At 38.0% G+C, this 127,132-nt stretch overlaps 1 protein-coding gene across 1 annotated transcript; it reads left to right on the plus strand.

The window, feature by feature from the left end:
• Positions 1-9,679: 9,679 nt before the first annotated feature.
• OLA1 (Obg like ATPase 1) lies at positions 9,680-104,057 on the plus strand. The gene is made up of 11 exons (XM_083865113.1): positions 9,680-9,746; positions 9,995-10,095; positions 11,806-11,949; positions 20,290-20,417; positions 53,548-53,723; positions 65,814-65,894; positions 66,169-66,266; positions 96,514-96,654; positions 97,356-97,452; positions 99,507-99,629; positions 103,538-104,057. Exons 2-11 carry the CDS (start codon positions 9,995-9,997, stop codon positions 103,637-103,639), a joined length of 1,191 nt encoding a protein of 396 aa, XP_083721239.1. The 5' UTR covers positions 9,680-9,746; the 3' UTR covers positions 103,640-104,057.
• The last annotated feature ends 23,075 nt before the right edge of the window (positions 104,058-127,132 follow it).

A 127,132-nucleotide genomic window follows, 5' to 3' on the forward strand; every position in this document is an offset into this window, starting at 1 on the left:
AAGGCACCAAGGTAAGGATGTCAATTATTGAAAGCTGCTTGAGTCAGGACCTGAGTGAAGCATAAGGGGTCACTTATTTCATGACCACCTTTTTCCACCTGTGGAGGAGCTTGGCTGCCTGTGCTGGGGTAGGACTGTCACCTGGGATCAGGTGCTGTGAATAGACCTGTGGGCGACAGTCTGGCTGGGGACTTGTCTGTTGAGAGGTATGTTTACACTCAGGTGTGAGGTTGTAGGTGTGCCAGTTCTGTGACCTTCTGTGAAGACGAAGTGATCTGAATCTCCAGTCTATTGTCACTTGGTTACCTGGCTTGACCACACACCTGTCACTACTGATTTTTCTGGCAGTGAATGATTTCTGGCTAATCTTGGTTGCCATTGTCAAACCTGCTTTGCTCTTTTTGCTCGGGTATTATGGGGAAGCTGTTCCCACTGGTCTTGCTATCTACCCAGCCACCCAACTGGTCACTCTTTGTGCCTGTTTGGAGTTCTGTGGTTGGCTCACCTGCTCCAGGCCACCAGCTGGCCTGCTGAGAAAGGGACAGTGTTTCCAGTCCGTAGGTGGTTAGCTGGAGCCACCAACAGGGGCATTTCACACCTGGCTTCCTTAGAAAACTTCAAGGAATTTTGGTAATTGTATTTCAGATGGAAGGAAACGAGACACATAGAAACCAGGTTTTCTCTAATTAATACCACAAGACCCATTTATTTTGGTGAGAGAGACTGTAGCCAATTGTAAATACCATTAGAAATATTTTTGGAAATGATGGTCTATGTTGCAAGCCTCTCCAGATCTTTAAGGCCTTCAAGCTTTCCATCTGTTATCCAAAGAGAAATACTAATGGATATAATTTTACAGGGTATGTTAAAAAAATGTAAGGCTGAAATCACTGACATACTTGGTCAGTGTTTTGTAATTAATATTTTTTCCCCCTTTTAAACTAAAGCACTTTGTGGACTAAGTTAATGTGTCACTACTATCAAATAAGGTAGGAAATAGTTTATAATATTTTGGTTCCTATTTTTACCCCAATTTACATTATGGCATATTAAAGATTTCCATTGTTTAGATTGGTGAACTGATATTTAACTTTAAATGTCTTTACACTTTTGGTTTTCATCATGGATTTGACATAACTCTAATGTAACTAATTAGTACTGAAGTACAACTTTTATCACATTTTTGCAGATGTATTTTTAAAACATTTATTCTGATTATTTGTTTATTATGATACGCTGGTTCAAATTAAAATGTTGATTTGTTTTAATAAGAACTCTGACATCTGTTCGTGCATCCTTCATGCAAAATGCCTAACAAGAATTCTGTTAGTCCCATACCATAGTGGTATTGCTGTAAATGTCTTAAAGAGTTTACATTTTTACCATTTTAAACAAAGATGTTCAATGCTAATATTTATTCCTCAACTGTCTTTTTGAAACTACTATCCTGAGAAGTAAATAAGGTTTGAAAGAAGGCAAATTTTTAATGCAGAGCAGCATAGTCATCAACAGCCTACAAAATGCACTTTAAAAATCATGCTTTTACAAACATGGCACAGAATCTGCTGGAGCACTGTATGCTCTAAAAGCTGCAGATATATTTTAGAAAACACTGATGAAGCCATTACTGCTTCATGCATTTGTTCATAGTATATATCATTATTCAAGAAATTTAAGAACCATAATGATGGAAAATCACACAGAAAGAAAAGGAACATGGACTTTGTCAGAAACAAGGGCTACATTTTTATTCAAGAGGCCCATAATGATGGAAAATCACAGTGAAAGGCAGAGACGAAACAGGGATCCCATAAAGAGACTGACACACCACAGTGGCACAAGTAGTAGAACCGTCATAGCAAGTGGATAAAAATAAAGAAAACAAAATTAACTAGAGAAGAGCTGGATTCAGGGATGAAGCAGAAAACAGAAACAAATCACAGTAAATGCTGAAGATTAATTTCAAAGAATCTGTTGAGAATGAGTGCAGAGACAAGTTCCATCAATATTAATGAAACTGAAATAGAACTCCAAATGACCATGAGTACAAAATGGCACACAAAGCATTTTCTTTTAAATAGGTTGGAGATTAGATCATAAGACCTTCCCAAAAATGAACAGAATACACAAAAGATGTTATTATGGGAAAAACGATAAACAATCACAACATAATTAATATTTCTATAGTTCTTTTTAAAGATTTATCAGCATGTGCATTTATTATAAAAGGATGGTTCATAGAAGAGATATTTAGGAAAATAAGCAGAGAAGAGTCCAATGTTCCACAAATATCTTAAAGGGATCTTATATAACTTCAAGTAACAGTCTTTGGCTCTTTTTTTTAAAGCAGTCTAAAAGAGCTAGATACCTCAAATTCTTAATAATATGTTCCACTTTAGGTTTATATAATGCACAAGAAAATATTATTGCCCACCTTGAAGTGAAAAAAGTATAACTGTTATATGTAACTTGACAGTCAAAGCTCTGTGCAGTAAGAAAATGAACTTTTATCCTAAATTATTTAAGCTGCCCACTTGTATCAGACAGCCATGAGTACAGGCTGTGGATATTTCAGAGATTCTCATATTCTTTACATTAAAAAGTTTGCCCCACTAGCTGACAGCTGTACTCACTTCTCATCAGATAGCCTATGGTTAGAAACAAAGGGTCACACTTTAAAAATCTGATTTTTAGAAGAGACCAACATAAATGTGTAATTTCTTGGGTGATGTTGTCAGGAGTCCTGTAAGTTGTGACTGGCATGTCAAATATTGTAGAATCTTTAGCACAAGAGCAGAGTAAGTGAGTACCTTTTCTGATAAAGATGGCTCTTCCCTATAAACATTCATTGTGACAGGCAAAATTTCAGTGTCACAAAGAGAGAGATACTATCAGTCTGTTTCACTTATGTAAAAAATTAAACTATTAAGGGTTTTTTCATCTGTCACAAGAGTGGCCATGTCTTTCTTCTCATAGCAGGTCACTGATGTTATTTCTGTGCCTTCCCACAGCTGATCAGCAGTAGTTCTTCTCCACTTTAGGGTTCTCAATGTGCTTGCTGCCAATGCACAAACCTTTCTTTTACGTTGTAGTAAAGATGTGATGATCTAAATAAAGCTATTGAGAGGAATAAAAATACTTTGTAAGGCAAAGTTTTGGTTTAAAAGGGAGACTGGGATATTAAATACTGCAATAAGTGTAAAAATGATGTAGATTAGGTTTGGCAGAAAAACAGTTATTTGTGGTAGGCCATACTCTTGTGTTTCTTCATTGGGGCAGAAATTATATAGTGGCAGCCAGTAGTTAAACTCTGGCTGAAAATCCCTCTCCAGAATTTATTTGGGTTCTGAAATCCCTGGTGAAATCTGTGTCCAAGCAGTCAGTTGAGTTAAGCTTTGCTGTTGAGTTAAACTTTGGTTGCACCAACAAAAATATTACAATTGTGAGGCAACAGAATTTCTATGATCACATGTTATTTCTTAAAATGGTGATAGTAATCTTTGCCACTTGATAAATAATTTCTTAGTGTTTGGTAATAGGGTTTCATTGTCTTTCCAGAACTCCTCTGCAGAGGTATTCTCAAGCTTTGGCTGCTCAGCAAACACTTCTGGTATGCCCAGTCCTGTCCTGCTGTGTGCATCTTCCAGACCAGCAACTAGCAGGGCAGGACAGTGATCTCTCCCTGATACGGATGTGAATGTAACTCTCCTTTAGGACAACAGGGCATGGAACACACTGGGAAGCTGACTGCTGAACAGGTGCACTGACACCTGAACAGTTGTTGCCAAATGATGGTGGGTGCAAAGCAACTGTGACAAGGCACCTTTAGAGATGAGGACTGGCAGGCTCTCTGCAACTGCCGTGGACTCTTGGTTTATGCTGGCACCACCAATAATATGCATATACAGGTTGTTTCCCAAGTTAAAATATGGCAAATCCCACATTTACAGATGAGAATACTGCACAGTTGAGAATAGAAAGTTAGGAACAATTTTGTAAGTAAATTACAGGGAAAACATTGGTGTTGAGTGAAGCTTTGCTGAGCTTCTAAGCTCTTATGAATAGAGAATTACAAAATTACAAAGTAGCTAAGAGATCCTCTCCTGAACGCACAAGTGAGGCATAATTGCATTGTGACTTTTTCTTATAAATAAGAACACTACCATGAAATTAAAGAAAAATTATATATATGTGATCCGAGTTTTAAATTGATTTTTATTGGAGTTTTGTAATATAGTAGCTGAGTTATGAGGAAGAAATGATTGGATTCTTATTCTAACCACAAGAATGAAGTATCAGCAGTATGCTATTAGTGTTTACATGTAAACTGAAGCATTGTATAGAATAAATCTTCATTGTATTTGCAGAGGTCACTGTAATGCTAATGTAGAACAGAAACTATCACCCTACTTTCTCTAGGGGTGCAGTGCTACCTATGACAGTGTTTCTGAATCTAACTGAAATATACACTCATCTGTTTATGCTAAACAACATAGCTTCATGAGGCAAAACTAGCTGACTGCAGTTGTAAACTCTTGAAATTTTCCTCCGCAATCCCATGTTGAAGGTGTAGTGTGTATCCCTGTTACCATCTCTCTAGGGCTGATGCGCTTTGGGGCTTTAACGAATAAGCCCAGAGGAACGTGTCCCACCCCCTTTTTGTGCACCAGGCTCCACATCCAGTTGTACATGCAATTTTTATGAGCACTCTGGTTGACCTATAAATGTTGCAGATTTTCCAGAGCGTAAAGAATTCTTTGCTATTTTGCAAATATTTCCCACAAATATTTCCCTTTTTCTAGGCCTCTAGAAATGTAGATGACTATTATTAACCCCTTTTATCTGAACTTTGCAGGTTATAAAATACTTCACCATGTGAAGTTAAGAGGTAAAATAAATATAATATGGAAAAAACTTAAAAACTTCCAGAATTACTGCATGATGCCCTTCAATATTTTGTTTGGTTTTCATTTTACAGTCATTTTGCAAATATGTTGTGTATAAAATGTATCATTATCACCTAACTAACATACTTTATTAGGTATCTCATTTTGTTCTTCCATCAAAATAGAATGTGTCTTATCAGGCTAGAATATAACTGCTGAATCTGCATTAGATCCAGAATAAGGTTTGTGGCTTTTTTCCTGAGATCTTGTTTTTAAGTTCAACTATCCAGATCTCTATACATTTTTCTGCTGTGTTCAATAAATGAAGTCCTTCTATCTATCCTAAGAAGTTACATCACAAACATTTTTGTGCCCTAGAAGAGAAAGATGAAATGTCTTTGAAAGCTAGCAAGAGTCTACTGTTCTTGCAAAGACATTTAATTGCACACAGGTAAAAATCTATATTAAATGCCAAAACTTATTTTAGCTTTTGATGTTGTAACTTCAAACTTGTACCTCACACAGGTAGAGTTTAGAGACATTTATAGGAAAGTAATTTTGTTTTCTCTAAGGTTTCTTACTTGCCGGTGTCTCCCAGGCTGATGAACATTGCTCAAATACTGCAAAAACTGCTCGAGAATAAGTCCTTCTGTGGGTTTATTGCTAGTCAGCATTCTTGCAGGGTGGGCTAGTTTTGAATTTTTGTTGGTGTTCTTTTTTTACAGTACACAGGTATAATCCAAATTCAGAGACAGAAGTCTCCCTATTTATAAATTAGAGGATCTTCTTTTGTGCTCCATAATACCCTTCAAGGCATGAGAAGTATTTAATACTTACATTTCTTTTCACAGTTTGTTGTTCAGCTATCAAGCAAGTTGATTAATACATGATTCGGTGCTACCAGCTAAAACACTAAATAAAGTGAAATCTACATCTTTTTCTTAGAGCACTACCATTCATTTTCTTTTAACAGTTCTTTCATGTCATATGGTTTATTCTTTGGAAAAAAGAGGTCGTGCTAGAATGGTCCTAGCCTCTTGGAGGCCTAAAAAAGCCTTAGTATTGCTCACCTCATGATCAGTCCTAATTTAACTTTTTCTCTGTTTTTATTAGTATTAATCATAAAAATATTTTTATTTTATACTGGTACTCTCATTTTGCTAAGGTACTGAAATGTTTAAAGTAGACCTGTCATTCTTGAACTGAAATTTTATTAATTCACTGCTAATTTGTCCTACCATAGAACCTCTCTCTTCTTGGCTTTCTCTCTTCTTGTGAGTGAATCTCTTTCAGTATTCCCACTATGAACATCTCAGTATGCATTATGCCTGTTAGTGACATTGCCCATGTTAAAGTTATGAAATTCAACTGATATTTCCCAAGTTATGATATATAAATATTAATAATATGTGGCAGAACAGTGCAGCTCCAAAGATGGTCAGAACTGCTATGGTGGCATAAAGCATCTCTCACCTCCTTTCTGTAGCATCCCAGACTTTGTCAGCCTAGAATATGTGGCAGAACAGACTGTTCTGCACTAGCACTAGATGCTTCTAGATACTACCCTTAAAACAAGGACAGTTATCACAATACAAAAGAATGAAAATGTATAAATATAAAATGCAAAGGGTAGTATGAACATAAGTGTATAAAGAATGGAGTAAGTTTAGATTCTCTATTAAGTCAGTCAAATCCACAGCTAGAAGAACAAACACTAGTGAGCCCTACCAAATATAATGTTTAAAAATATTGTATTCAAGCACAGTTCAGCTGTGTGATGACTACCATTAAACTTCACAGAACTCAATGAACACCATTTAGTTTAGACCATGCCCTTGAGTAGTGTTTCTTTTTAGTACTGAGTGTATTTATTACTGAGAGTCATCTGGCTCCCTTCATGTGGCAGGAACCTGGGTAATTCCAAGCTGGGGTGTACAAAAGCAGCTGTGTTCTTCTCACCCCCTGGGCTGCATTGAATATTACCTGGTCACAGCAAGGATCAGGGGCTCTGTCTTTATTTTTTCAGTCCTACAAAACCGCTTATTTTTGCAGTTAATGGTGACTTTGCTGTAAATATATGTTCTGGGCAGCAGAAACCAAAGACTGTTGGTGGCCAAAACAACAAACTGTTTTATTACTGTCCCTTAAACATTGCTTTTAATCAGGCAAAGTTGCTCCAGGGCTGTTTGGCTTCTGCACATGATCCAGCTGTAAAATAAGCTGTATTTGTGCAGTACTTCAGTGTTGGAGAGTTGACATTGAGATGATTGCGTTCTAGATGTTTGTGGGGTTTTTTCTGTTAAACTTATAAAACACATTTTGTATGTGATATGGTCATTATGGTTTAAACTATGTATGCCAGTTTAAAATGAGGTTTTCAGCATTATGACAGATTTGGATAGAAAATTCAGCCAAATAAGGCAAACCTTGACTTTAAAAGCAACTTGAAATCAAAAGCATGTAAGATGAAGTGTTACATGGCCATGAGTCAATTTCTAGCCGAAGGAATCAAATGCTTTGAAGTCCTCTACCTGCATTTAGTGAAGTGGCTGTGCTAACAGTAAGTTAGATATAGGAACTATATATTCCTCTATATATTCCCTATATAGGGAGAGGGGGGAGGGAAGGGGAGAAGGGAGCCGTTATTACAGTACACCAAGGGAAGAGCATAAATTAAAACCTTATATTCAAACTTGCACGTTTTTGTACACATATCATGACTTTGGTACCATATGTAGTCACATTGAAGTACAGCAACAAAAGTAGGCAGGATTTTAATTTCTTTTTCTCTTTCAGCTCAGCTGTTCTCCTCACCAGCTGAAATCAAAATTATACTCATAGTAGACTTTATTATTTGTGTATGTGTATATACACAAACACACACACATACACTCCTTTACTTCATGTATCAAACTATTTATGCCTTATGCCTGTATTGTGTTTGCAAACTGGTAAGTTAAATATTTTTATTTTAAGAAGACAAAAAGTTCATCTACTGAGAGTGTTTGTGCCTAGATTGGATAACAAATTTGTCTGACAAAATGTTTGGATTGTGGGAAAATTTAGTAAGCAGACAAGCTCTCCAAAAGTAGTCTTTCTGAAAGTTTGTGGCCTTATTAATAGAGCTAGGCAAATCCATCCCGTACTATTGCTGTGAAATAGTCTTGCAAAGCGCTTCTTTCAGGACAAGTAAAGTGTCTTCAAATTGAGAAGGATGGCAAACTATGATGTTTTTATTTTGTTCCTGAAAAGGAAACTAAATTTGGTTACTAAAGATTGTAAATTTACAGATGTGAAAGATGCAGGGGCTGCGCTGAATTTATTTATAAATAATTTTCGTTAATTTCAATTTTATGGAATGTTTGGTGTAGTAATACATTAGCTTTATTCAACAACTAAGTAAATCTATCTGAATCTGAACTAGATATGCTTTTTTTCCCCTTTTAATTGTATAGTGATAGATTTTAAGACAGCAGAAAGACCACATATATATATTACCAACAAGAACTGTTATTATCACTATATAAATACAAAAACTCTGCACAGATACAGCATTCTCTTCCTCAATATTATTGTTGCAAAAATCTCATGTCACTGAAATATAAGCATTGTAACAGACCTTTTAAAATGTGTAATTTCAAATTAGGCTTAGTAAAAGTGTCCTTTCTTAAAAAAAAATTAAAAATACTCCTTTTCCTGTGATTGAGATGACATATATCTGATGATATTCTCACCTTGACTCCTTCACTCTGGTGTTTTTCAAGTTTTGAGAATTTTATCTTATGGACTTAAAATAGGGCATGCTATAAGAATGGTTTTTACTGCCTTCTCTCCTTCAATTTTCTTAGCAGGCAACACTTGATGGTGCCTGCCTTTAATGGTTCAAAGAAGCAGAGCCTAAGTTAAAGAAAATGTCTAATTTTTTGAAGAGTCCTGATCTGACTTCTGTAACATTTTCTGCAATTAATTTTTCATAGATTCTAAATGTTTCATCTGTTCTTCATAACCTTTCTATTTTATTCCTAGATTATTTTATTAATTTGCCATGTAAATTGTTATAAATCAATCACAATGCATTTACAAGAGTGTCCTCCTGGCCATACACCTTTTTACCTAGACAAGCATGCACAAAAGTGTAGCGGTGTGCCTAAGCACCAGCGCTCCTTTGAACCCAAAAAGCCTATGGCACTTCCCTGCGCATTGGGTATTTCACATTTCCAGTGCTTCCCGCTCTGGTGCCGGATTGATGGGTTGGCAAACAGCACACCGGGACCTTGGGCTGGAGAAGAGGAGGCTCGGGGGTGACCTCACCACTCCTCACACCTCGCTGGAAGGAGGGTGTAGCCAGGCGGGGCTCAGCCTCGTCTCCCAGATACCCAGGGACAGGATTAGAGGACGTGGTCTTCTTCAGCTGTGCCAGGGGAGGTTTAGGCTGGATATTGGGAGGAATTTCTTCACAGAAAGGTTGATTAAGCATTGGAATGGGCTGCCCAGGGAGGTGGTGGAGTCACTGTCCCTGGAGGTGTTTAAGGAAAGACTTGGATGTGGCACTCAATACCATGGTCTAGTTGACAGGGTGGTGTTCAGTCATAGGTTGGACTGGATGATCTCAGAGGTCTTTTCCCACCTCACTGATTCTGTGATTTGCGCCGGCATTTGCGAGCAGCGTTCTTGCGGGTGCTGGGGGGTTCCGTGCTCGGCCGGGCCGGGCCGGGCGGGCCGCGCTGTCACTGCCGGGGGGCGGGCTCTCCGCCCCTCCCGCCCCGCGCGACCTTTCCCCCGGGGGCCCCGCCCCTTCCGCCGGCGCCTCCGCGTGCGAGGCCCGCTGGCGCTGCTGCTCCGAGGCGGCTCCGCGCCGAGGTGAGCCGGGACCTCCGTCCGCCCGGCCTGGCCCTGTCCGGCCTGGCCCTGTCCGGCCCCGGCCGGCCCCGCGGAGCCCCGCACGGCCCCGGCCGCGTCCCCGGCTGCCGCCGCGCGGGTGTCTGTTCTCGGCTTCCTGGAGGCGGAGGCCCCGGCTGGGCCGCTGCGCCGTGCCGGGAGGGGACGGGGAGTGGGGGGTGCGCGGGGGTGTCGCGGGGAGCTCAGTGTGCCCTCCTCTGTGCTTTCAGATGCCCCCGAAAAAGGGAGGCGACGGGGTTAAGTCGCACCCGATTATCGGAAGGTTCGGGACGTCCCTGAAGATCGGGATCGTCGGGCTGCCGAACGTGGGGTAGGTGTTGGGGGCGGGCGGGGGGGGCTCCTCGCTCTCCCCGCGGTTGCCCCTGCGCCGGGCAGGACCCGAGGCGCTCTCGGGGTGCAGACAGGTGCGGGTACCAGCTGAGGACACAAGTCTTACTCCTCAGTGATGGACTTCCATCTTTAGCTGGAAATACTTGTAGGTGGAGCGACTCAAAACTGGCAGCGATAGACAGCTGTGTACGAGTCTGGACAAGATGATAATGAAGAGTTCAAAGAAAGGAAAAGTCTTAGTAATTGCTGAGTTTTATAAAACAGTGTGTCCTTTGCATTTCCTTACTTCGACTGTTGCGTATGTGTCATGCATGTTTTCATGCAAATACTTAGGCACACGTGTGCAACAAGTTCCTTCTATATTTTGGCATGATGTGCACAGAATTAATTACTCTGTGTCGTTAGCAGTGAAGAGGACTTTCTTTCTTGAAAGTTCTTCAGAGTTTGTAGTGAGACAAGCCTAAGTGACAGTTTGGAAGAGATGATGGAATGTTAATAATTGACTTCTGTCATGCTTCTCATCTGTAGTTGTTATAGTTGTTATGGCTCCTCACGGAAGCTGTACTTGAAAAGGAGGATGAATTGACTAACTGGAGGATATATATATATATGTGAAACTTTTTGATATTAATTTGTGTATCCTATTTACTAAGAAAAGATCTCAGCATTCTCAATCTTTAAATCTTTAACAAATTAGAGTACAAACTTTTGTGCCTGTATTAAAGTTGGAAGCATTGCTTTCTTATGTTTTCATTATAATTTATTTTATTTTTCAAGGTGTAGCTAAGATGTAGTCAAAGGAAATAATTAGCTGTAGCATTGTACTGCATGTCAATGGGGATAAATAGCATTTTCAATTATGTTATGATGTAACTTTCAGAGAAAATTGTTGGTGACTTTTGAGCATGTTGACTGTATGCAGAGCAGCTCTGAAAAACACAACAACCTGAATATTTATTGTAGAAGATTTGGGAGTTCATAAATCAAGAATTGCTCTTCTGGCTTAATAAACGCCAGCTGTCAAAGTAATCTGGTACTTGGTTTAAGGGAAAGTGTTATTTTTTCCTCCCTGGTAAAGTACTTGTAGGCTTGTTTCTCCTGATGTTTAACAAGGATGAAAATAGTTTGGAAAGATGTAACTGTATCTTTATATGCACAAAAGATTATTATATATTTAATTAAGTAATTGATTAACTGATGTGGTTTGTTTTCTGTGCCACTTTTTTTTTTCCTCTTTTCATTGTTGACTTTTATTGCTTAGATACTGAAATTGCATTACAATGTAAATAAATCTGCAGGAACAATGTACTTGTGGAAAGGGTGAGTCATGGCAAAACTTGTTAAAAAAAGTTTCAAGCGTCCTTACAGGTGTCTCACTTGAAGAGAATGAGAAATAGCCAGTAGGGCTGCTTTTGACTTAACTTATTTATTTTTTTTTTTTTGCTAACATGTGTGCAATATACTTACTTAGTAGGGGAATTTTAAAGGGAAGAGAGGTAAATATCACTGGGTTTCAGTGGGGCATTCCAGATGCATGTATCTTCTGCTAGAATCAGGGGAATGGTCACTGCTGTTGAAGTAAATGGAAAGCTCAGTATCACTTCGGATTAGAATAAGATGTGGTTTAATCCAGTACTTTTAAATGGTGCTAAATTGAATGACTTTAAGCATGTTTGTTTGTCATTTATAGGAAATCAACATTTTTCAATGTGTTAACAAAGAGTCAAGCGGCAGCGGAGAATTTTCCCTTCTGTACTATTGATCCAAACGAGAGTCGAGTACCTGTGCCAGATGACAGATTTGACTTCCTTTGCCAGTATCACAAACCTCCGAGGTAATTCTTAATATTTTTCTTCAGTTAGGCAGCTGAAGTAGTGTTACTGAACCAAAACTTTTCATAAGAGTTTAATGCAACTGTAATGTCTAGAAATTTGTTACTTACATTTGTTTTAGAGTGGGAAATTATATGTCTACCTGGATTATACCTTTCCCATGCCCCTGATATGACCTTTATTGTATAAGAATGATAAATGTAGGAGCTCTCAGTCATTGCTCAGCACCATTTGGTGCTTGGTGTTCCTGTCTTCGAAGATGGTTGCTCCCAGGTCACTTGGAAGATCTTCTGAAGAGATTTGGGAAATGAACAGTGGACATATCTAACTTGTCATAAGGTTGCTCATTTGAAAGATTTCCACCCTGTACTTTGAAGCATTCAGAATATTGTATGTGCGATAGGTGGCTAAACAAATATCTGTCATTATCCCTGCATCCTCAGTTATTTGGCAATAAGTTTTATGGGCAGTCTTTTTTTGTCCCAAATTTTCTCTCCGTCTAATAGACTCTGCTCCTTGTTCTGTGGTATATCCAAGGATGTTCCTACACTATATCTCTTCTGATTCTTTCATTATTGTGAGAGTGTATTAATTTGGTCACATAATGGTTTTTTGCCATTGACTGTAATCTGCTGTGTATGTTCAGTGTGGCAACATTTTTTTTTTTTTGCTCGAACAGCGAAATTTAAGGTGCTTTCAGAAAACAGAAACTTAAATAGGGACTTGTTACTTACTAATTTTAGTTTGCAGTTACTTGCAGAGGTATCTTGAATCAAGTGAGTGTACATAAATCATAGGGCAAACTAGCATGCACGTGTGTGCTTTTTTTTCAACCCTTGGGCCTCAGTTTTAAAGCCAGATCTTACCCACAGTTAAAAAAGATTGATTAGTTGCTAATCAAAAATCCCTTTTCTGACATAATTTTCAAGTCTAAGCAAGCTGTTTCAATCTGTAACTATTGTGCAGTTTTTAAATAACTGCATTAATATGAAGCTGTTTGTTTAGGTGGGTTGTTATAACATGTTAGGTTGTTTTTCCTGCTCAAGTCAACATTTAGCATGATGGTTACTGCATGATTTTAAAAACAAAACTACTGAATTAGACAGAGCTTTCAGGTTGTTGACAGTGCAGAGATACTGATGTGGCTTTTAAGTTTTGTTGGCAGTTTTTTTTTCTGACTCGTATTATTAGTATTGCTTTGGCTGTGTCACTAATCCCTTTTTCTTCTCACTTAGCTATGAATGGCTACTCCCAAATTAATAGTTGAAGTGACAAAGAGATTATTACCTCTCCCCTCACCCTGCCTTTGGCCATCTATCTTTACAGATAGTGCTAAGATTGTAAATACTTGTATGTGTGTTCTCTGACTAGCAAATTCTCCTTCCCTCCATCCCCTCTCATCACTCTAAAATATTAATGAAATTAGTATATTTTCTGAATCTGTATTCAGTAAATATACTGAGTTTGATAATAAGATGGATAATCAGCTTTTATTTGAATGGTCTTTTGACTTCCTACAGACGTTGTTACTTAAAGTTAATGGATGTGGGCATTAGTGGATAGTTGCAGCTCCCGAGTTCACTTATGCTGCTTATATGATTTTTGTATTTCACTGTAACAGTAATAAAGCAGAGATAATTAGTGATAGTCCAGTAAGACACTTTACTGAGGTAACTTACTGGGCTGTTTATGCTTGTCTGCCTGAGACTAACTGAGGAAAAGAAGGCTGTAGTCACAAAGACAGGCTACTGAATTGTAATTTGAATGTCTTAATTTCTCTGTATAGTCTTGATTTTGTTCTTCATCTTTATGTAATATGTTCTGTGGTAATTTTCTCCTTGTTTGGATTAGTAGATGTAATCCATCTGTGCACACAGAATGTTTATAAACATGAATTCTCTTTAAATTGGACTCTTGTCTAGCCTCAAGATTTTGTCTTTCAAAATCTAAAGCATTCGGGGTTTTATTTCCCATATGTTACACTTAGTCTTCACAGAACTGCAGTCATTGTTGGGGGATGGGGAAAAGAAAAAGGGGTGATTTGATCTTAACTGAAATAGTGTGTGGCAGAACAAAGTGATCTTGCCTTAGTGCCTGCTGTGGGCCAGGAGAGGGGACAGGGGCAGGGCTGTTTGTCCCACTCAGCTGGGATTGCTCTGCTGTAGCAAGACTGACTCCATTGACAGGGGCATTGCTGGTATGAGTGGCTGTTTTGCCATTGGAGGAAGAGTTGGTATCTTCAGGTACTGTTTGTTGCTTGAAGATCCATTCCTCTGTCCAAAAAGGAGAGCCTCAGCTTGGTTGGGACTGGTGAGCTGTTACTTGTTAGCACATGCCAAAAGCTGACTGGTATTAATTGAAAATGTAAATATTTGTAAATGAAATCGCAGAGGCAAAAATTTAGAGACTATTATCTTTGGGTAAATCTGTACTTAATAGATTGACCTACACTGTCAGAACTTGTAACCTGTGCTTTTTTTCTTTCTGCAGCAGTGAGATGTATGTGACTGTTGACAATAAATAAGTTGAATGATATAGACTGTACACAGAAGGTGGGCTCTAAGAACTTAAAAACTGCTGTGTTGCTGCCAAATGATATAGATGATTTCTTTGAGCTTTAGTGTCACTACTGCTTGCTTGGTGTGAATGAAACTGTGGACACTAAAAAGCAAATCTTAATACATTAAACACAATTCTTTACACAAATGTTTCTTTAAGGTATTTGTTTATATTATGTTACTAACTTTATTATGGATTTAAATTACTTGTTTGTTTTAAATTTCATGCACTATTCAGTGAAAACTCATTTGTTACATTGTGTGCATGTGTAGCTTTAATGAAGCTAATTTCTTGCATGTTTTTTGTTCCAAATTTAATTAAAATGCTGCTTAATCACCTTAAAATTAGAACTATTTTTTTCGTGTAAGTATGTCAAACTCATCTAATTTGAACAGTGATTTGTGTCCTTACTCACAAATAGCTTAAAAGCCTCTGGGTGTGTGTGCCCACCACTCTTAGCCCATAGGTCCCCCAGCCTGTTGCCACAGTGTGCTGTGCCTCAGGTGACGCTGGAGTCCAGCCTCAAAATGATTTCCACTAAAGTGGTAGAGGAAACTGCAATTTCCTCTTTATTTCATTTATTTTGTGCCCCAATTGTCTCCTCACTGCAATTACTTGCATTTTTTTCTGCTTTAAGCTACATGACTAACTAAAAGAAATACTCAGGAAGAAGCACTTTAAACCTAAGGTAATTAACCTACAGCCTAACTGTAAGTAATTACACCAATGACTGCATTGGCTGATAGGAAGCAGCCTGTCTGAAAATATTAATAAAAAGGTGATTTTAAAAAATCAAATGAGATTATAAGCAGGAGTGTGTCAAGAGAAGGGATGAATCAAACTACTTAAAAAGTTGTATTTGTTTCATTCCTTGTTTGCACCTGTGAGTTGCCTTGCACATGTGTTCAGAAACACAAAGCTTATTGCAACCACAAATGTTTCTATTCCACCTAGACAATTTTTAATCTGTCTTGGATATCCTTTTTAAACTTAAAGTAATTTTGGTTATCTCAAAGGAGGATAATATCTAAATTACAACTACCCCTCTTCAACTCTAGCACTGTCCATTATACTTCAGGATCTCTGTCTTTTTTGTCAGCAGATTGCTTTATTTTGTTGCACTGCGGATTGCTAAAATTCATTCATTTAGATCTTTAGTGCTCAAGTGATGGTTACTGAACTAAATCTGAGAAAATCCCATTGCTGTACAGATCATGAAAGTCCTCTGCAATATTTAATGGAAGTTCTCTTGAACTCATGGTAGAATAGCATGATAAAGTTTTAAAGTCAAAATTATGTAGTCTGTTGCTGGAAAGCATTTTGTAGAAACAAGATCAGCAGTTGGTCTTTCTGAGGGACATCATGTAGGACTAAGTCTGTGTTTAAGAAGAGCATTTATGTAAATGGAAACCATCTGTAGTTTCAAAGTGAGAGATCAATAACTTAGCAGGCTGGAACTCTAACATATCAGCATCTGTAAAAGAATCCAGTTTTTTAACAGAAAATTACTGGAAATTGGTAACTATAGCCTGTTGTTAATGTTCTTTTTCCTTAGGTGTTACTGAGTTTGCCTGCTCTTCAGTTTGTTCTGAGCCTGTGTAAATCACCTGGGCTGTGGTGTGTGTTCTAGCATTGCTTATTTGCCAGCGGTGAATGAAAAATCTTAAGTAATGGTGACTTGAGCCATCTTTTCTGCCTGATAGAAGAAGGCAAAATTTAATAAGTTGTATTTTGTTGTTGTAATAACTTACTGAATAGTTTGAGAATGCAGGTGTTTGGTATGTACAGGACACGGAGTATGTGTTGTAATCCACATTGAATCTCTTACCTTGTTATAATTCATATAAGTGTAATTTAATTAACAGATTTTTCACTTCTGGTTCATATGCCATTAGGTTCAAGTCTTGTTTGTCAGTACCATGGATAAAATGCTATTAATGAAATCATTCTTGCATAGAAATGACCATAGTTCATCTGAAGGATCTAGTTCTTTGGAAGCAGATTCCTTTAACTGCCCAGTGAGGGATTTTGCTTACATTGGTCAAAACTGCTTGTAAGAATGATTGTGGGAGCTGAAATAGGGAGTACAGCCTCCTGTAAGAGGGAGTTCCAAATGTTCTGTTTGGAAATGAGCCAGAAATAGCAGTGAGGACAGACTGAGAGTTGAATGGCTCTCAAAGAGATTGTCACAGTATACATGTTCTCTTTCTGTGTTGCCGCTTTTACTTCAGGTCATTTGTGAATGGCAACAGATGACTCCTGAGTTGTATGACTTTTCAGAAAGGAAGAATTTCTTTTCTGTGAGATATGTAACCCTGTGGATGCATAAGCCTTTTATTCCTGAAGATGCCCTAACCACCAGACTGCGACACTGTACTTTGTCTGGGCCAGTGAGTCTTGTGCTCTTTACTGCGTGGTTGCTCATGCAGTGAAGGTGTACCACTAACCCAAACTCAATGCTACTGCTTTTCAAAGTGAGGTAGAAAATCCCTGCTCAAGCATTATACCTGTGGTTAAAATATAGATACACTTCTGCATTTGGTGTTCTGTTTCATGTTATAAATCCTTGTGACATGCTTTATGGTAGATTGGTGTTGCAGTGATTTGTACAAATGATCAGTTGATGCCACCTGTTCCTGATGATCATTTGAGGCTCAGTGACATTATGCTAATGCTGACTAACGAATCTTAAGAAATGGAAATTAATTTGTTTAGAGGAGGAGAAAAAAAAAGGAAAATGCAGTTAAGTCTTCAATAAACCATATTCAAGATATACGGTACTTCCCCTCATTCTGTGCAGTGTTCTCTGTTTATTTAGTTTCATAATGTTTACTCTTTGTCCTTCAAAATAGAGGGAAGTGTGACTAGCTTGTGCCTTTTTCTGCTTTTCTGTGTATTCATCTTTCTGCCATGAAACAGAGATTTAGACCCGGGAAGGTATCTGCCAGTGGGGATAGTTTTCATTTGCCTGGAATGTGAGCTTTGTGGTACCCGAAGTGAAGGTGAGAAAGCGCTCTGGAAACCCACACACTTCAAAGGTCTCTTGCTTGTATTACTCAACTGTGAAAGAAATGCGCTGGGGTTTTCTTTCCATTGTGTAGCAAATGAGGTTGATTCTGGTGATAGAGTGGCCATCCGCATATGAAGGTATCTGTCTTGCTTTAATGTGGTGTCTTTGTAGTGAAAGTGTGAATTGTTCTGATGGCTGGCCAGAGGAGGCTAATCCTACCAGAAAGGTGAGAGGGGAGCATAGAACATTTCTTACACCACCTTTGTTTTCCTTAAAACACAGTTTAAAATGACAATGGAGAAGTGCTTTAAAGAGTGGCATTTTTCTGTCTTGCTTCTTCGTGAGTGGTTAGGCATCAAACAGCAAGGACTGGATGTTGCCCTCTGTTTCCTCTGAAGTATGTTCTGTTTGTATCAGGCAAAAGGAGCTACTGGGTTAATGCATTAATATTTACCGGCTTCTGTTTTCAGAATATGAGTTACTCTTGGTAATGTCTTAAATAAGGATTTGTTCTGAGTTTGTGCACTGGTAGTTAAAAAACTATAGTGGGACAAAAATGTGAAATTTACAAAATTCGTTTACTTCAGAGTGCACTTATATTCATGTTCTTTTGACTGCATTCTACAGCATTAACTTGCAGCACACAATATCTGTCTTCCCAGGGATGGGCCTTTCTTTTCATGGGCTTAGTGAAGTTTAAAGTCACTATTGTATTACCTGAATTTAAGTAACATACTGTGTATTCTGGTATATAATTGCTTCTAAGTACGTCACAAAGCTATTAATTACATAAAACATGTTACTATGTTCCTAATCTATTATACCTGACAGGTTTAGTGACACTTTGAACTTCACCTTGGTAAAGAAAGACTTTGTCCAGATCTTGTATTGTGAAATTATTTTACTTGAAAGAAATAATTTTTATTTGAAAGTGTTAGAGCAAGATTGAAAACAAAACCTTCAGGTCACCACCCTTCCAGAAATAATTGATGTTCCTTACTTAAACAGATTCTAGTGAATCATCTCACCCCAAATTAGAGAGTTAATTTGAAGTGGGGAAGCACATCTGCTGATTTATTTGCAGTCAAATGGAAGTGGGATAGCACCAAAGAAAAAAAAGTTGAATTGTGTTTTGTTCTACCTAAGTCAGTTACTCAGAGCAGAGACAATGATCCATAGATTTCTGTAACTGCTTTTTTTTTTCTGTCTGGGCTATAGCTGCCATACCAGGCACTGTGATGAGAAGGGTGATTTTCCTGCTGGTGGAGTTTCCTGCTGCTACAGATTTGACAGCAGTCATGTTGTCAAATATTTCAGTACTTGAAAAAATGTATTTATCATCGAATTGTTACACTAATAAAAATAAAGCTCAGTTTGAGCTGTGGACAGTAAAGGTTTCAGAAGTGTAATACTGCCTAGAAGATTACTGGCTAGGTCATCCCTAGCCCTCATTCCCGCCTTAGAGGTTGTTTTTGTCTGTGGGCAGCCCTGCAAAGGTAGGTCTTTGGAAAAAGCATCTTAAGGTGGACCACAGAATTTTTATCTCTGCATTTGAATCTGTGTTGAAGAACACTCACCATAGAACGGAACACTCTTGCTTTCCAAATCAGCTTTTTGCTCATGCTGGCTTCAGGGTGGTCACGCCCCTCTCCAGGGGGGTGTGAAAGCTGTGGGTTTGAGTGTTTGTTGCTATACTTATTGCCACTAAAATAGTGAGATGCTTTATTAATCTTAGCATAGTGCTAATGAAATATGTGATGAAGTGTTTGGGAATGAACTACTCTTCCAGCTATTTATTTTGGAGCCATCAAGCTGGAGATCTTGAGGCTGTGGTGTGCAGTTTCTGGTCTTTTGCAGGTGAAAGATTTGCAGCATTTCAGTGTGGTTCTGCCACTGTTCATGATGATGATGTTCTTTGCATAGAGCATACGAAGGTGCTTTTAGTCAACACCTTATCACAAAGTTTTAGTGGTTTCTTGGGATTTTTCCTGGCTCAGCTGGATTTTGAGAAGTAATTGGTTTAGAGTGTACATGAAAAGTTTAATGTCCATTAAGTTATTTGTTTGTTTTTTAACAAGTTGAGAGTTTGTGGAGGATAGAAGGTTTGCAGTTTATAAACTTCCCATAACTTTAAAAGCTTTTTTCTGTCAGCTAATTTGTGCTTAATGACTGTTCTGTTGTTGCTGTATAAAATGTCGTGTGAACATGTCTGCTTAACCCTTTGCTGTTCATTATGGTTGTAAACATCACAGCTGTTTATATTATAATGCCATCTTAACTTACCTCCTTTTTTTTCCAAATTGTTTGCATAACCCTGAGCACTGCTATTTTAATTTTAATCAGCACTGTATTAAAAAAAAGTGCTCTTTTGAGAAAGTTGCATAACCTACTGAACTAGGTGGTAACCTTAGAGGTGTGCAGTAGCAGAATGCAGTGGCCTTTTGTGTTTTATCCCTTTGATTTTGTGAGAACTGCATTACACTTGACATATTTATGCCTCAGTCTTCCAGGCCTGCTTGATTATTGTATAGTTGGTTGTATGATTCTACACTTCAAAACTAGTTTACTTAATTTTACATAAATATTTACAGAGAAATTAGAGAATGGATATTTTATGTGGGATTGGGGCAAGTTTGTCTTATGCATTCCATACTGTGATGTTTAACTTGTTCCAGAAAAGAAGTGTTGAATTTTCATGTTCTGAATTTATTTCTGTGCCAAAAATTTTGGCTAATATGCTTTAGTAATGAAACTTCTAACTTTTATATTTCAGCAAAATTCCAGCATTTCTGAATGTGGTGGATATTGCTGGCCTGGTGAAAGGAGCCCACACTGGACAAGGCTTGGGAAATTCCTTCTTGTCTCACATTAACGCCTGTGATGGGATCTTTCATCTGATGCGTATGTAAACTTACTTACCTGTTTTCTCTAGCTTAAGGACAGCATTGTTGTACTGTGATTAATAACTGTGGAGCAAATGTCCATTACAATTTAACTTGCACCATTCAGTTCAAAACCTTCAGGTCTTGGGTTTTTCCAGCCAAGACAATTCTCATCTTCTGCTATCGAACAGGTACACCTTTCTTCGTTAGCCTTGTACTGAAGACTTAAAAACAAACTGGGTTTTTGGAAATTTGCAGTAATGATGTGTCATTTTCTTTTGCCAGCAGTGCATGGCAGTTTATTTGTTTAATTTCATGAAGGAGGAATGGAATGTGTTAATAAAAGAAATGAAAGTAGAAATCTGCTGGCTTTGTAAATCCTTAAACTTTGCAGATCCTGAGAGGATGAAGTTTTTGTTGCCTTTTACAAGCATTTAGTCCAAGTTCCTGATGGACTGTATATCTTTGGGAACCAGGGCCCTGAAACCAGCTGTCAGTTTTCAGCCTGGTGGGTGGACACTCAATCTCTGCAGTCTCAGTAGAAAGTGGTTTAAGAAGAACTCGGGCAGGCTGCTCCTGTTTGAGGGCAATAGGCAGGGAACTGGAGGGTGAGACTTGTATGCCAGCAAGCTGGAAAGGAGGTTTTGTTGGAAATTAAGAAAAGATAAGAATGATAAAATGTTGGTAAGAAGAGCTGTAACAGGAAGTGATCTGGGGATTCTGTGTTTTCAAAGCATGAAAACTTTAGTCGTTGTTTTCATTTTGATTTGATCTGGAACACATTTTCACCTTTGAGCACTTAAAGTGCTGCTCCCTCTCTTTATGCTGTTGTGATATGCACTACTACTGCCTGTGGTAACGGCCAGGAAGCAGAGTCCTTCAGAGAATTGGTCTTTTTCATGGATGCCAGGCAGGAAGTCAGAAGCAGGTCATTGTGGAATTGTGCTGTAGACTTCAAGCTCTGCATGCCTGAGTATATTGAAGAAAGGCTTGTTAGCTTTGACTTAGCTTGGTTCAGTTGGTAATTTTGCTGAAAGCAGTTGGAGAATTAACCAAGTTGTATTAATTAAAGTAACAATAGGTAAGAAAGTGGGTTAATAGGAATGGAGTTGAGTATGATGAGACAAACTTTGGGTAGCTCACCAAAGGTATTTTATAGTTCTAGGCTAAAGGGTTTGATCCTATTTTCTTTATTGAGGATGTGTTAAACTGTATTTTCTTTAGGACAGAAGGTTTATTTGGTTTTTTTTAGTTGCTATAACAGATTACACTGTTGTGTTCTGAGATATTTTTTGGAGAAGGCTGTTGCCTATCAGTGGATGCACTACAAGGTACACAGGAGAGCTCTTAGATGGCATAAAGCTGAGGAGAAATACTGTCTGTTTCCACCTGGCTAATTCTCTACTTTACTTCATTTAAAAAGAGACAATACCCCCAACTTGAAATGGCTGTGGATTTTCAGCCTTCAGATTTCCATATCCTTGTTAGACTGTTACTTTTCCTGAGATACATGGTTTTCATTAAATCAATAAAAACATTGTTTATGTGTTAAAGTTATATTTTAATATATGCAAAGAAACAGGCAACACATGGCAACCACACATGGTAGGGTAACAGGACAAGTGAAAGGAGAGGTAAGTTTGTGTTTGTGTCTGTATTTTTAGACATGATTAGTGGCAGTATGAAGTAGATTCTCTCAGCTGAGCAAACAAGGGAATTAAGTTTTCCCCTGAACAATAGAGCAATATTGGGTTTTGATGCTTTCTGTAGATTTTTTTTCTATAAAAATGCACAAACTGAAAATAATTTACTGATACTTACACTAAACCAGTTGGTCTCCATACACTTAAAAAGAAAACTTACAGATGTTATCCCAGTTTCTTAGAGGTAGGGTTATAATTTACTTTTGGTCACACTCAGTTATGAAAACCTCAGACAGATATACTTGCTTACTTACTGGCCAAGTGAAGGGGGGATTTAATTTTGAAATGGTTGTTTGTCCTGGATAATGGTTACTATGCCTGTCCCATAGTAACCTGACATATGCTTTAAGGTACTTGACGGCTTTGTTGATCTTCCAAGTTTCACAGTTTAATTTGAAACATTTCTGGCAGTTCTGTTCTCCATGCTTCAGGTGTGCTGCAGTTTTAACTGAGGTGGCAGTGTTTTTTGTGGTGACAGAAGGCAGGCTGTTTGAAGGTTATCATAGTGTTTCTTCCCCAGTTTAATGGCTTTAACCACCTTTCAACTTTTATGGCAGATTGGTCACAAGTACTTGTAGAAAATTACTTTCTTTGTATGGTGAACTATAAATGGCAACTTTGTTACAAATGTAAATTTACAAATTGTACTTAAACAATGCTTCACTGAGGAAAATGGTAGATATCGGTATTTAGTCTTTGCTATGCCTCTGTTAAGTTTTTGAAGGTACTTGATGTTAAACAGCCAGAGCTCTTCATGTTTTTGAATTTCTCTTCCCACTGATATTCTGCAGTCCTAGTTTTGTAGCAAATATGTTCCACATTTTTCTCTTATTTTTAGTTTCTTTAATGAAATCCAGTCTCTTCAAAGGTACAGAAATTGGGAGGAAGCTTGTCTGTAAAAGCACTTTGCTATCAAGTACTTCGCTATCAAATACTTCTTTTCAATTAATAAAAACCCATTAGGGTTGGATGTCCAGTGTTCAAAGTAGAGCAGGCAGTATTGGGTTTTGGCCTGTGCCATCCCCTGGTGTGCCAGTCCTGCAGAGGATGGTGTGAACAGCTTGCGGTGACTCGGTGCTGGGGGAGTACAGGCAGGTACGGCTGGGAGACTCCTGCTTTGCTCCTCTGGAAGTGCTCTGATTTCACAGCAGAGGAGCTCCAGCTGCCTTTTAGCAGCAGGATGGGGAGTTTGGTAACGGATAATCCGTGAAATCTTGTTCTTTGTGATAAGAGTGAAAGAAGTACGAAGCTAGGTAAACATCCCCTTCGGTCTTACGGAAGTGACTGGTGTGACCAATGCAAATGGGTTCTTAGAAAGCTTTAATTGCTTTTACTCCAGTCTTATGTTTGTTAAAACTGGAAATGTTTAGTCCACCCCCTGGTTCTGCCTCCTTCAGGGTTTTAGCTAACTTCTAAAGCTATTTGTCATTAAAGCTTTGATAGCGATGAATCATGTCAGTTGAGCATAGTTTATTCTTACTTGAAAAAAACACTAATCAAAACTGAGTTTGACAATATTTTTGCTGATTTTTGCTCAGCATTTAAAATCAAGTTGACTTTATTTTTTTTACCATCATGAAGGTTAATGGTAACTCTTCGTAATACTTCCAGTGTTTTGATTTGCCCACAAAAATCAAAGTGATGATAAAGTTATTTAACTGAATAAGATACATCCTCTTTTTTCACTTATTTTTTTGACTTCCTGTAAAAATATATGTATTTTCTATATAAGTATCCTAATAATCTGTGGCTTTTATATACTTAAGGCATGATGTGTTTTCCCTCCATGTTCTCTAACAAGAAACCATACCTGCTGATTGCTGCTCCTGGAATCCAAGGAGGCATGTGAGGATATCGCTTATCCACACTCCACTGCTCTAGCATTTCAGTGAACAAAGTATGACTTACATCTCATCCTTTCAGCATGCATGTTCTGTGCTTTGGGAATCACAGTGGCTCAGTTTATGCAGCTGTAGCTTGGCTCTGTCACTTCTAATATCTGAGTCTGTTTCTTCTTTATAATGTGTCAAAATTCACCTTGAAATGATGTCTGACGTTTTAAAACGTATGTGTATTAAAAAAAATTGTATTGTCTTTGACATATTTTGGTTAAATTTTTTGAAGATGTTATGGTTTTGTTTTATGTTACTAAATGTAATTGACACCTCAAAAAAGGGTTGCCTGTTTACAAATACAAGCCTTCCACTGCTTAGCTACCAAACTTTAAAAATTTCTGCACATACCAAGCTTGTTAGTGTTACACAGTCAAGATGTATTGATGTATGCTATTGAGTACATGATAGTTCCTACTGAAATTTTCTCTTCTTATTTACTGTTGGAGCAACTGAATGAAAGCTTAATAAAATATTTGCAATGGCTCATAGTCCAGATAAACTTTCAGTTGGTTTTCAATAACTTCTCCATATTAAGTCCAGAAATTGTGAAAGCTTTCAAAATTAACTGGAAGTTGTGTTTGTGTATTAATCTAATGCTTGTGGGATTTTTGTTTGTAGATTTGTTTGTTTGAAATTTTTTTTTTTGTTAAATATTGTACAGTGTTTTGATTTTGAGAAAAGACTCTGCACAGGAGATTTTTCTGATCAGAGTTACAAAAATGGCATTCCTCTACTCCTTTTAGTAAAATCATCACCAAAAGTGAAATTATTTGTATTTGCAAGACTGTTTTTGCATTGTGTGTTGCAATTTCAAAATGTCAGCTCACAGAAAAAAACAAATTAGGGGTAATTGTCTTAAGCCATGTGTTACCTGTCTTTGAATTTTACATCTCCACATTCCAATACTATGCCCAGTGCCTTGGAAAGGAAGGGAGGCTAGTAATATTTATGGAGATACATACAAAATTACTTATCATTAGTTTTTCCTCATTAAAAAAATGCTTTTGTTGCAGGAGAGGTGGATTTTTCAGAGGTTGCTTGGCTGTGTGTTACTTCGGAGCTCTTATTCATGTAGATCTCCTCCCTACAGCAGCAGTTTTGTACCTGCAGGCAGAAACAAAGTGCACATGTAGTGAATGATCCCTGGCTGCATCTCATCAGGCCTTTGCAACCCTCTTGGTGCTGTACCACATTCTGTGGTAATGAGCAAGACTGGGGACTGTCCCTTCTCAAAGCAGGTGAAGTTAAGCTCTGAGGCAAACAATGTTCTAGAAAGGAATTCCATGTGCATACCTTTCATTCACCTTTTGGTAATGTGAAGTAAAAGGAAGCATGTTTGAATAAGCTTTTTTTTTTTTTTTTCTTTCCCCATTTGGATGCAGTATTCAGTTTGAGGCAAAAAGGCCCCACAAAATGCCTGATAAAAAAGGGATTTGAAGAGATGATGAGCCATGGAAGAAGTACTGCATTGACACAAGATTTCTTGCAGGGAAACACATGGAGTTGTCATTAGTCATGTACTAACTTTAAGCCATCTTGGAGACCTAGTGCTGTCTAATGCTGTTGGATTTTTCTCGCTGGATCTGAGGATGGAAGCACAGCAGACTTTTTGCTCAGAAATAACGTTGGTGGAGAGAAGAAACGTTTGTACAGATGTCTGCTCAAAGAAGCTTCTTGAGAAATAACCATGTAGGATTGGAGTGTGTGCAGCACCCAGCAGCAGAGGCAGTGGATGTAAATGAAATTGAAGTAGATTATGAGCCAGAGCAAGCATCACAGTGGCTGTTGTCTTTTGTCTGTGCCCACTCTTCAATACAAGAACATGGAAAGAGACTTAGGATGAAGGCTGATGCTTAAAAGCAGATGTTTGTAGAAGGATCTGAAGAGCAGAAAAGATCCTTGTGTGTGCTTTGGATACTAGTACATTATTATCCAAAATGTTAATAGTGGAATTAAAGGACCAGGATGGGATTCTTGAGAATCTTCTCTCATGCAGTTTCAATTACTATTACTCTGAAACCTACACCTGCCAGAGGGAGGGAGACATTTTGTACACCAGCATCCTGCCAGTGCAGGATCAACTAGCTTAATTTGGTTAGCTGTGGAAAACTTGTAACTAATCAGATTTTTCACTTAGGTGAGAAGATAAATTACAGGAAGGCAATAACCTCTTATGCTGAAAAATTGTGGAAAAACATTGCAAGATTAGTCATCATCCTTGAATATAATGTTAATGTGTTTGAGGTGCAGGAAATCACATTATAAAGTCACCCTAATCTCCTGTTTTATTGCTAGTGTTTCTTTTCTTTTGGTGTGTGTACATTAACAAAGTTTGTGAGTTTGTACCTCAGAGCTGTTTGCACTATTCTGTTTGCAGCTTTTTCTCCAGCAGAGGAGTGAATTTGTCTTCCTGGACATGTGGGTGCAGATTGTGGAACAGGTGCTGGAATATTGTCATCACTGTAGTGAGTTAGCCTTTATCTTTATTGAACAGTAAATTACATTGCTAGACTAAGTAAAACTGATACCTGAGCTTTAATCTGTGTTCCTTTTAGGCCAGGTAGTTACAGTTTAAAGCACAAATAAACTCAGGTAAGTGTTAAAATAGGTTTTATTCTCAAATTTCTCACAAGTAGGTTGTTCTGAGAGCTGAAAAAACCTCTCCAAATATATGGATATTAGGAGCAAAAATTTATATGTAATGTATTAATCCATGAAAATTAAATAAATGTCTCTCAAGGATATACTTCTTCAGATAGAGAGTGCTGTGACTGTTCAAACATTATGTTATTAATCAAATAGTCCAGAATTTGTTTTATGTTGAGGTTGCCTCTTGATGTCTCAAATTGAATTTTGATTGTATAGTACCTAGGAAGTTTCAGTCTCCAATATTGTAAAGTCTGTAATTTTATTTAATTACTTATTCTCATTGAGAAGGAAAATTACTGTTCTTGCATTCCTGTCTAGCCTGTCTAGTTTATCAAATGCTAGATTTGTTAGTGTAACACTAATTGAAGTGACTGTGCATTTTGGAACCCACTTTGTCATTCATCTTTAGCATAATATCCTATGCCTCTTTATGTCCAGTTCCTTTTTTGTATCAGAACAGATGAAAACATAAAATTTCCTGTCTAAAGGCCACCACCCTTGCTAGAGTAACAGCATCTAATGCCATTCTATTTATAGATGGAACTTGTTAAGTTTCCTCAGCAGGGACTTAAAGCTATGACCTTGTAGGCCAGAAACAGGAGAGCTACCTACTGAGCTACAAGGGCAATCTCTCAATTCTAAAGAATACATAGAAAATTTCTAATATACTGTACTGTGAGTCATAAAGTACTTGACCAGTAAACCCTCCCTCCCCTGAGAATAAAGACCAGGCAGGCTATCTTTACTGAGTCATTGCTATTATTTGACCTACAGCTACTTTTATTATAGTTCTATGTGTGTGATTTGGCAGTGTGTAATTGCTATTTAGGCAATGCAGATGAGTTTTTCCTCTGTAATACTTCAGAGAAATTGTCAATATGTGATAGAGTTGGGGTGTTTGGGTGACTGTTTCTGAAATACATGTTTACCTGTTTGAGTGGGTGTCTTTGTTGATATTGTAGAGTATCCTGACTTTTAAACAGTGATAGTTTAATAATTTATTAATATTTTTTTATTTGTTGTTTCATGGCCTTTCTTGAAAGCTTGAAGGGAAATGTCCTGCAGATGGATTTGTTTTGTTTTTCTAATATGAAACGTGAAACCCTGTTTTCCTTTGGTCAGAGGAAGGCTACCTCACAAAAGGCAAAGTAACAATTCTTTGCAAAAAGATAAGTGACTGGGTGTTTTCACTTTAATTAGTTGCATGATTATATCAGAAAGGTGAGTAGCCTGTAAACTGAGAATATTATAGCATCCCTTTCAGAAAGTTGAGAAAGTGTTTTGTTTTGGTTTTTTTAATGCCGAGTTTTAAGGAAGACTTTAAACTAGAGAGGTTCCTTGAAGCACTTCTCTTTCTCAGTTGGGTTGTAGATGGCTATGCTCTAACACAGCTGAGGGCATGGGCTGCCCTGGGTTTGTAAATGGCAGTAGGAGTTCACTGTTGCTGTTCAGGGGCTCTTTGTCACTGTCCCTCATTGCTTTGGAGTTGAATATGCAGGTGAGTCAATACCAAATGAGCTGAGGTGATAATTTCCAAGGCTTATGTAACTTCAGTATTAAAAACGACAAGGTGCAGTTACAGATCTGATCGCTGTATCCTGAGCAGTGGAGTAACTACTGCAAATGAAGACTAGGAGAAACCTGGCTTTGGGTTTCTTATTCTGGCTGTAAGTTATTTATCCTAGACAAACTAAACAAGGCTTCTGGGTTAGTTAAGATATGCTGTTGTAAGACTTTATTAATGTGGACCTACTTTTTGTTCTGTGTCAGGCAAATTTATCTGAGATCCTTGGGTTGTCAATTTCGAGTTCCTTTGTCTTTGCCTATGAGAGTTTGAGACTTTAATAAACTGACAGAAAAACCTCTGGTTCACTTTCCTTTCAGAATTGCTATTTATCAGAGCAGCCTGGTTTCTACAACAGCCAAAATGCCACTTTTAGAAAAATAGGTGTCTGTCCCTTTCCAAGTCATACATTGTGCCAGACTTGCACACTGGATGGGAAGGTCTCCTGTGAGCTGAAGTGGCTCCATACTCAGACACCTGTACTCATGGATATGCTGCCACTTTCTTCTGTGCTGTTTGAACCGATTGTGAAACCATGTATTGGGTCTTAAAAATAACCATATTCTTCTTGCTGGGTTATCTTAAAAATAGGTCATTTCTCTAATAAGATTTAATATGTACTACAGCAAACAGTCATGCTGTTCTAGCTGAGGGAGCATTAAGCTGAGATTGTTTGTAAAAAGGCAGTCATAGGAAATATGCCAGTTGCATCTTTTTCTTTTTTTCCCTTTTTTTTCTTCTAAGTTTAAAAGACTTAGGGATGTTTTCTTTTAAACCTTGCATGTTGTCCACTGGAGTCTGAAGAAATCTGACTTTCTTATGACTGTTATTTATGCTGAGATGTTATTGAGATGCAGGGTTTGGTTGCAGATGTGCCTTTGTGCTGTTGTAATGCTGAAGTATTGATGTGGAAATCTGCTGACTTCTTTTGGTGAGCCTTCAGCAAAGATAGTTGGTATGTTTTCAATGTGCTTTCCAGACTTTCTCTTCTGTCCTGATGAAGTCCAGCTTCACTTTGGCTGAAGATGAAGTTTTGCTTTTCTACTTGGGTTTACAAGGAGTTATGTATGTATTAGTCAATTATCAACAGCATCTCAGCAGAAATTCTTCTGGCATGTTTTTTTTTTTCCTGTTTGGAACTTGTCACTCTTGTATTTGCTCCACTTGGTCTCTCCCAGCTATTTTTTAGTCTATTTCAAGATGAATTTTTATCCTGATATCTTCTGCAGAAAACAGAATTAGCGATGGGCTAGATTTAAATGTTGGATGTTTATCAGCAGTAGTTGCAAGAGCTGCTTTAGAAACTGTTGCTTTAGAAACTGTTGCTTTAGTTTTGATGCCCGGGGTCTCTAGCCTCAAACAACACCATGCAGCCTCTGTGCCTGGAGGCGATTAACAAAACATCAAGCCAAACTTTCCTCCCCCCCAAATACTTCAGAAATGCTACTTTTGGTTCTTATTTTAGGTTTTGCAGTTAAAGTGAAGTTTCATCTGTTGTTAATAAAATAGCAAGAAGATTCTATAAAATCTCAGTGTTTAGATATGTAAATAAATTTCTGCATATTCAAGTAATACATTATTAATTTGTTTTCGTTTAAAGTTAGTTTAAAAGACTTTCTTTACAAAATCAAACAACATCCTTTCTTCTTTCTCTCTACCTTCATCTCCCCACTCCATCGTACAGGTTTTTCTCCTGATAGGGATGATAGCAGAAGCTACTGTATCTCAAACTCACTTTACTAGTTAAACTTTTAAAATATGTTTGAGCATCGGGTTTTATTTCAGTACTAGCCTAGATAGCTGTTACTGAGATAACAGTTCCTTGACACTTACTGCATATTTTTATGCACCCAGCTTTGGTAATTTGATGTGAAAATTAATGTGTCAAAGCTAAATAGCAGTACGAATGGGAAGTTGAGTGTGTGAAAGTTTAAGACTCTGGGTTGGGTTCTCTGAAGTGTCAAAAAGCAGAAAAAATAATCCAGTGAATGTCACTGTAGAAATTGTGTGTGTAGTGTACAAGATAAGAAATATTGATGTCATATTTTTAAAGTGTTACGAGTGGCATGGTGAAACTGCCATGCAGAGGAGAAAGTCTGATAGGTTGTATGTGAGTTTAATCTATCCAAACCAGCAAACACTAGAATGTTTTAATCATAAGCAGATGATTATTTCATAGTTTAATTACAAGGCAGAATATAAAGATTGTTTTGGTATTCTTACTGCATTTTTGTCTTCTCAACTTACCTTACATTTTTTTAAAAATGTAACAAAATCGGTGAACATTGCTCTAGGTTATTTTAGTTTTAGTTTTTTAATCTGAATTATCTCTGTGTTTATGGTGTCTTTTATTTTGCTTTGAAGTCCTTTGCACTTAAATGTAAATGTAAATGAAGTATGTTCCTCCCTTCTGTGCAGTGTAGCTGCTTTAATTGTTTTTTAAAATAACTTTCTGTGTGTGTAAAGAAAACAAAACTGTTCATTGGACTGTGCAGTATTTAGGAAAAAAACCCTACATTGTTTTTTAATGCCACTCTTGGCCCAAAACTACATTAAGCAACAACTGAAACGCATCACTTTCAGTTGGTTTTAAGACTTGAAAATACACTTAAAGAAATTTCCTTCAAAGGGTACCACAATATTCAGGTATTGTTTGAGATGCATATAGAAAAGACAGTCAGCAAGAAAATATATTTTTTTGTCTTAAACTGATTTTAATTTATATAACACAAGATTTAAATATTGAGTGCTTTGTGCAATTGCGAAATGTTGTGAGTGTAGGCAGAGCTCAAGTCAGTGGGATCCAGAACCTTACTTCAGTTTCTGCTGTTAACGAAATAGTGGATAATTTTCCTTGAGCCATAGTTCATCATAGTTAATATGTTGAGCTTTTATTTGTAGAGATTGTTTAGTCATTATGATAAAACATATTATAAAAATTTTGATAATGAAGAGTTAAAAAGCTCTTAGTGTTTTCTTTTTATAAGCCACCTGTTGCCTTAGATGCATAAGTATATGAATTCGAACAAAGTGCTCATCACTTGTCAGCCATCAGTGGCAGCATAAAAATTACTTGTGGTGCTTGCTTTGCAAGAAGTTCTTTTGTGTTTGTGACATCAGCTTTGTTTTATACAATTAAAGTATTACACGCTAGAATAATCTAAATTGCCACCACTAAATGGTGATGTAGTTCTTTTTTCATAGAGCTGAATTTGTTTACTGGTTGTATACAGCTATTGACTACTGTTTAACATGACATGTCCCTTTTGCCTAGAACAATCTTCGGAAAAGGTGGTTTTTTGTGTCCTGTTCTTGTCTCCCACCCCCTCCATTCCTCCTCCCTTCTCCATTATGGAGAGCTTTTCCCGTACTTTTTTTAACAAGTAGATAAAAATACGTTAGGCTTCAGTTGTTTTTTTTTTTTTTAACTGGCAAATTAGTGGCACATGATGATATTGCAACAGAGAAAAAAGCCTTGCAGTGAAGTGATCCGGACTGCAGGAGATGTTTTGTTCCATATGAACACATTTTGACGTGAACAGAAGAGTTTTTGTTTGCACGGTTTAAAATAAGACCCAGAAACAAACCACGTTTTTCTGATTCTGACCCTACTGCACTAATGACTGTACAGGTAGCTACTGAATGGCCTTCTCTGTGGGAAATACCTAATCTGTGATGTTCTGTTCCTCTGTTATTGCTACATTTTTCTTTTACTTACATGTCTTCCCATTTCAAAGTGAATGGGAAGAATTTGCATGTGACTTGGCTACAATTTCTTAAAAGTTGTTCTCCTTGTACTGAAACAGATATTCAATGCTATAGAATTTCCAATTCGTGGAAAATCTGCTGTCCCCTTCTCAAATTACATTGTATTGAATAAAATGTGATTTTTGTGGAAAATTCAACCAAGTGGGTGAAATTAGTATAGTTTTTTGTATGTTGGCTGAGTATGCAGTAGGCCTGTCTTCTCCCTGTAACCTTACGAAAGGCCTAACAGCTCTTGAAAATTTCCATATGGTTGAAGTCAGGTGAGGCACAGGTCCCATTTGAAGAAATGAGGCTATAACTAAGCTACCTTATTGCTGATTTTTGTATTCAGTTGCTCTGGTTTTGGAAGGAACACATGACTACTGTGTAATTCCGTATTAATTTGTGTGCAGGACTTACTGGGTCTACTGAATCTGTGATAAGATCTCTGTGGCCACATACTAGTCCTGGAGCATGAAAGGCTCCCTCCTCCTTGGGCCTAAAGCCTTGAGACAGGGGCATATAAATCCAGCTTTCCTGTTCTTTTCACACTGGTCTAGTAACTTGCCCTTCTGAGGAATAATCTAAATTAGAGATTTAAGTAGAAATTAAGTTACATGTAACTTACAGTCAGATAATGACTACAGCACTGTTCCAACAATAATCATGTGGGGATGGGATATGAAAAGAACATAAATAGTCAAGACCATGCAAAACAGTATTAAAAAATACAGTTCTCATATAGTCTCTTCTCATACAGTGGCTTTGATAAGAATATAATTATTTTTAAACTGATAAGCCATTAACAACATTCACTTTATTAAGATACTTCAATTTTATTATTCCAACATAATTCTAAACTGCTAACAGGCTAATTATTAATTCATGCTCTCATCCTTTCACATTTTTTGTGTTGTCATTTTTCCTAAAATGTGTATGTAAGCAAGTAGGGAGAGAAAACAAAACTGACCTTTTAAAGTACTTCTATATTTTTTGCAAGGGTGCAGTTCTTCTATTTAGTCATACTGTGTGATTCAAATTCCATGAATTGCAGTCAAGTTCTGCTCAGTGTGAATAAAGATGGCTTGATCTGAACCTTGACTAATCGGTGTATATTTATAGAAAACAAACATCTTCCTCTCTTCTGTATTGATTACTTTTGCAGACTCACATTAAGGTGACTGTGCCATTTAGAGTGAATAATTTAGCATATGAGTTAATTGATCATTTACAAATTCACATTCTTCTTGTGAGGAGATAGATTGTTTCCTTCTAGTTGATTTGTCAGACACTGAGATAAAATAACAACACTCATATGCTTGTTTAAATTTCATTCCCTTCCCCTCCCCCCGTATGGGTTCACTGTGAGTAGTTTTGAGTATTAATGGATGCAGTTGCACTTATAAATAAATAATTGGGGGGGGGGGGGGGGGGGAATGTGTAACTGTGTGTAAATATTTTCCTTATGGAGAAGTATTCCAGTGTCATTATTGACTTGCTTTAGCCATTGTTGGAGGTGGAATGTGCACTGTGAATAGGCCTAGTAGAGCAAAGGTACTGCCAGTTCAGTTGGCTGCTCAGCTTTTCAGTTGTCTTATCCACTTAACCTCAGCAGGGCTGCAGTTACTAAGAGAAGATAAAACCATTCAGAATTATTTAACAATTTGGTTTTAATGAAGCCCTTTATTTTTAAAAAAGTGTTAGATATTATTAAGTTTTCACTTTCCTCCCATACGGTTAGTGTAATGTTGCCATGCTAAGGTATTTTGACTACCTAGTCTTTTCCTAGTCTTGCTGTAGATGGAAAGGGGAGGTTGCTGGTTAGTGAATTAAGGGAACCAGCTGAGTCCAGGGGAGCAGTGTATCCAAGTGGGGTGTGGATGTGTCCAGTGTGCTTCCCACCCTGGTGCCCAGTGATGTGTCTGGATTCCCTGAGCAGGGGAATGAGCTGTTGGCTACAGGCTTTTCTTCCTGTGTGCCCTATGCTTGCTCCTCGCTCTGCAGGCTGGAGCACTTCCTTGTTTTCAGCTGTCCTTGTGTTGTGAACACATGGGGCCATATTTGGGAGGGGGAAGATGGGATTCTCAGGTAGGGTGATGCTGGGGAGGCACTGCCTGCCTGGAAGGTGCCCTCAGCTGCCCCTGTATGGACAGCTTGGTCCATAGCGTCCACCAGCGTTTCCAGCTTGTGTGTTGCAGTCATACAAAGAGTCCCTTCATCTGGTTCCCATAAGCAACATCCAAATTGCTGGAGAGAAATGCTGCTTTGTCAGCTAAAAACATCAAATTAAGCTTTTCTCCCATCTCTTTCTGTATGTGAATTTTTTTTCCAGAATGCCTCTGCACGTTGTTTGCTGATTTGAGGGTTTTTTTTTTTTCCTTCCCACTTTTGTTTTCTTGCTGTGTAACAGCAGGGTGGTGTTGGTTAACAGGATTTTGTACATCAGTGGTGCTATTTACTAGAATGTTGTTAATTTACTGTATCAGAGCAGTGAAAATATGAGAAATGATAATTTGTTTGCAGTCTCAGAGAACTAAAAGCTTTTTGACTGGAAAGATATCTCTGGGACCACTGCAGCTATAGGAAAATTGTTTTAAGTTAAAACGTTAAATTTACCGAAATTTGATAAGTTAGTACAAAGCAATTTCAAATCTCACCCATAAAATCACTGCGAAGCTACTTTTTTTTTAAAAAAAACTTCACCTTGGAGAACAAATAGCATTTTTTGTTTCAGAACATGTGTAATTATGTGAAAGTGCATTAATTTTGTTTTACACAAGCACTGCCTAGAAATACTTCCACATAACTAGGCTGAAATATTCAGCATTCTTGAGAAGAAAGAAGCTTTTGGAAATCTTTGGTACACTACTTGCATTTAAATGCAGTTTGAATTTTTGATGCAGTTTGAATTCATAAATCAGTTTCATATGCCACCAGTTTTCACATCTTGATGGAGTGAGTAGATGGGTAAGCTGGGCTTTGGGCTGGCACTGTGGGGGAGAAGGGCAGATGGAGCTGCATCTGAGAGCAAGGCTGTGTTCCTATGGAATGCAGACAGGGTCTAACTGGCTCTCTTAGGAGGAAGGGATATTGTAATACTATCAGCAATGTTGTATTGAAAATTGAAAACAAGTAACTGAAAGCACATTGTAAAGAAACAGATGATTTAAATGATTCAGAGAACATTTATAATGTTAGTAATCAGCAAACCACAGAGAAACTCGCTTGTGATCAGTGTTCTGATTTTTCACCGAAATAGAAAGTCTAGTCAAGGGTAATCCATCTTCCGTTCACCTAACATGTTTTTCTTAGCTGTATGCCTACCAATTTATTTAAAGAAAAAGACTTTATATGAGTATGTACTATTAATAAATGTCAGAATGGAAACTTAACAGCTTTATAGCTTTTTGGAAGTTTCCTTCTTCTACAGTAGCATCTCAAAAATTTAGAAAATTTTTATAGACACAAATTGTTTGAAAAATAAGCATTCAGTTAATGTTGGCTAGCTGAAAAACAAAATGCATCCTGTTTTCACAGCGTTGCAACAGCTATGCTTTCTTCAAACTTTTCCTCTTTTTCTTTGGTACCAGAAAAGTCTCTCGTTGATTTGTTGTTTCTTCTAAATTTTTAAGTTTAAGCATGATATTTTCAAAAGATCTGAAATAGGGTTTTCCTGCCATATCAAAAGGAAATAGTAACTCTTTCATTCTGTGTTATGTGATATAGTTGGGTTTTTATTTTAATCCCTGATCTAATTTAGGTTAGAACATTACATTACATAAAAAGTACATACAGTGTTCTGTATCAGGTTGTTGCAAAACAAGAAAAATTAAACCGTGAACTGCCTTTTTATAACAAACTCATTTGGAATCATAAGTTCACATTAAAATAGGTCATAGTTCTTAAGGAATCTTCTTTTCTGTCAGATTCTCCTCCTTGAACTAGCCAGGGGTGTGAAGCCTGCTAGAACAGACCTCACTAGACAGTTGTGGCTTTTGGCTTGCTCCTGTCAGCTCTGTCCTGTGGGCAAAGGGTGAGCAGGCTGTGTAAGCTGAGTGAAACTGCATGAGGGGATGGTGGTGCTTGACTTCTGGGCTGGAGGACATCTGTAGCAGTAGTGTTAGAGGCATCAGTGTAAATGTTTGAATATTGCATATGCCTTTCACATATCCTTTGAAATTTGGGGAGTTTTGTCATCTTTCATGTATTGTGAAGAAGTTTAAGTATTGTGGCTCAGCATCTTCTGAGAGTCTACTAGTTTTAGGAACCCTAAAATAATTTTATCTTTTTTTTTATAATAATGATAGCCTCTTCAGGATAGATGTGGTCCAAGACAAATGCTACATGATAGCTTTTGGGGAAAAATTGCAAGGAACTTTCCTACAGTAATTGGATGGAACTGGGTTTTTTTTATAGATTTAAGGGCATCTGATGGACAAGGACTTGCTTCAGAGACTTCAGAAATTGGCAGAAGCATGATGGCCAGTATGATCTTTTTCTTTTGAAGAGTTTTGAGATGGAGAGAATCTTCATTCTGTCTAAGAATGATTTTTAGGTTTATTTTATCAGGAAAATAAGACTAGGGTCAAACCAAACCTTGAACAAATGATGTTCTGTTCTGGAATTAGAAGTCAGCATTGTCTGTTTCAGTGTTTTCTGAAAGTGTCTCACTGCCCATGAGTTTAACAGTATGTATCACAGCCTATTGAAGAAGTAGCAGTGATGTTTAAAAAGGCAGGGGTCAGGATAACATTAGTATTTATTTTTCTTTCTGGAATGTTTAAATGTAAAATACTTCTTTTATCAGAAGGGAAATGTTTTAAGATACATATTTCCATGCTAAAAGGCAGTTTGAAGTGGCCTGCTTGATACATTTCTTTGCTGTGTGATACAGATGTTCATACTGACAGTCATGTGTGGAGAATTTGAGGATTTGAGTGTAGCTTTATATAAGCACATCTGTTGGATTTCAAAATTTGAAGAAACTCTGGAAGGGTGTGCATAGAATTGCCAGCTTATAGTGACTAGGAAACTAAGGCAATACTGCTGAGAAAGGCAGTCTGCCATAACTTTGGTGTTGGCCACATTTTTGCCTGTGCACTGCCTTGTGGCTGTATGTGAGCAAAGTTAGCTGTGGTTGTGTGCCAGACTTTATGGAAGGTTTGATCTTGTTTACTACTAACCAACTGCTGCTTTGTAGCTGTAATCCTGGTGTTCGCCCATCTAGTCATCATGAAACTGTGCAGAAAGATAATACACCTGTGTTTGAAAAGCTTAGAAAACATGGCAGGTGACACAAAATAATTCCTGGCATTGAGAAATTCTGTTAAGGATAAACATATATCAGGACAGATAGGAATATATGGAAGCTGGTAAATATTGGTGTGATTCAAGCAATGGGGAAAAATGTCAGAGTGTATTTTTATATCAGACTGTTGGTCTCCACAGAGGTTGCTTGCCTGAGCTGAGTGTGCACTCAGTTTTACCTCATAAGCATTTTTAGATGTTACTCTTAATACAGACAGATGTAAAATATAAAATGTGATGTAAGAAGTAGAAGGTGGGTTTAAACACAGAATGTAGAGATAAAATATTGTCAACTGTTTTAAAGTGGTAATTTAATAGCAGAGCAGAAAATAACTATCTAACAAAGTCTGCTGCTGTACTGGCATTGCAAACCAGTATGTTCAGCAGAACGGAGGCTGTCTGGCAGCCATCCCCTACCTCCAGCCCAGGGTACCTGTCACTGTCACAGCCTGAGTTAGTCTTTGCTGCTTGTCCCTAGCTGCAGTTCAGGTGCTGTGGTGATGCCAAAATACTTCCTTTGGCCATGAAAATAGTGAGACTATTATTTCTTCCACTCTGCATGAGTAAGGATAATGTAGAGGTTGGGCATGTGGATGGCAAGCTGTCTTGAGGGATGCAAGGGTTTGTTTGAATGGTTCTTGCTCTACATGAACCATGTGGTGCAAGGGTAGTCCCTAAATGGCTTACCTAATCCTGCATAACCTGCACTGACATTTTTAATTCATGAAGTAAATGTAGTTTAACTTCAAATTCCTAAGTTTTCAGTGCTTTAAACAAAAAGGTTCATATCAAACTCTTCCTCATGCTACAGTATTTTGTATAATCTTTGTCTTTTTCTAGCATTAAGGAAAGTGTTTCTGTAATGTTAATTAGCTAGTAACTGCTGTTTTCAGTGTGCTTTAATTACTGTATGTTGCTTGATTATATGTTATGAAATAAACTTAAGGTTATTCTAGATTGTTAAACGGTGAGCTAATATATAACTACTGTGCTTAAGATGAGGTTTTTCAGATATGGTGGTGGGAATATTGGGAAGAGGAAAAGCTGAAAGTGCAGCTCTCATTCTTAGAGACATATGAAGACAACTTTAAGAATTGCTTCCTAGATTTTAAGATTATTATTTATGAGAAATACCTGGTAAAATACCATGCAAATACTTAAAAACATGTTCATAATCATAGAATAGATCGTAAAGATGTAACTCTAAGATGATTTGCATATGTGTTACTAATAAGCATCCTTTGCTGACAGTCTAATTGTACAATGCAAGATACTTCTAATTTACTATTACTAAAGAATTTTTAAAAAATGCTCCTGTTCAAATTACATTTAGCAATAGCTACATTGCAAAATTACATGTACATAGTTCTGTCTACACATGTAAGTTTTGTTGCAGTGACAGTTGTACCTTTTAATTAGTGAGATGTTTAATTAACTTAGTGGTCATTGGCAGTTTTATTTTCAATTTCAGTTGGACCAAGTGCTAAGTGAAAGGTTGTACATGGTGATTATGTTATGTTTGGTAAACAGACAAAAAGAAGTAAGCTAAGCATTATAAATGACTTAAAACATCTGAAAATAAAGATATTTGATTGCCTTCCATGTAAGTTGAAAACTTTCTTGAGCAAAAATTATGAATATTTTAAAACAAATCCCATAACTGCTTTATCTCTTTAAAAAGGTATTTGCAGTGGTAACTGACCTAGCTTTGGAAACCACTAAGGATTTTTTAATATTGTTCATAGATAATTGCTGTAATCTCTGGTCTTTGCAGGAGATGATACTTAAGGTACTCAAGATTTTTTCCCATGGTGTTTCTTTCTCAGATTGCTAGAATAAAGTCTGTGTTCATCTCAGTTGATTGTACATAGAAATAAACAGTTTACATTTTTAGTTGATGCATAACATTTTTATATGCTTTACTTTATCTTAAATTCCAGCTTCATCCTTAGTTAAATTTTGTGGTTGTGTTCACATACAAACAGAACCCTCCCCTGAGAGTCTTCACCTCAGATCTTCAAGTAGTGCAGTGTAAGCAGCTGTGTAGCTCTTGTCATGGGCTACTTTGCAAACAGTGAAAAATATATGAAGATAAATCCTTAAATAAATTGTGCCAATTTATTCCCCCCGAAGATTTTCATCATCATTTCTTTTACAGTAATTTTTCAAAATAACTTCACCAATATATTAACTCTCAGTAAGCTACTACTCAATAAATCATATATTCAAGATCTTCTAGTTTTATGGGTTATTTTAATAAGTTTCTAATTTTTAAAGAGTTTTTCTTTGAAGTAGTGTCAGAGTATGGTTCAGCTGTGCCGATACCTAGGAGAATAAGGTCAGCAAAGGGGGAGGAGGTTGTTCTTTAGTCTGTAGGATAATAAAATGTGGCATTTTATTAGTGCTGTAGAGAGGGTCTCAATTGTGGCCACTCTTTCAGTTAAGTAACTGCTTTGGGACGCTGAATATGCATCTTTTTCATTCAAATAAAGTAAAACAATTAAGTGTTCCTTCCTCTACAAATGTTATAAAATATAATGTATATGTTAATTTCCCTTATTTCACTGTTCTTAGTGGATAACTGGGGCTTGGGTGCAGGTGGGGGCCTTCTCTTCTCCCTTTTAAGTTTGATGCATTTTACAGCAGTTGTTAAGCACCAACATCTTGCTGCCAAGTCACTAAATGGTGATTTTTTTTTTTTTTTTTTAAAGTAAACTTACTGCTCATTCTGTAAAAATCTATTAGTGGCATTCTGACATATGGGAAGTTTGAAGTCCTCTGAATTCTTTAGTTACCTGATAATAATAACATAGCAGTGTATAGTAGTGTATAGGTGAGATTTTAAAACATTTGAATTTAGCTTGTATTTAAGGTTGATAAATATGAATAAAACAGCCTAGGGTTTTAGGTGAAAATATTTTCAAATTTAAAGCTCTTGTGCCCCAATGGGATTATTTCAGTGGTTGACTGAAACATTCAGGAGAAATGTTTCTTTAACTCTAAACAGAGGGAATTGAGCTGGGAATTTGGAACAGAAAAAGGAAAAAATCCCCAACTTTAAACATCCCTCTCGTTATGATTATCATAAAACTAAGCTTTGCTTCAAGATTTTAGCCAATGCTGTGTTTTCAGAATTTAATGGGTATTTATTTTCTGAGTAGTAAGTGATTTGTATTTCTTAGAAGATGCCTATAATGAACTGGATCTATCAATAAGTAACTCATTTGCAGCATTATTGTACTCAATCATGAGAAGTTTAATTGCAGTTTGCTTCTATCATTTTTCTTGACAGCTGCTGAAAAAAAATAATGTGCTAGATTTGGATTTATACTGACTTTCAAGGAGGAGATATTTGTTCAAAAGCAGTCAGGGAGTGCAAAGATCCATGCCAATATTCAGAATTCGTATTTCCCTTGAATGGAAGGTTGTGATAAAATGGTACATGGTGTGTTTTCATTGCCTGTTGAAAGACTTTCATGCAGTTAAAATAAGCATTTTGATGGTGGTTGAATTAAGAGTTTTTGTCAGTCTCTTCTCATCATGGATGATTAGACTAAAACGTCTGCTTGTCTTGACTTGAGATCACCACAGCTTCAGATAACATGCTTTGTGATTGAAGGTCGAAATATTTTGAATTCTAATAGGCTGCCAGATGAATTGCTTGAAATAGACTGTAAAATTTCAAGGCTTCCTTTTCCATCTGCTGTGAAAAGAACCATTGGGAATGGTTGAGCTTGATGATCATAGAATTACGGGATGGTGATTCTAAAACCCTCAAAGGGAAGTTGCTATGGAGATCTAGTTCCAAACTGTGAAATGATTCACCTCTGAAAGGCTTCAGGGTCTGAGAAGCTGAACACATCATTGTTCAGGTGGTCATTGGTTAGGAAATTGCTGGTGCCTGTGTAATCAGCACTCCTGTGGTAGTTAACGATCTAAAAAGGTTTGTTCTGAATGATGTGGGACAACAGCAATGTGCATAAGATGGCTTCTCTCAATCATAGTTTGCTCAGCCTGGTGCTTGTAAAAATATAGTGAGCTAAATGGCAGGGAGACAAACTGCTTCATTGAGGAGGTCTTTTAAAAACAAAATTCTTTTCTGTGATGGATTTGACATCTAAAGTAAAAGAAGAACAACTGTTTCAGCTTAAAAAGCTGTGGTTAGATGTTGCAAAAGTATCATATTTATATATTTATTTTGCAAGGAGCAGAACAGCGGGGCTGCATATTTGTATTTGCTTGCAGGCTAAAGGAGTAATACTGTTGGAAATAAAGATTTCTACCCAGTCACACCTCGGGAACGTAATGAAGTAGCCTTGATATATTCATATTACTCTTCTTCCATTCCCTCCCCCCGCACCCCAGTATTAGGGCTTACAAGACACTCTGCTCTGGCAGTCGTGGAAAAAACACCCCGTATATCCAGGATTCAGGTTAATCAAAGTGTATGTTTTCTTTCTTAGTTTCTAATTTGTGTGTTTTGAGGGTAGGAAAAGGGAATAACTGGCCAGTGTTTGCATACATGCATAAAACAATGCATTTTGTCAACTGTTGATAAAATTTGCCAGCAGATTCTTAGATTGTTTGAAAACTCCAACATACACACAAGTATTTAATGTACTTTTTCAAGGAGATCAGAAGTCATTTGCACAGTACACAAGTAGTTAGTGACTGTACCTGTCTACCTAATTCAACATTTTCTTCCCCATATGATGCTCAAGAAGACTGAGTTACTATTCTTTTCATACTCAGTATCACCCTTTCACAATCTCTTAACACAATCTCTTAATGGTTTCTAGCAAAGAAGACGCCAGTGGCTACTAGATGGTGCCAGATAGTTACAGAACACGATTGATATGTTCCACAATACAGTTGCCATTTAGGTAAAATGTTGCTAGGAAAAAAAGTGAATATTCAAGGGCTAGGGATTACTTTACTGAAATAATGTACAAAATGAGTTCTGTACTTCCCATGTGGTGGGCCAGCCAATTTAAAGCAAGCAATTTATTAATTTTTTGTTGGGTTTTTTTTTTAATAATTTTAAAGGAAGGGACTTAACATCCAAAAAAAAAAATTAGTATCGAGTTTTACATGGTCAGCTGTTACATGAAGATTTGAACATTGAACAGAAAATGTTGCAAACCCTCTTTATCAAGTTTAGCATCTGAGATAAGATGCAAATTATATATTACCTTGTGTTTTCAGTATTTCAAATTCAGTTCTAAAAAGATCATTTGATATTTCTTGTAATTGCAAGCCTGTACTGTTATGTGAGGTACTAAGAACTGTGACATCTCTTAATTTGTAGAAAAATAAACATGTGAAAAATAACGAGCTCTTAACCTAATGATGCAGCTAAAGCTAATGATATATTTAAAAAATGATTGTTACTAACTTTTATTACTAGAAACCCATAGGCAGCACTCTTCTAAAATTGGAATTGATTTGCAAAGGATACACCTGGATTAATAGTATTGCTTCTTTTGCATTAAATTTGTTTTACCTTATGAATGTGGGTCAGAATGGGCTGATGGAAGGCTTTATGATGAAGCACATTTTTATAAGGTAAATTTACTGAGAGGCATTTTGCTTTTGTTTTTAAAGCTATTTTATTCACTTAGCAACACTGCACTTCATTACAAACTTATATAGGGCATATGCATACCTAGTGGCACTGCTAAAACAATATTTGCTGATCTAAGTCTCACCAACTCTCTTTTATTATGCATCAGCTGGTCTTCCCTTAAGTAGGTTTATTCCTCCAGTCCTCTGTTGTGAAACAAAATAGATTTTTAAAGGAGAAACATTGAGATAATGGAGAATAAGGTTCTTTGTTAACGTGTGATGGACTGAGTTTACAACTCCATATAAGTACTCTTCTTCTAAATACTCTCTTTTTCTTCCAGTAAACAATGACTGCTGTGTAAACATAGCTTTCTTTTCCCTCCCCAGTCAAATTCTATAGTCCATTTTTATAGCATTTTTGTAAGGCACTGCAAGGAATATTGACAGTTTTATAGGAGTGTTGTTTTATCATAACAAAAATGTCATTTTAACTTTCAGAATATTTGAAATCTTCTTGAGTAACTAATTTCTTGTTGCTGAAAACTTCTTACTGAGTTTTTTTTTCTTGGTATTTATATATCTTAAGTTATTGCTGTAATGCTTTTGAAGAGAAGTTGCTGTATTGAAACAATTTTACTCTTTGTTGTGGGTTTCAGGAGGATTGTAGCTTTGCATTGTGTGCTGAATTGAACTGCTCATTCTCTGTTCATTATTTTGCAAAGGCCAAAAATCTCCCAGGTTGTTGAAGAATGTGGAATGGGGAGCTGAGCTATCTCTGTGCAGGAGTCTGAGTGGGCTCAGCAGAGTTTAGTGGCTTGGACTTAGTTGTAGCATTAGGAATTCAGAGGGTTTCAGTATGAGTACAGTCATGGGAACTGCTAAGTAGTGCTATTTCAGACCCAATAAAAAGTTCAGAGCTCAAGTGGGTTTTTTATGTTACTGCATCTTTGACATAATCAATCTGTGACCCAGATAAATAGTCCCTGAATAATTAAGATGTTTCCTATATATCTGGTCATTCAAGGCCAGGTAGAACTGCCCTGTGGGTTTCTGCTAATGGCTGCTAGTTGCTGTTCATGATCTCTGTAGATATATTGTCTTAAAAACATAGTTATTACTAGCAATTATATTTTGTTATGGTGACCCTCAGAGATTCCAGATAAGAGCTTGACACTGAGTATTCCTAAAGACAAGACCAGGATGACTGACCTTCAGAAAAAAGGGATAAAAAGCAGCATGGGAGATAGGGTGTTTCTGGAAGTAGTATGAATGCACAGTTATACATATAGGCATATTTCTATTTTCAAAATGGTTTCTGCTTAGGAACCATGTTTTTGTACAGTGTAGATTCTGTCAGATTGCAAATATATTCATTTCAGTCTACTTTTGAGTAGGAAAATTGTCTGGGTATATGGTACACAGAGACATGTTTGAAGTTATCCACTGATGTTTGTGGCCAGACCTTCCTGTGTGCTGCTGCAGAACACTCACCAGGGAGGGGAATTCTGTGGAGAATTCCCCTTGTTCCTGTTTGCTTCTCTTTTCATGACTTAAACTCACAAAGGAAGTGTTTTGGTCATTAGAACAGAAAGTAATGTAAAACAGAATGGGACTGAGCTCAGGGTGACAAGAGCACTTGTCTCTGAGCAAGCACATGCATTCTCCAGGTATTTAGGATTTTGACAAGGCTAAGTTCCTAATTTCCCCCTTCTTCCAGTTAACACACTTGTGATTTGTAAAAATTTGAACAAAGAGACTAGTTTTTCTTAGGGAATTTTAAACAATTTATGTGGCATGCCAGCCATCTCAAAAAGTTTTACATTGAGTGCTACCCTTCCCAAGGTGTCTTCTGATAGTGAATCTGTGTGAATTACCCAGGTAACATGTGTTGCAAGAAAGGAAATTAAGGACTGTGTCCCACTTGTATCCCAGCTGTTTGGTGAACAGTGCAGTGATATTATTTAAAATACGTAATCAAGGGCAGTCAGAGCAAGCCCTTGGCAAATGGAGAGACAAAGGGCTCAATGATTCATTACTTCAGCTGTCAGATAATGTCCTTTACCCAGTATGACCAACTTGATAGCAAATCTCAGCAGGTTTTGCTTGTGGAGTGATGACTACAGCCCAGTGGAGCCAGGAGGAAAGAGCAGCGGCAAGTAAACACATTTTACATCTGAAATAAATCACTAATGTTTGTCAGACACACTAAAGAGTAGGAGCTCTGAAGCAGGATTTTACAGATAAGCTTATTGGAGTGACTGTCTTGGTAACAACTTTACTCTGATAAAACTGCTTCCATCAGGAACTGGATTGTGGTTTCTTCTGCCGGCTCCCATGTCCTGAAGTGAATTGCTTTGCCTCAGTGTTTCCCGGGGAGATTATAATTTTTATCTCTGACCTTGTGCAGTATTCACTTGACGAGTACTTTTATGCAGATGTAAATTCTTTGTATGCTTAAGAAGTTGATACTACAGTCATTTAGAATCCTGTATTACTTCTCCATGCTCTCATTGTGTGTCTGCTGGTGCAGAAATAGACGTGCCCTTTTTTGTCAAATACTCCCAATAGATTTGATATTGAAAGGGCTGCCATTCAGCTGCAATTTCAGACTTTTGGGGAGCAGTTTGCTCTCTCCTGACTGGTGTGGTATTAGGGCTCAGCAGGGTAAATGTAGCTGCTTGTCTTTTATATAGGTAAGTAATGAATTAAGTCCTAATACTGAACCAGTCAAGAAAGCCCAAAGCAGCTGCTTTTACCATCCTGTGTCTGTATAGCCATATGGTACACATGAACTGCAATGTTGTGTTCAAAGTCATTCATGCTGCACCTAATATTCTGAACTGGTTTTTTGTTACTAAAAATCAGCTAAACTTGAGAATAAAAACAAGTGCTTTAAATGGAAATTAAAACCTTTTCTTATATTTTTACGATGCAGGTAAAACAAAATAATTATTGCTGGAGTGACTGCTTGCATTTAAAATAAATTTATACACATTATTTTAAAAAAATCTAGTTAACTTTAAAATATGTAAGTTTTCTTGTCATTTAGGGTTCTGTGAAGCTGATCATCAAGAGGGTTGCAAATCATTGGCGGTTTCTATTTTCAGAGTTCCACATCCCAGAGTAATTTGCTTTAATTTCATCCAATTTAACCTATACTTCACACCATCACCATTCAGCTTTAATAGCTATGTTCTATGCATAAGAAAAGCAGATAAATGTCCACAATTAGACTGCGAGTGATTACAACTAGTTAGGGCTTTATGAAGACAAAACTTAAGGGGCTGTAGCGCAAAACAAAGCCACAAAAGATGTCTGAAAAAATTCTTTCTTCAGAAGTCAAGGTTTACTACAGCATTTTATTTAATGTTTTTTGTACTTGATTTTGCTTATGTTGAAGATGTAGGCAGGTGCACCTTCTTCAACTGAAAATTATTCTGCTTAAAGAATATTAGCTTTGTGTTACAGGTGATTAATTTCACTTGAAATTAGCTTGTAAGGGAAAACATGCTAAGCCTACTTTATTTTTGGTTCTTTGTTAACATGTGCTTTAAGAAGCTGTAAAATCTTGATTCTGATGGTATTATTTTGTCCTTCTAATCATAGATATGCATAATAAAATGTACTATCATCGAAGTTTAGTACATTCTGTAACGGTAAATATACCTGTATCTCAGTCAGAAATAGCAGTATCTTTTACTGTTTAAATCTTTGGAATACTGATGGTAGCATGTCAAGCCAGTCCAAGTATAGATATTATTTATAGTTTAATTTTGTTTGACACTTCTAGTACTGTTTTTTCATAGCTCAAAGAAATACCCGACTTCTAGCTCCCCACTCAGGTTACTGTATTTTAGTTTGTTTTGTTCTCTCCCCATTCCCACCAGGCCAGATAGATATTATTGCTCATTTATTTCAGGGCTTATAACAGGGTCTGTGTGTGTATCGTGATGTGACATGCTCGTCTGTGCCGAGCAGCTTTTTGATAGCAGTCATTGAACGTATGTGGGAGAGGAAGTGCAAGTACCAATTATTCTCTAGGTCTGGTTTGTGGTGGTGTTATTAAACATTCCCTTATAGTTTATTGACAAAAAACGCTGGTCATTACCCTAAATACCAATGGGAGTTTCAGCTTGTGATGCAGTTCAGATTCTGATCAAATTTTAAATATCCCCCTTAATTACAACATAACATGTACAATACACTGCTTACCTTTTGTAAATGAATGCAAGATGCCAGAATGCCATTATGTGAAGCTTAGTGTTAGCCAAATATTTGGTTACATTTTACTTTAAGGGTAAAGATAATTAGAGAAATGAAGTGACTGGTATATAAAAGATAAATTAATCTTGAAGATAATAATTAATTTCCATAATTGCAATTAGGAGCAGAATAGGATAACTTTAGAAGTAGTATTTTAATTTGGATGTTAGCATCTCAGTGGCAGCTTGGAGCAGCTAGAAACAATAAGGTTTAGGCCATAGGCAGATTCTTCGTTTTTATGTCGAACTAGTTTTATATGCTATATCATAAAACTTTCAGTCCAATCAGCAACTACATTTAAATACTGCAAATTGTGGCAGCAAAACAATAATTCTGCTGATTAGCCCCTTTCCATTTCTTGTAAGTGAACTGTTTATGCTGTTGAGTACCTTTTGAAAAAAGAAAAAGCCAAAACAGCCTTGATTAGTCAAGGAGTAATTGGATGACTTGATTTTAGCAAGAGAATGAATTGGTTGATGATAGCCTGTAACTAAGTGTAGTGGTTCTGTTCAGATGAATACATAACATACAGTCATCAGATCTTGACAGGTATAACATAAGCAATGCAAAATTTTCTGGAGGCTGAGAGGTAAATTTTGTCAAAGGAATTTTGAAGCTGATTTTTGAAAGAAATGGGAAGAAATGTGCATGCCATTAGATGATACCATTTAAGTGACATTCGTTATGGCTGTCCTGTATACATATTTATGTGCTTTTATTTTTGCTTGTCAGGAACAAATCTAGACTGTGTGTCCTGGCTGCCATCAAGACCTTTCAAATTGACAGTTCCTGCACTTCCACAGGAAAAAAACACAGTCAAGTTTCACATCTTCTCCATCCATTTGTTCTGTTTTCTGCAATTTTTAAGCCAATAATTTGAAAGAAATGTGCAGAACCAGCTATTGCTGCATTATATCTTTAATGCCATTTTAAAAATTATTTTTGGCCTGGCACACTTGGACCCAAACAGCCCAGATAAAGTGCTCAGCTGAAGATAAACCCTTCCCCAAAACTGAAGAATATTTCAAGTTTGAACCTAAGGGCAACACAAGAGGGAGCTAGGTGTGGCAGTGATAATTTCCAAACTCCTTAGTAATTTCAGCTTATATCGTTATTTTGGGGCTGTTAGCTGGCAAAAATGAATCCCGCTCCTGTATTATGCTTTACCATTTTCCTGTCTAAATACTTGTTTTAAGAGCAGTATCTGGATACTGCTAAAATGTTATGGGAATTTACCACAGCAGATATTTACTTGCAGTGAGCTTGATGTTTCTAACTCTGTAATCTTTGTTCTTGTACACTAAGGGAAGTGACAGGGTTTTTTAAAGGTAGAGTGCAAATCCATCAGGATGTTATTGGAGATAATTTGAGAAAAGGTTTATATATATAGGATACTTAATATAAAAATCATGGTTTCTGTTCAACTTGCTGTTGAAAAACTTCTGAAAAAATTTTAGTTTACCTCTACTAGGATATGCGAGAGAGATGCCAGCAAAGTTATAATGATTTCTTTAAATAATGGAATTACTGATTAGAGTTTCCCAGTTGACCTTCCTGTTACTGCTGTGATTAGCTTAGCTGTTGGCAAATGCATGCTTCCTTGGGGACATTCTTGTGTAAGTCTATTTTATGTATGTATTTTTTTTGCCCATGTGGCAGATTGATTCCTTTTTCCTCTTACAGTAGTATGCCATGGTTTCCTGTAATAGAGGGCAGTTCTGGAGCACAGGCAGTATAACTCAAGGAAGCAGTCAAAAGTCCTCAATATTTGAGGACCGCTGAGGCCTTATGTTTTAAAAGCAAATGCATTGGTGAAGACATGGGAAGTACATTGGATTTTCACTATATTCATTGGGGAAGGTCGTTTTCCATAGGTCATAGTATCTTGAGAACATAGTGGTGTGGCTAGTTTTGGAGATGTTAATTGTAAATATACTTTTTAATTAGTGTTATTTTAAAATAAATAAAGTGGTTAGATCAGTTTGTTGTTAGCTGAAATTCCAAAATATCACAACAGCTTTTTTTAAAGATGAATTTTTTAGCACAACTTTGAAAAAATTGATTTCTTAATGAAAGCTTTGGAGGCTAGACCACAGAGCTCAGCTGCCAGTAGCCTGGCAGGTGTGAGTGCACCACAGAGGATATTGTATGAACAAGTTGCTAACCTTTTAAACATCCCTCCTGTTTACAGAAATTGAACCTCATTATGTCAGTAAGAAGACAGACATGGCTTGTTTGAGGTTCACCAAATTTAAACACGCCTCATCATCAATATGGGCTTTACTTCTGACACATGGCCATGTTTGCAGTATCTTGTTTTACAACTATCCCCTTCTAGTCCTTTGCTTCTTCACCCAGATGCCCTGTTAGTATAATTTCGGGGAGCCTTTGCTCCCTCATTTTTCTACCAAGCTCTCTCAAGCTATAATCAGCTTGAAATCAAAAGAACACTACCAAATGTCTGTTTTTCCTTCTCCCCATTATTTTTCTCACAGATTCTGTTGTAATGAGAGAGCAGTATCTGACAAGCCAATCTGAGGAGTTCTTTGTCAATGTTTGCTTTTCATTTTTCTTCTTCAGTGTCCATAAACTAACTGGTATTGGAGTTTTTTACCTGATACTTAAGACAGTCTTACCTGTTCCTTCAGAAAAACAAAATTCTCATTTGTTTACTGTCATCTTGTATCTCAAGACTCACCTGCCATTTTCCCTCCTTCTTCCAATTCAACAGTTTTTAGTTACATCAGGCTGCTTTTCTACATAGTGCATAATATCAGCCACTAGTCTAGTGCTACTCAGCGTTCATAGCCTTGTGTCCACCTTGTGCATGATGTTCATTGTACAGCTGTTGCATTATCTTTATCTTTTATTGGACAATAATGGGATTCTTAGTACCCCATTTGTTGTGCTTTAAAATAAAGCCTTTGGGTTTTCTGTTTTGCTGCTATGTATGCTGCAGGGAGGGTGGGGCTATCGTACCATCTTCCCTAACAAAAGAGGGGTAAAGGCCTTGCTTGACAGAGGGATTTCACACAAAGGCAGAAAGACAAAATAATAAGTGGCAGTATGCTGCTAACAATATTTCAGGTAAGATTTGTAGATTAAGATTATAGTACTTATTTTCATCATTGAAAGTTGTAAATAATATGTACATTTTCTTGTATATCTTTATATTTATAAACTCAGTTTTACAACTCCATTTTTTTCTACTACTTTGCATTTTTATATAGGCATTTTTAAAAATCAGATACTGGGTAAAACGTTTTTGCTAGTTTCTCCCAGCTGTACTTTTTCCAAGAGATCTCATCTCTTGCCCAAAGCCTGATTCCTAAGGTTCCCACCAGTTCTGCCTTGCTGTGACTGCATGCAGCTCTGCAGACCAGAATTGAATTCCCTACAGTGCTCAGTGTCATTTGTACCAGACCATCACTACAAAGCAGGCTGGCATAATAGATTGAGATACATCCCACATGGATATTGAGACAAAGTTAAAACTAAGGCTCTTTCATCATAGTGGTGTCACTCCACCTTTTCCTTCCCTTTTTCTTGAGTATCCCTCCTGTCGTGTCTCTAGCTAAGGCTGTTGGTCAGAGCGTGATCTGGTTTAGGTTGATGACTGAAGTGGACATTGAGAAACTCTGAACAATAGATTCACAGAAAACTCAGTGCCTGTTGGCCTTGAAGAATCTCTCATTTGTATGAAGATGTGGACATTACTGCCAGTTTGTTCTTTTGTTTATAAAACATCTTCAAGCTACTACTTTCTTGTGCACTGTGTCTGTCTGAATGAAAATTCCTCTAAGTGTAGAATTGGAAATTTAAACTCAAAATCCATGGCTTTAATGGAATATACAGCTAGTGTTCATTCATTCCATGAGAAGAGTCAAGCAACCCAGTGAGGAAGAAAGAAGGCTAAACTGTTGCCTGTAGTAGGAAATCATCAGCTCAGTAAGAGGGGCTTTTTACCCAAGCAAGCAACTGCCTGTGCCAGACACAGATCTCTTGTCATTGTGTTGAATGAACTGCAGGGTGGCTGCTGACACAGGCATGACAGAAGGAGGAGACTTGAAGTAAACAGGCAGAACTTTGTAGAGTCCATGGGTTAAGGTCTTTAGTGGACTGGGAAGTGAGCAAAGGTGAAGTTGCAGGGTCAATTTTTATAGGGTGGAAATACACTGAATTAATTTGGTTTGGAAGAATAAAGAACAATTTTTGTAAAAAGGAATGGGAAGATGTGAAGAAATGAAGCTGTTGTTGAAGAAAACAGAAAAGTATAACTAATAAATAAGCTGGTTTTGTTGTTACTAGTTTACCTTACACTTGCTTTTTCAGGAAGGATTAAGTCTTCCTTAAGACCAAAACAAGCTGTTTACTTTACTTTTTATTTTTGTATTTTAAATGCAAGACCTTCATGGTCATGCATCTTTTCTCCTGACTTAACAGTATGGGGATTTTTTGTTGCTTTTAAACCCATGGACACTAGATGCAGAAGGATGTGAGAATGTATTATTTACATGGTAATGGACGCTTTTTTTCCTGATACAAGAAAGAAAGTTAAACCTTTAGCTGAATGAATGTTGTGTATCTGTTGAGAAGGCTGAGGAAAGTAGACTTTTTGTTTATCTGTGTGGTGACCTCTTCCTACTTCTACCCTTTTTATTCAATGTTTTCCTTGTAAATTAAAACAGAGCTGTTAAACTGTTTTCTAGTGTTAGCTCATCTGAGCAGCCTATATCTCATTTGGTCAGGTGTGCAAGTAAGGATTTATAGAAGACAAGGTATGATATGTTCTTCAGCATCAAGATTCTTCCTTGATTGTCTAGCATTGGTATAGATTAGTGTGGAGTGTTTCCATTTAACAGAGCAGCCTGTTCTCCCATCATGGCCAGCATCAGATTTGGATCTATTGCTGAGGTAATTTTGGTTGTACCTAGGCAGTTCATGGATCTACTTTGGAGAGAAACAGTTAATGAAAGAGGAGGAAACTTCTGATGACCACTATTTGAAAGACTATTCTTAAGTTTATGTAAAAATCATTTTGATATTTGATTATGAACAACATTTTAAACCTGTGTTCCATGTGCTCTATTGATATAAGAGCTTTGTTGCTAAAACCTTGGGTTTTGGTAAGTTAAAAGAAAAGATGAAGTTTAAGGTCTTCAAGGTGGACGATGACGAAGAACCCCTACAACTTTCTGTATATCCATTAAGGAATTGTGTGTTGTTTACCCTGTTTTGTATCTCTTTCCATACAAGAAATGTCTTGAATTTCTTTCCTGTATAAGAAATCTGTTGATTTTAATTTTTGTAATGTTCAAATAACATTTTTCCATGGCTAATTTCTCATGTATATCTTTAATGTTACAGTTTAGGCATGTAAATACCCTGAAAATTGATCCAGGAAGAAGTAATAAACTCTTTTTAATTGTTAATATTTTTATTTTTAAAACATGTATTGATTTTTTTGGGGGACTAGGATTTTTTTTTAAATGATGCTGCTTATCTGATAATTTCAATCCTAGCTGAATTACGTTGCCAGATTGTCATCAGAAGGGCATGAAGTCAGCACACATGCGTCAGTAATATCTGGTTGTTTTAACCTTATGTTTCCAGTTGGCAATTTGAAATTATGGCTTCAACTGCACTTTAAATATGTGATAATAGCATGTGTTTCTAATAAGGGCCAGCACCATTTTGTTCAGATACTGTGAATGGTTGTCACTCATATATGACAAATGCACCTTCATCTGCTTCTTTGATGGCCCCCTAAAAACCATACCCTCAAATCAGGCCGATGAAATTAGCTGCTGTGTAAATTGTGTGTCTGAGTGGTTCATTATCTAATCACCGTCAGAACCACAGTGATAAAGTAGATTGAAACAGGGACGAGGTCTGCCAGATGATTTCAGGCCTTTTTTTCTAAGCCCTGTTTCCCTTGGAAACACTAAGAGTCGTTCAGAACTTCAGAAATCTTTGTCTATAACTTCATTTCTTAATGCATAAAATTGGGCAGCCTGTGAGGTCTGCCAAGGTGATATTTAAGGTTTTCTTTCCATGATTCTTGTAATCATTACTGTGTGTATTAAAATGTTCTACAATGTTCAGTTTAGCTACTGTGTTTGCTACTTCTAGCTTAGATATTGTTAAACACACCAGCTACTTTCAGGAAACACCTCTGGCCGATTCCTTTTGTAGGAGAAACTCTTAAATGCTTTAAATCCTGTCCTGAAATGGCAAAGTGCTATGCTTTGCATATATGGAGAGGGAGCTTTGGATTCTGGAGTTGATGTGTAAATTAACATACTAAACCAGTATGATATAAAACATTGCACAGGACACTTGTACATGGGCGGGACGACCATGTGGCTTTTCAGTTTGACTCATTATAGTATGTTCTAAATATATATTTTGTGTCTTTTTAGCTTAATAGTTAATTTAAGTGTTTTTTTGTTTTAGGAGCATTTGAAGATGATGATATCACTCATGTTGAAGGAAGTGTAGATCCTGTTCGTGACATTGAAATAATACATGAAGAACTTAGACTTAAGGATGAGGAGCTGATCATGCAGAGCATAGATAAGCTTGAAAAAGTAGCTGTAAGAGGAGGAGACAAGAAATTAAAACCTGAATATGTAAGTACATGACCTATAAAAGTAAATCATTAATTCTTCTTGGTATTGAATTGAACTATTTATATTGTTGGGTTGTCTTATTGGTCCTACGTATGTAACACAAAACACTACTACTATTGTTATATGTATTTTAAAGTAATTATTATTACGAGTTGAAAAAATACTAGAATGACTGGCTGTGCTCTCAGTGTAGTATTTCATAGATGTAGCTAAATGTAACTTTAGAAATGTAACTGTTTTGCTGGCAGAGATTTGCATGAGAATGGCCAATCCTTTGTCAAACTTACATCAATGTCTAGTTCTAATTCAAAGTTACTTCTCACTTATTCCGGCTGTTAAGTTCTACTATGATGCTGATATTAGTATTCCTAGAGCCAGCAAGTGAATGTATTTTTTGATGTGAGTTTAGTGCATGCTAAATAAAGATTGCTAGTTGAAATTAATTTTAGAATGTTGTTGAGGAAAGCTGCTTAAATGAGCTCAGTTATCACAGGGTAATAGTGGTGTTTCTTTGTAAATTAGTAATGTAAAATAATTATCAACTTCAAAGTATATTTTTTGCAAACTGTTATTTTACTGCCACTTGACTTTTGAGTCCCCTACATTTTGCCAGTAGTCTAGTTATTAATTTTTCTTTGTCATTAATATTCTATAAATATTTCAGGTGGTATATAAAATGTATTCTCTAATTACTACAGCCGTTTATTACTGTGTAAATAGATTATTTATGTCTAGCAAGTATGTATTAAAAAACCCTTGGTTTTCTCAGATGGATTTTTTGATAGTAAGTAGTAAGAAAAACATCGTTATATTGGTGCTGCTAGGTTAATTTATCAGTATTGAAGTGCAGTGAAATTTGTTTGCCCTACCTAGTGTTTGGAAACAGGAGCTGAAAGTTAACATCCCTTTCCAAAATATTCAGCTCCATGATGCAGTGTTAAAAAGCACTTTTTTGGTAGCCTCTGTTGGTGAAGAACTAGTCTTCATGTGGCATGAAAGGTATTTTATTTCTTGATTCATCTAGGCCAGAAAAAATAGCTATTGTTGGATGATTTAAAGGCTTTCATGTAAGTCCAGAGAGAGAGAACCTTCATTTAAGAACCTTCATTTAAGGTCTTATCTGTCATGCAAACCCAGCCCTGGGTACATGTGGGCAGTGATTTTTATCTTTTACAAAAGGTTTCACACGCTTAGAGGAACAGTGCAGTTTATGCCTACAGTTTCAAATAGCATCCACACAGTATTTCACCTTTTAATTCATGTTAAAGAAAGGAGGAAGCAAAAATCCTGTCCGCAGCGAATTCAAAGTTCATCCTAAAGCTAAATTTTACATTGGTATGACATGATGAAAATGAGGAGTGCTGTGGTGCTGTTCTGCCCCAGCCTCGAGCTCTTCTCACTTACTTTGTTGTGTGGCTGTCTTTGGAAACAGCTTTGCTCAGCTCCTTGTGGTGGAACGTTCCTATCTGGTTTTTGAGTGTACCTCTCTGGATGCTTTGAGGATTTTATATCATAATCTATGTTCTTCCTGTGCGAAGGAAGAAGTTGGCACCTTTGTGATTACAAAGAATTATAACTGAAGTGTGTTTTAAATAGAATTTGTAATAGTGATCTTGTAACTTAATGGTTGGTAGGTACAGTTGTGATTGTATGACAAGAGTTGCTCTTAGTTCTTTTTTAATTACAGGAAGTTGGTATGTGTTTGAAAACAGAAAATGTCAGATTATTCTCAAATTAAGGGAGACACCAAATAAAAACCTCAAATCTAGAAGTTCAATTAAAATTATTTAAAGAAAAGTTTCAAATCTTTATTATTAATCTGTCTTTACCCAGCTTCAGTTTCTCATCCATTTCTTTGCCTCTTCCTTCAGTCTCCTTACTCTTACTTCACCTGTAGTTCACCGGTCAAAATGACTTTGTCGCCTGGTATTTGTAACATACACTTCCTGTCATTTGTTGTGCTTTTTAAATCCTGTTTTTATGAACACATGCACAGAAAACATCAGGTTCTCAAAGTCATGTTGCTCTGCCAGTTGTGTTCCCAATAATAGCTGTTACACATGACCAGTCTCAGCTGAGTTTGTCAACAACAATAGAGGTTTCAAAGGCTTGAAATTCCTTTGTTTCGAGGGAAGGGGTGGCTGAACAGAGTGAGGAGGCACCAATTAATGCTTCCGTTGAGACAAAGGCTGCACGTAGGAACTATAGTCACTAGGAAATCTCTTCAAGGAAGTGTTGTGGGGCATAATGCCTGTGAATCTTGCTGATCTTGGACCTTCTTGCTTGTCTTCCCTGTGACAAGTATGCTTGCATTGTAATGTATATACACTAGACTTTGTGAAACAGACTTTTCTAATGGTGAAGGCTTGTGAAAGCTCTTTTCTTCTCCTGGTAAAGCAATCCTTAGGCAGCTTCTAGAAACAGGTTTGTGTAGCTGTGAGAATATTACAGCAGCTCTTGGGCATTTCCAGCCACTACTGGACTTCAGATGTTCATCCACTGGGTTGTGAGGCGCTCCTGTACTGTTTGCCCTGCCTCTTTTCCTTTCATGTTTTGTGTGGCAGAGAATGCAACCACATTGCATTCTATATAATATATTAAAGTACAATATAGCAGGATTGACCATGCAGTAAATGACTTACAGGTCTAAGAGGGAAACCATGTGGGAATAGTGACAAAAGGAGTTAAAGATTATGCCTCCTTCCTTAGGTGGTAGCCAAAGGTTAGGAGTGCATTTTGGCTGTTTGATGGTCTGCACCTCTCAAATCCGTTGCATTCTGCATTTAGCTTGTCTGTCACAGAGAGACTTCCCTGTCGAGCACAATTAGTAATGTTTCCATGCAGCTTTCAGCTACTGTTCAAGTCTTGCTCTTTCCAGGGGGAAAGAAAAAATCACAAAGAGACAGTTTGGCCTTTTCTCCAAACAGGTTGTCTCCAAAAAAAAAAAAGAGCGTGGGACAGGACTGGGAGAGAACTTCTCAGGATTTGCCTTTTAAAATTATTTGCCAGTATAATACACAGCTGTTGCTAATATCCTGGTTTTATCAATATTCTACTGTAGCAGAAATGTGGAACAAACAGCTCTTATCTGTGCACCGAGTGTTCCTAGTCATTTTTCCTTTTGGGAAAACTAGGAAGTTATGAAAGCAAAAACGTGGTATTCATAGATTGTTTTGGTTTTGTTTGTTAAGCATGATGCTAAAATTTTAGTATCTCTCTTTTTTATTGTTTTCTTTCCCCCATTCCTTTTGGAACAATTCAAGGTAAAGATGCTTGCGATCTGGATTCTCAAAAATTTCAACTGGTTGAGAGTTACAGAAGTCATTTGTCTTGTTTTATAAATATGAATTGTCTGCTTTAGAAGATTCACTTTATCAGTAAGCCACCACAATTATAACTTGGTTGTCTGAAATCTCCAAAATGTTTAGGAGGAGAAAAATAAACAATTGTGTGTGTATCAGTTGACAGTAGTTAAATCTGAGATTTGTACTTGGTTGTCTGCCTTCTGGCATGGTGTTCTAACTTGTTAATTTTAATTTTTCCTCTGTCTAAGCCCACATTGCCTACAGGTGTTAAATCCACCTTTGTGCAGTGACCTGGCTTGGCAGTTGAATAGTGTTAACTGTTTGTCCTGCCTCTCAGAGAATTGATTTCTCAGTCCCCTGTCAGCAGAAATAAAATAGCTGACTGTCTTAGGGAGCCATCAATGAAATAATTTTCAAGTTCTACTTAAAAATCAATGGCACAATATGGTCCAAGATCACCAAAATGTAATGTTGACATATGCTTGGAATGGCTTCCTTTACACATGTATTTCCTGTTTTGCAAATATTCCCACTGCCTTCTCAGAAATTAATGTCTGCTATTACTAAGGAGTAATAAAAGGATTAGTCCTTCAGACTTGATATACCTTTAAATATTATTTTGGCTATAAGCTTCTAAAGAGATATTATAGAATAAAAATACTCCTGTTATTTGCATGTATTAAAACAGTGCAAATATAATTTCAGAAAGCAATCAGAGTACTTTTGGTTTTATATTTTAAATCTGTCTAGTGCTGGTATATGCAGAGACTTGAGATAGATATTGAGTTAAACTTTAGTGTTAGCTTATTACTCATCTGTCATTTTGGATAGCAGGGGATTTCAAAGTAAAATTCAAATATGTATTACTTTATTAATCAGAATGTACAATTGATAAAATATTTTTTTTTAATTGGCGTGATTTTTCCTGGCGACAAAAGTATTTAAGTTAATACCATCTAAAACAGTTAACTGAACATTATTGCAGGATTCTCTTCCAATGTCCCTCCAGCCAGATTCAGTTATAGTCCTTAGAAATTGATAGCTCTGCAACAGATAGCTATTCCTTCAGCCATTTGTTGGTGCCCAAAGTCTTGAATTCCAGCAAACAGGAATTCTTAAGGTAACAGTATTGAGGTCTACATATCTGACTACAAGGGTATTGTTTGTATTTGAGTTGATGCACATTATTGATGTTAGTGGTATGAAGACACAATCTTTAGGTCAGAATCTATGTGCACAGTGTTTGAAGTTCCAATTTTCAATTGAAATGTGGCTTCTGCAGTAGGTCAGGATCAGCGTTCACTGGATTTAAACTTCCAGTGTTCAGTTGAATGGAATGCTTTCACAAGTCTCCATTGTAAAGTCTGTCATTTTAAAAATAAGATTAGTTTATCAAATCAAGCACGTTTTGTAACAGAAAAAGCAATTGCAGTTATGAAAAGAGCAGTTAGAGACTCCTTTTTAGTGTAATGGTAGCAGAACCATCTAGTTCATATTCAACTTAAAAGAAAGGCATCAAACTTCATGCTGGGCAATGACTTAATAACGAATACTTACACTCTGATATGGTCATTGTGTTTGTCAGCATATATGTACTATGAAGAGTAAAGCAAAATCTTCCTAATGGTAGTTTAAGTAGCTTAAATCCCTTCCATTCTCCTCCCTTACATTTAACGTCTTCATTCTGTCCTGAGAATATAGTAACTGTTTGAAAGATGTTCTTTTGTTCATCATTTGTTGTTAAAATCACCAATATGGTGTGGGAGATACTTGGCATACATCAAAGAACTGGTAGATTCAGTTTCTTCTTATTACCAATATATACTGGATGAAAATCTTTCCTTCCTGCAATATTCTGATGAATGGGATGGTGCCAAGCAGAATTCGCTGACCTCTTGCTGCAACCACTTGCCAGAGTTCTCACGGATGGATGAACTCTTATTTCCTCTAACTGATGATGTCAGTTGGGAATGTTCACCTTTCTTTCATTCCAAGTTGAAGAGAAATACAGGGATAAATTGTATAAAATTTTTTGCCAGTTTCTTTGGTGTCCTTTTGTGAGGAGAGTTTGAGAGGCCAGTTTATTCCTCAGGAGATGGAAAGAAAGGAGCAGTCTATACTACACTGTTGACATACTCGCTGCTGATGGCTTTTACAATTGCTAACTTAAATCACAGGGAATCAAGAAAATATTTATATTCTTAATGCATATAATTATGCCTAAAATCTTGAGTGGACCATTTACTGTGCTTAATGTGGTATTTAGAGGAAATTAAAGTTCATTCTGGAGAACATTTTGATTGTAGTGTGGCAGATGTTTGTGAATTGATTGGTAGTAAAGCCTGACTTAAAAGTACATAATGTGTAAACACACGTTTGGATTTTTTTGGTATTATCAATAGACAAAGAGAAGTCAGGGCTTAAATACTTTCTGTCAAGGCTGATCTTTCCTGTGTAGATTTGACAAGTAGCTTAAAGTAATTAATTTTGTAAAGCATGCCTCTCTGAGTATGTCTAGATCCAGGCCATTTTAAATTGTATGTGCATATGCCAAAATAACACTATATAAAAACAGCAGTATTCTGAAAAAGACACCTATTTCATTTGGCTCAATTCACACAAATCTACAACAAATGCATTCACACATTAATTTATTTGGAAATTTTTGTGGATTGGTTAATCCAATAAAAAAAGTTCTGTGTGGCTCTGCGAAATATATCTCATTTTACTTTTCAGTGCAATTTCCCTGTTCTGAATTTCTGAACTGCTGGAAATAATCACTTGTAGATGGACTGCTTTCTGTATTCTTGCTTATTCCTTTGAGAAGCCACAAGTGACTGAGTTGTTTCATGTATAATGCTGTAGAGCCTACAAGGATGACCCACACAGGAGAATCTGGGGATTATTGACATGAATTACATTGCTTGGAATGCCTGTAGAATGTTTGGGTGAAAGTGCTTGTTGTGGTTCATAAACATTATTGGCATTTAGTTCTAAGTGAATCTTATATCATGTAGAGCTTGTACTGGCGCTGTGAGAAGGTATTAAATAGAAGAAAGGATAATACACTTGTCCTAAACTCATTACTTGTCCCATTGTATTTTTATTAAAGTCAGTGAGCAAGAGAATTGTTAGAGATTAGACACTGTTTTGTACCACAGAGGAGCTCATTGTCACTCCAGTTGATGCAGTACCTGGCTTGTTCTCTTTCCTGCACCCAGCTGCTACAGCTTATGTAAGCACATACCACAGTGAAAACACATGATCTGTCCTTTTCTTTAAGCTGCAAAATTTGTCTTAATTGTCCTTTAAAATACCATTGTTTTTAAACAGTGTTTTTAGAATAAATTCTTACTATATCACTTCAGCCTCAATCTTCTAAATCACCAGAAAACCTCTAGGAAGAGCAGAGAGCTGAGGCTATGCTCAATAGAAGTGAAAAGATTTGATTTCCGAGGAAAGCTGTGAATAGAAGGACTGTGGGCTCGGTGCACTCCAGACACCTCATGTTAATAAGGAAAATTGTGTGTACTCAATAAATTGCTCTTGGTGCAGCATAAACTAGCTATGAGTACCTCAAATAGCATTGTTCTCTGTCTGTATCTGAAAAGCCATTTTGAAATTTTGAAGGCCAGATGGAATAATAATTATCCAATTTGATCCCTCACATAACCCAACTTAATCCTTACAACTGTGGTTAAAATGGAATGTATCTCTTATGGGAAAAATTAACCTTTATTTAAATATTTTCTGTCTAGGGTTAAATTACTTTAACTTGTATAGGCTATGCCAGTAATTAATTACCTTTACTGTTTAGAAATAAGACACAGCTTTAGTCTGTATTTGTCAAGCTTTAGCAGTTGTTTGATTTCTCTATGCTAGAGCGAAAAACCCTGTATAAAACCCTGTGAGGCTTCTGTTATATATATATATAAATATATATATAAAATGCAATAAGAATAAAAGCATAGAATTTAAGAACACCAAGTCTTCATGTATAAGCACTTTCTCAAAACCTCTGTTTTTTCTCCAGTTTTTCATTATTTCAGCAGAGATAAGTGTAGAATTACTCCCATTGGACACTAGGCTATTTATGTACTCCAGTATAGTCTTCTAGTTACAGTACAGTTCATTTGCTTGTGACCCTCCAGGCTTCTCAGTCACTCTGGCAAAGGGAAGTCCTCTATTGGTAAATATTGTATCCACCCTCCCTTTGTCCCCTGCCCAGCAGTGTATGAACTTCAGTGTTTCTAGTGAAAGCATCGTTTGCTTTCACTAAAGCTGTAGGGCAGTTCTGCTCCCTACATAGGTTTCTGTTGTTAGTAATTTACTATTCTCAGAATGTGTGTGTCATTAACATGGCCTTTTTTGGCTGTTGAAAGATGGTAACCAGTGAAAGTCAGAGTTTGTTTGGAGTGCTATCAGAAATACACACACTGGGGTTTATATTTATTGTTGTATTCTGAGATCTACTCGATAGGCGGTGTTGACTCCATTTAGTATATGCAGTGATTTATTAAAGAAATACCTTTTGCCACTGAGCCAGATCCTTAAGGGAAGTCAGGATATGTTATTTATGTACTACCACCTTCATTACTGATACGCAATGATGTTGGACTTCGGAATGAAATTAGAGGAGCTAACTAAGAGCTGCAGATAATGTTTTAGGTACTCCTTGTACCTCGTACGATCCTTGTAGGTTATCCAAGCAGCAGAGCAGTGTAAATGGTAGAATTTTAGACAATTGAAACATTTTAATAAAAAGTATTTAAGTGCTTTTGAACCTTTTACATGGAGATGGTAAGCTTTTACATCTTGGAAGTTTTGAAGGCAACGATTAAGGTGCTGCAAAACACTCTATATTTCCCTTGGTGGGGGGAAAGACCCTACAGTACTCATAGTTACTCTGTAGTAGTGGAGACTTTTGCACTGCCTGCAGGATCACAGGGAATTCACTTGCACTTTGAAGTGTGAAGTGATAATCCTCACAACTGCTTATTTCTTTATTAAATTTGCGGAAGTTAATTACATGCCCTGGTAATTTACAACAAAAAAAAATCGCAATTCTCTGATGCCAAGTAGGCAAGTGAGTTTTCCAAGCTTCAGTTTAGTCCCTCATGCTGTAAGAAGAATTTGGCATTGGCACACATTATTACTATCATTCATCCAGAAAGTCTATTAATGTATGCACATTTTTCTATAAAGTAGTGTCTCATGAGCAGGTCTTGGTAAATCTGCTATATGCAATTTACATGTATTTCATTATTTTATACTGCTGGACTTACTGTGAATGTCCTGCTTAGCATCTGTGGGTTGACTACTTGTGGTCTTTGGAAGATGAGAGCAGGATGTAATTAAATTGCTGTGTTTCAATGGCTAAATATACTGAGTATTCGTATGTGCTAAATATATTGCCATGCATATAGTCAGAAATTAGCTGGTTTTTAAAACAAAGATATTTGATATTCATTAAGTTTGCTGTGTTTCATATGCCTTGACAACTGTAAACAAATTGGAATTTGGAGGGATTTTTGGTGGCTTTCAGAATGGCTCTTGTTACAGTGTTGCTAGCTGGAAAACAAGAGTACCCCTCTCATCAAAGAAGGCAAAGTGGATCATTCTACTGGTGACAGATTGACCTCAAAGTGTACAATTGGGGAGGCCAGATCTTATAAAACAAAGATGATTATTGCTCTGTGTTCTATTATTAAGCATCTCAAAGTTAACTTGAGTAGTGATTAAATGTGTTTAAATGACTGGTACAGTAAAAGAGAAGATAAAAAGATCAGGTTATATTATTTCGTCAGTCCTAAATAGAAGCAAATAATTTAAAATTATGCTCCATGAGAAATAACCCAAAAATGTGCTGTTTGAATGTTTGTTTAGAGTCTTGGGGCAGCTGAGTTAAAAAGAAATATGTGGGAACGTGACCCTTTCTTCATATTGTCATTTCTGTTTAACAATTTCTTGTTAAGGAGTTAAGTCCCATTTCAGTGGAACATCACCACTGATGCAGGGGAATCCAAGTTCAGCTGACACGTTTTTAAGTTTCTGGACTGTCTACCTTACATTCTGCATGGTGTGATGGTGTGACTGCTGCCCATAAAGTCCATCAGAGAACTTCTTCGTGTCTCACTGTTTCATCAGCTTCATACAAGAGTGCTACATTTGCTTACAGATTTCCATCCTTTTATCTAAAGAAATTTTTCCAATGCTTTGCCAACTTGCCTATAAAACCAGAATAAAATTTTGAGTGTACAGCTGTCAGTTCTCCCCAGCATATAAAGCTGAAGGTCAGCCTTACCTGTGGAAGTTGTCCCTGTAATCACTCCTTTAGAACATTAGTTGCAAACAGCACCAAGTCAGGTATGTAAAGGAGAAGTTATTAAAATTAGGTCAGTGCCAAAATGGATTTAGACTGTGTGTCACTATAAGAATGTGGAGGAGAGGTTTTGATTGGCAACTCTGTGCTTAGATAGGATTTAGAAAGGCCAAATTTTATTTGCTGTGTTGATGCTTGAAATTTTCTGGAGGTTCCATGTTATGTAGCTCCCCTTACAGTGTGATTACAAAACATTTCATTTCTGCTTAAGCAGAAACTTAAAAGTTTGGCTCTGCTGAGTTCTGCTATAGTGGTTTCTTTCTGTTGATTTTTATTTACTCCAATCTTTATGTAGCAATGCATTGCTATTGTGGGAGAAACTGTAATGCTGAAAGCCGTGTGGTAGGTGCCTACAGAACTAATCCAAAACCCAAAATAGTGTGTAACCAGAATTCCTTCACTGCTGAACAGGAATCTTGGTGATTGTGTTGATTTTTATATATATCTATGTAAAGAGAAGCTGAGGATAAAGATCTTAAGTGAAAAGTACTTACTGGTAGAATTGCTTCCCTTATCTTGTTTATACTGATTAATTAAAAAATAGAAAGCACATAGGGTTAAAGATAAGATGGTACCACTGTTTTCTTCTTTATGTGTAATCTTGTTGCATGTCTCTACATAAGCTGTTCTGGCCACTCATCATAGTAACCAGCTGGGCCATTTCACCTGCTGGAGCCATTAAAGAGGACTCTCTCCCCCTAGATTAATCCCCTCCGACATTAGTTTTTTGCTCTGACAACTGGAGCAGGCATTCAGAATTTGCAGGTGGCCAGTGTGACGCACATAATTGCCTACAATTTTAGGCAATGAATAAAAATGGTCTACATTACTTGTCAAAGGTTGTATATGCAGTGCCAAGTGAGATCTATGGGAAGCCTTTTAGGGTTTAAAGAACAGTTAATAGCAAAGCTGCACAGTGCTTTTTTAATCATAATGCATTTGTAATATAGCATTTTGATCTTCTCCTTGTAGGAAATGGTGTTATATTAGCCACTTTTAAACATTTATGAGTGAAATTCAGTTATAGGAGAGTAAAAGTGATTATTCTTAGGCAGAACATGTTAGATTTCATTAAAAGTTTTAGCTTGCCCCTTCCTTGTTAAAATCTGTGGGGAGTCCTGTTCCTGGAGTGTTTCAAATCAGGATCTGAAGATTTAGAAGAGCTTTTTCTTTTATTTTTTTTCCTCCACTAAAGCTACTGCAAGACTAGAAAAGACAGTAGTAAATACTGATGTTATTTGTGGTTGTTTATAAATGTACTTCAACTGCATAGCATTAAGTGCAAAAAATGTTGTGTGCTCAACAGTTCACAGAATGTTTCTTGTATTTTAAAGATCTTAATGCTCAGTTGCATCAATTACAACTTTAAAAAATGCATTATTTAAAGCATGATCATAAATTATCTACAACAAAAAATAGGCGACTCTAAAATGTACTACTCCTAGAAGAGCAGAGTTTGACCTTTCAGACCCAAGAGCCTTTTATTAACACCTGCCTGTAAGGAAAACCGTGCCACACGCAGCTTTCGGATTCACGACCACAAAACTGATGAGGAAAGGCTTGAAGGGTTCAGTTTGTGTCACTTGCTGTTTGCCGTTTCCATTTCACAGATGATTAATCTTTCTGTGAAGAAAGGCCAGAGAAACAAAGCACATTGGGCTCTTCCTGCAGTTACTCCTTCTGAATGCACACTAGCTTGCTAACTAAAAGGCCTTTAGATTTCCTGCCGAGAGAGATGTTCTGAAAGTGAATGCAGCTGGTTGGAGGTCACCAGTGCAAGGCTCTTGCCATTGTGTAATGGAGGCTTTGGCAGGTTTCATTTTGGGGGGGGAGGGAGAAGGTGTTGGCAAAAAATTAATGCAGAATAAAAAGGGCTTTGGCCGTTTGAATTAATTTCTTGAGGCTGGATCATCAATAATAGGCTCCATTTCTTTTGCTCACAATTTAAAAAAAAAAATAAATATATTTGCTGTGTTTTGTCCCACCCATTCCCTTTTCTTAATGGCATGTTTATATTGTACGTGGTCTCTCCCGCTGGATGCTGAAATGTTGTGTCTTACTGAGTTTGAAAAGCAATCTAAAATGTACTGATTTTTACATATATTTTACGAGCTCTGCTGATGTTCTTGGTGACAAGAGATGATACTTGAGTATTGTGTATGTAACTTAATGTGGGAGATTTGGATGAGTTTAATAATTCATATTGCTCTTTAGTGACTTAAAGCAGAAATTTCTGTTTTTCTGGGAGAGTAAAAATTTGTTTCTAAAAGGTATTATCTAATTTTTAGTTTGTGTGTATGTTTTGAATCTTAATTCATACATGCCTTGTTTATGGAAGAGAATAGTCTTGATATCCAGCTGAGTTTTTGACTTTGGTTTTTTTTTTTTTTTGATCTTGCATAGGACGTAATGTGCAAAATCAAGACATGGGTAATAGATGAAAAGAAAGCTGTCCGCTTCTATCATGATTGGAATGACAAAGAGGTAGGCTATAAATATTACTCCATGTATTGACTTCTAATTTTGTTACCTGTTACTAGTTCTTTTAAAAGTTGTTGTGTTTTTTTATTTTTTAGATTTCATGTTCATAGTGTATTGAATGTTAAATTTATTAGCTGAATCTATACGTATCTGTGATTCATTTATTACACTTAAATTCTGTAGCCTTCTCAGATGTGCCATGAGGAAAATGATCTAAAACTAATTGGAGTTGGTGTAAACTGTTTTTAAAATTCTACCCTCTGTTTCTCACTTCCAGATTGATGTTTTGAACAAACATTTGTTTTTTACTTCAAAACCAATGATCTACCTGGTTAATCTCTCTGAGAAAGACTACATTAGAAAGAAAAACAAGTGGTGAGTGTGTACAGGTTAAATGTCTAAATTTATATTTCTGTTTCACATTTTTCAATGGTCAGTAATTCCTTGCACATTTAGATCATCAAGGATATTAATTAAAATATCTATATGAACTATCTTGCACTTCTGTTGCTTGTTATGCTCCCATTGACATGCTACTTGAGTACAATGCATATGGTGAAACCTTGGCTGAAACTGCAAAAAAGAATATGCTTTCCATCCTTACGTTTTAACATGAATCCATTAACTTGGAAGAAAATAGATTACATTTAAAAGTACTTATTTAAATAAGCATATGGCTTTAGCATGTTCTATAATGCTGGTTGTCTGAACAACATCTTTTTCATTCCAAAAGAATGAATTGAATGCCAGAAGACTAAAGCTATGTGAGTTGCACTAAGTCTTTCCAACAAAATTGCACATTTTAACGTTACTCTTCTGTTTGCAGTTGGGTTCCTGGCTTTCTTGCCACTTCCTGTGTGTTGCTTGTGGTTTACAGGCCTGTTTTGATGGGCTTTAATGTCATGAATAGCTCAGGTTTTAGTCATGTGTTTCTGACATCAATATTGTGACTCAGGTGTGTGATGGTTACAAAATCCGTCTATCAGACATTCAGTGAACTGGATGAAGATCCAGTCCTAACATGGTAGACATATGGTGGGGATCCACTGTTGAGAAGCACAGCATTTAGCATGTCATTGGAAGCTCTAGATGGCATAAATACTGCTCTGTGGAGGAGGGAACAGTTAGTATATGATGAAGGAAAATCTATAGCAGTGTGTTTAGTTTAAAAAAAACCTGACCAAACAGCAGATCTTTTCTTACAATTCAGAATTTTAAACACTGTACTTGCAAGATGCTTTGAAGATGTATAAATGCATGTTTGTGAACAGATATATGCATGTAACTCATCCAAACAAATCAAAAGTATCTAAAGCAGAATATCTGAATTCTCCTAAAGTACACCCTCTGTTTCTCCCTGTACTTCATTAAGTACTTAGATGCACATGGTTTCAATTTTCCATTAAAAATTCTCATTTCCATATGATATCAAAGAGTGAGAAGGCTTTAAACTGAAAAATAAACATTCATAGACTAGAAGCCAAAACAATAATTAATGTCAGATGGTTAACTCCAATAAATCATTAGAATAAATTCTGTGAAATTACTGCAACTAAAACTGTCCTTTTGATACTCCAAGACATTTTGCATTGGTACTAAAGAACAAAATTTTACATGTTTTAATAACAAACCCTCTCAATCCCAAGCAAGGATTTCAGAATAGACTTGACAAGCAATATAATAATGTAAGCTATTCATATTTGGCCAAATTTTATAAATTTAAATTAATTTTTTCCTCTAAATATTTTTTGGGCATGACAATTTAAATTTTTAAGAAGTGATTCTACCCAAGGAATTATTTAAAATCAGGGTAGTCGTATTTGCTCTGTTATTGTAAGGTGATACTTTTTTGAAAGTAAAAATGCTGTGGTTTCTTAAGGTTTGCTGTAACAGTACAGATGTGGAAGTTTATGTGAAAATGGATGAGTCGGTTTCCCTGTCCAAAAAAGGATCCTCACACCTGTATTTGGATGATTACAGGTAGAGCTCACTGGCTCTAATTGTACAGTAAATACCATTTCCCAGACCCTAATGGTAGCCAGACTACTTAGGCGACGCCAGTCTGTGATTTAGCTGTCGCCAGTCACCCCATGTTTTTTGTGAGACTAGTTGTGATGATGACATAGTTAAACCCAATTGAAAGCAAATCTTTGGATAAATTGCAATTTTTAATTTGTAAAAAATCAGATCTTTGAGTTGAGGAGTCATATAATGAAGCCATTTAACTGTTTCTATTATAATTAATGATTTAGTTCTTAAAAAGTATACCCAGATCTTATGGATGTGAGTGTAATTGTAGCTGAAAGATCAAAGCCTGGGTATCTGAGTGATGTTCCAGAGGAGAATTTACCACATAGCCATTTTCAGTACAGTTTCTGCCTCCTGCTGTTCCTATTTTCCCTCAAGCTAGCCATTGACTACCCCCTGTGCATCCCTGCTCGTAAAAAATGATTGAGGAAGTATTTGTCATGTATTTATGAGTGGGAAACATTGTGTGATAGGGAAAGGCATCTACTAGGACCAGAAAGATTGCTATTTCCTTTCCTTCAGCTACGCTGCCAGTTTTAAATCCTCTGTTTATGCAACATAGCTTTTATATTTAAGAGCAGAATAAATGTTTTCTATGAAGGATGCTAACGGTAGGCTTCTGTCATTTATGTGGTGCAAGCAGATGTAAATGATTAGAATATATTTTACTGTTAGATGCCACTTCGTGATTTTTGTTATTATTTTAGGGGGTAGGTATTCATATTTGAAATACAAGCCACATTTAGTTGTAGTCATTCTTCTCAAAAAAGCTTATTTCTGAGCCTAATTCATAATATTACTGTAACAAAGGTAAGGTTAATGCAGGAAATGCTCAGCCATAAAATGTTTTCATCAGATTTTTGCAACTATAGAGGTGTTTAAAAACAGCAAAGGAGAGGAGAGGCTTTTTGATTTTGGGTGTAGAGGAAAACTAAAATTGTCTTTGTTTTATTGGGTCACTCAGAATTAACAAACATTATAATTGTTAGTTAAAACATACTTATATTTAAGTGCCAATGTGTTATTTTTCAATCCAAGAAAAGAAGAAAACACCGTGAAAGATAGGACTATTGTGTGTTTGAGTAGGTGTATTGACCTTTTGAAAGATGTAAAAACTGGAATGGCTCCAAGCAGTTACTTGCTGGTTTTAACAATGTTGAATTAGTCATTCAGTTGATTTATGATTAAGACCTAGCCCCTGAAGAGAAGCTGACATGGCAGCTGTGTTAGTCGCACTTGTGTTATGATCAGATGACAGTAATCTTGATGTTTATGGGGGGATCCACTGAAACCATTCTTAATACGTACTGCTGTGCTCTAAATGAGTATTTAAACTCTTCTTTTAATAATTCCTATTTTTTTTTTAATCTGGATCTAATACCTTAACCATGGTATACTAGATTTGAGTTTTACCATGAAAATACTCAAAAATAGTAGTAGTAATAATAATAATAATAATCAGTTAAAACTGCATTCTGAGTCCCAGGATGTGACATAAATCCTGGATATCAGATTTATCAGCCCTTGATCTAATTTAAGCTTTACATTTTAGTCTTGCTAAAGAGCGTGCTTCTAGTGGCTCATAGGACAGATTCCAAATATGAACTATATTGAGCTAATTAATGAGTGAATGTAGTGGACCGTGCTTAGCATTGTGTTTGGTTTGGTATTTTTGACTTACTTGCAGCAAGCACCAGAAATACTGTATATGTTAAAGCCACATAACTGATCTTTCGACTCAACTTCTCAGGTCCAATAAAGTGAATTTCATCCTGTGCTAGACTGTAATTCAGAAAGCCAGTTATGTTGCTGAAGACCTCCTAGTATCTCTAGCATTATAACTAAAATGTCCGAGACTTAATTTTGGATTTCTGAACATTTTTTTCTCTAATATAATTCAAACTTGTTGAATATCCAAATGTATATTAACATTATTTACGAGCTTTTTCTCAAAATGTTACAGTAGGCATTCTGTTAAAAATAGGTTGGGGCCTTAGTATTTTGCTCCCGTGTATTTAGAAAAGTGACATATGACAAAATATGTCATAGTAAACAAAATTTTGCCCGTTAATTTTTATAGCATTTTTAGTGTTCTTAAGCTAGAAGAGCTATAATTAGGTCAGATGAAAGGTCCATCTCTTCTGGTGTCATGTTTCTGACAGGCCACTAACAGATGTCCAGGGAAGATTATAGGAACAGATTAAGCAAACAGAGTATGTGCATCCAGCTTCTTGCAATCTGTTATTGTAGAACTGACTAAGCCAGATATGATATACTTGTGGTTAATACTTTTGACTGATTTTTATTTTATAAATTTACCCATTCACCTTTTGAACCCAAGTATACTTTTTGGTATCCCAATATCCTGGAGCAGGACTTCCACAGCTTAACTATGTGCTATATGTAGAAGTATTTCCGTATGCTTGTTTTGGATCTGCCACATCATAATTTCATTTGATGCTCCTTAGATCTTGTATTATGAGAGTGAATAATCTTTTTCTATTCGTCTTTTTCATACTGTTTCAGATGTTCCAAATATTTAAAAGAAAAAAAAAATGGAGGGGGTAGGGAAATCTGACATAAAGAAAGAAATATTGAGAGTCAAGTAAAAGGAACACTCCATACGTTTGAGTATGAATTAATCTGTTTCACTCAGTCTTTCACTTTTAAACTAGTTAGGAAACAAAGTTATAAATGGAGTTATTTATTACCATTTATGGTAATAAATGGAGATTGGAGTTCCTGCTTATATTTCTGCAGGTGTGGATGTTTAGGCAGTTACATTTTATTCCAATAAATGTATTTGACAAATTATTTGAAGGAATTTTTAAATCGTAAGTTGTAATGCCAAGGTGGTGTTGAGATTTTTTTTGACATAGCTGCTTAATGATTTTGAGGTTGTCTCCTATGCTAACAAATGCAGAAAATAATATTTAAAAAAATATATTACAGTTTTTGTTTCTCCCTTACAACTGAAATACTTTAAAAGATTATTAGGAGATGATATATGTTATGTGGGTATAAGTAAAGTTTTGCACACACAAGTTGAAAAGTCAGATATTCAAAGCTAACCGTATCCAGAAGTTAGACATCCTGCTACATCTTTGCTGCCTGAGAGAGAGAATATCTTACAGGTCAGGCTGTCAAAACTAGAGAATTGCATATGTTTTTCATAGAGTACTTACCTAATATAGTAGGGGATAGTGCATGTTGTTTGTTTCATAAAAAGTTATTCTTTATTGTGTCTTATACAAATGAATTAATGAATGCAAATTAATTAGTCATCCGTCAGCCAAATGGCAGTCTTTTTTCTTTCCAGCACCCTATCTTTGACATTGCCAATTGACTTCTCGTAGTCTTCTGTTTTACCGATTCCATTGACTTCATTTGGTTATACTATTTATCCCATATTTTTTGCCCCACCGTTTTCTTAACTGATATGTTCTCCATGGGTCTTTGCCAGATTCCCTCTCCTTTGATTTCATCCCATTCTTGCTGGCTTAGTTCCAGTCCAGTCCTTTGGTCTGGATGATTTCTTTCACCAGACTTCCTGCTTTGCTTCACTTTCGTTTGCCTGCTCCTCTGGAGTCCTCTGTCTGTTTGAATGTGAATGCATATTGTTTATGCAATCTCTTTAAGCATGGAAAGATGGGTCCTACTCTCAGCTTCAGTGTATAACCTCACTCTAGTTGCAAAAGCACCTTCCTGGAGTCTAACGTCACTCCAGTGTTCATCTTTTGCCCAGGTGTGATGGTTTGTCTCTGATAGCAAGTTTTCTCTGTGCCAAATGTCTTGGTTCCTGTATATTAGGGCAGTAAAATTTTTCAAATAAGTTGTTTCTGTATGTTTTAAAAATGGGCAAGTGGTGGTGCTTTTTTCAAAAATTCTTGTCCACCTGATTACAGCATGGTACTACTAAATAGCTAAAGTATTGGTTGCAAAGTCAGGAGATAAAACCTCAGTAATTTACTTAGAATATCGTTGACTCTTGAACTAGTAAAGAGAGGAGTGGTCATAGTAGAGGGAAACATTTTTGATTTTGGGAAGGCCTCTCCTGGGCAAATGAAGCTACCATCACACTATGCTTAGAACTCATCAAAAGCTGCATACTGTAGAGAGCGGGGTGAGCAGGGAAATGAGGGACAGTCTCTCTAGTGTTCTGAGTGAGATGTGTGACAGCCCAGCAGCCCACAGCATCAAAACCAGCACAGCAGCCATGACCCACCAGGCTTCTTGTACTCTGAGAGCATCCGTGTCAGTTACAAGCAACTTCTCCACTTCATTGCTGTGTGTATGATCTGTGTCTTTTAGCTGCATATCATCCAAACCTCCCTTTGAACCGTTCGGCATCACTTCCCATTTTCTCTTCCCTTTCTTCTGTCTCTGTGCAGATGCTCTTCTCAGTGTTCTTAATTTTTTGTTTTGGCCATCATCACTGTAGTTTCTGATCTGTTTATACCCAGTTCTGTGGGTTCAGTTGTAATGTTGAATGACTGCAGATATGGGTGTTTGGATGCCCTACCAGTTTTATACTTGGCTTGTGTAGTCTTATGAATTGCTATCTGCTAACGATGCTTCTTTAAATCTGCCATGGCAGTTGAGGAATCAAGTAATTTGTATGATATTTTATTTAAACTCTTGGACTTTCATAGACAAAATCTAAAGCAGCCCAAAATCTAGTATTAACTTGCAACAAGCAAAAACTTAACTGCTTAAAAAGTTTCCAAACCTGTGCAGGGTAAGAAAGGGCTTCTTTATTTGTGTAAACTGTCTTAACACTTAAGAAGTTTTGTTTTTCCCTGATCGTCATTGGAATTGGGACTTTGAATAAGTATTTTTGTCTCTTTAATAAACACATCCTGCTTAAGATACTAAATACTAAGGGAGAGATTAATGTTGCGCTAGATTACCAAAACAATTAATTACACAACTTAGATTAATTCAGTTTCTAAATAACTGAGGTGATGTTATGAAGTGTTATGGTACCAGCTTTCATATTGAGGACGAGATTCTGGAATTTACAGTATGTCTCAGTCCAGGGTTATTAGTCCTGAGCACCATCAACACAACCTCATCAACGGGTCCTCAGAAATGTTTGGAGGAGAATAGGGTACTAACCACAATATCAGAGCTGTCATTTCACTATTGTATCATTATCTCAGATGGAGATTTCAAATCCTGCTTTTAGTGGTTCATTAGTGAATGTTACTCTTACTTATTTTAGAGCAAAGCAGTTTGACTGTGCATATAAGCCTGTAGATACTCACATTAAAATCTCTTTCACATTTGAAGATCCTGATGAGAAACATCATTAGTAATGGAGAAGTAGAATAGACTTTGTTTCTTTTGGGCTGTTTTGAGTGTTAGAAGCTTCTTCAGTCACCTTCACTGCACTGATTTTTGGCTATAATACTGATGAAGGAATGAGAATAAAGTAAGGTGAAATAGTTTCCTCAATTAAATTTCCCAGGGATTAGGATTATTCTTTGATTGCAAATGAGTGTCTGAATTTTCTTGGAGACTGAGCTTTGTTCTGCTGCATTTTTCCCTTTATTATTGATTTAAAAAAAGACTTCATGATGCAGATTGCAAAGGTCCGGTTACGCTTCTCTCTTTGTAGTTAAAATGCTATCTCCTGATATGCTCTAGTTTATCAAGTTATCTTTTTCTACATGTGAGGGGAATTTTGGCAGAGAAAGAAGTGTAAAGACTCATCTGCATATGCCGTGGTTTCTCCAATGAGCTCATTAATGTCCCATTCATGAGCAGGTCTTATCCTAGAAAGTAGGATTTGGTTTTTCTTTAATAGAGATAGTTTTTGCCCTGTTTTTCTTTACAAATAAACCAGTAGAGATTTTTGCAAGAGATTGTTATTCTTGTTAACAGTTGTTTATCCTTAAGTTACTGAATACTAAGTTACTTATTTCTTCTTCATATTAATTTATTAAGCCCTGTGCCTTTCAGAATGAATGAGCATTGTTAGCCTGTTTGTCAACTAGACGACATAGAAGTTGTGTGTAACCCTTCAAGCAAATAAATTTCTCTTTCAAATCAAGGGGAAAAGAGATACTATGAGATTGTGTCCCAATCATTGGGTCATTGTATCTGACATGGCATTTAAAAACCAGCAGTTGGTTTTGCGAGGGTCTGTTGAGAATCAGAAGACGGAGAGGAAGCTGTTGAATGACTTTGGAGGTGTGGCTGTGGTCTCACCTGGTGTGATGGGAGTAGCTCCTCCTCTGTGTGATGATCTGATACCTCCTTGCTGTCTGTAACTGGTGGGTTTTGAGAGGAAAACCCTTGTGTTAGGCACATCAACAGTTGAAATAACTGGCAGATGAGCTTTGATTTTAGACTTTTTTTCAAGGAAAAAAGCACTTAGGTAATATTATCTTTTGTTAAGAAATAGCAAGAAAATATACTCATATTACTTTGGTATTTTGGATTGGGAACTGCAATCAATATTGCTCTAATACCACCTCTTGAACAATGTCCCAGTTGATAGGTATCTTTCTTTTCATGATGTGTTACTCAGTATTGCAGTGTTTGATTTGCAGACAAGTACCTGTATATCCATCTAAAATTCTGCTTATTGAATTCATTTCTTGAAACATTTCATGGTATCACTTCCTACAGAATTGTGTTAATTTCTTTAAGTTCTCTTGGTTGAAGCTGATTTTATTTCACCTACCATTATTTCTCTCATGCATGGTGTTTGAGATAGCTGTAGGGTCTGGGAAAAATACTCATCTTGAAATTGTTCTTTGTGAATGGTCTGCGGCATCTCCTTCTCTGGGGGAATACATGCTGTAACATTGTTCTGTTTTCTATAAATAGGGGCTACATGAAAACATCAGGCAGTCAAACATTTATTATGAAAGGAAAAATAATATTTGAGGAGGATGATTCTTTTATACAATTGGAAATGTAGGTTCCTGTGGCTTTGGCATCCTTCTTTTAAGTTTCCTTTTTCTAAGTGACTTCTTTGTTTTGCAATTGACAGAGACATTTTTCATTGATGATTATTTTGGAAATCTGATGCATTTTTTAAAAAAATAGTTTTAATTTTATGGTTGTTTACAGCTCATTATTTTGTATTAAGTATATGGAAACATGTTTTCATTTAACTGCTTGTTTTTCTGAAGAAACATATCTTACCTTCTAAAGTTTTGGCATACTATTTTATTTTCACATAGAGAGTTTCTTCTGACGACTAATATAGATGACTAATGTTCAGATGTTGGTAGTCACTAGTCTTACAGTGGATGGAACCATGTGTCCTTGTCTGGAAACCAGGAATAAATGTGTATTCATGTTTCAGTTGGAAAGTTTGTACATTATCTATGTTCAACTGAAGAACTGTCGGATGAGGCATTGGGTATGAATATCTTGTCCTTTATTACCAATTCTTGAGCTTAATTGTTGCTAATTTGGAAAGAAATTAAATAGACTATAAATCCAAATAATGTTTGGGACTTACTGTGCCCTGGTATTAGTTTCTAAAGCCTGAAGAGATGTTTAGAAGATAGTTATTTGGAGGAGACTTAAGTGTATATGCTGGTTTTGTACTTCATTGGGTTTAATCACATTCATTGTATATTGAGTCTTCTTGTTCTCATGTGTTGGCACAGTAGTACATTCCTGAAGCAAAAATGTTTTTAAATCCAAATGGCTTTTATTAAAGAAAAAAAAAAAGAAAATAAAATCTTACACCTAATACGTTGAAAACCTGCGCAACGTTGCCGATCTAAAACATGTGATGGTACTTCCAGCTTATGTTTTATTTCAGAGGCTCATTAAATGCATACCTGTTTTTTATTTAATAAAATCTTTATGTCCCAGGATATTCAGATTAATGAAGTGTGCATGCATGTGCATGTGTGTTCAGTTTCCCATAGGATTTTCAAAAATTATTATTAGTAGTATTATTTAAAAATAACTTTATGGAGGGTAAATGTTTGTATTTGGCTCCCTCTATCTGTCTGTCTCTACTTGTCTTTGTGCAGTAACATTTTTTCATTATTTGATCCATCATATAGATTCGAATCAGCAGATAAGATGTCTACAAGTATTTCATATAGGCATTTGGTAAAATAAATAAATAAATCAAAGTATGGTGAAGAGACATGGAGGTCTAGTAAAAAAATTTAGTTTTCAAGATAAAAAGCAAGGTTAATGTCTTTGTGCTCAGACAGTGACTTGTTGAAGTACATTTCTATTCCATTCAGAGTCTAATTTTCGTACTAGACTTTTCATAAAGACACAGCTATATGGTGAAAGCACAGTAAATAGAAACATGGGTTTAGCTGCCTGTCTTGCAGTAGTGTGTGACATCTAATAGCCATTTGTTTCTGGTCTCTAGTTATGTTAGTACCCTATTGACATAGAAGGAAACTAGAATGTTCTATTACTGATTTCTGACAAACAGAAATTGTTTGATATGCTAAAGCTATTTCTGACAGAAGATAGAAAGTTTTGACAAACATGCATGGCGCAGCAAGTGTCCAATTCTAAAGAGCAAAATAAATGCAAACCACCATTATGGGGAACACAAACAGCCTGAAAGCAAGTTATCAGTAAGCAAATAATTGTTGAACTGTTATGAATGGAATAGGATGTTGAAATAGGGCATGATTGGCTGATGTTACATATGTCCTTGATTACCTTCCTTGTGCTTTTATCCTAATAAGTGACATTCTTTGTATTCCCTTGGATGGCTAGACAGTCTGACACTGAAGAAGAATAAATATTGCATGTGGTACACATTAAGCTGTCATCTAGGACAGCATTTATAAAAAGTAACTAGAAAAATTCATAAGAAATTCTGCAGTGCTACAGTTTCCTGGCTCCAGTCATAATTGTCAAAGTTCTTGACACATTCAGGTCTTCTGAAATGATTTAGGTTTACAGCTACTTGGTGTATGAATAATTATTAAGGATTCATTTTTTCTGATAATGCAGACTGTTAATGTTCTCAAAATGATGCATTTTCATTGAAGACCATGGAGTGATTTAAAAAAAAAAGGAAAGTGTTGTGTATATAGCTAGTTCTCTTGCAGCAGTCAGAACTAGAAGATGTATATGTTTAAAATAAAATTAAGTGATAAAATTAAAGAGCTCATTTTCAAATGCTGTCTTTGAATCTTAGGAATTCCATTATGAGCTCATGTATTGTTACAATTATTGTAATTTGGAAATGGACCTTTTTATGTAAAGTATCAGCATTCTGTTTTTCTTCACTGACTTGAAATTAAGACTCAAAAGCAACATAGCAGGATATCATCATCTCTACAAGGGCAGTGGAGAAAATTCCTTTTGAACTATCTAAGCTGATGAGTTAGTGTTTGAATGGTAATTATTTTACTCTAATTTCAAGAAGAGGGAAGTGTAGGAATTATATTCTTCATAATCTTAAATCCCTGAACTCCTTGTGATGGCTTGTACAGTGACCAAGAAATATTTAATGGCTCATTTGTATTTCCATGTATTTAGCTGTTGCCTAACATAATACCATGATACTTACTGCAGTTTGACACAAAAATTCATGATACATATTTTAGAAGCTTCTGTCACTGACTGTGTCATTGGAACTGTACACTGTATTCATGGTATAATCTGGTTTTGCTTCATATGAAAATGCAGCCTTCTTTGATTATTGTTTAGTTCATGTGATTCAGGGTTTTTTATTATTACTATTTTTTTACTGAGTTAAGCATATCCCATAAAGAAGAAGGGAAAAAAGCCTGTTACCACCTCATCAAGTTACTTGAGGATTAACATAATTTTATAGGTGACATTGTGCTTATTCTCTTATTCCTCTTCCAAGCAGCTGATAACCTACAAGATCTCATTGTGAGTAGCTTGGGAAAATAGACAAAAAAATTGGCTCTTTCATTAAATTTACACTTAATGTTAAATGAAAATCTTTAAAAGAGTTCTTAGGAAAGGGTTGGGGAAAAAAAAAATCTGTATTCATGTGAAGGGATAAAGCTGAAACACCTGTTTAGGTTGAAAAAAGTTTTCTCCAAGTATAACACTACTCAAATGTTACAGGTAACTGTTAACTCTGGGGACCACTACAGAGCGTAAAATATTTGCCCAACTGGTAAATTGAACTGTAAGCCCCACTGTGGGAAATTGCTTTGCTGTGCTCCAAACAGCAGTTATCTTAGTAATTGTACCTGAATTCTTTTGTGGCTAATAGACAGTTGATGTCCTTCTTACCATGACAGAATTAGTTTATTGCAATATTTTAATTGTAAAAATTTCAGGTAAGATGTGTTCATGTAGTTTGAGATGGGCTGAGCATGATTTTTAATTGGTGCTCTGAGAGCAGTGGCGTTTGAGTTGAGAATGTGCATAACCCCGCATTTCACATTCTAAACCGGCGCTCGCAACAAGGAGCTTATCAGAGCAAATTGTCTAGTCCATCCCCTTCCTCACTCAAAACCTAATGACCCTTTATCATCATGGTTTAGATTGCTGGACACAGATGTGAGAAAATACAAGTAATCTACAGGTAACTACAGTAGCTGCACTGATGTTCTCAGAGAACTGACTGCTGGGAAGATAAAAAGCTTCCCACAGAGCCTGTGACTTTCCAGCAGCAAAGCACATCATGAGCTCATACATGAAGTTTTATTTGCTGAAGATTCACAATAAGATGCATTAGGACATTCAGCAGGGTCCCTTCTTAGATGAGCACAAGAATTCAGTGGGGTTGTTAGTTGATGCACTAGTGCATGGCTTCACACTAAAACCAGAAAGTGCAACAATACCAATAACGTTTCTTTTTTAGAACACCACAAGCTACAGCTGTAATGTATTGACGTTAATGTAGTTTGTTCTTGATAGTAAGTCATCTAATGTCATTGGACTTTTGTTATGGAAAGTACTCTGGTGTGAAGCAAATGTTTGTTAGGAAAAAACACTGCTGGCTGTTGAAATACAGTTAGCAGTACATGTGAGATATGAAGAAGTAAAGTAGAAGTAAAGTCTTATGGGAAAAGACTTAATTACCATTTTTTTACTCTGCATTTTTGTTGTAATCATAAAGTAGATCTAACAATCTCTGTTCAGATACTTTGCCAAGGAGTGGGAAGGAAATAAAATCTTCAGATAAATTTCACATACCTTTACACATACCTTTAGGTTAATAAGGTAATGATCTTGTTTACTTTTTTTTTTTTTTTTTTTTTTTTAGTAATTCAAGAAGCAGTTTTTAGTGATTCGGTAAGGTTGAAATATATCTATTGAACCATATGGGAATGATCAGTGTGAATCAGTCTGTCCACACTTTCTTTCTCTTCCAAAGTAACTTAAGTATAAGCAAGTTGCTTACCTAGAAAAAAATTATTATGAATGCTACAATGCTTCCCCCCCCCCCCCCCCCCCCCCCCCTTTTTTTAATCATCTGTACATTTAGAGGTTATGAGGAAAGAGATAACATGGCATGAGAGGTACAGGTCATCTGGAAATGATGATTCACAGAGGGTGGTATTAATTATTAAGCAGGCAGTAAGCGTTACTAGTGGTCATCTTTGCAGAAAATGGTAATCCCTCAAAAGGCCAAAAATGCAAGCCTAAGAAAACACAAATCCCAGAAACATCATATCCCTTCCTCTGGTAGTATGAGCAAGAGGAATTATGTCTGTTTTTTAAGTGAAGTCCTTCTGCCCTGTGCAATCATCCTCAAAGCTTCTGTGGTCTCAGCGAGTTGCTCTGTTGACAGTTGCTGCTGTCGGTGCCAAACCTTTGAGCAAGAGGGCTGCCTGTAAGTCTGTGCCCCTCGAGCTGAGCCCGTGACCAGAACAGCAGTCTCCTTAATTTTCTGTCCTGTTGTTGATCCTCCATGTGAGTGAACTACAAGACACTCTGAAAACTATATAATCTTTGCTCCTCATTCTGTTCTACTTCTTTATGCCTGTTTTCCAGCTTATGCCAAAGGGTAATAAGCAGAACTCCTTATGCCAAAGGGTAATAAGCAGAACTCCTTATTGCAGAGTCTAACAGACATGTTCTAAGAAATTATTTTCTGTGATTACACATATCTTTTGGTTCGCAGTAAAGACATGCAGAAATGTTTTCTCTTGTTCACTAGCAAATAGGACCTATAGGAAAAGAAATATGTATTCCCATGTTCTATTTTGTCTTTTGATTGAGGAAGACAAAAGAAGTAAAGGGCTATACATTCTGAAAGAATGATTCCCCCCTTTTTAAAATTTTTAATTATGATGAAATCCATGTACAAATTGCAGCAAACATTTGATATATCCTTTTATGATATATGCTGTGTTTCATATTCAGTAGTGGCTTTAATTCTCAACTACAGCAGACATACAGAAAAACAGAAAAAACGTTGGCTGCTACAAAGTTTTGTTTGAGCTTTTTAAACTGAGTGATTAGCAGAAATAATGACCCTGTCAGCCTTAATCACATTAAAATGTGGTTAACATCATTTAATTTTTTCCACTTAATATGCGAAAATTTCCAGTAGATTTGCAGTGAAGGCCATTGAAATTCCATTAGAACAAGAATAAAAATTTCAGGCATCATTTATTCAGAGAGGGAATAAAGGTCTCGTCTGAAAACTGCTGAATCTTCCTGTTAGAGAAACTATGAATCATTGCATTGAGCAGTACCTTTAGCTTCTATAGTACTGCATCTGGGTTGCTTCCGAATGAGTGGAATGCATTTTTAGCATGGTGCTTTTCTGAAAATTGCAACATCTAAGTTTTTTTTTCAAATTCAATAAGAGCTTTCTCTGTAAAGGATTATTATGTAATCTAACTGCTGTAGAGCTGGGGAAATGCTTCTGGTTTAGACATCTCATCACTGTGAAGTTCCATACTTTGCATTATTTATATTAAAACATAAAAAAAATATGTTCTCTTTCTGACTGATTCATAATGTGTAGTTGGGCTTTCTTTGTGGTGAAAAGCAAAATTGAGGACATGCACACCTTCAACTAGAATATTGTCATATGGAGTCTTCTGCACTCTTGGCATTTCTTGTTGCAGGCTCCACAGGTTTGTACCAGAAGAACAAATACAATAGTTATGAATGTGCTAGAGAAATTGTCAACTGCATCTTTTTCAGAGAGAAGTTTTTGTTTCAAGGAAAGGTACAGTATTGGTTACTGTTACTATGTTTCAGATTGCTATATTTAGATTCCAAATTTTTCGTCCTTCTTCTGTGTAAAGACAGGATTTCATCTGATAGTTGGAAGCACAAACAGTACAGCTATCTGCTCTGTGCCTTTCTAGACTTTACTTAAGAGCCTATAGTTAATATTTCTTTATAATAGATATTACTGCATCTATCTGGTATATCTTTATTGTCTCTGGTACTTAAACTCTACGGTGGATTGTTTGTTTGTTTTTGTTAGATTGGTATTTTATACCTGATCCTTGTTTATTTCAGTCTATTACATAACAACTTTGTCCACTTTTTAGTGGGAAAAATCATCAGTATGCATTGGATTTGTGCAGAACAAATTTCAAAATGTCAGGTTTTGTGCAATTTATTTTTAAACAAAATTATAAGAAAGTACAGTGGTGGATGATTAATGTAATGCTAAATACTGTGAAATACACAGTGATTAAGGGACTTTTCTTTGAAACAGCTGTTGCTAAATTTAAGAATTGAGCAGACCTAGCAGAAATTTGGAAGTATCTCAAATGTACCTCTCTGTGTTGAAGCATAAAGGAAGCTGAGCAGGAAGTGGATCTGTGACCAGGGCCAGAACTGGTAACCCTGCAAATGAGATAAAATGAAGTAGGAGCATGGGAGTGACCAAAGCAAGGCTAGGAGGGTGGTGTGAAGTCAGTGGAGTGTCAGTTCTATGGGTTACATTTGGGAGCATCTTGCTAAAGAGCAGTTGGGCCAGGATGGAAAGCTTTGAAGACTGGAGAATAACACTGCGAAAAGAAAGCAGAGTGAGCAACAGAATATGAAGAACTGTTGGATGGGAAAGTGGCAGTATTTTAGGGAAAAGGATCAAAAGAGACTGTACTTGGTAGATTTTTCTCCTTGGAATCCATGGCATGACATGCAGAGGTACTATGTCTTTTTGCTTCTGTGCTCTTAGCAAGTACCTGTGACACCTTGCAGCAGAACAGCTTCTAGTCTGTTGGGGGGGGGGGGGGGGGGGGCGCAGATGCTCACTGTAGTTCCATTAGCTCAAAGACAGGTTTGTGTAATGGGTATTTAATGAGTACATTCAGTTTAGAATTCAGCATGTTTATTGGTTGCTTTTTTGTAAATTGGAAATTATATGCTGCTATATTAAGTGTCTTAATGCTGTAATGGGGTACCTTTCAAAGTCAGGAAATGTCACAATGAAGGTTGCCAGTGCACTTCAGAATCAGTGTCCTGCCCCAAAGGGTTGTCTGCTTAGGGATGTACCTTTCCTTTATGGCCAACCCTACTCCATGAAGAGGACAAGCTTGCTCTTGAGGATGTAGTAGGGTTGGGTAGGTAGGAGACTCCTGACAGAATTCCCTTTTTCTGGAGCAAAACTCGATACTAATGTGGGGCTGTAGAAGGAAGGCACGTGCCTGGAGATTTGGTGATGAGAGACTGGATTTTACTTTTGTCTCTTTTAGATCTCTGTTTGTGATATCAAGTAGGAAAAACTAATTTACAGTTTTTGCACACTTCAAAATTACACTGGTCTTAATTTTTTTTTTATTTGAGTGGTTAGTCTAATGAAGTCCAGTGCTACTATTAGTGCTATTTTAACAATTGTACCTTATCCAGATTTTTAGATGAATTACTGCCAAGCTATGATACAAGTACCGTAGCCACCTTTTCTGCTCTACCTATGCTGTGAGTGGTACTGATAAATAGGTATGGTTATAATGGGCTACTTCTGACTTTATGTACATTTTATTGGAAGAGCAGACCTCATGAAGTCTGGTTGTCCAGGAGTTTTGAGTCTTGTTTCCTTAGGACAGTGATTCCGAATTGTTGCTCCTTCTTTAAAAAGCAGTGACATCAGGCACTGAATACAGGTAGCATCAGTCTGACAGTCCTACTGCTGCTGGTCAGCTGGCCAGCACTAGCCAAGTCAAGTATGTGGGGGTTGAGTTCTTTCTGCCTTCTTCCCAGTGAAGGCATTGGTTCCTACGAAAGGTGTAGGAACTTGATTCGTATGAAATTGAGACCTCTTTGTCTTTCTGTGCATTTCTGCATAGCATTTAAGTACTTCTGAATTCACAAAGTGTAGTGCTTCCTTGTAACTATATGGTAATCCCTAAATTACTGTAATCCCTCCTTTGCATTCAGTATAGAACCAGTTATTGTTGGTAGCGACACAGTGTAATGACTTCCATAAATTAATTAAGGTGGTGATTTGTTGTGGGTTTGTTTTGTTTTGCTTTGTTTTTAACGGCAGCTGATTGTTCTGCACTCTAGTACTGGGAGGCAGTTCACAGAACCTTGCTGCTGCCTTGGGTTGAAAATGTTCTGCTAATTTCTAGCTTATTTTTTTCAGTGCCCGACTTATTTCATTGGTGGTTCAGGCAGCTTTCTCCTGTAGACTAAATAGTATCTTATCTAATTGGTATTTATCTCCTGTACTTATTTAAAGCAGGCAGTATCGATTTTCTCTCTCCCTGTCATTTACTTGAGGTTCCCATCTCTCTAATAATCTTAGACATGTTCTGAATTTAGCTGACCACAGCTGCACATAGTGCTCCATATGCTTTCAGAAATACCTGATATACAGATGTAAAGCATCCTGTTAAGCAAAGGGAAGCATTTCCAGCAGGATCTGTAGATGATATTTGCCTTTTCCCTGTTGCATTGTCCTGATGGCTTAGAATTGCTTTGAAGAACACTAACCTAGTGTGATCTCCCTTCCATGTCACTTTCAGTTGATGATGATGATGACTTTCCTTGAGGAAAATGTCTCCTGCTCCTGTATTGAACATAAAATTTGCATGCAACTAATGTTTGTGTCAAGGTCATTAATGTATTTAACACAATCAGTCCTAAGTTTGATCCTGGTGAAGTTTGATTTAGTACTCTAAAAGACTAATTTGTTCTCCTGTTACCCTGTCCAGTGCGTTGCTCAGTCCTCAGTCTGTACAAATCCACTTTCTCTTTTTCTCCAGCTGAATGAGTAGTTTTACATACAGCACACTATGTAATACTTTATAGATGTATTTTTCCTGCACAGAAAATCATATGTCATATCAATGAGAGAATAAATTTATCAGGACATGCTTTATTTTTTCCCTTAAACCAAATTACTTGTGTTTACCCAAGGTTATTTTCTGTCATCATTTCTTCTTTGATGGTGTCATTACTCAACCAAACTAAGACTAAAATTGCATTGTGTATGTTGATTAAGTGACTCTTTGGTGGAGAAATGCATAGACTATAATGTCCCAGGATAACTGCCCAGTATGATTTTTTAGTATTTTTCTTTTGACTAGGTCTACTTATAACCATCTGTTACTTACTACAACAGGGCTCTTCCCTGTTGAGCAGGTCTTTTCCAAACTTAAATTCTATGCTGCTTCTAAAACAGAAGAAAACACATGAGCATTAAAATAAGAACAGGGATTTTCATTGAAAATGTCATTGAAGTGTTCATTGTTACTGAAACATTTCTCAAACCCTATGTGCTAGAAGAGTGTAGGTGATTGCTTGAAGCAAATAAACAACATTTCTAATGATAAGAAAGCATCTGAATGAAAGTTGAATAATTCACAATATCAGTCGTGCTGTGGAAGTATGTATTATTTTAGTCATCACTCACATAATTGCATGAAGTGTTTTCAACTGCTGTTTTGGATAGCAAGAATGAATATACAGAAAGTAGAAGTCATTTTATTGAGGCTGCTAGAAGTCTAGATTTTTTTTTTTTTTTTTTACTTGGGAGATGATTAATGTTTTACATTTTTAACTGCATATTTATGTCATAGTTTTTCTTTTCAGTGTAACTGTATATCAGATCACATTCCTTATAGTATATCCCATGCATGTTTGAACTACTTTGAAAAAGTGAAATGATGTGATGTTTAGCTACAAAGAAACGTCAAAAACAATGCATTTATATGATATGAAAGATTTGCAAGCACAAGCTAGCAATTGATAGTAATATTATAATTAGCTCTTTATAACAGCCTGTTTTTTATTCATGAACATTTTCATTTATGTTGACAACTATCATGTTTGCCACCACACATGGAGCTTTTTCTTTACTTGGAAGAGACTGAACATGAATTACTATGTTTTTGGGCTTATGTTCTGTCTTTCTATTGAAAAATGGTTTCTGGGCCAAGTCACAAAAATAAAAGTAGCTTGCTTGAAGTTATGTTGACTTCTCTATCCCATTGTCAGTGCTAGTGTTTTAGGGGTAAACCATACCACACAACACTGGTGATGGTGCTTCAAGGTGGAGTTCTTTTCACTTAAATTGGATTTTTATTGTTGAAATTGCTGAGGGTGTTGAATGCTTCCTAATTGCATAACTGATGCAAAAATTAAGATAGGTAAGTTATCAGTTTTATAATAAATCAGATGTTAGTTTTTTACTTGCGAATAAAAATGTTTTGTGCACACCCACCCACAGAATAAGATTATCTACTTCTGACAGAAATTTACTTTGTCATTCCATTTTCAGCCTTAAAAATCTCTGTGCCTAACGCATCCTTTAGTCTGTCAGATAAATGAAGCATGACACTGATCCAGATACTTATTCTGGCTTCTGAAAAAAATCTAAGTTACTACTCCCCTAGGACAAGTATGTTTAAGTAGATGATTCAGACATGGTTAATTTTTTTTTTCATTTCACTGTAGTTTAGACAGATAAACAGACTGTGTCTGTGGAATTGGACATTTTTGTGACAGCTTTTCAAATTAGTGAAGTACATTTCATACAAGGCATCTCTACACACTGTGAAAATCCTGAACTCGTTTAGCATCTTACTCGGACATGAACATGTTCATGTGACAGTACAGTATATGCTGTTGTATTTATTAGACATTATTTTGGGTAAGTTTATCAGTAGGAGGCATGACCAAGGCACATCACATAATTTTATGTGAGTGTCTTAGGCATATAAGGTGAGGATTAGTTTCTAAAGCAGCCTATGAAAAGAGGAGATGGGAGATGCTTTAAGAAAAAAATGAGAAAGGGAGCCCTAATTTAAGTACTCTGAATTGCCTTCAGAAGAGCCTCCTACTTCATTAACTATATAGGGAGCAGAGCAAGATGAAGTGTCTAAATCAGGGGTCTGAAATAAAGCCTTGTATTCTTTGAGTTGTTCTATGTTGAGTATTAACCATTCAACTAAACACTTTTGTTGTTATACTGAGCATTTAGGGGATGTTCTTTCTCTGGATAAAGCCAAAGTTAATTTCTCTTCTGTCGAGTAGCATATTTGAGCCTAATAGCAAGTTTGATGTTTTTTTCATCAAAAACCCCACAACTTAGCCCAGTGTCACGAGCTTCTGTGTTTCTTTTTACTCATCTCGTTGAAATTGCTACATAGAATTGTGGTATTGTGTGATCACAAAATGTGAGTAAGTATTTGTTAATGGTCCAAGGGTGCAGGGGGGAATAAGCAGGTTTTATAATTTTAAATCAAATATTCTTATTGTAGGAATATTTGACTCTCACAATTTTAATACTTAGGATAATTTTTAGCAACTGATAGAGAGAGGAAGAGAGCATTCATGTGAATTCTTTGGTCTGGAGAGGCTCTGCAATTAAGATCACACAGGATCTGGAGATCACTAATTCTGGAGAAGTGAGGAAGGCATTTCCCTCTATCTTTTGTGAGAAGGAGAGGATATTTCAGTAAGAGAACTAGAGGAGAATATGCTGACCCTGTTTATTTAGATTTCATTAAATTGTTGTGTAACTTCAGTGGAAGCCAAAACTAGTAATGTCATAGTCTGTATTTGTGTTACCCATTGCAGGATTTAAATTTAACAATAAAGAAATAAATTGCCAATTAGTCTTTATAGTGTCTTATTTCAAGTATCATTAGTATGTATTTATTTCCTTACATGGGATCTTTTTGTAGATGTTCTTTTTTTGCTTGCATGCACATAGTATAAAAAAGAATTAAACTAAATTAATAAATAATAAATAACTAATACATTTAAAATTATGATGTCCATTGTGTATTTAATGTAAACTTTCTGTTGTTAAGGCATCACATCTTTGGGGTTTTTTGTCAATACTCTATTTATGAATGGCTCATAACTTTATATGAGTTTATATATTTGAGACATTACAATAGTATCATTGATATGAATTTTCTTACTTTGTACAGGACTCTCAAGAATAGTTTTCCATATGACATAAAAAAGTCCTGTCAAGAGACAGAACTTAAAATTATCATGCTATAGCATAAGCCTGACTATGGAATAGGAACTCCTTCTACTAATCTGTAATAGTATCTCAGTCATCATCAATTTGCATGGAAGTCTTGTGACTGAGATTTACTCCTTCTGCTATAATTTATGGATGAGTAATTGTTAAATTATTTTGTTATCGTTTTCAAGGTAGCTGCTCTAAACTATGCATTTTATAAATGATAGCAGAAAGAATAGCAAGGTGTGACTTTAAAAGCTCTTTCTGGTCCAAAGCATATGTGCTGAAGTAGGGCTTGTTGTGCCCATAACTAGGAAATGTAATATGCAGATTGTTGCAGTCTCTGTTGTTGTGTGGGTTCGTCAGTAGTTCAGTCTTGACTGTTCTTCATCCTTGCAACAGGCTCTTTTTTGTCTTTTCGGTTAAGACAGAATTAGTGTTCACAATTGGCAGACCAAGGAAAGCGAGACTATAAACCTTTCACATGCCAGCAGGTGCCGCAGTGACAGTGTAGTACCACTTTCCTTATGTTTAGGTCATAATTGATTTTGGTTTATACCAATTTATAATTTATTTCAATTGCCTTAGTGGGGACCATAATTTGGGTAGAGATATTACTACAGTCTTGAAATTTGGATCAGAAATGAATGTTATAAAAATGAATTTTAAGACCTTTATTCTTCATGAATGATGCTTCTTACAAATGTTTAAAATAGGATTACCTTGACTGACTTTTTGTTAGATTATGTAAGTTGTATTATGCAAGGAAAACATCATTCCTTACTAGGAGCTATGTACATGTATACATCAGCAGAAAGAGTAATCCTGAATTATTTTACTTCTTTGTCTTTCTACCATCTTGGTATTTTTAAATTCAAAGTGATTGTAGGCCATAAAATTTATTTTTCTGTTATGCATGCTTTATTTCTCCTAGATACAGAAATATTTTGTCCATTTACTACTGTCTGTATTTGATTTACAAGTTCGTGTTCTCTGGTATTTTTTTTTTTCACAGCTCCCACATCTTGCAATCCAAAAAAGTTTCATGTCAGTTAAGCTAAGTCTTTATATGAAATACATTTAAAAAGTGGTTGATCATATCTACAAATTTGTCAGTGAAGCATTGTGTCCTTATGTCTTTAGCATATCATTAAGCAGCCAGTGTCTCTGGGTAGCTCTCTAGACCAGGTAAGCTGAGAACCCTCTGCTACTACCATATTATGTTAGTTTGTTAACAGAACTATATCTTGAGGGCATAAAGTGGCCTCAAGATAGGGATTTTCAGAATATTGCCTTGATTTTTTAAATTCCAGTGTTTAAAAGCCAGTGTTTTCTGCCTGGAAGAATCCATTTATAAGTGATCTCATGTGAGATATTTTTCACTCAGGAGTCCTGCCATTTATAAGTATTGTTCAGTAATAAATAATGAAATTCCTGATTGAACCTGCTCCATGGCATTGGTGTTTTTTGGGTGATAGGCTAACTTAAAACATCCCGTCCTTAGTAGCCTTCATCTGTTCCTGCAGCACCCTTCAGTTATATTGACACAACCAGTTCTAAGGATATGTGGGAAAGTGGTCCATCTTAAAAGGCAATGGCTGGAGAGGGGAGCTATGAAAAAACTAAATTCTCCCTCCAAAAGCTGTTTTTTTACTGGATTATTTTTGTTGGTGAACACCTTGAGTGTGCCTACAGGGAGTGCTGGTAGGGGCCCTGCTCCATGGGCTGCAGCTGGTAGCAGAAAAGCAAGTATAACATCTGGACAGGTAAGGAATGGGATGAGAAGCTGATGTTCAGGTTCTGAAAATGTTTCTTTGAAGTCTGGGATGCAACTTGCGTAAGTTGCACATAACTTGAATAAGTTGCACCTAAGACTAGGTGCAATACTAGTCGCCCCGTCTAACAAATTATTTTGCAGAATTATTGGGGATTTAAGATAATGACCATGATAGACATCAAGGCTTTGGAAGAACTTGCTTTGACACATGAGGCAGAGAGCCTGGGATTACTTATGTTTCAAAGGATAATGTTAAAGGCGTTATAAACCGGTCCGTAATAAATGTCAAATGACAGTATTGGTCCAGAACCTCTGTGTTTCTTTTTTTGATACAGTGTAAGTTGAAATTACAATGAAGTTTAAAAATGTGAAATCTGGATCTGGTAGAATGAGATACTTCATGTACCCATTCTGTCTTAAAATTCCTGTGATCATGGGATGTGTGGCAAGTCCTTAAAAGGTATAGAATTTCAAGGGCTCTTCCACTTCCTCTTTCGAGGCTCAAGTTGATCTGTTAGGAGATGGGAGTGATACCTAACATATGAGATGGGTTCTCCCCGTTGGCCTCTTGTGAGGTTCAGGTGGATGCTGTGACTAAATATTGGAAGTGATATGGACTTGGAACTATGGGAAGGTATTGAGGGGCTTAAAGCATTCAGGATGTGCAGGATAAATGCAGTACCGAGTTGCTCAAGCTCTTGTCCTGAGGAGCTGAGAGGAGGCTCTTGGCCAGAGAGCAGCCCAGTGTGTGGTGGCAGTGCTTTTGGTCTGAACTGTTACTAGGAAGCATCTGCAGGTGAGGGCTGGGAAAGGGCTTTTTGAAATTGAAGGATTGCAGTGTTTCATCTGGCCATCTGGGAACAGGGAATAAAAAAAATAAACTTATAAGCACCACTGATGATTTGAGACGTGGTTGTCGAGGTCTGTAACAGGTACTCCCAAACCTTCTGTAGATTTGTCATCTTCATAAAAAACTTAACATGGTGAGGAAGAACATACCTTTTTACTCCTTAATGTTTTCCTGTTTAGTCATCCTTTTTCCTGCAAGAAGAAAGGGATACTCAGGGAAAGGCAGGAAGCAATAGCGTGTTAGAGCATGATGCTCCAATACAGCAGAGTGACAACCACCTGTGCTTTCCTCTTCCCCTTCTTCACTTCTGCCACAGACTATTTCTGTGATGCAGAGTCATTATATATGTTAGTTCTGTTATTTTTGCCATCCCATCCTTCATTAATTGTAGAAATTTGGAATGAAAGCTTACTTAAGCTGTGACTGTTTCTGATCTCTGTAAGAATACATCTACATATTATCCTCATCTGTGCACAGCACTGAGAACAGTGGGACCTGATCTCCGTGGAGTCTGTGCACACTACCAGAACAGAAGGGAAGGACATGACCTAGACTCTATGTCATGCAGTACTGGCGTTAGGTCTCAGGTTAGGTCTTCCTCCCCCATCCTACCAAATGAACTAAACCTAGTGCTCATCACAATTTTGGGATGTGGTAAAAGAAACAATTCTTGCCTAACTCATCATAATTTTTAGATAATTTGTGGTTTCATTTGAAACCTTCAAAAGACAAAAGAAATCCACAGAGAGGAGAGAAGAAACAAGACATTTTTAAGTCAATGATTTTTCCTTTAATTTCAAGAAAAATGTTGAAACAATTCAACAATTTTTAATCCCCTAAAAGCACCCCAGTTCTCTTCACAAATTAATGTTGACAGTTTATTATTTGTCTAGATTGTCAAGTGAGTCTAATATTTTGTTTGTGGTAAATTTCATGGTCTTGCATATAGCAAAAAGATATACTGCATATTGGGATTTTTATTAAGCTTTTAAAGGTTTTAGTGCCGTACAACATTCTCATAAACAAGATAGGAAATATTGGCTAGATGGAAACTACTGGAAGTTGAATGTACAAGACTGGTTGGAAGATAATACACAGACCATGGTTATCAGTGGTATACTTTCCAAACAAAGGATATCTCATTATGAGATCTGCAGAAGCAGCTACTGATTGAATACTGTTATGTATTTCCTTTAATGAGCTGGATGGTGAGCACTCTTGCTAAATCTCTGGATGACCCCCAATCTAGGACATGCCCATGTATGCGCAGAACAAAATAGAACTTAGGAGCTTCTCATGAAGTAGAATAAATCATTAGGAAAAAATAGCCACGGTGCAACTCCTGAGAAGGATTTTATACAGGAATAATTAACTATGCAAACATAGTATTAAGAATAGCTAGTCAAATGGGGTCACGCAATAAGTTATAACCTGAGCATGAGCTAATGTTGCAGTGCTGTCACAAAAAAGCAAATGCTAGACTGGGTTTAATAAGCAGGAAAATCACCTGAAAAACGAGTTAATCCTCTAGCTATTTTTAATGTTTATAAGATAGTATTATTGAAAGCTCTGAGAAATGCATCAGGTGCTGTGTGCTTTCAGGAACTTTTAGACCAGTTGAAGAGAGTCCAAAGAAAAAGGTTCAAAGTTAGAAGTAATACATGGCTTACAAGGAGAGCTCAAAATAAAAACTACCTAAATTTTTAAAGATATAAATAGGGAGTGTATATTCTCAGTCCACAGCCTATAGGCTCAGTTTAACTAAAATAAAGATGGCTTAGGCTCCACCTATGGAAAACTTAAACAATAGGGAGCAAGCACTAAACAGATTGAGTTTAGAAGCCTTTAAAAATCAGTTTTGCTCAGAACTGCCAACAGGAAGAGCCTGTAGGAATTTCTAACTCCTCTTGTTCTCATTCCTATCTGTGGATCTTTTTTTTCAATCTTCTGTAAATTTTGGTCATTTGGTTTAACCTTACCTACATTTGTTTCTTTCCTTCTTGTGCTGCCTGATATTTTCTTTTTCCCAGCCATGCTCTTTTGTTTCTGCCATTTTCCACTCATAGTTCAGGTGTAGAACAGAGATAGGATTGTTTCTCTTCCATTAGTTTGATGGTTTTTTTGGTCTTGCTTGTACAAAAGCATGCTTTCACAAATCACCTTTCTTCTCAGGGGTCAGTTTTTCAGATCATCTTGTCTTGCAGGTGTCCACTGAGCTTAAGCTTTCTCTGCAGCTTCTCTCTTCCATCACTACTTCAGATTTCTATCTGAACTCTGTGTCTGTTCCCAGCTGGATCTCTCATGTGAAACTCTCTCAAATATTGATTTGTAGGTAATGTACATTCTGCAACTTTTATACCTTTTTATTTTGGTTGGCTGCAGGTTTTGGTTTTTTTCTGCCTCAGTAAGCATCACCATCTTAAAGTGAAGGCACCCCCTTCTGTACAACTCTCGTTTCTGGTGCCCTTTGCTTATTGGCCTTCTCAGTGAAGTGCCCTCATTTTTAAACCTTTCTCCAAGGTCTTCTGCATCCTGATTTAAAGATCAGGAGTTAACTCTGGTAGTTGTTCTGATCCATCTGCACTTGAAGTCACTGGCACCTGTGATTTACATAGATATGCTGATAATGCTGCTGATATTCCTTATGTCCTTATCAAACAACAGTCCCAGTGTTAGGTGGAAATGAGCATCTAAATTCCTCTTCAGTGTTTTCACTGATCAGAGTTTTGAGTACTGCCTTTGCTTGCAAGTTGATGAGGTCTGGTTTTGCACTTGCCTTGGTTTTGTTCTTGTGTCAGGCTTTTACACAATCACAATATGCTTTTCTGCTTGTTATTATGGAATGAATGGATGTCTTGCTGTCTCTTGAGTCTGTATTTTTTTCCAGAAAAGATATTTTGTCTGTTTTCTGGCATTAATCATACTTCGAATGAGGAACCCTCTGTAGTTGCTGTTGGCACACTTCTCTCCACAGGGAAGGGAGGAACCAAGCTACCCCAGTGGGGAAAGTCCATTGGATGCTGCAGAAATCCCACGCTGTTACACTGTTTTCACTTAGGTTTTGGTTTACTTTGTTAAGAACGGTTTTCATCTCGAGCAGTTCCTTGTTTCTTAAAGTAGTTTCAGCTGTTAATCATGGTCATTGGTGCTGCCAGTTCTACTTTTTGGTTTTTTACTTTTCATTTTGTTACATTTTAGTGTGCAGTGGTGGTTTTTAAGTGTCAGAAGTCTTTAAGCGTAAAATCCAATACTCTTCATTATTCATTTTCAAGTATAGCATGAAATAACGGAGAGATACTCCAGGATTTGCTTATCTTAAAAAAGGCCTGAAATGAATGTGCTGTTGCTGTCCTTTTATGGACATACGTAATTTTCCTTGGAAAAATTATGTCCTCAAATAAAACAGACTTTGACATTAATTGTTACCATTTGTTAAGAGCATTTTGTTCTGTTTGGCACACTTGGTTATCCCTAACAGGAAGGCAATCGTGCACTATTATGTTATTGATTATTAGTTAAGCATTCTACTTTGTGGGAAACGTGGGTTTGAAATATATCAATATTTATATTTGAGTGTTTACTTTTTTTGGTTTTTTTTCTTTATTTTGATCACATTTAGAGGAGTTCCTTGGTACTTTTTAGTAATTCCTGTGACATTGAAAGTCACAAAAGTAAAAGACTCGGGCAGAGAACCTGACTGTCTGTACAGAGTGGGATGCAGTATCTTATTCTTTTGGTGAGGCTGTAGCAGGTCTGATGTCAGTCACTTCAGAGACCTTTAGACCTCGGTGCTCATTTATTGCTAAAATGTACCAGCTCTGCTCCTGCATTATGAAGATCGTCTGTCAACACTTTGAGATATTCTCCTTTGTTATTAAGCTTGTGATGCTCTACACTGTCAGGTTTTTTGCCAATTATAGTTAAGGTACAATGGTGTATTCACTGGATCAAAGTCTCACACTGGCGGTAGAGGAATGATTTGTAAGTCTTTATTCATCTGAATCGTACAATAGAATACCTGAGGAATGCAAATAATCCCTCTAAGGACTCAATAGAAAAGCTGTTAAAATGACAGTCTAAGACTATTATTATTCTGAATTGGTGTTTTAGCCAAAGTAATTATTTCTTATCTTGTTGTTCCACAATAGTTCTTAGTTTTTTAGTTATGATGACCATATTTACCAAATAGAATTTGAATCCAATTTTTGACAGTACTTTCATGCTCATTTCACTTTTTCAAGTTTACACATTTCATTCCACCTTTCTTTACTTGGCACATTATTTAATGAGTCTAGAGACCAGTGTCAGATAATTCCTTAAACAGGTATTGATAAAGGATGTACACACATAGGTTGAAGTACACTTATGAATTGTAGATTCATTTTGAGATATATTTTCTGTAAAATGTTGGCATTTATAAGCTCTCAACTTCAATACCCAATTTTTTAGCCAAAATAAATCAGTTAACTACAAATGTTAGTTTTAGAAATGCTGTTAAATGTCAATGTCACATTGAGAAACACATCTTAATTGTGATTTTCAGTTCAGATGTTTTTGAAGGCAATAGTGTTTCAGTATCAGTCCTGGATACTAGACCATGTTTTCACTGGATAACTGGAAGCAAGAAAAGATTAGTATAATGAGGATTGAAAAACATTGATGGGGTATTTACATAAGTAAGTGATAGAAGACCAGCCTTATATAACAAACGTGTGAAAACTGTTGAGTGAACTTCTATATTCTTTGTCCCATCTAAAACCCTACTCAGTCGGCCATGCACTTAATCTCATAATAGCTCTGATCCCCTGCTATTTTCTTTGACAAATGTGTGTTGATGAACTTGTGGTTCAGTTCATTTTTTTCTGAAGTGACATTTGCATTGATTATTTAAAGGTTTGCAGGCCACAGTTTCAAAGCACTTTAGTATAATAGCAGCTAAAACCTTAGTCTAAATCTTGCAGATTAGCAGGACTAAGAAAAAGAACTCGGCAAGCATAAAGCCCTGTGCTGTATGGTGGGTGCTTCAGGTCTGAAACATCACTGGCACCCAAAGTACTGTGGATTGTAATTTGATTATTCATGTACAGGAAGTATTCCCATGGCTCCTGTGTTTGCTTGCTGAGCATAGAGCTGTCATTCTTACCATTCATACCTGTTAAGAAGTAGTGTCCTATTAACAGTAGTGAACTCCTCCCAGGTAATTTATAAATGTCTCTCTTAAACTTACAGTAAATACTTGCAGTCATGAATATGGTGCTAACGTTTAAAGATTTTTTTTAAACACCATCTACTGCTCTAAAGTTTTCACAAAACCACAGAATATTCTGAGTTGGAAGGGAACTACAAGAATCATTGAGTCCAGCTCCTGACCCTGCACAGAACATTCCCACGAGTCACATCATGTGCTTGAGAGCATTGTCCATCTGGGTGAAGAAACTTTTTCAAACACCTAACCCAAGCTTCTCCTGACACAACTTCAGGCCATTCCCTTGGGTTCTGTCGCTGGTCACCAGAGAGAAGAGATCAGAGCTGCCCCTCCTCTCACCCTCACAAAGAAACTGTAACTGCACCGAGGTCTCCCCTCGGTCTCCTCCAGGCTGAGCAGACCCAGTACCTTCAGCTGCTCCTCACACAGCTTCACCTCAAAGCCTTCACCATCTCTGTTACCCTCCTTTGGACACTCTGTAAGGGCTTTGTTACCTTCTTACGTTGTGTCACTCAGAACTGCCCCCAGCACTTGAGGTGAGGCTGCCCCAGGGCAGAGTGAGGCAATCACATCCCTTGCCTGGCTGGCGATGCTGTGCCTGGTGCACCCCAGGACAGGGTTTGGCCTTCCTGGCTGCCAGGAGGCTGCCAGTTCTGTTAACTTCAGTAGGGTAATAAACATTCAAAAACCAACACTGTAAGTTTGTAGCTCTGAATTTGTTGTTTCATTCAACTAAAAAAATTTATGAACAGCAAACTATTGTAAATGCTGCCAGTTATTGAAGATGAATAGTGATTATTTTTCTTTATTTAAAAATAATCATAGTATAGTAGCCAGAAGCTTTGTCCTGGGACAACAGTAGAAAGGTGGGAAAAAACAGTAGAAACATGGTCCTGATCAACTGTGGCATACTCCAAGATCAATATGCAGAAAAAGCAGATGGAGCTTGCTATATAGGAGTGTAGTAGTGTTCTTTTCTGTCTGCTAATATCACCAGTCTTAGCTACTGAGATACTTTTTTTTTTTTAATTAAAAAGAAAAAAGTCAGAAAAAACTGAAGGCCCTCAATTTTACTACATTTGATAAATATAATTCTTCTAAGTACATTTTTCTCTCAGAAAGTTTTATTCGCTTTTTAGATTGCAAGTATTTAACCTCTACCAAACACTAGTTATTGCCCCAAATTATGCCTATTTCTGATAGATGAAATGCCAAACAGAAACCAAGAAACAGTGAAATGTTAATGGAGTACACCTGAAGCAATTGCTGCCTGTTAATGCCTTGACCTTGGAAAGCAATACACAAAAAGATGGCATCATAAATCCGTGCGATTCTTATGAATATGTATGTGCTACTTGATAATAATGAATGTGGTACAGCCATGCATGCACTACAAGATAATGTTGTGCCCTTTGTTGTCTACAGGTTGATAAAAATTAAAGAGTGGGTGGACAAGCACGACCCGGGTGCTTTGGTCATTCCTTTTAGTGGGGCCTTGGAACTCAAGTTGCAAGATATGAGTGCTGAGGAGAAACAGAAGTATCTGGAAGAGAACATGACACAAAGGTTAATTAGCATTCATTTTCCCTACACTTTATTATCAACTATTTCCTTGCAGTAATTTAATTGCTTGCGCTGATAGAATAATAAATGACAGAGTAATTACCATTATAAAGAGAGAATCTTCTCCTTTCTTTACCATGAGACAGAGTGAAAAGATTTATTTTAAATTAAGTTTTTAACTGTCATCTGTCATCTCTGTACAGTGTTTTAATTATAACATAGGTATTAGTTATGTATATTTTTGAGAAGGAACGATCACCAAAACTGTTTCGTCATCCACAGGGAATAAGGACAGTGGAGAAAATTTTGCCATAATTTTCTGAAGAACTATAATAAATTGTTTCAATATTGAATTTCAGTCAAACAGATACGTTTTCATGACCTGGAGTCCTGAAAATTGCATGAGACAAGAGTGCTGCCTGATAGGGTGATTTATATTTATCCCGTGTTTCTGTAGCCTGCCAAATAAACAAATCAAAATACTATCTTTATGGTTTTGCAGTAAAAAAGTAGTTTTTCTGAAGAGAGTTCAAAGTGAAAGGCTACTGCAATTATTGTTCTGTTTAAAAGTAGACATGATATCTTCAAAATATGTGATGTCTATCCACATAAATTGATTACTTGGCACATTTAGCTGTTTTATGTGTATATGCTGAATGAATTGGATTCCTTCCCCCCCCCCCTTTTTTTTTTTTTTTTTTCAGTGCTTTAGCAAAGATCATTAAGGCTGGATATGCAGCACTCCAACTAGAATACTTTTTCACTGCAGGCCCAGATGAAGTGCGTGCATGGACCATCAGGGTAAGATTCATACTTATTCATCAGCTATATCCAGTTCCACACTATTGAATTCAGATTGATATCACTGACTTTGAAGTTTGTCATGGTGGCGGTTAGCTAGTCATTACAGATGAGGTTTTTGTCCAGGATAACTTTAATTATTTGTGAGCTGCTGAACAGTGAAAGTGGAGCTGCATTGATTGAGGCAGGTAACAATTGATTCTGCCTATTACATAGTCTGAATTTCTTCATCCTGTAGAATCTGTCTACCCTCCTCCTGTGGTCAGAGATAAGACGTACCAGTATTGTGCTTGCTTAATCTGTGTGACTGGGTTTGTCTGCAGTGAAATTGATGTTGCTTTTCATTTTGTATTCACTAAGTTTGTTTGGGTTGCGGATGGTTCATTCCTCCTGTGCTTTGCTGGGATTACATTTTCAGCAATAAAAGCAATATAACGTCATTATATTCCTCGTGGATACACAGTTGGGCTTCAAATCCTAAAATCAGTGTGCAGTAATTCAGGTCTTTTACTGACTTTAGGATTTAGACCTAGTTTATTTTGGTAGTTTTATATGTTTATCTGGGAACTTATGTAATGCCTAAAATGATATTATGTATTTTAAATATTGATGTAGAATGGTTATAGCCATGGACATCAACTAATTTATTCCCAGAGGACAGGAAGGGCTGAGCTGTAATGGTTTGCCTTTGAATGTAAATATGTTATAATACAAAGATCAATATTGAAAAAATATTTTGGAATGTGTACAGTTGCAAACTCTTATCTTAAAAAGTACAAGTGTCAACTTTTGGAGGTGCAGTTCAGTCTTTGCGGTTCTGTTTTTTTGCATCAGTGTATTTAGGGCTGTGGAATGAGTTTCAGTGCTGTATTTAATTTCATTCACTGGAATTAATTTGTTTTCATTAATCAACATAATTTCCTGTAAATTTATATTTTTAATAGTACTTCTACAGATGTTTGTGTATGTGTTTTAGCACATTAAACTTATCTTCTTGTAAGCATGTGTGGGGGTTTTTTAGGTTTTTCTTCTCATCTCTGTTTACCTGATAACTGCTTACTAAAATAATAGCAACCAAAATAATATAAAAGCAGGAGTTTTGTTGTTCTGATTCTTGCCATAGTTTTTAAAAGCACATTGTGAAATTCCACTGTTTTCGGTAGGAGAAGTGCTTGCTCTTTATTAGAAAATTTGAAAGCTGGTTTATCTTAAGACTGATTGTGAGTATCTTTGATTTAATGTGCAAAGATATTTAGTCAGGTAAGCATCAGTGAGTAGCCATATTAACCCAATACATCTTTTATTGTAAAAACTGTGCTTTACAGTGTCAGACTCCTTAGCACTTTAACATGCTTTATTAAGCAGCCTTTAGGTCACCATTATTGCTCAAATTTCTCTCCATGGTTGTATGTGCACAGAATGTATGTCCTTGTAATTTAAAGCATGCAGCTATAATGCATTCTCCTCTATTGCATAAACTTAAATCATTGTATAGTTGTCTGTGATTTTTTATTTTTTTGTGATTCAGTTGTCAGTGTTTTGGTAAGAATACTCAGTTTGTTCTATATCAAACTTACTAAAATTATTCTGAAATAAAAATAAGCTAATGTGTACGGCTTGATATTCATGTCATTTCTCATTGCAAATGTTGCTCACCATGAATGTTATCTTTAATTGAAATTATTTGGATGGAAGTGAAAGTCTTGAGTAATTCAGATTTTAAAGTTATTTAAAAATCTTTATCTTCCTCACTTTCTGTGTAGAAAGCTAGGGGTCAAAGCAAATCTCACAACAAAACACAGTCATAGCTTCCAAAATCAATACTGCTGTTGATACCTATTAGGGAAAACAAAGCTGCTGTTCTTTAATGTCGGTTGGTTTATCTGTGACGAAGGCACTGTCTGTGTCCCAGTATTGAGGATCACCCAGCTGCATGTGTGACATTTTAGCTGATATGAAACAAAGTTTCAGCAGAACCTGAAAGAATATAAAAAAGGAGAAACCTCTTTCCTGCAATCAATCTTCTTAAATGCAATTAATTTTCTTCTGGTCAGAAAGGGACGAAGGCTCCTCAGGCAGCAGGGAAGATTCACACAGATTTTGAAAAGGGATTCATTATGGCTGAAGTAATGAAATATGAAGATTTTAAAGAAGGAGGTTCAGAGGCTGCTGTCAAGGTGAGCCCCCCATCTTTTTCTTCTCCCTCCAGATGTGCCATTTTTCCATTTCAAATATGATTTTTCACTGGGAAAAAAGTTCCTAATGCTAAATGAATCTTCAGTCACCTCTAGCAATAGACCAAAATTCATTTTCATCTTTTACTTAAGAAAGAGTTCAAATGCACCAACTCACTGGACAGAAATGCAACTATTTCAGTACCCACAATATAACAGTGCATGGACTACATGTCAGCACTAAGACCAAACGTGCTAATGTGTTGAGGTTTTTTTCTCTCTCTTTACAGACTCGTGTTCAGAATTTAATAAGCTTTAAAACTGACTTGTTTTTGAAAAGTCATATTTTTAAGATGAGAGAGGTTTTTTGAATCACTTCTAAAAGGAAACATGAAACATAAAAATCTGTTTCTTCTAAAAATGTGTCATCTTGTTTTGAATAAAGGTATTAAAAATGTCAGATGCAAATGGTTAAGAAAATATTATATTATAAAATTGTACCCTTTTCTCAGAATTAGTGGGTTCCACTTCTAGACTTTGAGAAGTGTAATTAGGATCTTAAAATTTACCATTTCCGTATATTATTAAATTGCCCTTTGATGTCTTACTCAAAAAATGCCATTCCTTACTTTGATCATTCAGGGTAGTTACGATGTGCTGAATAGAATGTAAAGATATTTAATGGAAAACTTTTTTCCTTGAGCCTATGCTTCTTTGTGGTGACACTTGTATTGAGAAGAGTTTCATCTGCTTTCTCAACACTAGAGGGCAGAGACTGCTCGGGTGCCCAAAGTTGTGCCCTTTTAGAGCTGACAAATTATATCTGATTTGACGTTATTAAATATGGAATGAACTTGTACATTGCAAAAAATGTCCTAAGGAAAGCTGTTCTTCTCTGTGTTGCTAATGCATTATTTCCTCCTTTTTTAAGCAGGAAAACTTACCTTCATTTCATACACATTTGATTTCTCATTTGGCATTTTTGATGTGTTCTTAAGATTTGTATTTTATGAAATTGCAATTACAAAGCGCGTTAGTTTGATTTACTCAATCTCAGTATTTGAAGGTTCCTACACACAATAATGTGTTAAAGAATTTAAAAGGTTCAGCTTTATTGTTTGCTATTTGATAGCTTGAAAGGTATGCAAAACTATGATTTCAAATTCAGCCTATTCTCAGTGGTATCACTAAGGAAGATCATACTGAGCAGCGGGACTTTAATAGGTTTGTTTGAACCCCAGGAAGTGAGGGGAAAAAAATCCCATATAATTGGTTCGTTGCGGCATGTGAACTGCTTTATGAAAAGGGAAGTAGAGTTGTAGTTGTAAAGGGAAACCACAGCTATAAATAAATTTAATATTCTGCAGTCAGAAACCACTTTACGTAACAGATTCAAATTTTGCCACCATCGGTTTTTGATACTCAAATATGAGTGTTTTCCCTGAGAGGCTGCATCAGTTAACACCTATTAAATTAATCAGTATATTGCTTGTATATTTTTATTTGCTTTTCACAATGTGAGATTCTAAAAATCAAAATTCCATGCTCAAGTCATATTTAATGACTAAATTTTTTGTTGTTATGACATAGCTGTAAAACAAGCAGATTTGCATTTGTTACTCAGTTTTAAAATCAAGGTTAGGAAAAACCTTGTTCTTAGAAATAAAGTGTCATGTTCCTCTGGTCTTTTCCAATTTGCATTTAATACAATGTTTCATGCCAGAGACATTACTAATTACTTTTATATTGCTGGTAAATTTCAAGATTGAATTTAGGCGCTTTTAGGAGTCATCTTAAGTAACAGTGGTAATGGGAGTTGCTTGCTTTGTATGTTATCAAGCTGATCGATTTTTAAGTTTGATTTTGTGTGTGTTTAACACCAATACAGCATAACTAATTTAATGCCAGTGCTGTGAACTATACACTGAATAGCTCTGTGTGGGCTTTGTAGTCTACAGGGATATCACATTATTAGCAATCATATCTGCTTAGGCAAAGCTGGCTTCTACAGATGGCTGCTTTCAAGTGCAAATGAACTGGTTAGACGTGTCTTGTTTAATACATACTCAAGATTCACAAATGGGTATTGATTTTTTCAACCAGTGTTTCTGATAGCAATGGAAATGGATTAAATGGTCTCTAGAGAATTTAAAGGAACACTGTCACTTTTAATTAACTGTAAACTGGTAACAAAAATACATAAACTTACGTTAGTATATAAAAATGTATTTAATTAAAGAAATCAATGCCACATTGATAGTTGGCACTACTGTACTAAAAAAAAATCTCTTGTATCACTTTGTGGAGGACAGTCTTTTCTACAAATATTTGTGAGTAATAAATGTATTCAACTGTAAAATGTTTCTGTACCTGTGCCTGCAGCTTATGTTTTCTGATGATTTTTACAGCACTGTTTTATTAGTATTTATGCTATCAATTTGTCTAATTACTCTTGACTTTAAGCGTCATTAGGATCTTCAAAGGAAAAAACTTGAAAGGAAACCTTTTACAGTCTAAACAGATTTCCAGGGGATAGAAATAGGAAAACTTTTGCAAAGTACTATTTCTTATGTATCAGTAATGTCATGTGGGGTAAGGTCAATTACTATTTCAGTATATATTTATTCAGTATATATTTATTTATCTTGGCTGCAGTTTTCCATAGGCTAGCATCACTGGGAACCACATTTAAATAAGGAATGGCAGCAACAAGGTTATTGAGCCTCTAAATTTCTAGGCAGCAATATGGGGAAATGGGTTGCTTTATAGAGCAGGTTTTGTGAAAGAAAGGTGTCTAAGTTAACTGTGTACCATTAATCTGATCTGTTCTACAGCAACTAAGGTCATTAGTTAACAGCTTTCCTGTAATGGGATCTTAGCATGCCACCACTGTGATAGTGTCATTGAGAATAATGGCACAGTGAGGTCTTGCATGGAAGCACTTTCTCCTGCAAGAGAAAACTTCAAAACAGGAATGGTTATTGAACTAAAGCAGAAGCTCTCAACTTTTCCATATTGTAGATACTTTTCAAGATAAATGCTTCCGCAGACCACCTCCCGCCCAGCCTGTCAGGCCTAATGCCACAGCCTCTGTAATACTGGGTTTAATTACAATGAGATAACAGTAGAAAAATATAATAATAAATTCTAATGCAGAAAGTACTGATATTTAATAGATTCCTTGCCTATTTTCTGCTCTCCTCAAGTACAGCATTTTAATAACGAATTTTCTTTTCATGTCTTTGGTTCATGCGCCTTTTCCTGTATCCTGGTTTCACAGCCTATCTACTCTTCTATCTGTCCTTCTGAAGCAAATGCCTTCTAAAGGAAATTTCTGACAGAAGAGCTGAGCCTGCATTTTGTGCTCCTCAGCCCTTCATTATGTGGGCGCAAGCAGACAGGAGAGCCCCACTGGCAGCCTGGGTGAGGCACAGCTGTGGCTTTGCGGAGTGGTCAGTGGTGGCCAGACCCTCCTGTCCGGCAGCTGGGGCAGCCAGGGCACGGGCTGGCGCGGACTGCCCCTTCCAGCAACGCTGCTTTATGTTCCTGCCGCCACTGTTTGTCATCCGCGGGGTTTTCACATGGAGGAAAAGAGAGCCAAATTGAAAAAAAAAAAAGAAAAAGAAATACAGAACTGTTTTAGTGTCCTTTATCTTGCCAGGCTCTACCACTATATAATGCAGGTGCATTTTGAGCACTACAGATCCAATGGAGGCTAAATTAATTTTATCTATATTTTATATGTATGTCAAACTAAATGATGTCAAACTGAGGATTATTGTGACTGTCAAACTCTGAAGCTGAAGTATTACCATCTCTTTACCAAAATGTATTTAAATAATTGCCATTTGAAAATACTATAAAATGTCTAATGAAATAACCGATTTTCCTTTTGTCTGTTCCATTTACAGGCTGCTGGAAAATACAGACAACAAGGCAGAAATTACGTAGTGGAGGATGGAGATATTATCTTCTTTAAATTTAATACACCTCAACAACCCAAGAAGAAATGAATATCAGATGTTGTTCACTCAGAAATGAACTGTGCTGCTTCAAAAAGCATATGAATTTTTATTTGGAATTGGAATATCTGGAAACAAAAAGCATACAGTTTCTACCTAGGGAATCTCCCTTCCCCCCAGTGAAATTATTCTTGTTTGTTTTGAATTAAAATATGGCACCTCCAGCAAACATGCAAGTTCACTAAATGTGAACAGCTTTGCATTTCAAACGATTAAGACCCTACTCCAAATTGTAGAAGCTTTTCGGGAACCATATTACTCTCATGATACTTCATTAATCTCCATCATGTATGCCAAGCCTGACACGTTTGACAGTGAGGACAATGTGGCTTGCTCCTTTTTGAATCTACAGATAATGCATGTTTTACAGTACTCCAGATGTCTACACTCAATAAAACATTTGACAAAACCAGCCTTGGTGTGTTTGGGGATGTCTGTATTGACTGACTGTGGTGTGCTGAATGCGATACGGCACCTGGTGGATGCTGATTACAGAATTTTAAGACGTGTATGATACAGTAACTGGCAGTGTGGGGCAGCTGCAATTGTATCTTGAAAGTGAGTCTTTCATGGGAATCAGAAGATTAGGATGCCAGTGATTTGTCTAAAAAAAGTTAATGAATTTGTAGATGGACGTTCACTGAAAGATGATACTAAGGATAATAATGATGGCAGCATAACGATTTTTACTGGAGAGAGGATATATGTAGAAAAATCACATTATCTATGAGACTGAAGCTTTTTCATTCAAATAATTTTGAAGGCATATTTCACTCTTGCCTTGAAATGAATAAATCAGGCTGGAGCAGTAGTACCTGATGTTGTGTGTTGTCCTCTCCGGTCTGGTTTGAGGCCAGTGGAGGGTGACACAGATAGTGCTGTGAAGGAAGAGGTCACACTGTGCTGGATGGGTAAGTTGGTTCTGCTGAAATGAGCTTGCAGCCAGGAGTACCTTTTTACCTCTTTATTTTTTAACCATGAAGGAGAGCTGGTCACTCTGGGTAATAGAAAAATAAGGTGTTGGCAAGAATAAAACTAAATTTGTTCTTCTGATATGAGGTGTAGAACTGCCCTTCATTGCAGTATGTTTAGTGTGTTTAAAACAGCCTGGCTTTGTCCAAGTGCACATGTGCTCGGGGTTTTGGCTGCGGGTTCAGTGGGGTCAAGGCTGGGAGAGATGCTGTTGTTACCTGTGTCATGTTGGTGTGCCAGGCCTCTTGTGTCATATTGCTGAATTTCCCAGCTGTGAACTTTGAAAAGGCAGCTGGCCACAGCTCAGCCCCACTGTGTGTAGGGCACTGGGAGTGCTGGCTGTATCCTGCTGTGAGATATTCCCTCGAGATGCCACCTTTAAGCACATTGCTCATTTCTGGGAGAGTAAGACATGCTTCAGACAGAGCCACGAGCCTCATTGTTGAAAAGTTGGCATTGTGCCTTTAATTGCACCAAAGAGAAAGAGGGAGGGCAGGTGACTTCAACACGTAGTTGTTTATTTTGTTTTAAAGAGCATCTCCTTTTTTTGTGGTGGCAGGAACAGGGACAGTATTGTAGAGCAGAGAAATTAGGGCTTCAGATGTTTTGGAATCCTTGAAATTCTCTTTTGTATCATCTCCCTGGTGCGGCTAGTATTTGTTCCTGGCGTTATTTTGATGTTACATAATTGAGAAAAGATTAGGACCATCAAATCTTGTGTTAAAAGTCAAATCCAAAAGAAAACAGAGCCTACCTGTTTCTCTTGGAAGTCAGCAAGGTGCTAGTACCAGAGAAGGGCTCATGCTGGGTTTTAGACACAATGAAAGGTGAGTGAGAAGTGGAGTATGTGTGCTGCTGAAAGAGAAGTAACCTCTTTACTGCACTAATACCCACTGAAACGTGTTCTCTTGTCCTGGCTGAAATTTGTTCTGGTTTCCAAAATACTCTCAGGGCCCTGAATTGTTTCTATTTCATTGTGTGTACTTCATGATTCCTTCCTGTTCTAAAAATACAAATAATTAAAAATCAAACTACATCGTTCATGGTAGACAGGTTTCTTTGAAGTTACTACAATTTCCTGAATATATGAAATAAACTTAAAATGGTTGCCACATCTTAAAACATATATATTCTATAATTTTTATGTTTCAGTTTGTTAATTTGCCTGAATAGTTGTATCTTCAGCTGTTAAAGAACTAGGTTCTTTTAACTACTGAAGCTAATAGATTATTCCAGATTAAACACAGATTTTATTAAAGAATAATCTGATGATCTGTTATTTCTATCACCAGCAACTTGCAACAGCTGCCGTGTTAAATTTGTGCAGCCCATGTTTCTCCTTAGTGGGTTTATGCATTCAAGATGTACAACTCCTTAAAACTTGTAGATATATGTAGCAAATGTCAAGTACTCTTGTACTTAAATGGAATTGTGATATAACTGAAGCTAAGCACACATTATTTGTGCATTTCCACCTGCACAAGGTACTCCAGGTGCAACATATCCATCCTACTCACATTTGCTATTTAAGAAAGAAAACCATGAAATCTGTCTGCACACTTTACTGCCATTGGTGTGGTGGCAGTGGGTAGGAGACATGTTACTCCAGGTGGAGGATGAAAAAACGTAGGTACTGCTCTTCCAAAATACAGAAAGCAGGGAATTTTTCAAAGAGGGAGGAGGAGTACTAAGCCTTCCTCTTCACTTGGCATTCCTCAGTGCCTAATAGCTGGTGACATGTTTCTGGGATTAAACAAACACTAGTGGAACAGGGAAAAGGCTGCTATCAGCCTCCAAGCTACCAAAAGAGAGTGCCCTGAAGTGATGTGGAGATGGCAGTGAAAGTGGCTGTGCCTGCACTGCCCCTCGAGTTTTCTCTGTAGATCTGGAGTATGAAGCAGTTGGCTGGGGAACCTGATGCTTCTGTGGCGTGTGTTTGAGGGGCTGCTTGGGCTGGTGGCAGGCTGGTCCTGTGAGGAGTTACGAGGGCACTTTCCACTTCAGTAGCCAGCTTGCTCTAAGATACCCAAGAAGTAGCCAGTTTGCCTGTTGTGAGAGTCCTGTACACTGCAGAGCAGGCAGGGACTGTGTGTCTGTGTGTGAAGAGGTGTGATAAGGAAGTTCACTTTTAAAGGTGTGTTCCTGGTCAGATAAAAACAATGCTGTACACCAGGGCTTAATGCCGTTGGCTTTTGGCAGAATCAGTAGCAATAGCAAGATGATGTGCTTGGGGACCCCAAGATACTACATTTCAAACCATTAAGAAGCATAAAAAGCACAGAAATTTAACTTTTGAAGACTATTTGTACCCACAGATACTTCATGTATAAGATACAATTTTCTGTCCTAATAGGAATTTCCTAATAACACACGGGAAGCAGGTTTGGCCTTTCTGTGTGGATTAATGTGTCAGATAAAATATAGAAGTACTATCTTAACTTCCTGTCTATTTGTGCTTTTCCTGACTATGTCCAGCCCTGTAGAGATTGGTAGAAATTGCCACAGTTGTTTTAAAGGACTTACTTTTCCTGAAGGATCCTTTCTTACCTGCTGCGGTTTTCTATCTGCCTTTTCTCTTTCATCACCCAAGTTCACCCTGATCTCTTCCCAGCCCACAGGGCCTGTGAAGGACTATGTGTAGCAAAATGCCTGTTTTGGAAGCACCATGCTGTAAGCTGTATTTTCCTCCCCTCCTTTCCCACAGAAGAACCCTGCAGCCTGGGTGGCAGCCCTGCAGCTGGGGTGGCTTTGCCGAACACCTCCTGGCACTTTATTGATGCTGCTGCCCCGTGGTGCCGGCTGTGGGCAGGGACAGCCCTGCTCTGGCCATGTGTCCCCAGGCTTCCAGCCCAGTGACTGTGCCCCCCTCCTGCTCTGCTCCAGCAAGCTGGCAAATCGCCTTGTAGCTTCACAAACATCAGGGCTCTGTGTTCCTGGTGCAGTGTTTCATGTTCTTGTGCCTGCCAGGGTTGTTCAAACTGCCCTTGCACAGTTCTGTTGGTCCTTACTGAGGTAGGGATGCTGCATGCCCCATTCCAGTGGGTGGTTTAAACGCCATTTATTCTACCAGCTGTAGGATAGGACCATAACATTGCTTTTTGAAAGATTGGTGTGTCTGGCAAAGTTTTCAGTTTGAACAATATTAGCTAAATTTTACCATTTCTCTCCACTCAACAAACTCAAATCACAGAGGATGAAGCAGGGAAAGTCATTAGAAATTTGTGATTGTTTAAAACTAATAATCACTTCTTTTAGCTTTTACTCCCTCCATACTAATTCCAAATGTTTTGATTACACTATTCCACAATTTCATTTCAATTAAAACAGGAAAACCACTGGAGGCTTTAAAAAAAATATTGAAGTAATGGTATTCACCAAAGTATCCCTGTGGATTGAAATAGCAGTGTGCTGGTTGACCTTAGAAAGTTTTAATATAAATTTTGCATTTCAAGGCTGTCTTTGGAGCAGTTATTTTCTAACTTCTCTGCACAGGTAGTGCCCATTCCAGATGTGTGGGAATAGCCACATGTGGCAGTGTGTTTCCTATTGAGGAATGTTACATGTGTGTGCTTGCTGTCAGGAGCCAGGGCTGGGTCTGTGCTGCCATCAGAGCTCGTTGCGGCTCTGCACAGTTAATGCCTGCAGCGTTTTATTTTCTACATGCAAAATGTGTGTACTCAGCACGGAAACTGATAAACCACACAGCAAATCAAATCTGCAGCTGTTGAAAGAGGGTGTGGGACCTGTAAGTTAACAGAGTACATGCACCTAAGTCTCAGAAAGGCAGTGCCTGGCAGCCTGGGGCTGGCTGAGCAGGAACGTGGGGGTTTCCTGCCCTTGGCAGCTCTGCTGCTGTGGGAGGGGAAGGGCTTTGGCACTGCTGGGCCCTGAGGGGCAGGAACTCTGCACAACAGGGAAATTGAAAAGGCTTAGATTGGGTATGGGGACTTCTCCAAACACAGATAAGTAACATACCAAGGGCTGTTTTGCTAAGAGGGGGGATGGAAGAAGTACTGCTCTGTGTTGACCAAGTTTTCATCCCCAGTGACCTTGGCCCAGCACTGGCTGCAGAGCCCCACCACAGCCACAGGCAGAGACCCTCCACCCTCCCAGGCAGCATTCCTAGGCTTCAAGGTACTTGAGCCTGGGATAAAATGAGCTGAGGTAAATTATTTTTTAAAAGGGCATGTAGGGACAGAACAAGGGACAATGGCTTTAAACTGGAAGAGGTTGGGGTTAGATACTGGAAAAAGGTTTTTCACTGTGAGGGTGGTGAGGCACCAGAAGCTGTGGATGCCTCATCTCTGGAAGTGTTCAAGGCTAGGCTGGGTGTGGCTTTGAGCAGCCTGGTGTAATGGAAGGTGTTTTGGTAATGGAACCCGCCCAAGGCTGTGGGTTCAAATTCAATCTTTGAGGTCTCTGCCAACCCAACCCATTCTGGGCTTTTATGGAATCCCTGCACTGCTTGTACTTCTGATACCAAGTTCACTTGCTATATTTTGGTATAAAGATCACAGCAGCGTGCAAGAGGGAGGGAGGAGGATTTATGAGGGTGGTCTGGGAAACCCATTTGTGAAGACCTTCACCCCCATGGCCTCAGAGGAGCTGCCTGCCCCCAAAGCACAGCACGAGGTGAGCACAACCAGCCCCAGGTTTGGTGTCTGCACAGAGTGTCTGACAACAGAGTGAGTTATATTGTGCAAAGAGGTGCGTAGGGCTTGATTTGTAGCAAACATGTAATAGTTTAAAGGCTAATAAAGCTCTTGCTCAGTAATAAGGAAGGCTGTTGCCCATATAGAAGGGTTCTCAGGAGCAGTACAGGCCAGGGCAGTACAGGCTCTGAGGGAAGACCCTGCAGGCTGGTGTGTGAACACTGGGGGTCTGACCTCACCAGGGCACTGCAGCTGGTCCCAAGCATGGGCAGAGGGCATGGAGCTGGTGCTGCTGCTCTGGCCCAGGCTCAGGCCCAGGACTCACTCCCTTCTCTTGTCCTGTGCTAGGAGCATTCACCCATGCTGTGTAAGAACAGAACTAGCTCTAACCACGGGCTCTCATGCTGCTGAAGGGACACCTTGTCAAATCTGTCAGCAAAAGATTCTTTGAAAATTTGAAAAGCGCATGCAAAACCCTCTGGTTGCTGAAGAGTTAAACTTCCCTCTAATATGAATCATGTGAGAAGTATCCAAATTTGGCTATAAATCCTGTTTAAGTTTCAAAGCACAAGCGTTATTGGAGGTAGCAATACTAACATCAAACAGCTTTGATAAGATCAACAAATTACTAAGTATAATTGTTTGTGCTGGGGTGTGTGCAAGGAGATAAATAACTCATAAATTAAACACCAGTGCCTGAGGGTGAGTCATTCATGGATTCAGAGCTGTCCTGATACTCACAAGCAAAAGTAATTTTCTCTTAGTTCAGTAATTATGCATTTCAAGATATAAGATCAGCAATCAAAGCTAGGTGTGCTTGCAAAGGTGGAAGAATACTTCAGCTATTGGAGTTTCCCATACACTGATTAACAAGAGAAGTCTGTTGCTTTTCTCTGTAGTGGGGAGTATTCAGACTGAGGTACACTTCTTCAAAAAGATAATGACTAATAAAAGGATTAAGAATAGATTAAGGGTCAGATTTTGTTGTTATAAATTGACAGCATTCTCCTGGCTTCAACAGAGCAGTACTACTTTGTATTAGCAGAAAATCTATCCCAAATTATTAAAGGAAATCAACAACCCCCCTGTGATAAGTGCTGTTAGTCATCCAGGCTGGTGCCTGCTTCTGAAAGGCACCTGGCACCTCGCTGGCTGCGCTGCAGCTCACGCGGGGTCATTAGAGCCCCTTCCTGACTTATTCATAAGACCCCATGAGGATCTTGGTCTAATCAGGGTTTTCCCAAGGACAGGGAATAGTAATGTAATCTGTTATTGTAACAACAACATCTTGATCTGCTTTTATTTACTAATGTTTTGCCAGCCATTAAATATTTTTCTGCTGAATTCAGACAGAGATCACACTGAGAAATCATGTTTTTGGAAATGTGGTGTAAAGCTCACAGCGGCTCAACAATAGTTGCTGCTGGGATAAACTCCCAGCCTGCAGGAGACAATTGATGTGTAACCTACACCCTCCTGACCAATCGGATCTCAAATCGCCTAGGCCTTGTCAGTCTGTGGAGTTCTGTCATGGGGGAAGAGTGGTGGGAATCCTCCTGGAGAAGTCTGTGACAGTCTTTGATGGGTTCTCTAAGTCCTCAAGAGTGCTGACAGTGCATCAGTTTTCATCCACAGATATACAGGAGAGATGGAAACACAGCTGGTTTACAGTTACTTGTGTGACATACATCATCTTAATTAAGTGATGCCACTTTCTTGTGACCCTTGCACACAGCCTGGCCTCTGAAGGCTGCCCGAGTTTTCTGCGATTCCTACCAGCCCAGCAATCTGCTATTGCAAACCACCTTTTATGTGCTGTGTTGCAGGAAACCCTTCACCTGGAGGAGGTTTGTGTCTAACACCAGGTGCTACTTTAGGTTGCACTTGTGGGAAGTGTTAGAGGTCATTGCTGGCTTCACTGGCAGATGCTATTCTGGTAAAGAAAGAGAAATGTTTAATTTATGTTTACTATTTGGGGGAAAAAAATTGTAAGTATACCCTTTTATCCCAAAATAAAAATGAGTTAATGACTGGAGTGTTTAGCCCATTGGGGTTGTCATTGTTTTCAATTACATGCCATTCTGATGGGAGAGCACAGATTCTTAGGCTGAATGGAGATTTGTGCTCCAGCTATTTGTGCCTTTTAAAACATTTTCTTTACTACTTTAAGAGAAAACTGTAAAATGACAATAATGACATATTATTACAAGTAAATTACACTGTAAAATAGCATTAATATTGCAGTTGAAACCTAGAATTTGAAATAAGATGGAAATATTCATTTGCACACAGCTTTTGTTCTTATCAAAAGCAATTTGGATTAGGAATGGGATTTACTTAGCGCCTGCACTCACAGGCGAGCTAATGCTCAGTCACCTGGACTGAGCAGGCTGTCAGGCTCATCTGTCACGCCGCCACAGGAGCCCCAGGCACAGCCCAGCACTCCCACAAAGCACCATGAGATCCCGGGGGAATGGAGGTGCTGAAATGCAGCCCAGAAAGGCTTTGTGCACAGCCATGTGCCCAGCCGGGCTGGGCAGCCAGGGCTCCCCTGGGAGAGGGTCAGCCTCTGGTTTGTTTCCACAGCAGAGGAGGTTCTGTACCACAGAACATCAAACCCGCTCTTCCCCCACCTAATGGAGAAAGAATAATAGGAATTAGAAATTAATGAACCCAAAGTGGGTGCAGGGTAGTAATTGGGGACCTTGTGCTTAGAGAGAACGCTGAGCAATTTGACACTCCATTTCAGGAAAATTGTCCCTTGAATTCAACAGCCCTGGTCTTTAGAGGTCAAGGGATTTTGGCTGTATTTTTCCTCTCCTCCATTCACAAATAGGAAACCATCAGACCCTGGAAGGGCCACTTCCATACAGAGCAATTTTGCACTGGTGAGGACTGCAGGAGACCCCTTTTGTAAGGGTATATAGAAGGGATGGGGTATCAAACTGTATTTAATTGCTCTTTTATGGGCTGTGTTGGCATTAAAATTGATTGGCCTTTCAAGTAGGACATGCTATTGTACATTTAATTTGGACCACCAGCAAGGCCCCACAAACACCCCATGGCAGTGGGTCTTCCCCTCTCCCAATGCTTCATCCCCAAACAGAATGGACCTCCCCTTCCTCACACCTCGGGCTATGGCTGGCTTTCCAGGAGATCAGCCCACTGTTTGATGGTGACAGGATGAACAGGAGAACCCTAGGAATCCAATCACTTATTTTGTTACAGCTTTCATTAATTTGTATTTGCATCAGCACAAAAAAGAGAGTAATAAATCTAGGACTGATCTGTCAGGCAGCTTCTGCTTGATGTTACCCTTTCAGCCCTTGTTTTCTCTGCCCATCTAAATAACACCAGGCAGGCACAAAATTTCCACAGGGGGAAATAGGTGGAGAGCCTTCTATATTTCTATAATCCTTTGCAGCAGTGATAGATAAATCTCTGTGTCTTTGCAGTAATTTTGCTGTGGAACAGAGGAAATGAACTGGCAGGTGCTGAATCCTGTTGAGTGCTGCTCATGACCCCACACAGGTGATGTCTCTTGGAAACACAAGATAGCAAAGAAGGCTAGAAAGCGCTTCTGGGATGCTGCTGCCATCCTGGCTGTGTAAGGTAAGCCCCAGGCAACCTTTCCCTCTCCACTGGATAAATGGGACTGCAGGGAGGTGCAAAGTGCAGGCTGCTCCTGGTCCTGTAAACAGCTAATTTACTCCTGGCCTGATGACACACAGGGCAAGCTGGGAATAAACCAGTGTATCCTTGTTGTAAACATTCTTATTCGGTAATTCCTGGAGTGTATGAAAGTACATTTGGAAAAGATGGAGAAGAAACTCGACCAGCAACCTCTTGTGGCTCTGTGCCAGCCCCCAAACCCGTCCTAGGGAGAGGAGCAGTGAGCACACCACAGTTGTGCTCCATCCCACCCCCCTCCAGTGAGAAGGGGTACTCCTGTGACAAATTAGGCATTGTTAACCTGTGACACTAGTTTTAGGATACAGGAGCACTTTGAAACTATGTCTGAGCCATTAAAAACTAATTAAAAATACAAAAAGTGAGGATGGTGATGGGAGTCAGAGGGTGCAATCCCAAGGCTGCCTACGGCTCTCAAGGCAGCTCTGCCAGAGCCAAGGCAGCTTCTGCTGTGGTGGCTCTGCCTCCCTCCCCTGCTTCTGTCATCAGCTTTTACCAGTGTCCTGTGTGCTCCTGATGGAGTGGTCCCAGTGACAGCAAATTGGCAAAGCCAAGTGGTGCTCAGCATTGCAGGGACTCTGCTGCTGTGCCACTGCTCCTGCAGGACTGGGAGTGTTTCTGATGGGAAAAGACTTACTCTGGCAAACTGCAGTTTTGAAACATTTTTCAGTTTTTCCATGAGGAATAACATGAGGTGTCGTATAAGATAGGCTTGAAAAATGTATTTTAATCTCCTAAGTAAGCTCCTGGAATGGTTTGGAAGGGCATTGGCATTGCAGCAGGTCTGAGATGGGCTTGTTCACTGTGGAATCAGTGGTTGTATTTTCAAAGGCAATGGAGGTCTATTTGCAGAATTCATATTTTAATACCATGTCAGATTGCATCTTAGAAGTACTCATGGATTATTTCTAGCAATCAGTAAGAATATTATATGTTATTTGTATTTATATGTTATTTGTATACCACTAGATGTTTTTATGTGGGACAAAATATCTTTAAATGCTTTGGAAATAAGTCTTACATTATCCCTGACAGTCACAGTGGGCACCTTCAAATAAGAGACCTGCTTTCTTTTTGGGGCTCAAAGACCAGCCCAGGAGGCCAAAGGCATTTTAGTGCTTGAGCCTTGCTGGGGGCCTGGCAAGCATTGGGTTGGGTCCCTTAGGAGTCCTCACCCAAGTGGGGTGTAGGAAGGAGTGTCCTCTATCTGATGGTATTAAATAACCCAAACCCAAACCTCAACTAGTTAATCCATTTCTTGGAAAGTATCTCTAAGAAGACAGATTTCAAAAGCACTTTGACAAAGCTACTTCATTATAACAATGAGCAAATAAGAAAAAATAAGCAGGAGAGGTCCTGAGATAAGAGAGAGAAATTCTTTCTAAGTGTCCCATGTTAACAGAAGAGTTTTTATGCTTCATATCTGAAATAACCTAAATGGAAGACTGTATCTAGGGCCAGTTCTGTTTTGGTTTTCAGGCAAATGCAATTTTAATCATAATGATCCCACTCTATTCAGTAAAACTACTCTGAGCTTAGAATTACTGATGTGCCTATTTTTGCCTAAAGACAAATACATTTTTATAAGCAAATTAAGAGTAATCATGCCTTAAATCTTTGTTATCCCAGTTAGTTAAACTGGGGTCCAAGGAAACCTTTCTGGCCAGAATTAGAATAGACTTCTGTATCTTAATTATCTAATTGTTTTTATCAAATTTGTTATTTACCAGTGCTCCAGTGGTGAGTGGGTATGTGGGAAATGCAATGAAATATTAAAATGTTTGTGACATATTCTTGTATATTTAAATGTTGGAGGATTTTGTTTAGCAACTGAGCTTATGAGCCTGCAATACCAACATTTATGCTTTTGCTTCTTCATAAACCTATGGAAACTTTTCAGAAAAGTTTTAACTGCAGCATGTCAATGAACTATAAAGGAAAGGCTTATTTTGTGTGTACCCTCTTTACCTGAGGTCCATAGTTAGACTCTGCATTACAGCTTCTGGAGCTCATGTGCTCAGTTTGTGCTTTTGATCATGCCACTCTTTGCACAAAGCTGAGAGAATTTCTGCTTCATAAAGAGGAAAATACAGACACATTTTGATGTCTATAGAAATGCATGTTTGCTCTTGTTTTTGAGGCAGGGGAACTTAGGGTTTAACATCTCTACAGTTCTTCTTAGGTTTCTGTGCCATCAAAGTTTCCAAGAAGGACTTAAGGGGGAATAGAAATCATTTGGTTGTGGTGGTGATGGTGTCCCTGATACGTTTTCCTTTAAAGGTTGTACACTGATAAAAATAGTAAGTAACCCAGTCTACTCATAACCACTTCATCTTTAAGTTCATGCAAGTTTAGGGAGGTGTAAGTGACTAAAAGGATCAGTGGCTTAAGATTCACTGAGTGATACTGCAAATACAAGGACTGAAATACCAAAGGAGTAAAGGATATATAGACCTTTGCCCATTACATCAAGAAAATGAAAAAGTTAGGAAGGGGGAGGGGGGGGATTCCTGCGCTATATTTTTCAAGTCCTACTCCAAAAGGGGAACCAGCCCATTAGTATAGGTGCCAGGAAGCTGCTTTTGTGACATCTCACCAAACACACCTACTTTCACTGGACCATAGAAAGATCAATCCTGTCTGAAAACCACCCATTACCTAAGACATCTAATTTATATTAGAAGCTCACTAAAAGGCACTGTCTGGCCCCCAACCTTCACTGCCAGTGATAAAGAGGATGTTTTACACCATATGTGACACTTAATCAAAACCGATATTCTTTAACAAACCCTTAACCTCTAGCACACAGGAGTCATATGAGGCCAAGGGACAAGACACAGATCCAGCTCAGGGTGGCATATCCTTTGATTAAGATGATACAGATTTCCCATTTTTATCAGGGTTACAAATTCTGGATATATCCCTTTTTGATTTGTCAGCATTAAATTTCAGTAGAGGTTCAAGCCAAAGAGAGACCAAGACTAGTTCTGTCTTCAACTCTGTATTAGGAGATAATTTCTCTGAATCCTCTGCAGTAATGATCCTCTGATCTTCTCATCTTTCTGTAAGCAAGTTTTCCTGGGAACCTGGATTTAAACTATGGCACAAACCTTGCTTGTGTCTGGGTCCTTTCTTAAGGAGGAGTATCTAAATACTCTTATTCTGTGAGCCCTGAAATGGACCTTTTTTTCTTTCCTTAGGTCTTTTTCAAAGAGGAAAACCTTCAAGTGAGTTCTTTCACCCTCCCTTGGATTTCTGGGGCAGGAGGTTTTACTTATGGAGTATGCAGTACTTTAGATGAGGATTGCAAACTTCAGGGGGTTAGACAGTTTTCACTACCTGCAGTACATTGGAATCTCAGTTATAGTTGACTTTACTCCTGGGTGACTTCCCTTTCCCCCCAGTTTTTTAGGTAAGCCCTTATTGTAGCATTTGCATGTAGCTGGTTTGGGCATGGAGAAGTCTCTCAAACTCCTCATCACAGGGGTAAGTTTGGCTGGTTTCTCCTTTCGTAGTCAAAATTTTCAGCTGGAATTTTAGATTTTGTTAGGAACATGGTTCTGCAGAAACGATTTCTGGTCACTATTCCTTGAAAATAACGTGCTGCTTTATTATTAATGTGCAAAGGAGATTTTGGAAAGGGTTTTGCTTTTCAGTTGTATGTTTTCAAACACAGAACCAGCACATCTGTTCTGTGAGGCTCTGTGGCTGGCTGGAGGATATGGGCTCACTTCTGCCAAGTGCACAATATCCTTGCTCAGCACACAGAAATGTTTCTTATTTGGACTGTTTTCATTGTTATGGTTGTTACTAGTATATTTATAAGAAAAGCTCTCTCTGTGAGGAATTGTCTTTCTCCTACTTTTCCATAGGAGCAAGGAAGCCCCTCTACCCTCACAGAGAAGCCAAAGTAATCTACAAATTTCTCTAGTAAAAAAGGACAAGATCTTGCATGAGTTTGAGATTACAGAAAAAAGAGGCAAGCTGGAAGCAGTGGCTCTCAAATCTTTCAGACCTTCTTTTTCCTTTACACTCCATGAAGGAAAAGGAGAAATATATGTAGGCTACTCCCTTTAAGAGAGAACTTCAGTCTTAGAATGACCTGTAATCATGTTAACTCTATTCAAAGGCAGCTTCTGTTTCATAAATGCAAAGCTGACAAACAGAAATCTGGAGGACTGGTTCTAGTTTATGGCATATCACATATATCAAAGGTCAGCCTTTTATTCTCCCATACCTTGGTTTTAAAAGCTTCTTTTATATACAGAAGCACAATCAAGGAAGAAAGACTAGCAACTCAGCTGCCACTCCCAATTCCTTACCCATCTTGATTTCTTAATCAGAAAATTAATTGGGCCTTGGAATCTTAATTTTTCTTAAATCTCTTCAGATTTAATCACCGTGTTCTGCTGGAAGCAATCTTTCACTTAAGATTTCATAGCAATGTAGCTAGAGAAACCATGTCATTTCCTGAATCAAATACATCAAAGTTATGTATGTTGGAGTTTTTTAACTTTGTCCCATGCTTCAGTTTTGGTCTCTTTGCTCTAAGGAGAGAGTGTGTTTTATTTCTTGTTTCTACTGGGGGGTGAATCTGCTCTACTGCAATGCAGTCTAAAATTAATAAACTCCCAGGGAAAGAGGAGCAGAGGCCTCCTCCTGTGCAGTGTGCTGGTATGGGAGCTGACAGCAGTGGCAGGGATGGTTTTTCTGACCAATGCCTTCTCTGTTGCACGTGGTATGGAAGCACAGCCTCTTGGTATCATTATTTAATTAAAAGGCAGAAGGCAGACTATGCTGTGACCAAGTGCTGCCTCTATTATTTAATGACACCTCCCAAACATGAGTGCTGTCACACTCATGTTTGAGTTTTCAATTTTGAGTTTTCAATGTTTTTCAATTTACTGTTCACGGTGTCCCAGTGAATACTTTGATTCTCTAATGAGATGGGAGGGTAGCTTGTTTCCAGACTTAAAGCTTGCTGTTGCAGAGATCTGGCTCTGGCATTCGCAGGAGGAAGTTGCCTTGGGGGCCAGAGGGCTGCATTACAGCATTTAACAGCCTGCTCAGGTTGCCATTACATATGGGGTCAGCTAAAAGCAGTGCAGTCCCATGGCAAGGTGCCTGGTTTGTGGTTTGTCTTAAATCGAACCTTTCTAAAGAGGCTTGTGAATGTTTGGAGAGAGTTTTCCTTTTTGTCTTTGTTTAAAACCCAAGATTTGGCCCTAGCATTAAAGTCATTGCCACGTGCAGAGAGGAGCCTTGCTTGGCTTTGCTGCACAGGTGCAAACCCCACTTTTCACTCCTGTGCACGCTGCAACTTTGAGTTCCCACTGCTTCCTCAGCTTGGGGGGCTCCTCAAGGGTGGGAGTTCCTCTGAGGCTTTGTTACACATGAACTCAACCCAGCTGAGGACACAAGCATGTGCTCACCCCACCCAGGTGAGAGTCTCCCACAATTGTCCTCTCATCCATTTACCCCGGCTGACCTGCCCGAGGGCTGGTGAATCTGAGATGTGGGACATTGCTGTGTTGGAGGCACCTGTTTCATTCCAACCATGCCTGAAAGCACATGCTGGGTATCGAGTGGCAGGAAGTTACCTTGTGCCCTGTGAATGGGAGCTGCTGTAAGATGGGCTGTTAGACCCCAGTCCCCTTTTTCTTCTCTATTCTCAGCAGGAGCCAGCAGCAACTCTTTGTCTCTTCCCAGCTTTCCTCTCCTTGTCAGCTCTGTGAACTGCTTAGTGATGGGTACGTACAAATGCCTGTACCTGCCCTCTGCTTTGCAGGATTAGGGAACAAGTAAAACACCAGCGAGCATGGACTTTGGTTCACAAATACTAATTTAAAAACCCCTCTTTCATATATGCCTGGAAAGCAAGCTGATGCTCATTATAGCTGCATGCTTTATGGAAGCTTTATAAGTGGTGAGTACAAGATACCTGGTAAAACTTTAACAACATGTAATGACATCCGACTTGTCTGTTTTCTGGAAAATGTATTGAAATTGCCAGTTTTGGCCCTGGGATTAGGCTGTAGCACAGGAAGCTTACAGTTTAGAGAAAATTCAGGAGTAAAAATACAAAACAGCTTGACACAGACTAATACAAAAAGGGAAAAAAGGCTATCTTAAATGCTGGTGGCAGGCCAACATGAGTATTTAGAAATTAAATCCTCAGTCTGATCTGTGGAGTAGCCGCAGCCTGTGGTGAGTGCTGCAGGGGGCAGGGGGCGGCTCTGAGGTCCCTGTGTGTCCTGGCTCTCGGGAGGGCTCCAGGTGCCGCCCTCGGGCCGGCTCTGCTGGCACCGTCAGCAGCAGTGCTGGGCACGGGGCCCCTGCTCTGCCCTCTTCGCCCCAAACCTCCCCATGGACACACTGCACAAGTGGCAGGGAAAAAAAAAAAAAAAAAAAAAAAAAAAAAAAAGAAGCTGATGGCTGTGGAAGGATTAAGATGCCTGTCGATGCCCAGTTTGGCCAAGCAGGTACAGCCCTGCTTTTGAAGGAGCTGAAGGCCTGTACACCGGCTCTGCCTCCCCCCAGGGCTTGCAGCCGTCTTGCATCCGAGGGGGATGAGGATTTCAGGTCTTGCACAACCAGCCAGGAAAAGAACTTAGAGCACACCTAAAATGCATCATGAACCCGTCTACGGCTGGCTGTTGGATGCAAGCACGGAGAAGGAACCTAACTCATTCCGTGGCAGACACATGCTGTGGCAGACTCAAGGCTACAAAGGCGTGTCCCTCCCCTCCCGGAGCAAGGACGGTGCCCCTGAGGGCCTGGCACACCTGTGCCCTCAGGTCCTGGCTGCGAGGTAGGCTCCCTTGCTCCCCGTTACCTGCTTTCTTTCACTTTCACCGCTAATTGGCACTTTTTAGCCATTTTTGCATGTGGAGTGTGTTAACACAGGATAGGGTTATTATCAAATTAATTAGGAGCTCCCTCCAATTATTCCTGCTGTGCCTGCCGGGCTGTCCCCGCTCCCCCCGACGGGCTGATTGGCTCCCACAGCCCCTTTGAACGCCTGAGCGGGGCCATGGGCTCATTACGGCGCCGCTCCCTCGCCAGCCCCGCTGCCAGCCCGGCTCCTCGGTGCCCTCCAGCCAGCCCCGGGCCGAGGGGCTGCTCCCAGAGGTGAGGGCTGCTGCCCCGGCTCGGCCCCAGCCAGCTCAGGGATGCTCCAGCCAGAGGGCGGCACTCCTCCCTGCACAGGTGAGCACGGCGGCTCCAGGTGGCCCCGCGCCTGGCAGGGCTGGGCAGCGCGGCTTTGGGGGGATGCGAGGGGCATGGCAGGGCACGGCCGGAGTGCAGAATCCATCCCAGCAGCACGGCTTTGGGGGGATGCGAGGGGCATGGGAAGGGATGGCCGGAGTGCAGAATCCATCCCAGCACCAGCCTCGCCTCCTGAGAGGGCGAAGCTGCGGTACCTGGTGCCGGAAACAGCTGAGGCTCCCAGGCTGGGGACAGGGAATTATATACTGAAACTTGCAACATACAAAACCACAAAAGCAGCTGAAGCCAACCAGCATGTGGACATTTGCTTAATTGAGAAATAAGCACATAGTTGTGGGTCAGTGACTATACAGCTGATTGGCTGAGGCTATTTTATTTTGGAATAATTTACAGTTGTTAAATGGATTTGGAAAAGCCTTAATAGTGGTTATTAAACTATTGACTTAGCCTGACGTGTTCAGTGTAGTAATCCGTGTTTGTGTTTGTGGCTGTGACGAGGCTGCTGGAGCTGGGAAGGTGCTGGAGCGCTCCCAGCCCGGGCAGGGCTCCTCCTGCGCGGGCATCAGCAAAGCTCTCCGGATTTTATCTGGGTCAGGAGCAACGCTCTGCTTCCCCATAGGTACAAATTCATTATGTGCATCTCCATCATCATCTATTGAAACTAATTTAATGTCAAAAAACCCTCCTATACAAAGAGTGACTTTTTTGCACCTGTGCAGAATCAGACTCCTTTTAAACTGTTTGTGCAATGAATAACTTCAAGTGCAGCACTTGTCGAGTTTGCCCTTCTGGCCAGCAGTTCAAACTGTTCACATTCATTTATACCACGGTGCAGGATACATTTGCTAAGGACTACAGAGCACATATTTTACGATGCGTGGAAGAAATCCCTCCAAATGAACTGAATATCTCTCTTACTCATCATGTCTCCTGTCCACAGGTGATTTACAGAGCAATTCTTATTTTCTTTTTATTGTTTTCCTTTGTATGATGGTTAAAAAGGCAGTGGACAGATACTTAAAAGATGAATCCCCCTTTTTTGCTCTGTTTAACCCCTAAAATGTGCACAGTACTAAATGCTGGTTTTGCCTGAAACACAGTTCTGTGAGCTGGCAGCTGTGTGTTAGTGTGGAGGCTTTGCTAGAAGGAATGGAGCTCTTGAATATTTTACCAAAAAAATTGGTTTTTCTCCAAATTGTCAATTGATGATCAAACTCCAGTAGACGTCGGCCAGGAAGAAGGAATGCTAAGCAGTCTGATTAAAAACAGAAAAAGGAAAAAAACCCCAAAAACCTTTCCCCTGCAGATTTTGGCTCCCCTGTCTCAGACAATATTATTGTTTCATTAGTTGCCCAGTTAACCAGAATCCCTTCTGAGAGAGACAGGCCCTACATTTCAAAAGGAAAACAAATAAACCATCCTGTAAAACCTCTCATCCCTCTTAGTTTTCAAAGAAAAATATAATTCAAGACTTTTAAAATATGGTACAGGGGCAGAGAAGGTCAGAGGCTCTGAGTGCACCTTTAGAGGTCAGAGGGCTGCTGTCTGCAGCTGATGGCTGCAATGGTTTTATTTACTCCCCATCCTCTTTTTAAGTCTCCACTTTGGAAACACCCCTTTGGTGTGAATAACTTGCTGGACTGAAAGGGGATTTTGATGCTGCAGGGGAGAAGAAAAGCCCCACCTATTCAGCAACAATTACAGAAATGGCGTGAGGCCTGTTGCAAGGAGTCCTGGTGTGAAGTGTGACCATCTCTCCAGTCTGGGCAAACCCTGACCTGCAATGGGAAATTCCCTGCTGAGGCTCTTTGCTGGCCAGGACTCCTGCACCAGCCTGGTTGCCTGGCACACTTGTTGATGTGCCAGAGATCGTGTTATTGCTTTTCCAGCCATTTCACAGGCCTAAGGTCAGATGAAAAGGCTCTTCTTCTGGCAGCATTCCCAAGTTTTTGTGTGCTGAGCAATGCAAACCCAGGTAACAGCAGTGACAAAACTTTGCACATCCCTGTCTGGCCATTGCACTCAAGCATCTCGATATGTCCTGCTGATGCAGGAGTTCACTTGCAATGTGCAGCCAGCTGTTTTGTTTTATTAATTATTATAATGTTTTTATTTACTAATTCTTTTTAAAACATATCTGGACATATTTTCTTCGTCTTGCCTTTTTAGCAATGGTCACTAGTATTTCTACTTTAGAAAGACTGTGTTCTTATTTCAATTATTCTACAATTCTTTTCTAGTCTTAGAGTTGAGAGGTATTCCTGTATTAAATATACAATGCATGAGTGCACTCAATGGATATTTATGCAGTATTTCAAATGAGAGCTGCTACTTTTGCCACATACTTAGTTATCCAACAGGAAAGAATAATGTGAGAATTTTCTATCATGGAATGAAAAGCATACAAAAATTTGGGGGCTCCACTTATTTCAAAACTGTGTAATGTCACTGTATTTGCCTCCAAATACTCAGCGAAGTATCCCGTGTGAGGGCACTAACCTAGATAGTTTACATAAGACTGTAGCAATTCAATTCCAGAAATGAACCTTTGTGCATCTCTAGGAACAGCTGGAGAGGCTCAGGTCTACTCATCCTGCTCAGTATGGACACGAGGAATTTGGATTAGATGCAGATGGAGTGGGGATTTCGTTAATGACAGAAAGAGAGGCAAACATGTTGAGGCACAACTGCCTGAATACAATCACAAAATATCTGTGTATGTATTTCTGACTTTAAACAATGAACACCATAAATATGCTATCATGCAAGAGGCAAAGCATATGTAAACGTAACAATATGCCATTACCTCTCCAGCAAAGAAGAATTTTCATCACCCATTCATATCCCATTGAATCAGCACAAAGATTCACTGCTGGCTGTTAATTATCCTCTACAAAGACCTGGTTATTGCGTTCAATTTTGGTAAAGACACAGTTGTTATTGTAGTGTATGTACATAGAGAGAATGGTACCTCAGGGAGCAGGGAGGAAAGAAACATGCTTGTGTAGAATTTTAACTAGGAGAGTTCTGTTGCACTGAAGGGATTCATAGGGCAGGATTTTGATATGTGCTTCAGGAAATTAAGCTTTTTCAAGACAAAAAACCTTGCTGTGACTCTCTGAATATGTGATACCGCTCAGTATTTGAAAGACATCAGCCACTTAAAAATAGCTTGCTGTTACTTAAAAGAATTTCTAAGACTACTTTGACTGAAGGGTAGACAGGAGGAACTGGCCTGTTTTTCTCTGAAGTCTGTGACCCTCCAATCACATCAAGGAAGGTGTATGCAAGAGTTCACAAGGCCCATTCATCTCCCTGGGGTTTTTGAGGGGCACTTGGAGGCCACCAGCTAAAGGCAGCAATCCACTTCCTCCACACCAGCTTGGTGGAGGAACTGGGACCTTACACAGGAGCTTTCTTGGCAGGACCCAGTGTCACAGCAGGAGAGCACCAGCTGGAACTGAGCTTGGTCTGGGTGTGATGTTGGGGTCACCAGGATTCATTGCAGTTTAGGAAAAGAAGAGCTGGGAACAATGGTGTGTTATGCCAGGGAGCCATGTATTTTGTGCACTGAACTGTTGCAAGCACTGTAGTCACTTGACACTTTAGAGGGTTCAGGAAAGATCCACTGAAGGTGTCATTTTAGAGGGTGAGTTCTTTCCCACATGCCTTCCACCATCTGAATGTCAGGCAGGAGGAGGCAAAGCCTTGAGACACTTGGGCTGCTGAAGTCTCTGCTGTTGGTATGAAGCAGGTAGGTGGCTCTAGGCTCACGTGGGAGGACTAGCCTTGCTCAGAGGCAGCAGAGCAGCTGCAATGAAGTCAGCCTCATTCCTTGTTTCTCATTTCTACTCAATGCCTCTCTTCTCCTTGGTTGTGCAGGGATAAGTACAGAGTTCACAGAGTGGCTGTTTGTTCCAAGTGTGCAATTTGAAAGGACAGGAGAAAGCATGCAACTTTGGGTGAAAATACTGAGAAAAATATGAAAGCAAAGTAAACAAAGCTGAAGGAAGATAATTGAAACTTCTATGAATACCAAGAATAGCTAAGTATGAAGGGAACACAAAAAAGATAGTGGGCCAGGAAAGTGAAGCAAGAACTTTGGGGTGGGATATAAGAAACCACAAGACATGACAGGATCATCCCCATTGATCACTGAGACACCAGCCATGGCACAGCTCCACTGAGGTGCCTGGCTCTGCCAAGCCACTTGGATATGACTCTGGTAGTCCTGCTGCCCTTTGCTTGACTAGACTCCAGCAGAATGGGACAATTTCTTTTGCAGTCCCTTGTGGCTAATCCAGTATAGCAGCTAAGAAATCAGCATCAGGAGGCTCAGTTCACTTAGGAGATACTTGGATCCTTGCCTTAAATGCAAAGGAAAGACCTGTGTAGGCTACCCCACAATCCCACACTTGGGCTGATTGAAACAATGAAATAGATTGATTGTACCTTCTGCCCATCTGTCAGCACTGTGTTCAGCATTAAATCCTGTCCAGCTTGGAGCAGCTACTTTTCTTTGCACCACTGTAATGGGAAAATTAGTATAGCTTCATGCTCAGAAACTTCCCACTCAGAGCAGCTAGAAACAGTTCATTAATGAAGTGTGGTACGTTGTTTCCTTCACTTCTTTTAAGTACTTTGAGAGCGAGGTGGGAGATGCCCACTGCCATATGGCCAACAAGAGCTGTGGAGTGTCTTCTCCTATGATGAGACCTGATATTTAAAGCTGATGTTTGCTGCTCAAATGATATCTGTGAACAAGCAGGGTTCCAATGAATTTCTACTATCCACAGCTTGGAAAGTGATGCAAGGCCATGCCTGTTGGTATGTCTTGTTGTTACCAGAATTATTTTTTGCATTTTGGCACACCCCTGGGTTAGAAGGGAAGACCATCAATATTTTTGGGGTTTTTAATAGTGTCACTACAAACTGTGTAGTATTCTAATAGCTGATTGTAAAGTTCCTGTTTATTTAGGAGATACTTGTATCACATCTATGTAATTTTTAATGTTTAATATTAAAAAAATCTCAAGAAGATTTTAAAGATTTCTTTTCCTACTGCTTTTTAGTGATGAGTCAGAAAATAGTTTTGATGCCCCTTCTGCCTCTGATTTTCTTGGCCTCCAGATGTTGTCCTGAAGCTGGAACAGATGCACACTGCACCTCCTAATGTCTCACTGGCAACACAAGGGGAAAATAGCCCTCAGCAAAATTCTGTGGGAGAATATGCTGTGCTCCATGTGTAAAGGTGGTGGATCAAAGATATAAACTAGGAGTATGTGGGGTTTTCTTTCAGTTCCTACAGGGGGTAAGACTTGCCTTAACTAGATTTACCTTCTAGGAATGAAAAGTCAATGTAAGAAGAATGCTGGGTCTTCAGGTTTGCTCAGTGTTTGGACTGTTTTTATTAGCCTCATAATAAAAGGATACCAAAACGAATGTGCAAAATGTTGCAAGAGAAACGATCAGCCTGGATCAGCCCAAAACACTAGTCAAGGACACATCTGAAGAGAGGGAAGTCTAAGCAGTGCTGGGCCTCAAGATAGGTGATTGCAACTGTGGGTTGGTCTGTGCTACATAACCGAGCTCATTTGGGACTTCAGCATGGAAGCAAATGTATGTCAGCTGCACAGGTGATGGATGGAGTGAGTAATCTCACAAGATATGTGAGAAAAACAGAGATGAGATCAGCCACAGGGGAAGTAGACCAGAGGCTGGGTAAAAGTGAAAAAGAAACAAATGGGGGGGTGGGGGTGGGGAGGGTGGAGGGGCATTGGAGGGAGAGTTGTTCTGCCTTCTTTAGAATCATAGAATTATTTAGGTTGAAAAAGTTCTTTAAGATCATCAAGTCCAACTGTTGACCCAGCACTGCCAAGTACACCACTAAACCATGTCCCTAAGAACCACATCTCTCTGGACAGCCTATTTCAATGCTTGATAACCCTTTCAGTGAAGAGATTTTTCCTAATATCCAATTTAAACCTCACCTGGCACAACTTGAGGCTGTTTCCTCCTGTTCTATTGCTTGTTACATGGGAGAAGAGGCCAAGTCCCAACTGGCTACACTGTCAGGCAGTGCAGAATCATGAGGTTCCCCTTGAGCCTCCTTTCTTCCAGGCTAAACACCCCCAGCTGCCTCAGCCGCTCCTCATAGGACTTATTCTTTAGACCCTGAAACACCTCCGTTGCATTTTTCTGGACACGATCCAGCACCTCAGTGTCTTTCTTGTAGTGAGGGGCCCAAGACTGAACATAGATTTTGGGATGTGGCCTCACCAGTGCAAAGTACAAAGGAACGATCACTACCCTGGTCCTGCCAGGTACAGTTTTTGGGACTAAAACAACTACCCAGTGTAAGCACTGAATCAGAAACATCTTCTTTGTGTGAAGGAATCTAGAATGTTTTTGAGAGCAAAAACTGCCCCTAAAATGAGACCCTGCTTCCTGGGATGGAAAAAGGAAGAATATTCAGCATGAAAGGGGTTAAAAAGTAGCAGGAAAGAGTTCATCCTTCTCCTACTCATCTTCTATCTTTTCCTAGGAACTACATTTCCTGATTAAAGGATATGTTAGGTAAACCATGTAAATTAGTTTTTTAAATATCATGATTACACTTCTAATGTAAAAACACGTGTTGCACGGGGCTCTTTCTGAGCTTCTCCGTGAGTGTGTGTGTCTAAGCCACATTCTGCTGCTGCCTTACCACAGCTCTGCAGGGCTGGCATTGCAGGAGCAGCCAGAGAGCAACAGGGCAGAGGAGCCAGGGGAGCACTGGGTGCCCGGGACTGGGGCCCTGGTGGGAGAGGAGCTGGCAGTTTTCTATTTGACAGAGACCAATGGCCAGATAAGATGGCAGCAGGAGCAGCAATTGTGAAACAGCCTGTGCCTCTGGACAAGAAAATGTTACATCTTTGTTTTGCTTACTTTTAATAACTTC

The sequence above is a fragment of the Zosterops lateralis genome (genome assembly GCF_965231275.1).
Source record: "Zosterops lateralis genome assembly, chromosome: 7".
NCBI lineage: Eukaryota > Metazoa > Chordata > Aves > Passeriformes > Zosteropidae > Zosterops > Zosterops lateralis.

Excerpts from the sequence above, each read along its gene's own strand:
- OLA1 (XM_083865113.1), top strand. The coding sequence starts at position 9,995 with ATGCCCCCGAAAAAGGGAGGCGACGGGGTTAAGTCGCACCCGATTATC. Across the intron at positions 97,453-99,506 it reads TGCGTGCATGGACCATCAGG|AAAGGGACGAAGGCTCCTCA; the intron begins GTAAGATTCATA and ends TCTTCTGGTCAG. Across the intron at positions 99,630-103,537 it reads GTTCAGAGGCTGCTGTCAAG|GCTGCTGGAAAATACAGACA; the intron begins GTGAGCCCCCCA and ends TTCCATTTACAG.